General features: G+C 37.9%; 6 protein-coding genes across 11 annotated transcripts; 4 read left to right on the top strand and 2 right to left on the bottom strand.

The window, feature by feature from the left end:
* Positions 1-28,643: 28,643 nt before the first annotated feature.
* On the bottom strand, positions 28,644-37,912 carry LOC120631909 (uncharacterized protein C14orf119 homolog). Its single transcript, XM_039901593.1, has 3 exons — positions 37,685-37,912; positions 35,587-35,810; positions 28,644-31,696 (listed from the first exon to the last, which is right to left on the bottom strand). Exons 2-3 carry the CDS (start codon positions 35,779-35,781, stop codon positions 31,424-31,426), a joined length of 468 nt encoding a protein of 155 aa, XP_039757527.1. The 5' UTR covers positions 35,782-35,810; positions 37,685-37,912; the 3' UTR covers positions 28,644-31,423.
* A 1,444-nt stretch (positions 37,913-39,356) lies between these two features.
* LOC120631910 lies at positions 39,357-41,061 on the top strand. 4 transcript variants are annotated; one of them, XR_005659069.1, is made up of 3 exons: positions 39,357-39,638; positions 39,969-40,123; positions 40,714-41,061. XR_005659069.1 is itself a non-coding variant. In XM_039901596.1 (3 exons), the coding sequence occupies exons 2-3, from the start codon at positions 40,017-40,019 to the stop codon at positions 40,986-40,988; spliced, it is 378 nt and encodes a 125-aa protein (XP_039757530.1). In that variant the 5' UTR covers positions 39,359-39,638; positions 39,987-40,016; the 3' UTR covers positions 40,989-41,061. The 4 variants fall into 4 exon arrangements, 3 of the variants coding, with proteins under 3 accessions (XP_039757530.1, XP_039757529.1, XP_039757528.1); XM_039901596.1 differs by having other exon boundaries at positions 39,359-39,638; positions 39,987-40,119; XM_039901595.1 differs by having other exon boundaries at positions 39,359-39,638; positions 39,959-40,119.
* Positions 41,062-43,120: 2,059 nt separating this feature from the next.
* LOC120631911 (fatty acid-binding protein-like) lies at positions 43,121-46,734 on the top strand. Its single transcript, XM_039901598.1, has 3 exons — positions 43,121-43,342; positions 45,311-45,461; positions 46,532-46,734. The coding sequence occupies exons 1-3, from the start codon at positions 43,340-43,342 to the stop codon at positions 46,732-46,734; spliced, it is 357 nt and encodes a 118-aa protein (XP_039757532.1). The 5' UTR covers positions 43,121-43,339.
* Positions 46,735-60,095: 13,361 nt separating this feature from the next.
* LOC120631856 lies at positions 60,096-69,131 on the top strand. Of its 2 annotated transcripts, XM_039901511.1 has the most exons (4): positions 60,096-60,218; positions 62,454-62,498; positions 65,881-66,084; positions 66,937-69,131. In XM_039901511.1, the coding sequence occupies exons 1-4, from the start codon at positions 60,167-60,169 to the stop codon at positions 67,098-67,100; spliced, it is 465 nt and encodes a 154-aa protein (XP_039757445.1). In that variant the 5' UTR covers positions 60,096-60,166; the 3' UTR covers positions 67,101-69,131. The 2 variants fall into 2 exon arrangements, with proteins under 2 accessions (XP_039757445.1, XP_039757446.1); XM_039901512.1 differs by lacking the exon at positions 62,454-62,498 and having other exon boundaries at positions 60,103-60,218; positions 65,845-66,084.
* An 86-nt stretch (positions 69,132-69,217) lies between these two features.
* Positions 69,218-81,925, bottom strand: LOC120631855 (protein arginine N-methyltransferase 1). Its single transcript, XM_039901510.1, has 8 exons — positions 81,555-81,925; positions 81,288-81,448; positions 79,110-79,274; positions 78,656-78,804; positions 77,527-77,674; positions 76,158-76,247; positions 75,539-75,688; positions 69,218-72,213 (listed from the first exon to the last, which is right to left on the bottom strand). Exons 1-8 carry the CDS (start codon positions 81,616-81,618, stop codon positions 72,070-72,072), a joined length of 1,071 nt encoding a protein of 356 aa, XP_039757444.1. The 5' UTR covers positions 81,619-81,925; the 3' UTR covers positions 69,218-72,069.
* A 3,867-nt stretch (positions 81,926-85,792) lies between these two features.
* On the top strand, positions 85,793-130,230 carry LOC120632035 (b(0,+)-type amino acid transporter 1-like). 2 transcript variants are annotated; one of them, XM_039901793.1, is made up of 14 exons: positions 85,793-86,056; positions 116,892-117,138; positions 118,927-119,200; positions 119,568-119,572; positions 120,031-120,334; positions 120,538-120,721; positions 121,520-121,614; positions 122,858-122,988; positions 123,424-123,571; positions 124,157-124,384; positions 125,024-125,120; positions 127,603-127,742; positions 128,737-128,918; positions 130,078-130,230. In XM_039901793.1, exons 2-14 carry the CDS (start codon positions 116,904-116,906, stop codon positions 130,140-130,142), a joined length of 2,088 nt encoding a protein of 695 aa, XP_039757727.1. In that variant the 5' UTR covers positions 85,793-86,056; positions 116,892-116,903; the 3' UTR covers positions 130,143-130,230. The 2 variants fall into 2 exon arrangements, with proteins under 2 accessions (XP_039757727.1, XP_039757726.1); XM_039901792.1 differs by lacking the exons at positions 119,568-119,572; positions 120,031-120,334; positions 120,538-120,721; positions 121,520-121,614 and having other exon boundaries at positions 118,927-119,196; positions 122,866-122,988.
* Positions 130,231-132,300: the final 2,070 nt, after the last annotated feature.

Here is a 132,300-nt window from a genome sequence, read left to right as displayed (position 1 = left end):
CGAAATACATTTTCACAGACAAACACACACAGACACTTCAAACTTATAACACCCGTTCTTTTTGCGTCGGGGGTAAAAATACAGTCCGGCACAACAATTGCTTAGATATTTTCCACACCACTGGTTCAGAAATGCTTCATACATTCTTTATATAAGTTAAATCATAAATATCGAACGGTATCAAATAAAAAAAAAAAAATACAACAGAAATGATAACCTCATATTATTTTGTAAGTATGTTAAAAATAATTATAAACGTACTTAAATGTTTTCAATTATGTAAGTACCTACTCTATTGAAAAATAAGCGTAAAACTGCAGTCCGACACAACAATTGCTTCGATATTGACAGCCGAGTGGCGCAGTGGGCAGTGACCCTGCTTTCCGCGTCCAAGGCCGTGGGTTCGATTCCCACAACTGGAAAAATGTTTGTGTGATGAACATGAATGTTTTTCAGTGTCTTGGTTTTTATCTGTATATTATAAGTATTTATGAATATTATTCATAGAAATATTCATCAGTCATCTCAGTACCCATAACACAAGCTACGCTTACTTTGGGGCTAGATAGCGATGTGTGTCTTGTCGTAGTTTATTTATTATTATTATTATTTATTATTATATTTTCCACACCACTCGTTCGGCAATGCTTTATACATTATTTTATAAGAGAAATCATAAATATCGAACTTTATCAAATGAAAAAGTAAAAAAAATACTACCGAATTGAGAACCTATTCTTTTGTAAGTCGGTTAAAAATAATTAAAAACCCGTTAGTGAAACCCACTTAAACATGTGTTTAATCATACAAGTAGGTACTCGATTATGAAATAATGATAAAAATATAGTCCGATACAACAATGTGAGCTGATGAGCTATGTCGGTAACTCTAGTTCTTCTGCGGGTCTCCTGATTGGATCTCAACTCTCTCCATTGCCTAGTTTCGGAACCATAAGTCATCACTGGCAACACGACTGTGGTCATCAGGCACTTAGGTATTTTGGATAAGAAGGTATCTCGAAGTTTCCCGAATGCTGCCTAACATCTATTTCTCGAAATTGGACTAACCTATATAACCTATATTTTTGTCAATAATCTGGATATTGTCAAAACATTGCTGGAGTAATAAAGAATTGAACTATTGATAAAAAATGAACTATTGATATTGTTATTATTTCGACATTGAATGAGTGTATTGTTATTATTCCGCCTTGCATATAAAAATAGAATATTCCAAGTCGTTCATACAAATGAATGTTTTGTGTATAACTAACCTTTTTATCGGATTGGTATAATGCCACGTGGTCAATCAAGAGATAGCTCGAAAAGTGGCTCGCGTGGCCGGGCTCGCTGCCACTCGCGGAGCCCTTAGCGCACAAGTAAGCGTGGTAAAACGCGCAGTAGATCACGATCACATTCGCGTAGCTATTAGAGAAGTCTAACGCCACTACGCCATTATAGCGATAGGGCAAATTCCCGTGATAGGACTCTGTCACGTTCGACTAGTGTTGATCGACGTAATCGTAGGTCGCGCTCTCATAGATGAAGGTAAGGTGTTAGTTTATGTCGACGATGTATTGCTCCTTAGCAACTCTGTTCCTAAAGGCATTGAGCTGCTGCGCCGTGTACTGAATACTCTCACGTTTGCGGGGTTCTCAATCAACCTTCGAAAATGCGACTTCCTTACCACCGAGGTTGAATATCTTGGTAGAGTAGTGAGTCAAGGTCAGGTTAAGCCGAGCCCCAGAAAAGTGGAAGCACTGGCGAAGACTCCACCACCAGGGAATGTCAAACAGGTAAGGCAATTCCTAGGTCTCGCTGGCTATTTTTGCCGTTATATTAAAGACTACGCAACCAAGACTGGGTGCATCGCCTATGTGACATGAAAAGGGGTATCATTTCACTGGGGAGACGAACAAGAAAAGGTACGCCAAGACCTCATCCGACACTTGACCAGCGAGCCAATCTTGGCTATCTTTGATCATAAATTACCCACCGAGGTTCACACAGACGCCAGTAGCATCGGTTATGAGGCACAGGACGAGACAACTCCTTCGAGAAAACCAAGGTCGCCAGGAACGAGTATTCGAATCGGCATAGGCATCCACCTCGTCAGTATGCGGTTGGTGATCTTGTGTTTGTGATAAAATTTCTCAGTTGACAGGAAAATTTGATCCTGGGATGCGCGGTCCGTATAGAGTGGTCGGCGCACTGCCGAGCGGTCGTTACGAGCTCAAGCTGTTGAGCGGCAGCTATGGGAAAACGACGCAAGCGGCTGCGCAATACATGGTGCCTTGGCGGGCGAGTGGTGTCCGGAGACGTGTGCTGCGTTCTTTGGCAATAAGAATGCAACCGATTTTATCTTAATCGCATTTAAACACTGCTTGTGGCTCTGTTTGTCGCTATCCTATTTAGTAACAAAAATGAACAAGACCTATATTCCCACATGTATAGGTAGGTAGGTAGGTAGGTTCTCTCTCTCTCTCTCTCTCTCATAGAAAGACCTCTTAGCGGAATAGGACAAATTAAAAGTAGTAAACTCAATTTAAAACACGGTTAGTAAATTTCAAAGGTTAGCTTAAGCTGTGTTAGAATAGTGGATGGCGATCGACAGCGTCGTAGGTAGTGGTGGTGGGTTAAGGTAAATGGCTCGGTTGGCAGACCCGTGAGAGGTGCGAGGCACCTAGTCGGGTAGACGGTTAAGAGTAACCGTCGGCGTGAAGGCACGCATGTGTGTTAACGCGAGGTCCAAGTTGTGTGGACTGGTCCGTAGTCAGCAGTGCTAAGCACTCAGTCGGACGTCCAAGTTGTGTTGACTGGTCCGTAGTCAGCAGTGCTAAGCACTCAGTCGGACAGTAGACCCTTGATTGGGTGAACGCGTGAGCGCGTTGGAGATGACATCTGCAACCAGCCATGGGGCGGTCGACGAAGCGGTCAGTGTTTGGCAGACGGCTGCCGCCTGGAGGTGTCAACGAAGAACAAGGATAAGAGTAACAGGGCCCTATTTTTTTATTTTGAGACGTCTCTGAGGTGATGTTTGTAAGACTGTGTTTAAGATGATCTGAGTTGCGTGACGTATGGATTGTGTGAAAGCGTTATAGTGAAAGAAGACTGAGCTGATTGTGACAACTTCTGGTACGCTGGATCTTCTTTCTAACATGTTGGTTTCCCTACAGATGATGAAACTGAAGAAAGTCCGTCAGACTCCGCAGCACCGGGATCGGGCACCGGATCCTCCATGCCTCTGTTGTATTTTGATCCTGAGGCAGGACCATTGGCGTTGGCTGATGCTGCCCCCAGCACCACACCATATCAACGGGTCAGGGACGACCCTTCGTCAGGAGAGGCCGTGTTAGCCGCATCCCCCACCGATACCGACCCTCCTATAAAACCAAGCACTGTACCGTCATAAATTCTCATTCCGACTCGCGCATCCGTCCCGTACGGATGTCTGTCTCGCAACCGATTGCTCGAGGTGAAAGTGTCAGTGGAAATCAGTGTCCGTTTCTGCGTTGTGGTAGTGCAGTGTAGTTCTAGGGTCTAGGATTCCTGTAAGTACACGTGTTATTATTAGCGTAGTTTAACACCCTCGTCACCTAAAGGCGAGGCCCCATAGGGCCACACCCTTTTTTTAGGCACACACCTCCCTGCATGGCAGGGAGGTCAACCGCTACCCCGGGGGCCGCCATGGCCCTCGCCGACTCCGACCTTAATCTGGAGGCCCTCTTAAAGGACCTCCAGGAGAATAACGCGGGTTACCTAAACCGCTTTAGGACTGTTAGGCCTAGAGTGTTCACGGACAGCCCGCAATCCCCGGCTCCCGCAGAGCCGATTACCGACGACCCGGTCGCTATCCCTGCGATAGCGATCGAAGAATCTACCTCCCCGGCATCATCCGAGACCGACGACGGCTTCACCGTCGTCGGTGCTAAAAAGCGGAAGCTTAAAGCTTCCAAATCCAAGGCGAACCCGCCAAAGAAAGTGGTAACGGACCGCCCAACTAAGACCCAGTCCCAAGCGCCCCGCGCAGCGCCTCGCGCAGCGTCCCAGGCTTCCCCTGCGGACGAAGACGAGCCCGAAGACTCCCCTATGGAGGAGCAACCCCAACCCAGGGATAGAATCCCACCTCTCTTCATCCGCGACAAGCTCGCATGGATGAAAATCATCCCGCTTCTTGAAGCGAACGGCATCGGCTTCACCGGTGCCCGATCCACCGCTATAGGCATTAGAGTACAGTGCCTATCCTCCGACGACCACCGTCGGCTAACTTCAATGCTCAGAGAGCATAATATAGGTTTTCATACCTACGCCCTAAGAGACGAACGCATTCTCCGCGTCGTCATTAAAGGATTACCGAAGGAGATTAGCTCCGAGGTAATAAAAGCCGACCTTTTGTCGCAAAATCTACCTGTCCTGGAGGTACATAGGATGTACAATACCAGGACGAAATATGTCTACGAGATGGTTCTCGTTTTATTAGAACTTTCCCCCGAAGGTAAAGAGATTTACAATCTCGAAAAAGTGTGCCACCTTTCAGGACTCACTATCGAGAAGCCCCATAACAGAGGCAAGGTCGGCCAGTGCCACCGATGCCAACTGTACGGCCATTCCGCAAGGAATTGTTTCGCCCGCCCTAGGTGCGTCAAGTGCCTGGGCGACCACGGCACCGCCGATTGCTCCCGACGGGACCCGACCGTCGACGAACCACCGAGCTGTGTACTCTGCTACACCCAAGGGCACCCCGCGAATTATCGCGGATGCCCAAAGGCGCCGCAGTTTACACGGCGCAGGGGTCCGCCGCCGGCTCGGAGACCCGCAGCACAGCCCGCGCAACGCTTCGTCCCAGCGCCGGTACCCGCTACCAGCGCATGGGCCAAGCCCCTTAACGGAGCGCCTAGCGCCTCCGCCCCCGCCCCCGCACCGTTGCCGGTAGCCCCTCAGGCCACCGCACCGGCAGCGGCCCACCCGGCCTCAGCGCCCTCGCCCATGCACCTATCTCCGGATATGGACCCCCTGGACTTCATCCAGTACCTCGTGTCTGCGGTTGACATGAACGAGGTAAAAGTATTCTTTGCAAAGGCAAAGGTCTCCCTCAACCAGGCTATGCGTGAGCACTCTAGCCTCCTAACAACCATCGGGACTATCCAAAAAGCAATCCGTTAATGGGTAGTACATATAAAGGTAGGGTAAAACCACACTCCCTGGCAGTCAGCTTCTTTAATGCAAACGGCATTATCGATCAAATGCATCAAATCCGTGAATTTATATGTGCACAACAAATCGATATCTTCCTAGTGCAAGAGACCTTCTTAAAACCTAGTAGAAGCGATCCCAAAGTTGGAAATTATAACTTAATTAGAAATGATCGGACCACCAACCGGTTGGGTGGTACCGCGATCTATTACAGAAGGGCTCTTCACTGCACTCCTCTCGATCCTCCACAGCTTACCAACATGGAAGCCTCCGTATGTCAGGTGGGTATGACCGGCCATCCGTCGATCATACTAGCATCCGTTTATCTCTCACCGAACAAAACCTTTTTAGAGAGTGACTTACTCGCTCTCCTCTCCTTAGGTGACTCTGTCATTTTGGCTGGCGACTTCAACGCTAAGCACACCGACTGGTCCCGCTCCACTAACGCGCACGGACGACAACTTAACATACTTGTCAGACGACCCGACCTCAACTTTATCGTAGTTGCCCCAGACTCGCCGACTCGCTTTCCGATGTCGGATAGTTCGATCGACCGACCGGACATACTCGACATAGCGCTCCTCAAGAATATCACCCTTCAGGTGAACTCTGTGGAAGTGCTATCCGAGCTATATTCGGATCACAGACCTGTCAAACTACAGCTAGGCCCCGTAGGCCCCGCGATCCTCCCGACCCGTAAAGTCATCGACTTCAAGAAGCTCTCCGGGCTACTCGAAGCGAAGGACTCTGTGCACCTCTCTAAAATTCCTGACGTCGTAGAGACATTAGAGCAAGCCCAGGCAGCCTCACTGCACCTGACCAACCACGTTTGTGACGCTACGAGCGAATGCTCCCGCGAGATGCCGTGCGGATTTTACCGCATGGTACTCACGGAGGACGCGCGAGAGCTAATCACAAACAAGAATAGGGCCCATAGGGAGCATGACAAATATCCGACACGACAGAATCGGTTAGAACTCTGGAGAGCCCAGAGGAAGGTAGTGTCTATCATTACCGCACTCCGACACGGACAATGGGACAGGTTCTTGGGGGAGCTCTCGCCATCGCGTAGTGCGTTCTACAAACTGGCGAAGGCTCTCAAAATGACCCGCGCTCCCGCCCTCCCACCGTTAGCACGCCCCGACCTTCCGCCCGCCTTTGAAGATATCGATAAGGCTGAATGCATGGCTGACTGCCTCGAATCCCAATGCTCTCCGAGCACCGTATCCATTGATAGGCCCCACGTCTTGCGAGTCGAAAGCGAACTCGCAACAATCCTCTCGACCCCTCCCGATGGTGAACCTCTCGCCCCGACGACCTGCGATGAAGTTCATACTATTATCAAGGGTTTCCACTCTAAGAAAGCCCCAGGCCCCGACGGCATTACCAATAAAACCCTAAAGTTACTCCCAGGACAAATTATCAACCTACTTGTGGTAATTTTTAATGTATTCTTGGCAAACTGCTACTTCCCCAACCAGTGGAAGGAAGCAACAGTCATAGGTATCCACAAGTCGGGCAAACCCCGCGACCTTCCCTCCAGTTATCGCCCTATAAGCCTCCTCAACACCTTAGCAAAGGTGTATGAGAGGGTAATATTACACAGACTGAAGGCAGTCGTAGAGGAGAAAAACCTCCTTAACGACGAGCAATTCGGCTTTCGAGCCAAGCACTCTTGCGTCCACCAAGCGCACCGCCTCACGGAGCACATACTGGCAGGATTCAATCGATACAGACACATGAGCCCCACTGGGGCCGTGTTCTTAGACATTGCCAAGGCCTTCGACAGGGTCTGGCACGCCGGCTTGTTGTACAAGCTGCACCATCTGGGCGTGCCAGCTAGTCTCGTTCGTTTGCTGCGAGCGTATCTCACCGATCGCACATTTCGCTATCGTCTAGACGGTACGCTCTCTTCCCCTAGACCCATACGAGCGGGAGTCCCTCAGGGCTCCGCGCTCTCCCCACTTCTATACGCGCTCTTCACGAGCGACATTCCCCGCGACCTACCGGCGACGGTCAAACTGGCCCAATTCGCCGACGATACCGCTCTCTTTGCGACCGATCCCAAAAAGAGCAACATTGCAAGTCGACTCCAAAAGGCGCTCCACCTGCTGGGCAAGTGGTTCCGCCTCTGGAGGATCGAGGTTAACCCCGAGAAGAGCGCAGCGGTGCTCTTCACGGGCAAACCGAGAGGCCGCTTCACGGTAAACCCCGCAGAGGTCACCCTCTACGGGCGTCCCATACCCTGGCAAGACAAGGCCAAATACCTGGGAGTAACGTTCGATCATAGAATGAGCTTCACCGCACACATTCGCAAGGCCCGCAACAAGGCTGCGTATGTGATGGGTCGTCTCTATCCGATGATTTGCCGCAAAAGCAAATTATCCCTCCGTCACAAGGTAACCTTGTATAAAACGTGCATACGTCCCATTATGACATACGCCAGCGTCGTATTCGCCCATCGCCCTCACAGCTCCTACAGGAGCTTTCAAGTCCTGCAGAACAAATTTATGCGTATGACCACGGACAGTCCGTGGTACATGCGCAACGTAGATCTCCACCGAGACCTCGATCTTCCCACCATAGCCCAGTACATGAAAACATTATCAAAGACCTACTTTGAAAATGCAGTCCGACACCCCAACCCCCTAGTGGTCGAGGCGTCCACTTATACCCCCGTCCCCGACGTCGAACCAAAGCGGCGACGTACGAAGCATGTCCTTGACGACCCTGACGACAAAATAACTACCGACAACGTGTCCCAACAACACACACACACGCAACATTCACAGCGTCTTCGCCGGCGAAGACGAGGGCCCCGATTTCTGACGTCATCCGGACGTGGATCCTTACCACGGTCACGGGGGCGTTCGGACTAAACAATGATTAGTCCAAAAGTCCACCAACAGTCAGATTAACGTCGAACCGAGCCGAGGTCCGAGTCCTCGCAGGAGGCACCCTCGGGTCGACGTCTCCCATACTCCCCCCGATGTCGTCGAGCCCTGGGGCTCTTCTCATGGCGAGCTTTCGCGCTCGCCCCACTCCCCCGGTGACGCCGTAGCAACCCCTTAGGAGGTTATCGGCAAGTGTCCTTCCGAAAAAGCCGTCATAAATTCCATTCCGACTCGCGCATCCGTCCCGTACGGATGTCTGTCTCGCAACCGATTGCTCGAGGTGAAAGTGTCAGTGGAAATCAGTGTCCGTTTCTGCGTTGTGGTAGTGCAGTGTAGTTCTAGGGTCTAGGATTCCTGTAAGTACACGTGTTATTATTAGCGTAGTTTAACACCCTCGTCACCTAAAGGCGAGGCTCCATAGGGCCACACCCTTTTTTTAGGCACACACCTCCCTGCATGGCAGGGAGGTCAACCGCTACCCCGGGGGCCGCCATGGCCCTCGCCGACTCCGACCTTAATCTGGAGGCCCTCTTAAAGGACCTCCAGGAGAATAACGCGGGTTACCTAAACCGCTTTAGGACTGTTAGGCCTAGAGTGTTCACGGACAGCCCGCAATCCCCGGCTCCCGCAGAGCCGATTACCGACGACCCGGTCGCTATCCCTGCGATAGCGATCGAAGAATCTACCTCCCCGGCATCATCCGAGACCGACGACGGCTTCACCGTCGTCGGTGCTAAAAAGCGGAAGCTTAAAGCTTCCAAATCCAAGGCGAACCCGCCAAAGAAAGTGGTAACGGACCGCCCAACTAAGACCCAGTCCCAAGCGCCCCGCGCAGCGCCTCGCGCAGCGTCCCAGGCTTCCCCTGCGGACGAAGACGAGCCCGAAGACAAGGAGGAGCAACCCCAACCCAGGGATAGAATCCCACCTCTCTTCATCCGCGACAAGCTCGCATGGATGAAAATCATCCCGCTTCTTGAAGCGAACGGCATCGGCTTCACCGGTGCCCGATCCACCGCTATAGGCATTAGAGTACAGTGCCTATCCTCCGACGACCACCGTCGGCTAACTTCAATGCTCAGAGAGCATAATATAGGTTTTCATACCTACGCCCTAAGAGACGAACGCATTCTCCGCGTCGTCATTAAAGGATTACCGAAGGAGATTAGCTCCGAGGTAATAAAAGCCGACCTTTTGTCGCAAAATCTACCTGTCCTGGAGGTACATAGGATGTACAATACCAGGACGAAATATGTCTACGAGATGGTTCTCGTTTTATTAGAACTTTCCCCCGAAGGTAAAGAGATTTACAATCTCGAAAAAGTGTGCCACCTTTCAGGACTCACTATCGAGAAGCCCCATAACAGAGGCAAGGTCGGCCAGTGCCACCGATGCCAACTGTACGGCCATTCCGCAAGGAATTGTTTCGCCCGCCCTAGGTGCGTCAAGTGCCTGGGCGACCACGGCACCGCCGATTGCTCCCGACGGGACCCGACCGTCGACGAACCACCGAGCTGTGTACTCTGCTACACCCAAGGGCACCCCGCGAATTATCGCGGATGTCCAAAGGCGCCGCAGTTTACACGGCGCAGGGGACCGCCGCCGGCTCGGAGACCCGCAGCACAGCCCGCCCAACGCTTCGTCCCAGCGCCGGTACCCGCTACCAGCGCATGGGCCAAGCCCCTTAACGGAGCGCCTAGCGCCTCCGCCCCCGCCCCCGCACCGGTGCCGGTAGCCCCTCAGGCCACCGCACCGGCAGCGGCCCACCCGGCCTCAGCGCCCTCGCCCATGCACCTATCTCCGGATATGGACCCCCTGGACTTCATCCAGTACCTCGTGTCTGCGGTTGACATGAACGAGGTAAAAGTATTCTTTGCAAAGGCAAAGGTCTCCCTCAACCAGGCTATGCGTGAGCACTCTAGCCTCCTAACAACCATCGGGACTATCCAAAAAGCAATCCGTTAATGGGTAGTACATATAAAGGTAGGGTAAAACCACACTCCCTGGCAGTCAGCTTCTTTAATGCAAACGGCATTATCGATCAAATGCATCAAATCCGTGAATTTATATGTGCACAACAAATCGATATCTTCCTAGTGCAAGAGACCTTCTTAAAACCTAGTAGAAGCGATCCCAAAGTTGGAAATTATAACTTAATTAGAAATGATCGGACCACCAACCGGTTGGGTGGTACCGCGATCTATTACAGAAGGGCTCTTCACTGCACTCCTCTCGATCCTCCACAGCTTACCAACATGGAAGCCTCCGTATGTCAGGTGGGTATGACCGGCCATCCGTCGATCATACTAGCATCCGTTTATCTCTCACCGAACAAAACCTTTTTAGAGAGTGACTTACTCGCTCTCCTCTCCTTAGGTGACTCTGTCATTTTGGCTGGCGACTTCAACGCTAAGCACACCGACTGGTCCCGCTCCACTAACGCGCACGGACGACAACTTAACATACTTGTCAGACGACCCGATCTCAACTTTATCGTAGTTGCCCCAGACTCGCCGACTCGCTTCCCGATGTCGGATAGTTCGATCGACCGACCGGACATACTCGACATAGCGCTCCTCAAGAATATCACCCTTCAGGTGAACTCTGTGGAAGTGCTATCCGAGCTATATTCGGATCACAGACCTGTCAAACTACAGCTAGGCCCCGTAGGCCCCGCAATCCTCCCGACCCGTAAAGTCATCGACTTCAAGAAGCTCTCCGGGCTACTCGAAGCGAAGGACTCTGTGCACCTCTCTAAAATTCCTGACGTCGTAGAGACATTAGAGCAAGCCCAGGCAGCCTCACTGCACCTGACCAACCACGTTTGTGACGCTACGAGCGAATGCTCCCGCGAGATGCCGTGCGGATTTTACCGCATGGTACTCACGGAGGACGCGCGAGAGCTAATCACAAACAAGAATAGGGCCCATAGGGAGCATGACAAATATCCGACACGACAGAATCGGTTAGAACTCTGGAGAGCCCAGAGGAAGGTAGTGTCTATCATTACCGCACTCCGACACGGACAATGGGACAGGTTCTTGGGGGAGCTCTCGCCATCGCGTAGTGCGTTCTACAAACTGGCGAAGGCTCTCAAAATGACCCGCGCTCCCGCCCTCCCCCCGTTAGCACGGCCCGACCTTCCGCCCGCCTTTGAAGATATCGATAAGGCTGAATGCATGGCTGACTGCCTCGAATCCCAATGCTCTCCGAGCACCGTATCCATTGATAGGCCCCACGTCTTGCGAGTCGAAAGCGAACTCGCAACAATCCTCTCGACCCCTCCCGATGGTGAACCTCTCGCCCCGACGACCTGCGATGAAGTTCATACTATTATCAAGGGTTTCCACTCTAAGAAAGCCCCAGGCCCCGACGGCATTACCAATAAAACCCTAAAGTTACTCCCAGGACAAATTATCAACCTACTTGTGGTAATTTTTAATGTATTCTTGGCAAACTGCTACTTCCCCAACCAGTGGAAGGAAGCAACAGTCATAGGTATCCACAAGTCGGGCAAACCCCGCGACCTTCCCTCCAGTTATCGCCCTATAAGCCTCCTCAACACCTTAGCAAAGGTGTATGAGAGGGTAATATTACACAGACTGAAGGCAGTCGTAGAGGAGAAAAACCTCCTTAACGACGAGCAATTCGGCTTTCGAGCCAAGCACTCTTGCGTCCACCAAGCGCACCGCCTCACGGAGCACATACTGGCAGGATTCAATCGATACAGACACATGGGCCCCACTGGGGCCGTGTTCTTAGACATTGCCAAGGCCTTCGACAGGGTCTGGCACGCCGGCTTGTTGTACAAGCTGCACCATCTGGGCGTGCCAGCTAGTCTCGTTCGTTTGCTGCGAGCGTATCTCACCGATCGCACATTTCGCTATCGTCTAGACGGTACGCTCTCTTCCCCTAGACCTATACGAGCGGGAGTCCCTCAGGGCTCCGCGCTCTCCCCACTTCTATACGCGCTCTTCACGAGCGACATTCCCCGCGACCTACCGGCGACGGTCAAACTGGCCCAATTCGCCGACGATACCGCTCTCTTTGCGACCGATCCCAAAAAGAGCAACATTGCAAGTCGACTCCAAAAGGCGCTCCACCTGCTGGGCAAGTGGTTCCGCCTCTGGAGGATCGAGGTTAACCCCGAGAAGAGCGCAGCGGTGCTCTTCACGGGCAAACCGAGAGGCCGCTTCACGGTAAACCCCGCAGAGGTCACCCTCTACGGGCGTCCCATACCCTGGCAAGACAAGGCCAAATACCTGGGAGTAACGTTCGATCATAGAATGAGCTTCACCGCACACATTCGCAAGGCCCGCAACAAGGCTGCGTATGTGATGGGTCGTCTCTATCCGATGATTTGCCGCAAAAGCAAATTATCCCTCCGTCACAAGGTAACCTTGTATAAAACGTGCATACGTCCCATTATGACATACGCCAGCGTCGTATTCGCCCATCGCCCTCACAGCTCCTACAGGAGCTTTCAAGTCCTGCAGAACAAATTTATGCGTATGACCACGGACAGTCCGTGGTACATGCGCAACGTAGATCTCCACCGAGACCTCGATCTTCCCACCATAGCCCAGTACATGAAAACATTATCAAAGACCTACTTTGAAAATGCAGTCCGACACCCCAACCCCCTAGTGGTCGAGGCGTCCACTTATACCCCCGTCCCCGACGTCGAACCAAAGCGGCGACGTCCGAAGCATGTCCTTGACGACCCTGACGACAAAATAACTACCGACAACGTGTCCCAACAACACACACACACGCAACATTCACAGCGTCTTCGCCGGCGAAGACGAGGGCCCCGATTTCTGACGTCATCCGGACGTGGATCCTTACCACGGTCACGGGGGCGTTCGGACTAAACAATGATTAGTCCAAAAGTCCACCAACAGTCAGATTAACGTCGAACCGAGCCGAGGTCCGAGTCCTCGCAGGAGGCACCCTCGGGTCGACGTCTCCCATACTCCCCCCGATGTCGTCGAGCCCTGGGGCTCTTCTCATGGCGAGCTTTCGCGCTCGCCCCACTCCCCCGGTGACGCCGTAGCAACCCCTTAGGAGGTTATCGGCAAGTGTCCTTCCGAAAAAGCAAAAAAAAAAAAAAAGTCATAAATTCATTTGTTCGTTGGATCTCAATGAAGAACATTGTGTGTGCTGTGCATATCGGGTCACGTGAGCCATTTTTCTTGTATTACTTAATTGTTATTTTTTGTGATAATTTGCGTGTCATTGTGTGCTTATTTAATGGATCTGTTTTTATTTTGGTTATGTTTATTTTTTTGTTAAAATTGAAATTTGTAAATTAAAGTTAGGCTGATCGTGATTCTTTTATTTTTAATTTTAAATCCTCTGCTGATCCTTAGAGTATATTATAAGTATTTATGAATATTATTCATAGAAATATTCATCAGTCATCTTAGTACCCATAACATAAGCTACGCTTACTTTGCGGCTAGATGGCGCCGTGTGTATTGTCGTAGTATACGTATATTTTTTTTATTACAAGCACACGAAGCTACACCTACTCAGAGGCCGGTACACTGTAGGACTTGTTCCTTGCATTTCTTGATTCTTGCTCTGTTTATCTTCTCAAATACACTTACATAAATAACGCTATTGTTTCAGCATGCATTGGAATTGGAAAGTGCCTCACATTGACGGCCGATTGGCGCAGTTTGCAGCGACCTTGCTTTCTGAGCCGAAGGCCGTGGGTTCGATTCCCACAACTCGAAAATGTTTGTGGTGTTTATATGTATATTCTAATTATTAATGTATATTATTCATAAAGATATTCATCAGTCATCTTAGTACCCATAACACAAGCTACGCTTACTTTTGCGTTGTGTGTATTGTCGTAGTATATTTATATTTATATGTATTTATTTATATTGAAGGACTGCAAAGACGTTACCAAAAAACCCAAACATTTTCTACTGTGGAATGAATGAAAACCACGTAGACATGGTTGGTTACCATTTTCTGTCTATTCGACTACAAGTTAGCCCTTAACCTCTCATCTACCAGGTGGTAAAATGTGACTCGCACCCAGCAGGGCTAGCAGGAGACAAGAATTATATCCCCCGATTATACCCCCTGACAATGTGGACACGTTAATTATATCCTTGTATAATTAAATGGACTGCAAAAGCACGGGAACATGGAGTAGCAGAAGTTTACCCCCGTTTATTATAACATATTATATTATTTGGATATTATTTCCACTCGTGCGCCCATGCTCTGAGAGTTGGTAAAGCTGCGGTAGAAGATAAATTTGTATCCTTTCCCCATTTCTTCCTATGCTAGCCGTGCTGTAATACTTTATTTATTTATAATGGACAACCAACAGTAGATACATTAAAACTTGCTCTTTTATCGGAATGAGTCACATTGTAAATGTTCAACACATTACAGGTCAATTCACATTATAAGTCAGTTAATATAAACCTTTAAAAGTATAAATATTGAAAGCTAAATTACAATGAAAAATTTAACTTAATCAATTATTAGGAGACCAAACAAAACAGAAATGAATTAAATCGGATTAAAATAATTAATATTGATGTCTTAAAAGTAATAAATAAAATTAAACTTAAACTTAACTAACTAAAATGCGAGTCAGGTTAATTAGTAGAACAAATATCTATAACTTCAACTTTTCGTCTAAATTCAATACCTGCGATACGTTCACGGTATAGCACGAAACTCGTACAAAACAAAACAAAACTTACGCGAGTATACTTGCAGCTGTTTAAGTAAGTAGTAGTAGATAGGGGAGAGCGGGGCTGGAAGTTACCGGGGTAAGTTGTTCCGACAGCAATAACTTTGTTAGGTAAACTCATAGCGATCGGGCGATCTGAGGTCGGGAAGGGGATAGGGATGAGTTTTTAAGGGTAAAAAACGGTTTTTCTTGATTTCCGGCAAACCTACTATTATTATTTTTTACTTTTTATTATTTTTAAAGGCTTCTACCCTGGTCTATAGAGGGTACATTGCCGAGGATCTGTTTGGTGTTAAGTTGTTAATAATTGATAAGTATGTCAACTTAACAATTATTCATTGTAAAATCAACATCTCCTGAGGATGCTCCGGTTTCGGAGCGAAACGGTACATTGTCGAGGATCTGTTTGGTGTGGAGTAAACGGATTGAAGTAATTATGAATTACACCATACAGATTCCCCTGCGGTTCGCGGAGTAGAGCAAATTAAGCTTAATTTTCATAATATATTATGGATTTCCGGAAAGTAACGCCAGCTTCTATCCAATATTTAGAGCTAATTTAAATAAATAAATAACAATCAAGAAAGTGTTATTTAATAATTTTTATTTTCCTCATAAAAAACAAGACCTTAATTACAAAAAGGGTTTACACGAATTATTCAAAACCAACCACAACTGCTATAATGAAGAGATTATCTGTTTTCACAAATTATATTATTCTAAAAACGCATTTTATTCATCACCTTCGACCCCGATCATGGGATGCATGGGATCATCAAGCAATTCTGGGGGACAGCATATCTAGAACAATAAGGTACATTGAATGTTAAGCTGTCCATCCATAAGTTATACTAGGTAACGTCCTGCAACGTTCCGCTCTTGGCCTTCAAACTGAAGCGTACGTGTTTAGCCTCGTGTCTTCATGAGCCTATAATTAAAGCGGCAACGCTCTTCATAGCGGATCACAGCATTGCAACAATGCTGCTTAGCGGCAGAAAAATGCATGGCGGTAGTAGGACTCCCCCGGACCAGCTCTGTCACAATAAGCACTAGTACACCAGTATTATTATCCTAATTAGTTATCCATATATTTATGTTTTATTTTTACGTATATATAAATATATGTTAGTTTTTCATTTTTTTTTTTTTTAATTCTTAACAATGCTTAAAAAAATATAAAACACTATTCAGATTCCATCGAGGCGTGCCACTTGTTTAGATTATTGGTGATAAAATATAGAGGTTAATGTTTATTAGGTTACAATAGGGCTGACATGCAGCTGTTCTGTAAAAGCCCTTTAAAAAAAAGAATTTGAAAAAAAAAACACTATTAAAAATTTATAAGAAAAACATCCACCCTCCGCTTGCGGGGCTTTTAAATAGCCAAGCAACCGGCGGTCAGGGCTCCAGAGTTAGGAACCTCCTCACAATACGCGCCGTTTCAAGGACTACTGCCTTCTTTATCCGACCCTTGGCCCAACAACCAAGCGAATGCTTTTTAAGATGTTGGTCCAAGCTTTTCGCGAGAAGACCAATGACTGAAACGACGATCGGAACAATAATCCATCCAAGTATTTAGATACTTTTTCCTTTTCATTTTTCACCACATGTTACGTTGCAAGTTACGTTTTGAGTCAAAGTTTAACTATGATGCCATAGAGATAGCTCAATGAAATTTACAGGGTAACTAGATAATAAAATCAAGCAAGTTTTTAAAAAAATCTGGGCAGAATTTTTTTTGTGACTTTTTTTTTAATGAGCTTCGGAAAACTTATGTAGGTTTTGAATTTTTCTTAACTATGGTATTCAACTTTTTTTTATGACTTGACACTATGCAAGGCATACTATTCACCTAGCTAATAAAAAAAAACAAGCACATATCTCAATAATTGACGCCTCTGTGACCAATAATCTCTTGCAAGTCGGAATTAGTCAAAAAAATACGAAAAAAAATCATAACTCAAAAAGTACGGAAAATCGTGGAACATACAAAGGGGTGATTCAGCCTTAATGGTGTTCTACCTCTGGACAACCGCTTGACACAATTTCTTGGGACATCCTGTATAACTTTTATGTTATTGTTATAGTTGTGGGCTTATTTAGTTAGTTTAGTAGTATTCATTTTATTTCTGTTGTTTTTCATTTTTGTTTTTTTTTCGATTATTTTTTGTTACTTGATGTAGCATACAGGCAAATAACGCATACAAACTTACACTCTACTAACACACACATTTAAGACACCTGTCGTCTCGTATCTACACACCACGCAAAGTCGAGTGGGGAAGGGCGGAACGACTGTCGAGTCAGTCGTGTTCCGATCTCCGGACAGTGAAGACGTGGACCAGTGAGATTGTCGAGCCGATATCTACACACTGTTATTACATTATAAATACATTAGTTACTACATTTTGGCGACGAGGAGAAAGAAACGGTAAGTACTTTTGATATCATAAAAATAAAATAAAATAAAAGGGAGGAAACAGGTCACATTCATTCGGCTGTAAAAATATTACATTGTTAGATTGAAATACTATGATCAATAAAGTCCAAAAATCAAATTTATCATATAATATTATTGCATACGATTAATAAATTACATAATATCACTAAGGTTTATCTACAAGATCATGAGTTAACTCAACTTTACTTAACTTTCGTACTTTGTTTATTACGACTGCTGAGGAATGTTACCTACTTGTTTTTTTGTTAGTGTAATTTTAACGCTCGACGGCTAACTCGTAAACAACCTATATTCTATAACTTTAACTAAGCATACGGAATACGAGTATCGGCATTGATTCAAATGGTTGTTTCTACCTTTAGTGCAGTTATATACTAATTAGGTATTAAACCCTGTAGCACAAGTTACCTTTGTTACTTGGTATACTGAATTTATATCGACTAAAACATATTTTGGTACAAGGAATTAAGTTACACAAAATGTGACTGATATGATACTCAATAGTGAGTGATCTAGCATTAAATTGCGATATGTAATGCATTAAATTGTGAAATTGGTTGGCATTAAATTGCGAATTTAGGTAGCATTTAATTGCGAAGCTGGGGGTCATTAAATTGCGATACGAGATGTTAAATTGCGAGGAAACTTATTGCATTAAATTGCGTAATAGTAGATGTTTCGTTGTTTACAGGCAACAAACAAAATGGCAATGTTTACACTTGACAAATTCGAATGTGAAGGCGAAATAGGGTCTGTTGCAGTTAGGTGGGAACGGTGGAAACGCAGTTTATACATATATTTAGTAGCAGCTGGCATTGACACAGAAGTGAAGAAAAGAGCATGCTTACTTCATTTCGGGGGCGTGGAATTACAAGAGGTTTTCTATAATATACCCGGAGCGAATGTAACGCCAGGCAACACTAACGACGGAAAGGTATTCGAAATTGCAATTCAAAAATTAGATGAGTACTTTGCTCCTAAACAAAGCAAAGGATTCGAGCGGCACCTATTTCGACTTATTAAGCAAGAACCACAGGAAAAATTTGAAAAATTTCTAATAAGATTAAGACATCAGGCAACAAAATGTCAGTTTACAAATATAGAAGAACATATAATGGAACAAATAACAGAAAAATGTTCGTCGGATGACCTTAGGAAAAAAATCTTGAAGACTGGCGACAAAATGACTTTGGATGATATTATTTCAGAGGCTAACGCATTAGAAGTTATAGAAAGACAATTAGGAAATTTTGGAGGCAAGAAATTAGAAAGTCAGGAGGTAAACAAGATTATTACAAGATGAGAGAGGAACCAAGATATAAGGAAACGTGCAGCTTGTAGTCGATGTGGGAGCACGAACCATTTTGCCCGCGATTCAAAATGCCCTGCCAAGACTAAGAGTTGTCATAAATGTGGAATTATAGGCCATTTTCAAAGACAGTGCCGAACCAGGGACGGACAGAAGAGAAAATCGGATCGAGAGGAAGAAACTCATAATAAGGATTTGAAAAAATTCAAACGAAACATTGAAGAAACTGCTAATGTAGCTTCTACGAGCAAACAATTCGACTACATCTTCAATGTAAACACGGGTCCTACAGTATCGTGTGAAATAGGCGGTACGGAAGTAAACATGTTAATAGACTCTGGCTGCAATCATAATTTAATCACGGACAGGACATGGCAATTTATGAAACGGAGCAACTCAAAAGTTACTAACCAAAACAAGAACCCGCAAAAGAAGTTTGTTGCATATGGTAGTGGAACTCCATTGAAATTACTGGGAGCTTTTGATGCGGATATAAAACTAGGGAAAAGATTGGACCAAGCTACTTTTTATGTGATCTCCGGGGGTACCCGTAATTTGCTGGGCAAAATAACAGCAACCTCATTAGGAGTTCTACAAATCAATATACCAACAGCTGTTAATAATGTGGAATGGAAAGCCTTTCCTAAATTTAAAGACGTGCTCGTGGAGATCCCAATTGACAAATCAATAAAACCAGTTGCACAACCTTATCGCCGAATACCCATTCCTCTTGAAGTCAAGGTCGAGGACAAGATTAAGGAATTGCTGCAGAAGGACATAATTGAGGAGGTCAAAGGTCCTTCCAATTGGGTTTCACCGATCGTACCTGTACTAAAGGACAACGGTGAAGTTCGATTATGTGTGGACATGCGTCGCGCAAACGTGGCCATTAAACGAGAAAACCACCCACTTCCAACTATGGACCAACTGCTGCCCAAGATGAGAGAAGCAAAATTATTCACCAAACTGGATATACAAGACGCTTTCCATCATATTGAGCTTCACCCTGACTCGAGACCTATAACTACGTTTATAACTGGCAAAGGATTGTTCCGCTTCAAAAGAATGATGTTTGGCATCACCTGTGCGCCAGAAATCTTCCAAAAGACGTTGGAGAGGATTCTTTTAGGGTGTGACGGGGTGATCAACTTTATAGATGACATTCTAGTATTCGGGAAGGATAAGATGGAACACGACGACAGGTTAGAAAAAGTTTTAAAAGTATTGGATAGCTATAATGTCGTTTTAAATAAAGAAAAATGCATTTACCGAGCTAGAGTAGTCAAATTCTTAGGACACGAACTTTCAGAAAGTGGGGTTAGACCTCTAGACAAATACTTATCTGCTATCAAAAACTTTAGAGCACCTGCGACCATATCTGAATTACAAAGCTTTCTGGGGTTAGTAAATTTTGTCGGAAAATGGATCCCTCACTTAGCAACGACCACAGAGCCTCTTAAAGAGTTACTTCGGCAGAAAGCAGGAAGAAATTCCGACATTACAGGGTCGTGGAATGAAGCTCGACAAGCTGCTTTTAATAAATTAAAAGCTTCTCTTGTTGACATATCATGTCTGGGTTATTATAATCCTAAAGATAAAACCACAGTTATTGCAGATGCGAGCCCTGTTGGACTGGGAGCAGTACTAATTCAAACCAATGATGAAGGTTCTAGGATTATAGCCTATGGGAATAAGACACTAACTGAATGTGAACGTCGGTATTGTCAAACCGAAAAAGAGGCACTGGCACTGGTCTGGGCCATCGAACACTTTAATATGTTCCTTTACGGAAAAGACTTTGACCTGGTGACGGATCACAAACCACTAGAGACAATATTTGGCCCCAAGTCCAAGCCTTGTGCCCGTATCGAAAGATGGGTACTGAGACTGCAGTGTTATAGATTTAACATCAAATATAGCCCTGGTAAAAATAATATAGCCGACCCACTATCGCGACTTAGCAAGTCATCCGATGATCCTCCACTAGTGGGTGTAGACTATGTTCAACATGTGATAGACCAAGTAAAACCTGTAGCTATTCCATTACAAGAAATTATCGAATGCTCTCGTCAGGACGCGGAAATACAAGCAGTCAAAAAGGGTCTTTACGATAATCAATGGGACGATTCAACTAAGTCTTTTAAGATGTTTCAGAATGAGTTATGCTTCTATGAAGATATTTTGCTAAGGGGAACTAAAATTGTAATCCCGAAGAAACTGAGAGACCAAATTTTACGTATAACTCATGAGGGGCACCCAGGTGTATCAGCAATGAAAACAAGACTGAGAACTAAAGTCTGGTGGCCAAAATGCGACAAGGACGCGGAGAACTTTTGTAAGGCATGCAAAGGTTGTGTTCTTGTTTCCGCTCCTAATCCTCCTAATCCTTTAAAGAGAAGAGAGCTACCTTCAGATTCTTGGGTTGATACTGCTATTGACCTGATGGGACCATTACCTAGTAATGATTATATTCTGGTAATAGTAGATTACTACTCCAGATACAAAGAAGTAAAAATATGTCGGACGATAACAAGCTTAGAAATAATCAGCCAACTGAAAGATGTTTTCAGTAGGCTAGGCAACCCAGTATCAATCACGGCAGACAACGGACGTCAATTCACTAGTGAAGAGTTCAAACTATTTTGTTTAGAAAGAAACATAAAGTTATACAACACCATACCCTACTGGCCCCAACAGAATGGGGAAGTAGAGCGGCAGAATAGAGATATTTTGAAACGCCTCAAAATCTGTCAGGTTGAGAAGAAGAATTGGAAGGAAGCTTTGCGAGAGTATATGGTTATGTACAACAGCACACCTCACACAGTGACGGGCAAAACTCCTTCGGAATTATTCTTTCGGCGACAGTTTAGAGATAAACTACCAATGCTACAAGACATGACCTACAACTCTGAAGATTTGGAGATGAAAGATAGAGATAAAGAGCAAAAGGAAAAAGGGAAGGAGTACGCGGATAGGAAGAGACGAGCAGTGAATGGTGATTTGGACATAGGTGAAAAGGTCTATCTAAGGAATATAAGTAAAAGTAACAAATTGAGTTTAAATTATGAACCAACAAGTCACACTGTCGAGTCGAACAAAAATGGAGATGTGGAAGTTCGCAATGATACAACGGGCCAAGTGGTAAGGCGAAATATTTTACATTTAAAACGAGTGGAAGGACAGTGGAAGGCAGTTGAGACAAGTGACACGGATAAAATGGGTAGTACCGAAATCGATTCTGAGTAATGGAAAGTAATTATTTAATTGATTATAAATAAGATTCTTAATCAGCAAGATACATGTGATTTTAATGAAAATTGATTTAGTTATTTTTGATTTATAAATGTAATGCCTAATGATTTGCACAGGTATAATTAAAATTGTTTGAACAACAACAACAACAACAACTAACTATTAAATTAATTTTAATATTATATAATGTATTTTAATAAAATAAAAAAAATATAATAAAGGAGGGATGTAGCATACAGGCAAATAACGCATACAAACTTACACTCTACTAACACACACATTTAAGACACCTGTCGTCTCGTATCTACACACCACGCAAAGTCGAGTGGGGAAGGGCGGAACGACTGTCGAGTCAGTCGTGTTCCGATCTCCGGACAGTGAAGACGTGGACCAGTGAGATTGTCGAGCCGATATCTACACACTGTTATTACATTATAAATACATTAGTTACTACACTTAAATAAACTAAATTTAGCTTAGTTTATTATTAAATAAAAATATTCAAAAGTTGTCAGTGGATGGGTACGCATTTCCGTGGTGTCACGTGGTGTGATTTGAAAATCAGCGCTGTACTCTCCCACTGGCGCATGCAGCACAATGCTGAGCTGGCACCTTTTTTCTAGGTTGTGCTACACATAACATACGTGGTGTGTCGATATTGTAAAGAATTTATTTATTTCTTTCTTTCTTATGCTATACTTACCGTCAACATGACGCAAGTGTTACTAGTCGACATCTTACCACCGAATGACATCGTAATCGAGGACTAACTTGTTATAATTCAATAGCCTATGACAGTCCGCTGCTGGAGTAAAGTCCTCCCCTAACGGAAGAAGTTTGCTTATAAGGACAACGCTGCACGTCGACACGTTTAACTATTTACCAACTTTATTTAGACACCAACACTAAATTTCACTATAACAAGATGTTTTATGCATCTTTGTACGCGCTTGCTTTCCCGAGTTAGTAATTACACTAAAATTCAATCTATCTCTATGCTTAATAATGTTAATTTAGCTGTTAAGTTATGATATAGGTCACAACAAACGGCCGACGGCTGTCGGCCGATTGGCGGAGTTTGCAGCGACCCTGCTTTCTGAGCCCAAGGGCGTAGGTTCGATTCCCACTACTGGAAAATGTTTGTGTGATGAGCTTGAATGTTTTTCAGTGCTGGGTGTTTATATGTATATTGTAAGTATTTATGTGTATAATGAATAAAAATATTCATCAGGCATCTTAGTATCCATAACACAAGCTACGCTTACTTTGGGGCTAGATGGCGATGTGTGTACTGACAAAAAAAGAAAACAAACGCCCGGGGTGTTTACCAGGTTAAAGGAAACAATAAAGATTTTATGTCCGTCTACATTATGTGAGCTATCCCCGCGCGCTGCGCAGACGGATTGGTGTGCAAGAGATGGTATAATAGCACAGAGTTGTGGAATGGTGTTGTGACGACCGTATTTCGATCTGCCGTCACCACATGGCACGTCAGAAAAATTATAACTTACCATATAATCATTCTTTTCATTGTATCCACAGTATAACGATATTATGAGTGAATTAACTTTCATCTTAGGAGAACGCGTCACACCGGTGTAAAGGCCTCGGCATTCCTCAAATTTGATGCACTTTGCATTTCCATTGCACTCTAAAACAAAAGCCTTATTTTTATCTGTGTCATAGTTACGGAACATTTACGTTAAAGTAACATAGCGAAAATAGTTACCTAACTGACTAACCAAGTTACAGTTACAGTTGTCACATCGATATGATTTTGATGCGATGGTGCTTCAAAACTACCCACTTACAATTTAAAATGTATTTATTGTGCGCTCGAAGATGCAATTTCATACTTATAACTATCCTCTTATTGTAAATTAGCCTGTAAGTTCCATTTAAGTGGAAATTCTTTCCTGGAATTTCTTGGAATTGATCGATCGGATGAAAAATTGATCCGTTTGAAAATATTGGAAATAAATAATCCTAATTGACTATGATATTTGCCACTAGTACGTATAAGTCATGAAGCGTATGACGTATACTTACGACCAATCCAAATTACTTTTTTTTTAAATAGCGGAAACTACACAGACTTAAGCGTTACTTCTGACGTAAGCGATACTTCTGTCAGAAAAAGATCTCAGTTACTCCATAGTCGCGTCTAAAATGTTTTACTTCAAAAATCAGGGAATATAAATTCCAAAATTGCCCCAACCGGATTTTTTACTTTTTAATAAAGCCCCACATAATATATTTAACCATTTCGTATTTATTTTTCATTACGTATACGTAAACGACATAGTTTTCCATCCATTCCTACCTTAAGGCAGTGGATGTACGGTTAAATAGGAAATCCCCGGGCACCCACTGGTGGGACGAGCATGGGTCGCCTCTGTATACGATCGTGAATAATATTAATGTCGAATAATTAATTGCTATGATCACCTTTACTTACCTCGTGCGGTACAAATTGAAACAGCAATGAGGAGACATAGAACAATACACTTTCTAATCCAAATACCCATTATTGTAGCGTAAATCCTGTTGAGCTCCGATCACTCCAGCGTAACTTGTCAACGCAAGGAATCGACAGAGTAAATAAGCATACATGCAAAAAGAACAAGCTTTTATAGTTTCGTTATTATAAACACGGATAAATGATAACAAAAGTAAATTTGAGCAATTATTTTCGCTATCTTTTTCCTCTGGAATGTTTTTTTTGAAGTAGCAGAATTTGGGCGGGTCGGCTAAAGCGGAGATAAGAGGTGACAGGCGGACAAAATTTTCCTGTTCTAATATTACAGGAAAGTTCGTTATTATTGTGCGAAAACAGTAAGGCCCCGTTTCCACCGAAGTGGTCAAGAGCTGGGAGGATATCCTTGTGGCGATTCGCCTCTGTATTTTACTTAACTAGCAACACCTATGCAAAGAGTTATAGCATTGTTCAAACTCGTTAATGTTCAATTCAATTCTTGTTTATGGCTTTTGTCTGTGCCAACTGGGCACAAGGTAGGTACTTCGCCAATGTCTTGTAGATGAAGAAGGCCCGAAGGAGATTGATCGGTGAAACTAATGAAAAGTTAATTTTGAATATGTACCAAGAAATAACTGTGATTAGCTAGTTAGTTCTTTAACCTAAGGCAGCACAGACAACACATGCATATATATCTAACACAGATATTTTTTATACATTATACTGTTACTGTTGATAAGATCTCGACTTCGAAATCTTAACAGGTTTGTTATTGTGAGTTCGCCAATCCTATATTAATCCTTATTCGCAAAACTCTGCTCTTAGCCTCGTTGGGCACTATTGAAGCGTGGATGTCTGATATTTCCCTTTTTTCGGTGATAGCCTTTTGGTTACAACTTCGGCCTGCCTTCCATGGGGAAAGATTTCGATCTACGGCACGCACTTTTCGGAGGTATGTACGTTTTTAATTTAAGGAATTAAAATATCACATATATATAGCATAAATATATATCATATATATCTATTATAGTATATCATATATATCTATTATAGTATATATAAATTTATATCGGTATTTGTGTAGTTAATATGTAAATGTAGTATGTTAATGTAAGTTTATATTATTTTTTTGTAACATACTTTATGCACCATCCATTTTCCACTTTTTTATCGGCTTCGTACGCTCAGGTTGCCTTTAAAAGATCACTTTTAGTGATAAGGCCGCCTTTGCACCCTAGCACTAAGTACTATTAATGTTTTCCTTGTATCCTATATATTTCCTATTTTGTTGTGTTGCAATAAAGTTTTTCTATTCTATTCTATTCTATCACTGGCTAACGGTGAAGGAAAACATCATGAGGAAACCTGCATGCCTGAGAGTTCTACATTGTTCTCAAAGGTGTGTGGAGTCCACCAATCCGCTCTGGCAGCGTGGTGAACGACGGCCTGAAACCCTTCTCATTGTGGGAGACCCCGTGCCCTGTAGTGGGCCGGTAATGGGTTGTAGTTGTAGTGATAGTTTTCCTTCTAAACTCCAATGTTGGTCTGGTTTGTTCGGTTGACATTGACCCAGCGCAATTGACTATATCATGCAACTGTTACTGCCACACATCTCTTAAATAAACTTTTACTACGGGATGCCTTAAAAGCATAAACAAACACCGACAAAGTCGACGGCCGAGTGGCGCAGTGGGCAGCGACCCTGCTTTCTGAGTCCAAGGTCGTGGTTTCGATTCCCACAACTGGAAAATGTTTGTGTGATGAACATGAAGATTTTTCAGTGTCTGGGTGTTTATCTGTATATTATAAGTATTTATGTGTATTATATTCATATAAAAATATTCATCAGCTATCTTCCTTACACAACCCATACAACAAGCTACGCTTACTTTGGGGCTAGATGGCGACGTGTGTATTGTCGTAGTATATGCATTATATTAGTGTATAAAAGTCCACTAAAACAAGTCCGATTTACGTCGAACCGAGCGGACGTCAGAGTCCTCGAAAGAGGCACCCTCGGGTCGATGATCCCCTTCTCCCTCCCCCGATGACGCCGATCCAACCCCTCAAGGTGGTTTTCGGCAAATGTCCTTCAGAAATGGAAATGGCATTCTATCAAATCGCTACATCACTAGGCGGCACGGCTTTGTTGGTAGGTTAGTAACTAGCCACGGCCGAAGCCACCCACAATTCTAGACCAAAATGCAGAGATTATCAATTCCCAGACTGCCCCCGTCTGGGATCCAAACTAGACCTCCCACTTCAGACTGCTCGAGGAAGGTCGTCAAAATTTATCTACATCTCGAAATAAAACCACAACTACAATATAATTATATCTTGGCACAAATTATGTTTGTACTACATTTGTTTCCATCTTTACATAATCTGAAAAACCAGTCATGGATATGTTTTACCCCTATAGGGGTATATACGTTTACGTTTATAATCGTAAAGTAACGTTAGCCGTATATACCTACCTATGGTATTATAATATTTTATATCTTTATATATATTTTGTTCTAAGAGCCTCTGCACACGACGATAGTATCTACGGTACGATCTGCTCTCCGTTCTTGAACTGATTTGTCAATATAATAGTAAAATGGATCTCAATTGTATGGCATTAAAGCTCAAATTTGAATACAATCCTTCGGCTGGGGCTATTGGCAGGTTTGTAAAATTTATTTGCGACAAGTGACATTACGTAAATTTTACTTTTACGGCATAGAGTTTGGTATGATAAAATGACTCCTGTTTTAATGAGAGCAAAGCTTGTACAGGGCATGCAAGGAATTCGTCCTGCAACTTGCCGCCCTGCGCCCATAAACCTGAGGTGTTAAACCTCATTTGCTTGTAATTAGCATACCAGATATGTAAACAAACCAGGCTCTTCATAGTAAAATGTTTTATCGTTTCCCATTAAACCTTCCTTTCCTTCTTCGTACAACTCGCAAACAAAAAACGCTACGCTCAAAACTGGACTTGTGACGTACACAAACGTGAAAATTACGTAGAGTACGAATTGTCTTTATGGAAAATATTTACAAAGTTTTCCATTAAAAATTGTTATTATTAACTGCCACACCCCTAACAGGTTAACCCGTTAACATGTTAGACTGCATCATAACTTACCAGCAGGTGAAATTGCAGTCAAGGGCTAACTTGTAGTGTAATATAAAAAAAACATCCTTGCGCAGTACGAAAGTTTCACGCGAAATCAACGGCTGTTCGAAGTAAACAATAGATTGAAAATGTCATCTTGTGTGGAGGCTCTTATAAAAATGTTGCAATTATCACATACATTAAGAATAATTTATATAAAGTATACAATGGAAGCTTTTACATATAAACGTATGTAAATAGATCGAGATTCACCACAGAGGTATAATAAAAAATACAAAATATGGAATGACACAAATGTGGAATGTGAAAAAAATACATCTTAAACATTAATTATAAAAAAGTCATTTTGGAAGAGTTACAAAAACATTGGCTACAAAAAGTATATTTATAACACTCGACATGGAGCAATAATTATAACTTGTATTATGTATTTGTATTAAAAAGTATTATGTATATTTTAAAGTGAAATTGCAAGCAGTTTACCCACCTGCAGCTAGCTCGGGCAAGAAACCAAAAATTATATCCCCCGATTATATCCCCTGACAGGGGATATAATTAACGTGTCCACCTGCTAAAGCACGGGAACATGGAATAGGAGAAGTTTACCCCCATTTATTATTACACATATATTATCGCCCTTGTTGCCCTAGTCCTAAGGTTGCAGGTAGAGATCGCTTCTAAGCGATAAGGCGGCCTTTGTATTCTACTCCAAACTTTGTATTACACTCTATTCATCCTTTATACGAGTATTTCTAACTGTGTAGTGGTGTACGAATAAAGAGTTTAAATAAAATAATAAAAATATTTATTTTATTATTTGGATATTATTTGCACTTGTGCGCCAGTGTTCTGAATGTTGATAAAGCTGTGGGAGGAGATACATTTTCATACTTTCCCCGGGGATATAATTGTCTCCGGCCCATCAGTATCAGGTATGCAGATACCCAAATTATTTTATATAAGTCGAATTGGAGGAGAATTTTTCCATTTTATGCCATTTACCGGCTTTACAGGAGTAGTGCCGGAGTTTTTGACCAGCATACCCTTTTCTTTTCCATTAAAAATAAAGAAATACGTGTTTCAAAAATTTAAAAAAATTCCAACTCCAAAGGCATCACATAGGGGATGAAAATTGAATGAACGTTTCTGATTTTTTAAGTAATTTACGTTCATATTTTTCTATTTGCAGCAAGACATTTTTTTAACCCTTTGTAGTTAAAAATTTACCAAATCAATAAAAACTTAACGTGAGCGAAGCCGCGGGCAAAAGCTAGTAAGAAATAAAATTGTAATGCTATCTCAGCCATACATGTTCGCTCGCCATATTAATACGTAATTCCATTTTATAATTTTCGTATTAGTACAGAGAAGCCTTCCACGGAAATGCCCAACACGTTACCAATTTTTGGCCCAACGCGGGATCCTAACCGAGGATCTCGTGAGCTGTAATTAAACATGCTAACCACTAGCCCAACGGGGCAGATACTACGCTGGAGAATTTTACAACATAAGAATAACTAAGTAATGTAACTAAAACGAAAACAGACACGACACTTGCGCCATAACAACAAAATATACCTAGCGTCAGTGGCGTGCATAGAGGGTATGCACAGGGTATGCAGATGATATAAGATGAAGAAAATCACCAGTACGAGTTATAAATACTTGATGGTAGGCTTTTTATAACTCTTACAAAGCCTATCCTATCGACAACTATTGTATTCTGATCTTATAAAATAATAATAACTCACTAACGTAACTGATACAAAAACAGAAGCGACACTTGCGCCATAACGCCAAAATATACCTAGTGTCTGTTTAGCAAAAAGTTAAGTCAGGGCTTGCATCATATAACTAACGCATCTACACTTTATTTATTACTGGACCTTTTTTTTTATAACAATTTATGATTTAAATCGGTGATAGCCACTGGGTTCGGATTCCCTGTCTGGGGGACCGAGTTTTATCCTCAGCACGCACCTGTAACATTTCATAGTTATGCGCGCTTTAAGCTATTGAATATCGCTTGCTTTAACGGAATGCCTTAGAGTTCTGTTATTCTCAAAGGCGCGTGAACACTACCAATCCGTACTTAGCCAGCGTAGTGTACGGCCGTAATCATTTCATTCTGTAGACCCGTACTTAAATGGAATACGTAGTGGCCCCAAATTAAATAACTTCCCTGACGGAATCCTGAGTAACTGTTTACGTTACAATGTTAAGGGCGAGCACGCATTATTCTCGGTTTCCATAATTCAGTTGCACACTTAGTTTTTCTTATGCACATATATACTTAACATTGATTAAAATTCAATAAGATCTATTTCAGGTACAATATGTACCAATATAAAAACTTCTATATTAAAAAAAAACCTAGTAGTTAGTTCTAATGTTAAAAATATAGGCAAATAAGCCCCGAAAGTTGTATGAAAAATATTTTAACTATAAAATATAAAATAAATAGAATAATACTAATAAAATATTGGGGCCGGTACACACTGGGCATTTAGCTATGGCGTATTGTGTTATATCCATTGATATAAATCGCAGACACGTTGTCTATGGACACAGGATACAGCAACCATCCACATGCAGTAAATATTTTATTATTACCTATAGTGATATATTTGCTAATAAAATATTACTGAAGAGTTTGCATGTTTGTATTTTTCAGAATTTTTTTTTACTTTTTTTCAGACACGGGGAATCGGTCGTTATCGTAACATATTATAACATTTTAGTTTCAGTAAACGGCTTTACCTGTGATTGTATTACAAAAAAAGTATCTTCGGTGAATATATTACACGTATAAAATTATAAAGGACGTTAACCAAAGATGGGCCCAACTTTTTCCTTTGAAAGAACCTATTTAGCGTTTTTATCGACGCCGAATGTGTACCGGCCCTTAGTGCCTTGAGCATAACAAAAACTTGCTCACTAGAGTTAGGGTTTACTTTCAGTTTCAAATGAAAACTAACCTGCCTCGTAAATATTAGAAACTTACGATCCTCAATTTGAAAATGGAATCTTATATCAGAAGTGAGATCTATACTGTAATGAACGAGTTTTGTTAAGCCAACGACTTACATTGTACCCGTAGTAAAAGATCGCGCATTCAAACAATATTGGAGTTTGCGAGTGTGGGTAATCAAGAGCTTTAGGTTCATTTTACTCTGACATAATATAACTGACGTCAGAATGTAATTGGAATTCCGGTGATTTATATTAAAATGCTTTTGATACGTATATTAATTAATTTTGAGATGGTGATAGTCACAAAAACCTGGTTAAGTTGTTGTGGGCTCTCCTAACACCAGGGCGCGTTTGGAACCCGTTTCGCGTTCGCACGTTTGAAATAAGTTAACTAATGCAATTATCACTATCACCGCACAGAAACGAAAACTTAAATGTATAAACGCTACATAAGTGCCTGTGATAGGCCTTCATGAGTTCCGAATTTTTGATAACTCTACATTTAGTTGTGTTATCAAATACTATAAAAAAATTTAGGGTACAATTTATAAACGTAGTACAGTTTTGAGTATCATTACAAATTGGAACCTATGCCTCTAGTTTTAAAGTTCAAATTTGTCCACAATTCAGTCACAGTATATATATAAGCTAAACAGTATGGAGACTAGACCCGATTGATAAAATAATTACCTACACTCTACGCGAAACTACTATTAAGCAGCGACCGCTCGTCTTGAGATGATAACTCCGACTAAAATACTACGAGAATAGCTTTGGGGCCTCGTAAAGGTGTGCATCTGTAAGAGTGAGCTGTTTCGCTCTTTTACTCGTAGTTTCCATACTGCTTTAATATATTTACTGTACTTGAGCGCTGTTTTCAGTACATTTGTAATATCATAAACAGTACCGAATTTTTTACAAAATTCGGTAAAAAACTCCAGACCATTTTACGTTGAATATTGTGTGCAGATCTTATACCTAGGGTACAGGGGTTCTCAACATTTCACATTTTGTGCGCTTTAAGAGGCAGCAGCGATTTCTACATTTATATTCTCCTGGGAAACTGCCCTATTTTCCTCTATCACCTCATTGTCCTCGATCAGGGGTACTTCCAATGCAGGTTCGTCTTCACGTAGCTGGTGGACATCAGCATCGCCGTTGACAACTACGCCGTTAGTGAGAACATCCTGTAACTTGGTGCCGAAGTCCGCGTCGATTTCAGACACGGCCGCGACGAGTCGGTCTCTATCTTCTTCGGCCCAAGTGGGGAACCATTCGTTGAATAGTTTGATCTGAAATTTAGAAATAAAGTTTTTGAAGTAAAACTTCTTTAGGCGCGACTGAGTAACTCAGATTTTTTCTGACGGAAGTAACCGGAAGTGGTTTGCGTACCAAAACTGAGATGTTTCGACTAAATATTTTAAATCACAGATATGATCTCATCTTAATCACAGAATCATGGTTAACAGAAGGTATTTACGACCGTGAAATTTGCGATGATAGATATGACGTCCTTCGGTGTGATCGAAACTCAAAGACATCCACTAAAAAAAAGGGTGGCGGAGTCTTATTATGTGCGCGTAAAGAGTTAAATATACAGCTCCATCGGGAATGGACGTGTCCTGGCGTCGAATCTTTATGGGCGACTATACCCGCTCAGTCCCAGCAAATTCAAGGTACTCGTAATATTCACATCGGGTTAATCTATGCGCCACCAGACAACATCTTACCGACTCGACTTGAATCCATTTCCTCTCGACTTGCTGAGCTCATTGCCCAGTACCCTAACGACTACATTATCTTAGCCGGAGACTTCAATCTACCTAACGTAACGTGGTCTGACTCCGGACCCACCATCCGCAAACGCGGACCAGTTGAGTTACATAATGCCTTTATGAATATAATAGATATATGTAACCTATCTGGACTAAAACAACTTAATACTATTCCTAACAGTAAGCATAACACCTTGGATCTTTTGTTCAGTAATATTGACTTCAGTGTGAACCACTGCCCAAATCCTCTAGTCCCCGAAGACACGTTTCACCCGTGTCTCCAATTCAATCTCTCTAATCTGCTTCTTCGTAACACTCGCCAAAAACCTGTCAAAAAACCCAACTTTTTCAAAGGAGACTACAGGCAAATCAACGAGCATTTGTCCAATATCAATTGGCACGAAGCACTCTCAGCTAAATCAATGAACGATGTAGTTGAAATATTTTATTCCATTCTAAACGAAGCAATTAAGAGATTTGTCCCAGCAAAAGTAAAGTACAAATCTAATTTTCCAGTATGGTATTCTAAACCTTTAATCCACATAGTGAAAGATAAACTCCGTAAGCACAAAGAATGGAAAGTGTACAAAAATCCCCGCGATTATGATGAGTTTGCTATTCTAAGAGCGAGACAAAAACAAATACAGAATAAGTGTTACACCTCTTACATCCAAAATATGCAAACTTACATCGCAAAGGACCCTAAGCTTCTCTTTTCCTTCACTAAATCTCTTAGAAATAGTAAAAATGGATACCCCACCAAGCTTACATTAGGCAACACCGTATACACAGATGAAGAGTCTGCTTGTTACGGTTTCAGTGAATATTTTGAGAGTGTTTTCGCAAAACCGGCAAGTTCCTACGACGCTATGAGCCACTCAAATTCGAGCTATAAAGAATCCATCTGTAAAATCACCATTGACGAGAATACTGTACTCAAGCTTCTCAAAACTCTAAAAACTAATAAGGGAGCCGGTAGCGATGGTATTCCTCCAATTTTTCTAACCAAATGTGCTACGAATCTGGCGAAACCTCTCACGATCATCTTTAACCTCTCTTTAAATGTCTACTGCAGTTTCCCAGACATCTGGAAACAAGCACTAATAGTCCCCATTCATAAAAGTGGATCAAAAACTCAAATAGAGAATTACCGACCTATCTCTATTCTTAACGTAATGAGCAAACTTTTCGAATCAGTTATTTATTCATACATATCCCCAATCATTTCGAGATCTATCCCTTACGAGCAGCATGGCTTCATGAAAAATCGTTCCACTGTTACCAACTTAGCAGTCTTCACGGACTATGTATTGCGAAGCATGGATGAGAGATGCCAGGTGGATGTGATCTACACGGATTTCGAAAAAGCTTTCGACCGTGTGGATCACGTGATCCTACTCCACAAGCTAAGCGTCCTAGGAATAAGCGGGAACTTGCTCCGATGGCTGACTTCATACATCAAAAACCGTATGCAGGCTGTAGTAACGGGCAGTGCTAGGAGCAACTTTGTAACCATACCGTCAGGGGTACCCCAAGGGTCTATCCTTGGTCCCCTCTTATACAACGCCTATCTTTATGATATTGGTAGCTGTTTCAGCCATGCGCAACATTTAATGTTTGCTGACGATATGAAAATTTTCCTTAAAATACGTTTCCTTGAGGATTGTTCTCGGCTGCAAGAAGACTTAAACAACCTGAGTAAGTACTATGCCAGGAATAGAATTATTGTTAACGTTAAAAAATGTCACCACATTACTCTATCCCGTAAAACTAGCTCAATAACTTACGACTATCAAATCAATGGTTCAAACATTGCTAAAGTCCAAACCGTCCGAGACCTGGGTATTAAAATTGACACTAAACTATCGATGAATGACCACGTCGAAGTTGTGGCGGACAAAGCCTACAAACAACTAGGATTTATTAAACGAGTAACACGTAATTTCAGTAATATAGAATGTATAAAAACCTTGTATTTTGCGTATGTTCGTAGTATTCTCGAATATGCATGCAACATTTGGTCACCCTATTATATTATACATACTCATAGGCTTGAATCAATACAAAAACAATTTCTTAAGTACCTGGCCTTCAAAGAATTCAAAAAATTTAACAGTTACAAAGAAGCCTGTACTCATTACAAAATTGACTCCCTGGAACTAAGAAGAAACCAAAGTGACATGCTACTGCTACAAGCTATTTTGACTGGACGAATTGACTGTCCTAGACTGCTGTCTGCATTTTCACTCAATGCTTCCTCCTTTAGGCCTCGAAAACCGCAGCTATTACGTGTACCAAAATCAAATACAATCTACGCTCGAAATTCCGTGCTTTTACGCCTGGCACGTACCTATAATAAAACTTACTCAGATATCGATCTTTTTCACTTATCCAAAATACAATTAAAAACAGAAATATCTAGCCTACATCGGAAACTTAATAACGTGTAAGTTATAACATTTATATTAATATCTATAATAGTACATAAATACATATTATCAATGCATACTCTCTCTCACACACACGCGCACACACACACACACACACACACACACACACACACATACATACACACACACACACACACACACACACACACTACAAACACACACACACACACACTTTTGTAATTATCTTACTACTCTTTTGTATTATTAATATCCTGTTAAATTGTAAAGCTTGTTTAAATTGTTTAGTTTCTTCAAATTTCCAAACCTGTTGTAATTAGTAGTTTAAGTATAGCATTTAAGTAAATTGTCAAGCTAAGGATTGTAATCCTATTTGGCCTTATTTTAGCATTAAGTCTAAATGTAAAATTATATTGTATGCAACGCTGTTGATTACAAATAAATGAATAAAATAAAATAAACGCTTACGTCAGACGTCGGTTTAGTTTCCGCTATTTAAAAATAATAATCAATTAGGATTATTTATTTCAATGTTAATGTTGTCAAACGGATCAATTGTGAATAGCAAAATGAGTAAAAACTTAACAGTTAAAAAAAAAATTTTAAATTCCAAACTTTTTCTACTCTCAATTATTCTATATTTAACAAATGAAAATATTTTTAAAATGTGCAAGTGATATTAATGATTTTTAAATAGAATATTAAATGAAATAGAGAATATTAAATGAAATGGCGGAGTTCCAGGAACATTTTATTCTTTCATCAATAAATAATAATAAAAGTTTTACTTCAATCGCGCGTAAAGGTTACACGCAAACACTTTTTTTTTTACATTTGGTCTGTGGATTTGGCCGCACTATATATAAAAATATTTAATCTTTGGAGCAACATCTTCCATTCAACATTGTTAGTGGTAAAAAGAAAGTAATGACTAACTCTGGTTATGTCTCAGTACAAAGCAATGCTCTAGTTACGCTATAGATGGAATAGTTGACTTACCCTGCATTGGAATAAGCTGACAGGCTTATCATCACAAGACATAGACGCTAGGGTCGCAGCCAGCTGCTCAGGTTTGCCGGAGTGTGCTGCAGCCAGTATTGGGAGGAAGTCTTCCCTCTGCAGCTCACTGAACTCCCCAAACCACTGCAGTATGTACCGAAGCTGTGCCTCGGACGTTAAGGCTGGATTTGACATGCTGCGCGGATAGTTCCTGTACAAGCTGCCTGAAAATATCAACAGCATGGTCATTGTCATAATTATCATTGTTTTTGATTAATGAGAACAAGTAGCTTTACTCCAGATAAAGTGATTCAATTGCAGGGTCTATTTATTTACAGATATAATATAAGTTATTTATTATATCTGTCTGTGTGTTAGTATTTATTATTTTGTCAAGAAATTATATTTATTATTATTGTTTTTAAATATCTATAATTTTTTTTTTTCTTTTTTTTTTAAATTATTAACAATGCTTAAGAATAAATTAAAAAACACTATTAAAAATTTATAAAAAAAAAAAATATTATTATTTATTATTGTTATTATTATGAATGAATTTTAAACCATGAAGAATGGAAGGTCTAAAGAGTATTAGATGATTTTACTACATGATCATATTATTATTACTAGCTTTTATGTATGGGCTAGGCATTAATTTAATACTTCAATGTATAATTTATTACTTCAATGTAACTTTCTATTTCAAATTTCAATAAAACTAAAAAATGAACTATATAATAAATAAACTATACAATTATAATTTTTATTTTCTTGCTCCTACTATTAATTTGGCAATTTTAATAGATTGGTATGCTTTAGAGTTATCAGTGTTAACAATTATTTCATTGTTATTAACTTGTTAAGCCGCAATAAAACTCAAAATAAGACAGCTGGACAGCTCATATAACAAATTGCAAGCATATATCATAATCACAGCCTATAATAATAGTTCTGCTGGACTAAAGGCCTCTGCCAATGGAAGTGTTCACCCCTAAATCATCACACTGGGCAGATGGGTTGGTTTTTGTGGTAGTAGTAAAAGCATAGCACAGAAAACAGCATATATCAAGATCAAGACACTCAATTCTGTATTATAAACAAACAACTTCCTAATGAGTAAAGGGGTGACAAATGCAAGCAGAAAGAAAAATCCCATTACAAAAAAGTTAAGGTATGAATTGCTTAAACTTTATAGCTAGTACTAACTGTGAGATGGTTATACATGTTAGCAAATCTGCCTTGTATGTATGATCAGTTAAAGAATTCAGGCTGGTCGAAATAATGTATAACAATTCAATGTAGTAGCAATTCAAAATGGAAGGTGCCCAGATAAAAAGGAAAATCATATAAAATGGTGCAAAGAAGAGGTACAGAAGAGTAATGACAGAAGTGAATTGTCAAGATTAAGGAATTTAACAATGTGTGCTGTAAGTTCAGATAGTTTGACATCCAAGTTTATAATGTGTTAACTTTAATTAGAGATTCCAAAACAATTAAAAGCTGTAAGATATGAATATGGGGTTTCCCCTGCTGAGTTTATTGAGGGGTTATTCTTAGACAATAGGGCTAGCATGTATGCCACAATATAATTATCTCTACTTGTTACTTGTATATTTTCTATAGAGACATAATTTTCTTATGCTAGCCCAAGCCCTACAGGGTGCGTTAAAAATCCTTATATCAAGTTAACAAATCTAGTTATCACCATCACCTTAAAATAAAATGTGAAAATTCAATAAAATTTTATTAATTGAAGTCCAATACATACTATCAGCAACCATAGTAAGACACACCGCGGATTTAAATAAAAAGCTCATGATGCTATTAAAAACACACGAATACCATCAACGGCTTGTATAGAGAAACTGAACAACTTCCAATGCAAGTTACTAACAACTTTCAAACATCTTAGCTGGATGCAAGGTTAACTAATACATGTAATTTCACCTTTCGACGATTATATCATCGAAACACTTTCTAGCGTATAAAATTTAAATATCACCAATAACGATTAGCGCTAAATGTTAATACTGCTAAATTAATGCTAATTTTATTGCAATCTCTGTAAAAACCCATAAAAGTAAAGGTACCTACTTACCAGCAATGAATTGCAATGTAGATTTGTATTTAAGCAGGGTCTTTAAAAGGTAGAACTATTCGTTTATCTTAGGAATTTTATCTTGTTAACTACTCGCTGACTTATATTTGAATAATAGTTTTGTTTGTTTATCTGTTTACTTAAAATCACCTTTTTTTACGTTTTATAACTTTGTTGTGACTTGTGAGAACTTAGAATGGAATCCGAAATGAATGAAAAGTTGGAAACGCCAACACAAAATGAATGAATCATGAATGACAGAGGTGTTGACAGAACAGATGAATGAAAATTGAAAACTGTCCAGGGTGCCCTACTTAAAGTTGCCAGGTTTTTATGATGAATAAAATGTCTGCAAATAAATAATTAGTATTAAGAAGTAATGTGTTTATTAAAGTAATGTATTATTAATAATTGCAATCCGTTTGCTGTTATTAATAAATGTTGGTTTCGTCAGATAACGACCAAAGATCATAATCAGATCCTCCAAATAATGATATATACAATAAAACCTTTTCACATACAACATTTAAACTATCTCTTAATATGCGCTATATTGCTTAACTTGCCCGTCGAAAACCTAAAATATGCTACTTTACAAAACCCGATAAAAAAAAGTTACGAGTAAAACAATGAAACTCTTTATGTCACTTATTACTTTCATCCATGTGTTATCACAAAGTAGCTTTAATAGCTGGCAGGTCATCAGAAGATGCTGTTACTAATTCTGCTGTTTTCCAGAAGATTGGACGTGTTAGGAAAACTGTCACACACACACACACACAGGCACGCACGCACGCAACAATTCTAAATTAAGAGTTTCGAATTCTAAATTTTACGAACTGCAATAATCTTGCAGGTTGAAGTTATTGCTTTCAAATCATAATTGCTAATAAAAAAAGCAAGGCGTTCCATAAATCTGTTTTGATTTATTACTATTGAATTGTGCGACCTATTCGTTAAAATTATGTCATATTCACTTGACATTGGCCAATCTATGTCAAGCCAGATGAAAGGGAAAAAGTCTTTGCCACCACCAATGAATAAGGAATATCAAAGAACGGCCCAAAGATATTATAACTCAGATGAAGGAGCTACTATAATCTATGTATATACTATAGTCATCTTTTTTTATTCCACTACAAGTTTGCCCTTGACTGTAGTGTAATAAAAAAAAGATGTTGATCACCTGATGTTATGTGATACTCACAGTCTAAGATGGACGTGGGTTAAGCTATTATAGCCCAAAATTGGTTTTTACACGAGATCGTACCGAAACGCGAAATCGCTTGTCAGCAAGTTTTCTCGAAGCGTGTTGATTCTTATACTAGTAGCTTGAGCGTGTCTTTAAAGTGTCCCCATTTCCTTAGTTGGTGCATTAAGTGTCATCACCGGCTAGTGTTTTGTTGAAATTGTGTACATATTTCGTTGTTGAATAGAATTTTAAGTGTTATTTTTAGTCGTTTAAAAAAACAATTTTCATCAATGAAAGTGCAAGTAGCCACTACACGATACAATTCTTACTTAAATGCTTTTTTATACATTGATTTTTCGATGTTGTTCAAAGAGGATACCATAACTATTAAACTTGCATTTCATACGTCAACATTTTAAAATGTCTATATACGTAATACGGTACTATGATTCGATTTCAATAACAAAATTTCCATTATCATAATGACGTTTCAATGTAATTTAGATTCAGTGTGATACCATATTATGATTTATAGTTATTAGGTAATAGATTCCTACAATAGTAGATTGTCATATCTTACTTCCAAAATGAATCTGCATGGCCATGATTTGGAAACAAAATTCTTCAGAACAACAATAAGAAAACCTATTAAAATGTTGATGAAAAATTAAAATTAAACCGTTCAACGACTCCCAATGCAAATAATATATCGCTAGTTCGCTGCAACCGTATACGCTTATTTGAATACTACAGTAAAGTAAGGTAAGATTATTTATTGTTTAGTACATTTTTTTCAAATTGGACACTAATCGCTGTCGGGCTGATTTGTGAATCTAAACCATCCAAGGTGCCACCCAAACGCGTACCAAAAAAATCATTCAAATCGGTCCAGCCGTTTAGGAGGCGTTCAGTGTCAGACACACGCATACAAGAAATATATATATATAAAGATATATTATTCATAAAAATATTCAACAACCATCTTAGTACCCATAACACAAGCTACGCTTACTTTGGGGCTAGGTGGCGATGTGTGCATTGTCGTAGTATATTTATTTATGTATTTTATTTATTACTATAAGCTGATTGCAGCTAAGGGCTAACTTGTAGTGACCGAAGCGGCCCACAGCCGAGCTACCTATGGAATGGAGCTCATACGGCCCGATGGTCTTGGCGGTGGTGTTATTTCTACTGGTGGGGACAATCATCGAGCGCAGGATAGAAGGAGCCATTCGTCGCGTTCGTAAGTTAGTCACATTTTTCCATGTACAGTTTCCCTGACCGATTTCAGCTGCGGTGGACTCACTGGCGTGCATAGAGGTTATGCACAGAGTATGCAGATGATATAAAATGATGAAAATCTCCAGTAAGAGTTACAAAAAACTTAAGGTTAGGCGTTGTTAGAGTTATAAAAAGCCTACCCTTCAGTATTTATAACTCGTACGGGAGATTTTCTTTATTTTATATCATCTGCATACCCTGTGCATACCCTCTATGCACGCCACTGGCGATGGTCAATCTCCAGAGAGATTTTCCAACTACGCAGGAGATATTATTCATTTATTTATTAAGAGCACAAACAACATGCGTATAACACTTTTTGAAATATGCACTGATATTCACGTCATTTACAGGTGCACATAGCATTGACAAAGCGTTATGTAACTAAAGTTAATTTGACAAAAATTGTTTAGAAATAAAAATTTAATTACCTAACATTATATGGATGGTAGGTATATTATGCTAAGTGATACTGAGCTTTTAAAGCCCATTCGTAAGGCTCATGCTTACTATCTCTGTCTATCGTCATCCGCCTATAAATCCAAAACTGTTTCAGTGGATCACCGCCAAGCCCAAATGCAAGCTAACCAAACAAACCAGTCATCCGATCAACCAACCAACCAATCAACCAACCAACCACCCAACCAACAAGATCCAGACGATGGAAGAAATTCCCGTACAACATCAGCCACGTTCACTAAGAGTGCAATGACAAGCAATTCCTCAATAATCCGCAGACCTATTCCACCTATCAGAGCAGGCACCAAGTCCTCAGAACCTTTACTTAAATCTGCTTTTAGGTCTAAGTCAAGCACTTTAGAATTCAAATGACGAAAAGTTTAACTGCTCCTTCCACGTCGCAATCCGTTTCGCTGTTTAGATGAAAGACCCGCTGCTCGCTGTATAGCATTTTTTTTTCAACCGAACTCTCGGAGCTGACTTGCCGTTCCTACAGACCGGCTGGTAGGCATTGGCGTGCATAATAGTGAAGAAAATTTGCAGTACGAGTTACAAAACCTAAAGGGTAGGCTTTTAGTAACTCTTACAATGCCTATCCTTAAGTTGTTTATAGCTCGTACTGCAGATTTCTTTAATTTTATGTCATCTGCATCATGCTCGCTTAATGCATACTCTGTATGCACGCTGGTATAGCATGGACATTATTATTTGAATCAACTATTGCATTCGCGCTGCGCCTTTACCTACTCCCCGTGTCTTTCTACGTAGAGTGCAATTTATTATCTACTTATGAAGAAATTTATGAGATTGACGTTTCGTATTCACGTTTTCTCATCCAAAACTGAGCCTATTCAATTCTATCTGTAACGAAAACTTTGCGAAAGACGAAGTTTTTTTCTTTCTTTCTTTCCTCTCTTTTTCTTTTTCCTCTGAAAACGGCGATAAAAAAGGTGAATTTTTGGTCATCATAGAGAATCAGATTATCCAAAGTTATAATTATTCTAGATTAGTAATTCTCTTTTCAAGAAAGAGAAATGATCACTCTATTATAACGACAAATAAATCTTGCTCTTCACTCCAAACTCCGAGACGATCTATGTGACCGGACACAGTCTATATCGCATAATCATCTTTCTTTGGACGGCAGAGTTATTACGAATGAAATGCAAAACCATGCATACAAATGGGTACTTATGACAAACATACGTTTAAGCTTTCCCACGGCATCGCATCTAGTTTAAGTTATGCTGCAATGAATAAGGAAACGGACTATAATAGACATTTAAAAGATAATCATAACCACATCACCATAATCCTCTATTGACACTCCGGTGTAGTTAAAAGTGAAATTTTACGCAATACATAGCGGCGGTTAATATGAGTACTTTGTCGGTCGGGTGCCCACACCACACTGGAAAACTTTTTGTTTGTGTTGTCAACAACACAAGATTGTATTTCTTTTAACAAAAAATATATTTTTCTAATTAACACAATGAGCTTTTTAATTTGATAGCATTCAATAAATTTGTCTATACTTTATTTCTTTGCGTATTTTTTACCTCCTCAATTTCGTTCCTTGTCATATTTGTATTAAAATACCTTGTACGTCTTGATGCAATTACTGAAAGTGTCATTTCATACTATAAAAAAAGTCTCGACTTACGAGACGGTACGAGCTCAAATGTCAGTTTCAATAGCCATTTTTTAAACCGGGCGATATAGGCTAAAAAATGTTTATGTGATGCTTCCAAATTTGAATTTTATATTTCTTTTTCACTTGAAGACAAACCTGGTTGACACAAGTGAGCTTTAATTGGGGCGAAGGTGCTGGATTGCACCAAAAATGTCTATAATCCCAATGTACATTCCGACAGCAGCTATACCTACTGGGTAGTAGGTCGGAATGTACTCGTATATATACCGTGTCCGCTAGTTTAATAATAAAGATAAAATATTTACAGAACAATAATGTATACGTACAGAAGTATACTATATATCTACTCTTATATAATGTACTCAAATAACAAACATAGGGTCATTGCTCATAATAAGTACTAATACATTTGAGTATGAAGCTTAAAATAATGAAAATCAAGTGATTTCAATTCGTGATAACCAAATGTTTGTAACGTCTGGTGTACACGAGTTCCAGATCAAGACTCAGATTCTAGTTCTTATACAAGAGGCATTTGTATAAGAACTAGAGAAGATTTCATCCGTAGTACATACGTCAGTATTCCAGGAGTGCGCAAACTCTGTCGCGCTTCCTGTCGACGTGGCCAACGGGCGATCTATCACTTTACTTCACCATCTTTTGCTAAGCCCCCTTATCTCAGAAACAGGCATATAAAGGCGAAAGCTCTTGTATGCGCTACAAAACCGGTCGGAATAACTAAACGCAGCAGACCGTCACGGCGCGTGGCCAGGTAAACCTCGTCGCTGACGTCAAGCCCTGTAGTATATTTTTCACAGGCTGTAGTGCTATAAACATCAAACGTCAACCAAGCAGATTATTTAATTTTTTTTAAATTTGAGATTGGGAGCTGGGTAAGGGGTCTCACGCGAGATTGGCAGAGATGGGACTGGTCAGTTAGTCCAGTGTGTTAATAACACAAGTCTGTTATTGTCACCCTAGCCAGAGCAGCGTGCTTCAAAGTTTTGTAACAGTGAAAGTCCGCAGCCTCACTCACTGCCCCTCCGCCAGAACGGAATCGACTAACAACATGGTGAGTGCATTGCACTTTTTATATTTCATTTCATTTCACTAAACCATAGGTTTATTTTTTATAAATATTAATTTCATAAAAGTTGACAATATTTTTTTGAACATCTTTATTGGAAAATCAGTCACTTCACAGGAAACTACTATAGTGTGTTGTTCACTGTAATGTTGTCATAACATTAAAAGCTACCATTATTTATTTATGTGGGCGGTGATATCCTAGTGTTTAGAGCTTCGGCCTCCCTTACGGGGTTACCGAGTTCGATCTCCGGGCCGCACCGTTTCCCCCGTACTTGATTCTTCCATAAAGGGTTACGCGTTTTATATTATTTTTCATTGTTTTTGTTATTTCACGTGTTCTCTTTTAATTTGTGCAATTAAGACTATCTATTCATCGGATCACAACTTTCGGAGTTATGTGCGTTCTTTTTTAATTCAGACAATTAAAATTTCACTAGCTTTAACTGGAAGGAATACATAGTGAGCAAACCATGCATGCCTAAGAGTTCTCCATTACGTTTTCAAAAGCTTGTTTAAATTTGAGGCGTGTGAAGTCTACCAATCCATACTTGGCCAGCGTGGTTGATTACGGCCTAAACACTTCTCATTCTGAGGGGTGACCCATGCTGCGTGAGATCAATCGCTTCACAAGAAACTTTACTGTAAATCCAATTTTTTTAACATCTTTTTACTTTGGTAGTAAGAAAGATTCGTATGCCGTCACGATATACGAAATGACGCTCTCTAATGCCGTCATGCCTCTTGTAAGTTACGACTCTCAACTTCCTAGTGTGTTAATGTTCAAACCTGTGAAGCGTTCCGCGACGTCTAACTTATGTATTACCTAAGTACCTACTTATTATAATTAAACACAACTTTCTATTATTACTCTGCAAAGAAGGTCGAGGTTACTATACAATTGTTGAACCTCTTGATGTTTTAATGAGGCCAGTTCCGCTTTCATTAGTTGCACATGATATTTTTTTTAAAGTAAAAACTTCTTTATTTGCGTTGAGCACCTAGGTAGCTTTGTACACAGGGTTAAATAAAAAGATCCAGAAAGCTCTCGATCTAAGAATAAAACTAACAACTTTTGCTCTACGACTTCTCAAAATTCAGTATTAAGTTATTTCATGCAAAAAAATAAATTCAAAACTTCTTTATTCATGTAGGCCTATCACAGGCGCTTATGAAGCCTTCATACATATATGTTTACATAATTGTAAGGCGATGGTGATAACTTCGTTCGCCATCTTAAACCTAAAGCTACGAGGGTTCCAAACGCGCCCTGGTCTAAGAAGAGCCCACAACAAACTTAGCCGGGTAAATTTATATTATTTATTACCTTATGAAGAAAGAGCAATTCACACCCAAGCTTTTTTATCGTTTAAGTAATCCTTAACGTTATAACAGGATTTTTAAGTAAGCATAAGTATTTTTTTTTCTATATTGACAAAAATGTAAGATGGGAATAAATAAATAAATAAATAAATAAATATAAACTATGAACTTATTGAGAGAGATTAATAAATCATGTTATTTCTGTCAAGTGACATTACACTGTGAAACCAAATACGTGTATATATACGTTATGAAATAGCTCCTAGCTTGTGGTACAAGTTTTAAGATGTTTTAAGCTTTTATGCCACCCGAGGCTACTATAAAATTGATTATTTTTTAATGACAAGGTTGCTTGGAAGCATCCGGCTACGCTTTCGTCTCTCACAAGATACAAAAATGAATGTTAAAATGTAAAATTCAAATAGTTGATGTTGGAAAAGAACAAGTGCCGAGTTTTTTCCGGCATCTTCTCGGTAGAATCTGCCTTCCGATCCGGTGGTTGAGTCACTACAAACAGACAAACTTGAAGTATCAAAAGTACTTATATTAGGCACTTGAAATAAATGAATTTTGTATTTTTGAATTTGAAAGCTTATTTCAGCTGTTAGTGCTGATATTTCTTGTGTTACAGGGTGCAGCTCACAGTGACAACAACTTGAGTAAAAGCGAACTGGTGGCCAAGATAAAGGCTCGGTTGGAAAGCGTGGATCCGGTTAAGGCGAAGGAGCTGGGTGGAGTCTTCCTTTTCAACATCACCAAAGGAATCTCTGTCTATTCTTGGAGTGAGTTATATTCATCCTATTAAAATAATTGTATTAAAATCGTATAAAAGTAATATAATTTCTATGATAACTTTTACCTACACTTGGAGGAAATATCAATTTTATAAATTAAAAAAAAAAAAATCGAAAAAAACAGAATTTTAACCTGCGACACTCTGGCAATCGCGGCCTCAGCGCTTTGATTACTAAGCTACGGCTCTCCTTCCGCCGATGCATCGGCTATTTTTAAAAAAGTAATATAGGTACTGTAAATTAGTAATATGTTGTATACCTAAATTTGACGGCCGAATGGCGCAGTGGGCAGCTACCCTGCTTTCTGAGTCCAAGGCTGTGGATTCGATTCCAACAACTGAAAATTTGTGATGATCATGAATGTTTTTTCAATGGCTGGGTATTTATCTGTGTGTGTTAATTTATGTATATTATTCATAAAAAAATATCCACCAGTCATTTAGTACCCAAAACAAAATCTATGCTTACTTTGGGCCTAGATGGCAATGCATGTATTGTCGTAGTATATTTTTTTTAAGTATTAATTTTGTTTCATACGGCAGACTGTGGGGGGCGTCGTTTTGGAAATCAAAAGTCAGCTGCCGGGATTAGGAAAACTAATTTTTCACGCTCCCGCAGCATGTGCCAATACTCCATAATAATTTTGCCCTTTAAACAAAATACGTAATATTAACGCCTTCCTTTATTATCATCATCCGTAGCCTATTAACGTCCCACTGCTGAACACGGACCTCTCCACTCATAGGAGAGACGGTTTCAGAGCTTAGACCCACGATTCTGCTCCAATGTGGGTTGGTGAGCTTTAACGAATATTACCACAAATACGTAATTAAAACCCCAAGCCACAAGAGATGGCACCGGGATATTCCCACCTCTGCTTGGCTGATTAACAGAAAATACACAATATATATAATTCCTTGAAAAATCAAAAAACTACAGGCTTGAGGCTACGGCTGGTCCATAGATATTACTTAGTCAATGTTTCGTAATATGAAAGATAATTTTTAAACACTTTTCGTATTAAAACGTTTTTGTATGGTTTGGTATATTGTTATCAGCTCTTGACCTCAACAAGGTGATCGTATACGAGGGCGAGCCGGAAGAAGACCCTGACACGACGTTCACACTCAACGAGCATCACTTCAAGCAGCTGGTGTCCGGGCGCGAGGACCCGCGGGTCATCATGCAGGCTGGTCGCTGCTCTGTAACCGGAGACATCATGCGAGCGATGAAACTTGAACCCTATATTAAGCTAGATTAGGTTTAATGATATCTCTTTTATCGTAACAGATAAAACATTTAAGATTCTTCAAGAGACTTCAAGCATCAGATGTCCGGGCGCGAGAACGCGCGGGCGATGCAACTTGAACCCTATCTAAGGTCAATTAGGTTCAATTTTGTAAATACTCTAATGCCGTAACATATAGATACGATACTGAACAATCACTTCAAACGTCTGATGTCCGGGTCCGAAAACCCACGCGCTTTTGGCCAGACTAACAAAGTTCCGTCATCGGCGATGGAGGCTGAACGTTATATCAACTGTATTTAGGTTCAAATTCACATATCATATAATGTAATTCAGATACTAAAAATAACCACTTTAAGTAAGTAACCAATGGTTATAACCGTTTTAGAGCGGTTATTTATTTTGCCTAAACCAGTTTCGGTATAAGTTCTGTTATGTTCAACAAATGATTTGCGAATAAAATTATTATAGCTGTTACCCTGTACGTTTCGGATATTATTTCGGGGCATAAAAATAATATTTTTTTACCTTCACAGCGTACCTGTATAGCAAATCTTGCAGAAATTCTATACAATGAAAACTTAGGACCTAAAAACGAAAATAAGAAATAAAAATAGTTCACGTAGAATTAACGGCCGACTGTGATGTCTTGAACCTGCTCTCTGAGTCCAAGGCCGGGGGTTTATTCCCACAACTGGAAAATGGTTGTTTATGTTATTTTATTTATACACTTTGTTTGTACACCACAAATAGAAAAAAAACAAAAGATTGGACACAACAAGAAAAAACTTAAAAAGTAGGATACGAATGACGGCCTTATCGCTTAGTAGCGATCTCTTCCAGGCAACCTTAGGATTGGGAAAACCAAGGGGAACCGGTTTTGTGATGTACTCGAATGTTGTTCAGTGTCTGGATGTTTATTATATGCATTTATGTATATAATTCATAAAAATATTCATCAGCCATCTTAGTACCCATAACACAAGCTGCGCTTACTTTGGGGCTAGATGGCGATGTGTGTATTTTCGTAGTGAACTTTTCTTTTTACGGCCTCTTAACCATACTTGCCGTCTTGTGATTACATGTACCTGTGTGTTAAGGCCGGCCCGCATGCTTTGCGGCAGCGGCTCGGCACCCGAGCGGTATCGCTTCGTACATATAAACATTTTTTCGATTCAACTACAACTGGTTTTAATATAACTGTCAAACCCCTTACTGGTTAGCCCGTTACCATCTTAGGTTTGTTTAGATGAGATTGCACTCAAGCTAGCTAACTTGTAGTGTAAAAAAAACGGGTGTGTAATACCCATAGCCTTAATAGATATTAAGGCGACATCGTACCGGAAGGGCTTTTATAAACTACTAGCGTTCCCAGCCCGCTTCGCCGGGCTAGATTTTGCTTTATTTCATTTAAACAATAAACTTACTTTTGACGGCCGACTGGCGCAGTGGGCAGCGACCCTGCTTTCTGAGTCCAAGGCCGTGGGTTCGATTCCCACAACTGGAAAATGTTTGTGTGTTGAGTATAAGTGTTTTTCAGTGTCTGGGTGTTTATATGTATTTTCTAAGTATTTATGTATATATAATTCATAAAAATATTTATCAGTCATCTTAGTACCCATAACACAAGCTATGCTTACTTTGGGGCTAGGTGGCGATGTGTGTATTGTCGTAGTATATTTATTATTTATTTATTACATCATTAAATTTTTAATTTAAGTCTCATAATATATTAAATCATTTATTTCTCTCCGTATTCATTCACTTCTATTCTCTTTTCGAGCGGGTGAAGATCATTATCTACACCCATGTACATCATCATAGTAAATAAAATATGTATTTGACAGTTTGACAGTTCAAAAATAGGAGTGCTCCGATCGTCACCAAACTTTATAGGATTACTCGCCAGGTCAATCCGGAGATTCCCTGAAAGTTTCATTGAAATCGGTCCAGCCGTTTTGGAGCTTATACGGAACATACCCACACACTTTCTCTTTTATAGATATAGAGATAGATAGATGATAGTACAGTACCTAATCATATGAATGAATCAATTTACTTTTTTGCACACTACAAAAAGTAAATAAAAAAGAAAACAAAACAACGTATAAAATTTAATCGTAACTGTTGTTGTTAACAATACAATCGTACTGATGTTTCTGCTAGACCTCCTTCCACCTCTAAGGCCTCCGGCTTAGACATAGGGATGATAAATTCTACTAATAGTAGGAGTATATATAATGGTTGTTGAAAGAAAACCCAATACGAAAAAACGTTTGGCCCGACCCTGGAGTAGACTCCAGGACTTCTGGATCTGTCAATTTTACAAACCCCTGAACCATGGAGGCTGTTCGTAATTATAATAAAACATTACTTAACACACGGAATTTTGTTTGGCTTACATAAAATGTTAGAACATCCATTGAGTGCTTGGATATATACCGAAATAGCTTTATCTTTTAAATCTAGCATTAATTTAAGTTTTTCTACTTATTACCATATTATAATAATATTTATTTAATATTACTTTGACTTGTAAATTAATATTAAGTTGGTTAAATAGTTTAAATGAAACGAATCGTAAAAATTCAAATCTGTTTTTTTTGTTACCACCTAATTAAAGTAACTACCTGCTCCCATATAATATATACTTATGTACTAATATTATTTATTTTTTAAGTCTCTTTAAACTAAAAACTGAACTGATTTAAAAAATTGTAGACAGGTTTAATTAAGCGTTGAAAGGTTTAAATAGCACATGCTTCAACGGCGAAGGAAAACATCGTGAGGAAACCTGCACGCCTGAGAGTTCTCCATAAAGTTATCAAAGCGAGGAGGAGTCCACCAATCCGAACTGAGCTAGCGTAGTGGACTTAGTATTGTGGGAGGAGACCCATGCCCCGTAGTGGGCTGGTAATGGGTAATTTTGCAATAAAGGGGCATTGTAGAGACATGTAATGTTTAGTAATGTTTACTTCTCAGACGCTAACAAATTTTTCGTGCTAGTACAAATGTCTTTAACCCAGAAATTCATTCGAAAAAGAAATAATAGTAACGTAATAATGTCCAATGTAATTTGTTTGCGCGCTAGTAATTGCACTCGGCGCCGCCCCTGGGAGCGGATCACACTTCGACACACGTAAATGATCCGTGATTTAGATTCGTCAACTTTATTCACATGCCTTCTAGAACGTTCTCTCAGGCGATCAGGTATCCTTACGATGTGTTCCTTCATCGATGAAGCAAGTGCTATTTAATTAATATCATAAAAATCGCACATAACTGCGAAAAGTTTTAGGTTTGGGATGTGGATCGAACATAGTACCGGTTATCGTATAGATCCACCATCGATAGCGTATAACAGTCCACTGTTGGGCTCAAAGCCCTCTCGCAACGGGAGGGTTTTCTCATAAGCACCACCCTGGGCAGATCGGTTGAAAGCAGTAGATAGTAGTAGCATAAAGGAGTCTGCTGCCCGTTCTTTTTTATATTTCCCTAGTGTAGATATATAAATTTAAACTTAATAAAATTAAAGTCTATTCACTGAAAACTATCAGTGAAACTTAGATAGCTCCGATGTCTATGTTCTGCCATGGTCCCGGTGTGCGTTGACCTTTACTCGTCTACTTGTCTCTGAGACTTGTCTACCTGTCACATGTCACTGTCAATATGTCACCTGCAGTACCTAACAGCCGCTACGCTAATGTTCTTAATAGGGTTTCGTACGAAAATGCTAAATAAGTAGTAACCTTATGGCGACCATTTTTTTAAAAATAAATAATAAATATACTACGACAATACACACATCGCCATCTAGCCCCAAAGTAAGCGTAGCTTGTGTTATGGGTACTAAGATGAATGATGAATAATTATATGAATAACATACATAAATACTTATAATATATAGATAAACACCCAGACACTGAAAAACATTCATGTTCATCACACAAACATTGTCCAGTTGTGGGAATCGAACCCACGGCCTTGGCTCAGAAAGCAGGGTCGCTGCCCACTGCGCCAATCGGCCGTCAATTTTTTTAATCCCTGTACAAGCACTTGACTGCAAGGTCATGACTGTAAGTGATGATGCAGTCTAAGATCGTAGACAAATAACGTGTTAGGGGTAACAGTTATGAGCCATAATCCTAATAGGTTTCTACGCAACTACGTAGCGGAACGCTATCGCTTGGCGGCACGTCCACCGGTTCAGAAAGTAGACCCGTCCGAGGCGAAGCGAGCAAGAAACTCTGCAGTTTCTTTCTCTTTTTCAACACAAATATTTTACATTTTAAACAACAATAATTCTATCTTATGAGAAGATGAAGCGGAGCGGCCTGCCGTCAAGCAATAAAGTGGCAGATTTTATATATATCGAAAATAGAAAAGAACCCAAAACCCCTGTGAGACACCCATTAAGATAGCTGAACCCTAAGACTTTAAGGCCCTCACAAATAAACATGGTATAACGTTGGAATAGTAATTATGTTGCTAAGCAAAACCAGACGTGTGAAACGTGCAGTCAGTTTAGGTGTAACAAAACACTGCACAGCTATTCGACGTATTGTCACGTTTATTTGAAAAACCTAAACTTAAAAACTTTTCCGCGCACTTGAAAACTGTGGAACAATCTCCTATCTGATGTGTTTCCTCAAAAATTCAATCTAGGGTTATTCAAGGGGCGGATAAACAAATTCCTTAAAAGCCGGCAACGCATCGGTGGCTCCTCTGGTGCTGCAGATGTTTATGGGCGGCGGTGATCACTTACCATCAGGTGACCCACTTGCTCGTTTGCCCGCTATAATATATAAAAAAAAAATATCATCATCGCTTCGTTTGATGACGTCCACTTATGGACAAAATCTACGGGCCAGCCACTTTTTCCCAGCGGCTCGCTGGGATGACAGCTTGCATACGTTGGAGGTCGACCAACGCTGCTTTAACCGGTTCTGGCTCGCCATTTCAGCAGGAACCCCTCCATCGATCTGTCTTTTGAGCTATTCCAACGTACGGAACCCTCGCTGAGCGACACTGACTCGCACTTAGCCGGTTTTTTTATTAAGATAATAATATATTTTATTAAAAACCGTTTAATAATCACGGATTAAAGAAGATTTATCTAGACGCTGTCAATTTATATATAGTGTGTTTACTTTGTGATTTAAGCTCAGTGTACACGCAATCTCCAAATCAATATAGGTACTTATTTTAAACTAGCGGTAAGATATCAAATTCCCTCTAATCTTCCGGAGCTATTAGCGTTTTAAGCAATTAAATGTCCATTGCTTTTACGATGAAGGAAATAATCGTGGACAATGGGAGTGAGGGAATTGTTTGGGGGAAAATGTTTGCTCACACACCTGTGTACACCTGTACCACCGTGCACCGTGGCGGAAATCAGACAGAGAAACTGTACCAGTATCGACATTGGTGCCTTCTGTACTACACAGTGCTCTTACCTAAACTATAACTACTAGTAATTAAGAAATTATAAATTCCTAAATTGCAACTGCTGTGGTTCGAATCAGGGACCTCCCATTAGATCGATCGATTTTTTGACGGCCGATTGGCGCAGTTTACAGTTACCCTGCTTTCTGAGCCCAGGGCCGTGGATTCGATTCCCACAACTGGAAAATGTTTGTGTAATGAGCATGAGTGTTTGTCGATGCGTTGCGAACTGATGAATATTTTTATGAATAACATTTATGTATATTATTCATAAAAATATTGAATGATGAATGATGAATATTTTTATGAATAATATTTATGTATATTATTCATAAAAATATTCATCAGTCGTCTTAGTATCCATAACACAAGCTACGCTTACTTTGGGGCTAGATGGCGGTGTGTGTATTGTCGTAGTATGTTTATTTATTATTTATTATTATTATCGATCGTATTCGATATCGATTATATTCGCGAGGGAGGTCGTCAATCTAAATAATATGAAAACGAGTGAATCTGTCAATTAAGTTAAGTTTAAAAATTTGTGTACAACAGAATTGGCATCATTGAGTACATCTCCTTATATCGCGAGTGGAAGGACTGGTTTTCTACGGTACACCGGAGGGGGGAGGTTAACCTACTGCGGTCATGTACCCCGTCCCTGACATTGCCTGCTCTAAATATATGCCCAGTACACCTAGCGCGAACTTTTTCGTGTTTACATTCGGAGGACCAAGTTGATGGTTTAAGCTGGAGCAGTGAGAGAGCTTCAGAAATGCAGAGTTGTAAGCTTCATAACGGATAGATACCTAAAACGATAAACGTAGCGGTAATAGCGCGTTGGGTAAGCGCTCGACTTCACTTCGAGGTGCCGAGTTCGAACCCCAGCACGCACCTCTAACTTTTCTTTTATGTGCGTTTTAAGTAATTAAAATATCACTAGCTTTAACGGTGAAGGAAAACATCGTGAGGAAACCTGCATGCCTGAGAGTTCTACATAACGTCCTCAAAGGTGTGTGGAGCCCACCAATCCGCAATGGGCGAGCGTGGTGGACTACGGCCTTAACCCCTTCTCATTGTGGGAGGAGACCCGTGCTCTGTAGTGAGCCGGTAATGAGTTGATGTGATGATGATAATGAAGCTTTATAAAATTTTAATGTTGCCATTTGCCAATACCTTTTCAATCATCCTGAGGCGAAGGAGCTAGCCACATGTGCGTATAATTGCACGCCTGTCATACGAAAACACAGCATTGCAACAATGCTGTTTTGCGTCAGAAATAAGACTGGCGGAGTTTCTCCTGACGAGCTCTGTCACAAAAAGCAGATCACTAAAAAAAAGTTTACTTTTAATTATTATCACTACTATATTATTATTACTATACTATTATCACTACTTCCTCAGACCGGAATACAACCATTTTACTTGGCGGTATTCTTACCCGTAATTCCCCGCACGAGCTCTTTCGCAGCTATATTACTACTAAAAGAGTTCTGTCTCCCAGAACGTATCGAAACATCCCTAAAACTTAACCCTGCTTCTGTCCATGGTTCAACATTAATCATATTTAAAAGTATATATCGTATGTTATAGTATTTATAAGTTTATTATTTTTTATATTTATTATATGTGTGTAATCTGGATAAGTATTATTGTGTAATAATCGTAAGTATCCCTATCCCTATCCCTACTAATATTATAAATGCCAATGTAAGTTTGTTTGTTACGCTTTCACGCAAAAACTACTTGATTGATCCTCATGAAACTTTGTACACATATTATTGGAAGTGTTAGAAGTAATATAGGATACTTTTTATCCCAACAATAAGCTCGGTTCCTTTGGGAGAGGGGATGAAATTGTTTAACGATTTTACACCATAACTCCGACAAATTATAACCGATTTAAATAATTATTTTTGTACTATAGAGGTTATAATATGTGTTTAATTTTGCCAGATAGAGGACAGAACTCATCAGCGGACAGCAGCAAACCCACTGGCGACATTTAAGGCGATACTGAATAATTTAAAAACAAAATCAAATGCAGGCGAAGTCGCGGGCAACAGCTAGTATATAATAATAATACACCCCACCAACCGGTTTCCCTTGGTTTTCCTAATCCAAAGGTTGCCTGGCAGAGATCGCTACTAAGCGATAAGGCCGCTTTCTGTATTGTTTTTTTTCTTTTTTGTGGTGTAAGAATAAAGCGTATAAATAAATAAGAAACAAATAAAACATTAGTTAAAGTAATTTTGACGTTAGAGCGTTTCGATATTCGAAAACGACCATACGATTGTAAGCACTCTAAACTCGCACTAACATACATGTGTATTGTTTATGGGCAAGACAAGTTGGATGCCTTAGTGCAGGTTTTACAGCATTCATAAAAAAAGTAAACTTTTATACACAAACAGAAAGGTACCTATTAGGTATAGGTACATATTATAAATAAATAAGACCTACCTATATCAATTATTTAGTTATAGTTATGCTTTATTTTTAATCTGGTGAGAGGCTTCGGCCGTGGCTAGTTACCATCACCACTGGCCATTTTAAACACAGTAATCTGATGGGAGCGGTGATAGCCCAGTGGTTATAACTTCGGCTTTACTTTCGAGGGGCGAGTTCGAATCAGAGCAAGCACTTCTAACTTTAAGAAGTTATTCGCGTTTTAAATAATTGACAGCCGATTGACACAGTGGGCAGCGACCCTGCTTTCTAATCCAAGGCCGTGGGTTCGATTCCCACAACTGGACAATGTTTGTGTGATGAACATAAATGTTTTTCAGTGTCTGGGTGTTTATCTATATATTATAAGTATTTACGTATATTATTCATATAATTATTCATCACTCATCTTAGTACCCATGACATAGGCTACGCTTACTTTAGGGCTAGATGTGTGTATTGACGTAGTATATTTATTCATATAATTATAAAAAAAAAAATATATCACTTGTTTTAACGGTGAAGGAAAACATCGTGAGGAAACCTTCATGACTGAGAGTTCTCCATTCTGTTCTCACAGCCTCATAGGCGTTTGAATTCCACCAATCCGTACTGGGCCAGCGTAGTGGAGTGCGGCCTGCGCCCTTATGACTATGGCAGGATACTCGGGCCCTATAGTCGGTCGGTAATGGGTTCACATGATGACTCCTAATCGACGTTGCGACAGTATGAAATCGCAAACATTATTTACATGCGGGCATGATTATTACCTTTATAACTACTGCATATTACATAAGTATTATTTGATGTTTTAACTTCAGTATCGGTTAGCATGTTCAAGTACGGATCAATAGATCTTGGGTTTGATTCCCATGACGGTTCAAAAGGCGAAGCTGCGCTACCAAAGGATTCCGCGTGCGGCGTACATCCACAGGAGAATTTGGCATTTTATTTCGAAGTGCCATGCCATGCCGCAGTGAATGGTTGGCAGAAAAGGTTTTTTCGTACTTGATGTAGTACCTACGTGGAACAGAGGTTATGATAGGTGTCGATAGGTAGTTTAGTATGGATTGAGAACGTATTAACGTTGGATCCTTTAATATAAATAGGTTTAGGACACAATGAACCCAACACTACGTGCGTTGAAATATAGTGTCTATTTCACTTTCGTTTATCTACTCATATTTTTCATTTAAATTTTCCTTTTACTTGTCTTAATTATTTTTATTCGTATCTATTATAATACCATAAGAATGAATAAAATAGAAAAATCACAAAATTTACAGAAAAAATAAAAGCGTAAATGTAAAATGCCAAATTCTCCTGCCGGTGTACCGACACTATGAAATTGAACGGGCAATATTATCAAAAATAATGACGGTGTTTTACCATAATATTGAAAATTCAATTGGTGTCCTGTTCGAAACTACCCACTTACCATTTTCAATGTACATATTTATTGTGTGCTCGAAGATGAATTTTAAATACCTATGTAATACCCCTACTTTTTGTAAATTAGCCTGTGTGTTCCATTTAAATGGAAATTCCTTTATGGAACAATAAATATCTTAAACCAGTCATTATTATGATTTTAAAATTTCAAATTAATGCATGTAAACTTATCAATATAAGAAGTACCTAAAAATAAACTTGTAGAGCAGTTTACTATACGCTACATTCACAAAATGAGTAATTCATTCAAGTGAAATTATTATGTTAAAACAAATTATCGGATGAAATCTTTGAGATGTCTCTCAATAACTTTAAAGCATATGTAAGAGGTAAGTTTATAGAAATATTCACTTATAATACCACAAGAGCTGAAATGCCAGATAATTTTGAAGCTCGTGTGGTATTCGGGGGATTATTTTTCCGTCCCAAATGTCGGCCAATAGAATTGCACCATGAGACGAAATGTACAGTTAACAAATAAGAATTTCATAATGAATAAATATCAAAATATATATAGCAACTACCAGAGAAAATTTTCAAAAAATTATCAGTATAATACCATGTAGGTTGTACCACGTGACGTCGAATGGTGCAATTCTATTGGTCGATATTTGGGTCGGAAAAATAATCCACTATAATTTAATTAAGGATTAAATAAACAATTATAAAGCTTGGGTATGAATTCTCATTCGCATCGGCGAACGAAAATAACATATGACGCGCATGCGTTTAGTTTGCGAATTCCAGCCGATCACATTCATTGTCAGAATGTTTTTTTCGTTTGCTGCTATACCTGCACCTAGTATGAAAATTAAGCTTAATTTGCTAGACTCCGCGAAAAGCATGAGAATCTATAAACGTAAATATACTACAACAATACACACATCGCGATCTTGCCCCAAAGTAAGCGTAGCTTTTGTTATGGGTAAAATACTTATAACATACAGATGATGATATGAAACACATTCATTTTCATCACACATACATTTTTCTAGTTATGGGAATCGAACCCACGGTCTTAGATGCAGAAAGCAGGGTCGATGCCCACTGCGTCAACCCGCAGTATGGTGTATGGTGTATTTTATAATTTCTTCTATCTTTATATTCCACACAAAACAGATCTCCGGCAATGAAGTAGTGGACGCACGTTTCGCTCCGACACCGGAGCTTCCTCAAGTAATATTATTACAGATTCTCCTGATTTCTGCGGAGTATAGCAAATGGGCCATATATCATAAGAAGGCTCAGAGTCACTCAGCGGGCCATGGAGAGAGCTATGCTCGGAGTATCTCTACGCGATGAAATCAGAAATGTGGAGATGCGTAGAAGAACCAGAGTTACCGACATAGCTCAACGAGTCGCGAAGCTGAAGTCGCAATGGGCAGGGCACATAGTTCGGAGAAAGGAACGATGTTGGGGTCCCAAGGTGCTGGAATGGCAGCCCCGAACTGGTAAGCACAGCGATGGTCGACCCCCAACGAGGTGGACAGATGACATTAAGCGCGTCGCAGATAGCCGCTGGATCCAAGCGGCACTGAACCGTGGAATTTGGAACTCCCTACAAAAGACAGTCCAGCAGTGGACGTCTATCGGTTGATATACATCCACTGCTGGACGCCTGTAATACAGGTTTTACCTAAATCAGGGACAGTAGATTTTAAATGGCACCATTACATACATTTATGACATACACACCAATATAATTTGTGAGGCACGCATTTGTTTGTATTAATATTATAATAACTACTTTACATTTTAAAAACTGTATGTACCTACATTCTTGTGAATAAATTATTGAATGAATGAATGAATACACTTTTATTGTACACCACATAAACATAACAAATTAACAGTAAAAATTTAACAAAAGGTATACAATTTGGCGGCCTTATCGCTACATAGCGATCTCTTCCAGGCAACCAAAGGCGCTAAAAACAGCTCAAGAAGAGAGGTAGGTGGTGCATTTAACTGTACTGTGTTGCAAATAAACATGCATAAACCTATATATACAAATATAATATGTACATATAACAAACTTACAATAAAATATATAGATAGTGATAATAATTAATCTACCTATATAATTAATATCAATAATAAATAAATATATACAATATTGTCAAACCACAAATAAAACAGAAGGGAATAGGCAAGTTAAAGATCCGCAGATGCAGACAGAAAATGATCTTTGACAAGTTTTTTAAAAATGGTAATAGACTGTGCCTCTCGGATTTCAAGAGGCAAGGCATTCCAAAGCTTAACAGCCTGAACAGTGAAAGATCGGTGGAAGAAAGATGAATTATGTGAAGGCACCCTTAAGATCAATTTCCTTGCAGTACGGAGAACTTCACCAGGGCGACCAACGAATTCAAATTTTTCCTTTAAATAAGGTGGAGAAGAAGGAAAAAACAACACACAGTAGAGAATAGAAAGAATGTGCAAATTCCGGCGAAGTCGAATAGGTAACCACTTGAGACGAGAGCGAAATTGCGAAATTGCTTGAAAAATTATTATTATATGATGAAAGCAAAATACCTTAAGTTTCATAATATATCATGGAATCCCGCAAAATAACGCCTGCTTCTATCCAATCCTTTGTCCTTCGTGGGGAAGCGTCCTTATGTCCTTTCACAATGTGGAATTGGGTCTTATTTAACATGGGTGAAACCGAAGGTTACAGCTAGTTATGGTATTAATACAAATAAATAGAAACTAATAGCAGTTTTAATTACCATAACGACGTTTACGTCAGGTGGTCAGTGCAGTCAGTAAACTGGTAGGTATTATAATTGGTGCTAGGAGAACGGGCCCTATTAGGAGTTAAGGACATGCACTAACCCTTGGACCAGAATAGCGCACTTGTGTACAGGCGAGCGCGAAAGCGGATAGGAAAATCTAATATAATCCCTACTGCCTACTAATATTATAAATGTCAATGTAAGTTTGTTTGTTACGCCTTCACGCAAAATCTTCTAAATCGATCCTCATGAAACTTTGTTCACATATTCTTGAAAGTGTTAGAAGTAACATAGGATACTTTTTATCACCACATTAAGCTCGGCGATTTTACACCATAACTCCGACAAATTATAACCGATTTAAATAAATATTTTTGTACTATAGAGGTTATAATATGTGTTTAATTTGGCCCGAACTGTGGGTAGGTCTGATGAATGTGGTTGGAGATAGAGGACAGAACTGCTCAGCGGACTGCAGCAACCCCTCAAATAAGGCTTAGCGATACTGAATAATTAAAACGTTTTTAGAACTACAACTAAATTGAATGCCACATCAAAAAACAAAATCAAACGCAGACGAAGACGCGGGCAACAGCTAGTATAATATTATAAATGTCAATGTAAGTTTGTTTGTTACGCTTTCACGCAAAAACTACTTAACCGATCCTCATGAAACTTTGTACACATATTCTTGGAAGTGTTAGAAGTAATATAGAATACTTTTTATCCCGACATTAAGCTCGGTTCCATCAACACACATCGCCATCTAGCCCCAAAGTAAGCGTAACTTGTGTTATGGGTACGAAGTTGACTCGTTATTATGAATAATATACACGGATACTTATAGGATACATAAACGCCTACACTGAAAAACATTCATGTGCATCACACAAACATTTTCCATGTTGGAATCGAAGTCGAACCCACGGCATTGTACTTAGAAAGCAGGGTCGCTGCCCGCTGCGCCAGTCAGCCACCAATACCATCCTGGACACTTAGAAATCCAACAGTCACTTATTTATTATGTTAGTCTTGTGTGCAAAGTGCAGGTGCAAGTACAATAAATTAAATAAAAAAAATAATAATAATTTAAGATGTTCAAACGATTTTTACTTTAAAAATAATCTTTTCAATGTTATGGGACTATTGCCTGAAAATAGAGAATTTTTATATTTTATTTTCGTTGTTATAACACCTGATGCTTATAAGTTGTATCGGCGCCTGTACCGGAATATCAAGTAAAGCCGTTAGCATCGACGCGCACTTTTATAATAACACTCAATTCCCATCTGCGAAACGCACCACTCGTGACAGACAAACAAACACAAACATACTTGTTACTAAACAATAAGTGATACAAAATGTCGAAACTAACTGTTTTAGTATTCGCAACTATAATTACTATTGGATATGGTGAGTTACTGTTTTTATTTAATTTAGAAGAAAAAAAAAAGAAATATCCGCCATTTCTTTTTTTGATGTAATATTTGTTGTCACATTTGTATAAAATTGTTGTACCACTATTAAATAAACTTAAAATGTGAGATAAAGGTGCTAGCTCAGTATAACTGAACTGGTTCTCAGCAAGCCTATCTTATCTTAATCGCTGAATCTTTGAGGAAAGCAGAAAAAAATCCAGAGGAAGTGAAAAGTTAGAAGAGTTCGGACCACTTTCGGACAGATATTGGACCACTTTGTTTGTCTGTGTGTCTGTACCATCATTGCGTTGTATTTTAGACAACCTTCCTGGCGAGCGCTGTGAATTGAAGTAGAAGGTCCCTGGTTCGTTTCCCAACAGGGGCATTTTGGAGATTTATTTTTTCTGTATTTTCTCTGGTCTGGTCCGGTGGGAGGCTTTGGCCGTGGCTAGTTACAATCCTACCGACAAAGACGTGCAGCTAAGCGATTTAGTGTGGGGTATGACTACTATACTCACGAACAGGTTAGCCCGCTAACACCAGGTGAGATTGCAGACAAGACATAACCTGTAGCGGAAATTTAAAAAAAATTACGTACTAACAGATGGATTCATTTGAATACATTCAAAATGGTGATTTTCCGAAGGAGTATAAATTCGCTCATAAGAAGGCTTAGAGTCACTCAGCGGGCGATGGAGAGAGCTATGCTCGTAGTATCTCTACGCGATCGAATCAGAAATGTGGAGATTCGTAGAAGAACCAAAGTTACCGACATAGCACAACGAGTCGCGAAGCTTAAGTGGCAATGGGCCGGGCACATAGTTCGGAGAAAGGATGGACGTTGGGGTCCCAAGGTGCTGGAATGGCAGCCCCGTACTGGTAAGCGCAGCGTTGGTCGACCCCCAACGAGGTGGACAGACGACATTAAGCGCGTCGCAGGTAGCCGTTGGATCCAAGCGGCTCAGAATCGTGGAACTTGGAACTCCCTACAAAAGACCTATGTCCAGCAGTGGACGTCTATCGGTTGATGTGATGATGATGATGATAAATTCGCTATGTTCAGCAAATGTTCGTTTTAAGATTATCAGCTGTTATCAGTTTCTAATACAAACTGGATTATTTTTTCTTGCACTACAAGAAAGCTCTAGACTGCAATCTCACCTGCGATAAGTGATCCAGTTTAAGATGGTAGCGGATCAACCTGTTAGGATTATGGCAAAAACGCACCTAATCGGCTTCTATGTATCGTGCATCGGAAGGCCGATTTGCGCAGAAAATGTTTGTGTGATAAACATGAATGTTTTTCAGTGTCTGGGTATTTTTCGGTATACTGTAGGTATTTATGAATATACATATTCAATAGTCACCTTAGTACCCATAACACAAGCTACGCTTACTTTGGGACTAGATGGCGATATTTATTAATTTAATTAATTAATAATAATATACTGGAACGCCGGCAGTCTTTGTGGGCAGTGTAGTAATTAGCCACGGCCAAAGCGTCGCCCGAGACTAATTGTTTATTTAATTGACATAAATTCTTCTTACATTCCCATGTCTAGACTCAAATTTCACGATTTCATGCTAATGACACGCAAATAATATGGTAGGATACCATATTATAGATACCATACCATATTGATGTAGCAGTTATAGGACAGCCTGCGGACAAACCCTTGGAGAGATCGAACCTATTAGAATTTAGGATATAAACATACAACGTGTAACCGAATTAGGTACGCATTACAGTTGAAGGGTGCATAAATATAATTTCAAAAAGAATCACCCGTTAAAATATTAAATCGTAGAAACTTATTTATTTTTCCTTAGAAACGAATTCATTCCAAGTATTTACTTATAACAACCCAATTGAAGATAAAAGACCGACACGCGCATAGTACCCACGCTACGCGACACGTACCTAATAAACTGACAGGAGTCACTTTATTTATATTTTAAATGTGATGTTTGCTGTATCTGATTTATTTTAGTAAAAGCTATGGCAACTATCAAAAACTATTAGGTTTTCGGTTTCACAGATAAGTCTCAGAAACAGTTAATAAGGTACCTCTAAACCATGTGAAGTAATTTTTCGGTCTTCGTTTACACGTTGTATATTACCAAATGATTAGGGAAAATGAAATAGATAGATATTATTTTTAGATCAAAACGTTTATGTGAAAAGTATGTACCTGTTTCTAAAATCAGGCTTATGTTTATTTTGATCCAGGTCTCACTCCGACCAATTACGATATCAGCCGAAACAGAATAAATGGTAAATAACGGTAAAAACTTTAAAATCTTTGCCCACGGTCCTAAATCTCTATGCTATGACATAATTATGACGCCAAACTGCAATAAATATGACAAAGTGAACGCTTAATTGCGTTGGCCGTGAAATGGCACCCCGCCGAGTTTTTCTGAAGTTATCCTTCTGTTGGCGCGTTAGGGAAAAATGATGAGAGTAAATTTTTACACGCACATCGTCACGAAAACCCGACACCCTGAAGTTAGCTAATGTTTGACAGTGTACACTTTTACTTTCAATTTTATCGTCAAACAGACTTTGACGTCTGCGGGCTCATTCCGCTGATTGAATTTTGGAATTTCCGAAAATTTGATTCTATCTAGTAACATTACCCAAACTTGACAGTTGTGTTATGTCAAGTTGAAGTCAGAAATACATCTTGCGCGTAGTTATTTTCAATGACATGGAGAAGTATGACTGTGGGAAAATTAAATTCTGTCACTATTACCACAAACCAATAGCGACGGTCGCATCGCATCAATCATAAGCCGCTACGTAATAGAGACAGGTTTTGGGTATTGGGCGACAAATTAAACCATACAGATGGGTAACATATCAAACATGTTCATAAATAAGTTCATTCACCGGGTAAAGGGCATCGATCCCATTAAATTAATATCACGGTTTGGGCAAAAATCACTTCTTAACTAGACACCTACTTATTGATGTATTAATAAAATATTTTATTCGTTTATTTTTATTTTTTGGGAACTTTTCTCATATAATCACTCGTGTCCCGTGTCCATATGTCTGTCTTTGCGTCTGTCACAATGTCTGAATTTAGTTATTTGCAATTTACGCACTAAACTCTTAGATAAACACAGCGTTGGTTGACCCCAAATGAGTTCTGTCTACGACATCAAGCGAGTCGCTGGGAGCAACTGGAAATAAGCGGCCCAGGACCGTGCATTTTGGGAGTCTCTACAAAAAACTATGGCTACTACTAACTAGCAGTGGATGTCAATCGGTGGATAGACAGTTTAAATTTGATACACAGTATAACTATTTCAGACGCGTCAGTGCGAGTGGACTGAACTTATCATAGAGAGTAAACTCCCGCGAGTCTCATCTGATTGGGTCGCTAAATGAGACCAGTTTGGACCTTAACAACGGACTTCCCTCGAACTGGAGGACATTTTGTCCACCAATCCGCACTGGACCAGAGTAGTGAACTACGGCCTTAACCCCTTCTCATTGTGGGAGAAGACCCGTGCTCTGTAGTGAGCCGGTAATGAGTTTTTGGAATGATAACTATTTATCTATTGAAATCAGGATCATTTCTGAGATTAGCGTTCAGTTATATGGACTTTGTTGCTTTAAACTCTAACCATACAAAACTAGAGGAATATAGAGAAATAAATTTACGTAAGCAAAACTGAGGAACCTACATCATCAAGCTCTCAAGGTCACGAATATTGGTCTAAAGTCTGAGCTCCAAAAAAATACTTAATTATACTCTGTAATTACAAAAACAAGAAAAAGATTATGATCTTTTTATTGTTTCACTTACATAACATACTCGTAAAGTGTTTCCTTGACTTTAGCTAAAACCGCAATTTGTAAGAATTGTAGGTATTACTTACGATGATTCCATTGCCAAGATTAATTATTTATACAGTGGCAATAGACACAAAATTTTGGGTAGTAATTTTGGTTCTGTAGGTTACTGTATGTATAAAAAACACATTACAATGCACTTATAACTTCTTGCACAAGTGCCGGAACGATTAACGATTGCTTTTTAAGTAAGCGTTAGATATTCCGTTATGCTACAGTAAAGAAAAGTAAATAATAAAGTATTTACTGTGTGTATATTAATATTGGCCAATTTATCTAATAAACTTAATTCATATTTTTCAAGTATTACTACTGTTCTATTGTGTTGTTGTTAGTGAAAAAAGTTATAAATAACTAGCGGACCCCAGCGCCATCTGTCGGGCTTATTTGTGAATCTAAACCATCCAGGGTGCCACCCAAACGTATACCAAAAAATTCATTCAAATCGGTCCAGCCGTCTAGGAAGAGTTCAGTGACATACACACGCACACAAGAAATATATATATAGAGATATAGTGAGATGATAATCACTTTATTAACCTTAGACACTTCACAGAACAGGTTTAGTTGAAAAAACAGACACTTCTTAATTCTTACATCTTTCATGATCCTCCGTTTTCTCCTCTCAGAATGTGAAGAGTTTAGGACGCAGTTCACCACGCTAGTGTAGATTGGTAGATTTAATACGCCTTTCAGAGCATTATGGACAAGTCGTAGGTTAAATGCAAGGCGTAAACCTCCCTTTGCGTGGGCTAGATGGAAAACAAGGTATTCGGCAAATAACTTTTTATCTCGTGCGTGCAATGTTTTTACAAATATTGTGAGACGGACATTTTTCATGTCAAAATTGGCACTTTTAGGAAATTTATTATGACAAAATAAGTACTATAGCTTTAAAGTTTTTGTTTTTCATTTTTGTTTTAATTAAATTATTATTTTTTCTTTTTTTTGTATAATAATTGCTTGCTAGGTATATTATCAAAATTAAGCTTAATTTGCTATACTCCGCGAAAAGCAGGAGAATCTGTGTGGTGTAATCTGTTTCGGAGCGAAACGTGCGTAGAGGGTGTACTGCCGAGGATCTGTGTGGTGTGGAGTATAAGGATTGAAGAAATTATAAATTACACCACACAGATTCTCCTGCTTTTCGCGGAGTATAGAAAATTAAGCTTAATTTTGATAATATATCATGGATTTCCGCAAAGTAACGCCTGCTTCTATACAATGCTTGCTAGGTACTTATTCCTAAGCAATTGTGGTTGATGTTATCGTATTATATGTAAAACCAAGTTGTGGAAACTTCATTGGTTTATGTGATACAAAAATACGGCATTACTTTTATGTGTAATAATACTGTTTGTTTCCCTTGAAAAGCTAATAAATATATAAAAAAACTCTCATCAAGTACGCAAGACCAAGCAAGTGATATTTAATTGCTTGAAACGCACGTAACTCCGAAAAGTTAGAGGTTGATCGAACACGAGAGTGTGAATTTCTAACCACAATTTTATCACCGATTTATACCCACTTTAAATGCTCATATCATTTATTCAAACTATTCCTGGTGGAAGCGAATCATCTTTCTTATCGTCCATTAGACAGAATACTTACCAACATTCTGCTACTATAAATGCCTACCATTCTCATGTCCAATGGTCATTTTCAAAGGACAAGGTCAAGGGACATATTCTGTGCCTAACATTCATTCATTTGCTCATTTTCATTCATCACCATTCACTAACGCTCAATCCTACAGGTTTTGGAATAAGGGACGTGTGGGAATATTTGATAGGAGGCGGGATCGGCTACGGGCAGTACCCGGGGCAATATGGCGGGTACCCGGGCGGGTATCCGGGGCAATATCCGGGACAGTATCCTTACCGTCCGGACGGGCCACCAGGCGCGCATCCCGGGTGCCCCCTGTGCGACTCCTCGGTTTACAGCTACTGCTCTCATAAAGAAGCCCATGATTCTTGCTGCTGCGATAATTCAGGCTGTGAGTATATGTGACAACTTATATAATAAAAAGGAATATGAAAATATCGAGATCGGTGGTATGAGAACAGTGGCTTAACTGGCCAGAGACTCGGCCGCGATTGCCGGAGAGATGCGGGGTTAAAATACTACAGTTTCTATTCATGCTGCCAGCATCTTAGGAACTGTGCCTCGCTGCGGTGGTTTCGTGGACGTTTTAGATTTTATTTAGTTTTAAATGGTTTATTTTAGGTTATATTTATAAAACAATTATTTTAAAGAATAAATAAACAAATTATTAATGTTTCTATTCTAATACTTCCTCGACGTGTTGATTTAGTAGCAGTAACTAGCATTTTGTGACAGAACTCGTCCGAGAAAGTACTATCCCCATGCGTATTTCTACCGCCAAAGATCATAGCTGTGTTTCGGTCTGTGGTCTGCGGTTGCCGGTGTAACTACGGGCAAGCTACGCCTCGGGTAATCACAAGGCTGAAATTTTTTGGACGTTTGACGTTACGTAGCAACACAACGTAGGGCATAACCCTACGTTGTGTTGCTCGGTTAAGGCTGTTTATAAGCGATGGTTTTCCTTTAATACCAGGTTGGCCACTGTTTGATGAATAACACTTTCAATACTAAATATGAAGGTAGGCATAGGTTTGTCGCTTGGTGACATCAGAATACAGCTGTCAATACTCCTCTTCCCGTGGGTGACAAAGGGAATATTCCGGAGAACTGGTAGCAGCGTCCTCTGTTACTATCAACTGCGATCACTAACCCGTCTTTCCAGAAAGGCAAACCCTCTCAGTGAACTGTTATAGGCTATGGACGATGGTGATAGGTAGATATTTGATACAAATCGTCTCCTCAGACCACGCGTTCACATGCCGACGCACGGACTGCAAGTTCCTGTACGCCAACTCCTGCCAAGAGTACCACCTCATCACCAGTTGCTGCTGCGTAGACCTGCAGAAGAGTGCCGTCGCGCCCATCGCACCCATAGCGTCCATCGTAGCACCGGTCATTGCAGCTTAGGACTGTATCGCCCGAAATTAAACATCTAAACTTTCAACTCCAATAGCCGTGAGCGTATCCAGCATCTGGTCTAGGAGGGGGCAAGTGAGATTTTTTTTGGCAGATCCGCGGCTGTTTTGTCAAAAATTTATTAGAGGACCCTCTATCATCCACACTGAACCTATTAATTTTTGTCTGTCTGTCTGTCTGTATTTTGGCCGCCGTACATTTTTTAAGAGTTCATAAATCTTCTGCGAGATTTCCAGGGAGGGGGCAGCTGCTGGCGTTAACATAGAATAAAAAAAACGAAGTGCCGTGAAAAAAATAATTGTAAAATGATTGAAAAATCACTCCTAGACTTAGGAAGTAGGCATACGCAAATAATATTTGCAATTATTTATTGCGTAGGTACGGACAATTCAGAAAGTAAATAAAATAAAATGTGTATTGCTAAGATCACATCACGCGCATCACGAGATAATTATGTCTACCCTTATCTCGCATTATCTCATAGAAATAGGACGAGAAAATTTTAAATACAATAACTCGTGGATCCTTGCTGTCGTACCTGGTAGCCCTGCAGGGGGCCGATTGTCTTGATAACAGTGACGCTTTGTTCGAACTTCGAACTGAATTCTTTTTGAATTCCATAATTAGAAAAATGAAATATTATCATAGAAAATAAAATTATGTCAGGTGCAGTTAAGGCGCAAGCTACACCGAAATTTATGTGGCGCGGACGTCTTGGCGTTTTTCATTCAAATTTGACACAAAAGACATGGAAATAACATATTGAAAAACATGCGGGTGCCGTTACGCCTTATTTGCATCCAAGATTCAATGCCAGTAGGCACTATAAATATAAAAACGCCAAGGGTACAACAAATAAACATGGCATAGCTCAAAATAATTACTTTTATTTATATTTTGGTGTACAATCAGTGTTTTCATTCATTCATTTAAATAATATTCATTTCATTCATTCAATAGTTCAATTTAATTGATATGGCTTTTATTTCGGAATAGTGCAGCAGTGTTTTGTCACACTTCAGTTGACAGCAATTTTTAAATGAGCGCGACAAGAAAATTCAATAATTATTCCGAAGTTATGCCACATTTATTTGTAGGGCCTACTTAATGATATAAAAAACTAGTTAAGATAATTCTTTGCATTTAAGATTTTAGCAGTAAAAATATTTTTTTGATATAGTTGTATTATGCCTAATAAACACGTAAATAAACTGAAATGTCTGTTTTTAATTTTAAAATATTATAATACTTAGCTGAAATAATTATTGTTATGATCGCATTTAACTCAACAGAGGTTTTTAATTTTTTCTCAACATTTTGTCGGAGGAACGACGGACATCGGGTCCCAAGATGCTGAAGTGGCGACCCTCACTGGAAAGCCGTGTTGGTAGTCCCCCCACTATATAGACAGACGAGTATTGCTGGACTAATGCGCCACAAGACAGTGTGAAAGTCCTATCAAAAGATCAATGTCAAGCGGTGGTTAAATGATGATAATATTTTTGGCCAGGCCGAACTTACGAACTAGCCAATATAATAAGTTAATAAACGCCACTCAAACTTAACCACCTGGTTTTAAAGCTCAAATTCGTCCGCACTCTTCAGCGATCAGCGCTCTTAGCGTAACTCTTCTTAAATTAAAATCATTAATTCTAGAAACTGCGACTCTACAGCGAGTTATATAAGGTATGTTACACTTTGACGTTATCGTGTTTCGATATACAACCAAACTATTCATAGTCGTCATAGAAGACGGTATTAGAGCATAGACCCACCACGCTGTTCCAATGCGGGATGGTGGGGATGGAAGATTTTGAACACATTTTAAGTATATTAATCGGCACTAACTGCTACACGTGCACTTTAAGACTCGGGAGTTGAACAACACTTATTTACTACCTACTGGCTGGTCTTGGTACTAAAACTTCCACAAAAGACACTGATATTATTTTGCAAGATTTTAAAATATAACAACTTGTGTATTATAACCGCTTGTGCACTGCATGGGTCACGTACAAAAAGCTGTAATTCTCGATATTATATCGAACTATCCTACTATCTTACTTATTTATATGGTAATTAAAATTGTAAATAAAACTAATAAGACGAGTATTTTATCGCAATTTTTTATTCCTTATAATAATTGTTGTACATTTGATAAAATCTAATATACCTTAACTTCATTGGCGACACAATATAGCCAAAAAAAATTCACTGCGAAGAGATAAACCAAGTTCGTTGTTCATGTTTTACTTGTTCCCAAGGAAGATTATTTTTTTTTTTTACTGCATTCAAGGCTAGCACTTGACTGCACTTTCACCTGGTTTTAAGTGGTGGTGCTGTCCGAGATGATAGTGGAATAACAGTCAGGTTATGACAGATTTTACAAGGACAGACAATATACTATTAGACTATAAATTGCCAAATGCTGGGATCGACCATAACACCTCCCACTTTATAAGATCAGTTCGCACCATTGCGCCAGGGAGGTCGACGAAAATTATTGTCGACATTGGGTCACAGATTAAAATATTATTTGTGAATTTGTAGTTACTACATTTTTTAAGTTCAAGGGTAAGACAATAAAATAGCTATATTATGAAAGTAAATTATTAAATTGGTCAGTTATTCAGAATAGCAAGCGATATAAAACTGCATATTATATAGCCAATGAAGTAAATTATGCATGCATGCAGACTTTGTACCCGTACATTAGTTATGACGGCTTTTTCTCCAAAATATTGCAAAGGGCAACATTCAGTAAGTACAGTCCCTGCTGTAAAAGGCCCATATTTTGGTTGTTTTCTATAAGGGCGCGTTCAATTGGACGATAGGAAAAGCTTTCAGAGGATTTGTAAATCGCATACCATGTCTTCATTTCAGGAAATATGTATATTCATTGATATGAACCAACCTGCCCATCTGCGTGGTGATTACGGGCAAACCCTCCCTTTGGGAGAGGCCTTTAGTTCAGCAGTGGACTGTCATAGGCTATCGATGATGACAGGGACTTCCAAGCACGGGGAAAAACATGGCTTGCATTTCAGGAACTATTTTTTATTGATCGAGCAGAAACATTTACGGAATACGGGAAATTTTGAAAACACACCCTAAGACTAAAATTCGAAGAAATATTTTCATTGGTTGTTAGGGAATGCATTTCATTGGTCGGTACCCCGCCTGCGGGGAATTCCCGCGTTCTATAGGCCGGCTAATTTAAACTATCTTATCTTTCGTCCAATGTAATTGCGCCCTAATAAAAACAGCACGCTTTAAAGCTCAATTTTTTAACTCCAACGAATTTCCCTACAATAGACAATAAAGGCGGACACACCTACTACAGATCATTAAATATATAGAATTATTAAGGCTTAACCTGACTTAACGTATACGGTGACAGGGCACCCGTCATGGCAAAGTTATGCTGTCATCGCCTTAGAAGTTTAGTTATACTATAAGATGACATTTGCGCTGTGCCACGTCACCGTGTGCGCTAAAACCAGTCACCTTTACAATCGATAAAAAACAAAAATGGCGACAAAATCGTAAAAAGTAGTTACACTTACATCGTTAAAGATACAAAACCTATTTCTTACAATTTAAAAAATACTGCAAAATAGTACATTTTGCTACATTAGTTAACTTTAAATCTAGTTTTCCGTTAGGATCGGTTTATGGTACAGATTCTTTTGCACACAAAATTTTACTCTCATATCTCTCGAAGTAAAGTTCCGATCAAACTGAGGCGAGGCTGTCTATTTTGGACTCAATTTAGAGTATAGTTTTCTGTGCAATAAAAATAGTTTTTTTAATTGTTCAATAACTGCGTTTTGGCCATAATTATAACAGTGTAATATTGAGACGTAACTCCTAAGCTGAGGTTCCAATTAACTTTGACTCCCAACGCAATATGATTGTAAAATACGTTAAAATATCACCAGTAACGTTACTAAGAGGTTTGAGCACGTTCATAAATGAATTCTAATATCGAATATACACAGTAAAATGGACCTGAAGTTATTAAATTTAAGGTAGTAGATTAAGTAGGTACTACTAGTTGCCTAGTGTAAGATTTTCTACCTACGTTTCCGTATTTAACTTTTTCGTGAAAGTTAACTAAGATTTGTATTGAATCAAAAATGGGCTATCCAGTGACAACACAATTTTCTAGTACATATTTGTATTTGATTCCATACAAATCCTTGTTAACTTTCGCGCGATAAGAAAACGTTGGTAGTAATCACACCAGGCACTGTTATTATACAAACTTTACGTTGGGAACTGAAGCAAATTTACGAAAGGATTCGATTAATTTCAACTGCAAATCGAGAGATCGAACCTAGACCAAACCCTTGCGCTGGTTAGGAAACATTGATAAAAGTCGAAAAATGTATGGATGGTTTGAAAGAGAATTTAGCGTTAGTCCGTTTAAGCTTCGATCACCAACGACTGCAGAAATCCTATATCATAAAAGCCAGCTTAACTCCACAATCATATTGTGTTGAAAAATAAAGTATCCGGAATAAATTGTACACTGGATGTATGGCGATGAAAGGTCTCGATTTAGACCAATAACCAAAGAGAACAATAACTTAGCGAAACAAATGTGAGTTGACTGTTGTATAACGCATGAGCCGTAGGCAACGCACTTGCGGGTAAGACGGTACTTAACATTAGTGGCGTACAGGGTAGTATAAAATAAAAAAAAATCTTCAGTACGAGTTATAAACACTGTAGCACCGTACGGTAGTACTTTTTATAACTCATATAATGGCTACAATGAAGTATTTATGACTCGTACTGGAGATTTTTTTCCCATTTTATATCATTTACCTGTATTACCATTGCATACATTGTATGCACGCCACTGCTTAACATTAAAAACTATAAAAAGTAGTGTATTCACAATCATATTGTTTAGGGTCACAGCGTCCAGTGTCCAGTACAGGGCGGCCAGGTCTCAGCGCATCCGGTAGTGGTTCTTCTCCTGGACCTGGCACAGCTCCCCCTTGAACGCTATCTCAAGCTCGAAGTCCAGATCGCGGTTGTTGCGAGCGTTCTGCCGCATCGAGAATGTGCCCATAATCTCCTCGCCCTTCTTTACCTGCAATCGCATCCAAATATCGTTATCCAAATTCATTGGAACAAGACTTTTCTTTTATTACACTACTAGTTAGTCCTTGACTGCAATCACACCTGGTGGTAAGTGATGATGCACTCTAAGATGGTAGCGGGCTAACATATAAGGGAGTATGGTAGCCATACGCCTAATCGGTTTCTACGCGACATTGCACCGGAACATTAAATCGCTCAGCGGCACGTCTTTGTCTGTAGGGTGGTAACCAGCCACGGCCAAAGCCTCCCACCAGACCACAGACCAGACAAAATTCAGAAATAATGAAATTCCAAATTGCTCCTGCCGGGGATCGAACCCGGGACCTCCTAATTAAATTCACAGCGCTCAATGTTGCGCTAGGGAGGTCGTCAGAAACTAAGTTCTTAAAACTAAGGGGCCCGTTTCACTACCTTCCGTTAAGTGTTGGATAGCTTATTCACTAATCTGTCTCTGACTCTTATGATAAACGACTAAGACACCCGGAGGTATCTTTGCATCGTTCGAGACCATGTAGGACTGAGGTGCATCGATAATGCAGTCGTATTTATATCAAAATACCCACCAACTCATGAACATTGGTTGTTAATCAAATACAATTTTGATTTGTTTCTTGAAAACTATTTATTAACTATTTAATAAAATATCTGGCAAATATGAATTTATAGTTATCAAAAGTTTAATTGTTTATCCGCTTTATAAATTTACTGTAACACTTGATAAAAAGTAAAGTGATAGCCCACAGCTAGGCTAGCCAACAGTTATCAGACGGTGGTGAAGGCTCTAACACTCGATGATTACAATTTAAAGAATGCATACAGGAAACTTGTCAATATCTTTGTGCCAGTAGTATGTGATGAGAGGACCACTTGTTGTCCACTCGTCACACACTGCAAACAATACATTGCAATTTCATACAAATTGGTTATTCCATTGTTTTCAACCATGGAAGACTTACTACCCACCCTACCGACAAAAATTGACATGGCAAGTTATTACGACTGTGTAAGCCTATTATAGTATAAAGGACTACGTAATCGATAAAAAAAGCTTGGGTGTAAATTATTGCTCTAACCAGGTTGCTCTTCTAATAATTTTAAATGACATTGTGAGATGATGATAACAAAAAAAACCCGGCAAAGTTTGTTGTGTGCTCCTTCTTAGACCAGGACGCGTTTGGAACCCTCGTAGCTCTAGTTTTAAGTTTAGGAATGTGGTTATCGCCATCATCTAACTACCGTGTAATTCTTATGTACGCATCAAAAGTGCCACCTATGGGCCTACTCGAATAAAGATATTTTTGACTTTGACTTTAAGCGCTAAATTGCAGTGAGATTAAAAAAAACCTAAGTAAGCTTACTTTGAATCTTTTAAAAAAAAAAACTTAAAATGCACATAAAAATTTTCAATGTAACACAAATATTTATTTTGGAAAAATTATTATAATTTAATATCTCAGACTGGACTGATAGGTTGGAAATGACTGTGCAGTCTCGCCTTTAAGTATTTCAAGTATATAATAATGATAATAATATTCCCTTCAATGTATTCTACCAATTACAATAATTATATGGTTTAACATTTACAGTATTTTTTTTTTTAACATTTATTTAACCTCGTAAAGTCGAAATCCTCAGTTAGTGGAAAAAAATTGCCATTCCCTTCCGCTGAACACCTAAATAAATACGCGGTATCTCGAATTATCAACACTTTGTAACTCGAACAAAATGTTATTTCCCTACAAAGTATTGATGATACATATTTAAACTCTATAACTGGAATTTCAAAAAGGAGACTCCCTAAGTCGTAAAATATAATGCCGTCTTACTTGGGATTCCCCGAACAATAAAATCCAAAAGGAATGTTCTGGTTCGGGGCTTCTAATCTATTGTTTATGTCTTGTACACGTGCAATGAAATAATACATTCATGAAACTGTGACACAGAATCGCGCCTCTGTAAGTCGAAATTTCAGCAGTTAAGTCATATTATGTATCTCGAAGTTCTTGTTAAGTCGAAAACTCGTTAACTCGTTAATTTTTTTACATTTCCCTTGACATTCGAGTTATAGAGATTCCACTGTATTTATATTTATGGTTTAACATTTTTTTTTATTTTTTTAGTTTTCTATATTCTTAAATGTAGTGACATTCTCTGACTCTGACTTTAATCTGACTGTAAATATCACTGCTGACTTTAAAAAAGGTCCGATATACGAACTCGAGTAAAGAGGTTTTCTTTACATACATATACGTATGGTGACGGCAGGTCAGAATACAGTTGCCACTATCCCTCTTTCCGAGGGTGTTGTACGAGGCAACCAAGGGTGTAATGAGAACGAACAACAGCATCCCCTTTGCTACTACAGTGATTATAAACAAATCTTCCTTTTATCTTTTTTGAGACCTTTAGTCCAGCCATGGAATGTAAAAGGCTTATGATGATAAAATTACTACTAGTTAGTAACTAAGTAGTTACTTATATATTGTTGCAGCTTCGTGTTATTGCTTCTTACAATATTATGTATATAGTGTTGTGGATTACATATTAACGCCATTTTTTTTTAAGTGAAACTTCTCTAGAATCGTTGTGATTGCAAACCGGATGCAACGGAAAAATCGACAGGTGAGAGACACAAATACAAAAATGTGTAGGATTCAGCCGGCGAGAGAATGAGATAGAACACATGTGTTTAATGCATGTGTTTGCGCCTGCGTATTAGAAAGTTTTAGTATAAGTGTGTTGATTGTTGATGAATTTTTATTTGTGTCAATATTTTCATCGTAAATTAATTTTAAAATTATGCCAAATACTAAAGTAAAAAAAAACCGCGCACGCACTGCACTGCGGAGTTAAATTGTATTGCTTTGTGTTATAATAAATTGAAGGGAAATTAAAACCGTTGTGATTTTCAACTTGATGTACATGCAACGCTTCACAATCAAGAAAGAGACAAATTTATAGACAACACATACATGTATGGGAGGGAATGAGATTAAATACATTACACATTTGTTTCGTATTTAAGCTACCAAGGAAACCGAATAATATCTAGATAAAGAAACAAACACATCAATGTACAAGACAGAGTGTGATAGAAAACACTAGACAGTTTTTTAACTATTCTAGTTACCATGGAAATGAAAATAATAAACCTTACATTTATCCTAACAGTTCTGATACTACAGAAGTTACACTTCTGCCGTGTGTAAAGAAATTGCACAGGATTTTTTTTTGTTTAAGATTTAAGAGCTAATTGTAATATGTAATTGTTTTCTGTACTAAACAAATAAATATAAAAATGAAAGTATACTCACAGTCATGTACTCGTCGAAGTAAAAGACAGTTTGCTTCCAGTGCGTGTACGGCGCCTCGGGAGCCGTGCTGAAGCCCAGCCGCTTGTGCGACTTGGTGAACTCCACCGTGAAGAAGGTCACCAGAGCCTGGATGAAGTCGTTGCGGCGAACCTGAAGCACGGACCACGTTAAATAATTGGCTCTAAATACACTCATAACGGGCCTCATGACAAGAAGGCTCGGAGCCACTCAGCGTGCGATGGAGAGAGCCATGCTCGGAGTATCTCTACGCGAAGAGATTCGTAGAAGGACCAGAGTTACCGACATAGCTCAACGCGTCGCAAAGCTGAAGTGGCAATGAGCCGGGCACATAGTTCGAAGAAAGGATGGACGTTGGGGTCCCAAGGTGCTGGAATGGCAGCCCCGAACTGGTAAGCGCAGCGTTGGTCGACCCCCAACGAGGTGGGCAGACGACATTAAGCGCGTCGCAGGTAGCCGCTGGATCCAAGCGGCTCAGAACCATGATATTAAGAACTCCCTACAAAAGACCTATGTCCAGCAGTGGACGTCTATCGGTTATTATGATTATGATCATGAAAGACACTCAACATGCGATGGGGAGAAATACAAAAATAATTACCGAAAGATGAAACTTCGCTTCGAAGTTCAGATCTTCCTTCTTGACTGTGTATAAATCTATTTCTTTCAGAAGACAGGAGTTTGTCACCACCTAGGACAATGACAAAACAATGAAAAAAATTAATCAACAAGATACTTTGAACCATCAAAAAATAATTATAAAACGTATAACCGAGTTACGACATAATTTTGAAGCATGCATAAGTCTATTTCATAAGGAATCAAACACCCTGCAAAAATATTTAAAAAAAAAGAAGCATGTTTTTTTTTTTTTTTTCCATAAAAACCAAGTTTACTTACGACAATCCTAATGAAGGTAAAATACCGACACGCGCATAGTACCTACACTACGCGACGCGTACGTTTTAAAGTGATAGGAGTCACATGACTTTGATTTTGCATGTGATCTTAATTCTTTCAGTAGAAATTATCGCAGTGGTTTAACTCAAAAACTATTAGGGGTTTTCAGTATTACAGATACACACAGAAGTCTCAGAATCAGTACACATTGTATAAAAATAAGGATAATAAATTAATATTAAATTTAAATGTCATTTGATTCAATTACAGCAAGGTACCCAAGATGCTAGTTAGATTTTCCCTTTGTATAGCTAAACTAATTCTATGGTCAATATAACTACCTGCTCTCCCTGGAACTCCAGTATACCAAATAAACCCTAGAGTCGGTATCCCAAATGGGACATAAATGAAGGTTTTTCTCAAAAGGATTGAATGCTCATAATTCAACTACTGAACTATTTCTAAAAAAATCACTTTCCTACTTTCAATTGTAAAAAGTGTTATTTTAAAATTTGGGGTTTTAATACAAATGGTTTCAATACAGGAAATTCCTATGAAAATTATCATTATATGTATTAATTCTTAATTCTGTCTTAAAATGACCCTGAATTTGACTTATTTTAGGGTAGTATGAACATAGTGTACGTGGCAGATACATATTTTATATTATTATTATTATATTATATATAGATAAATTGATGCTATTAGATAAACTGATGCATTTTAGATAAACTTAATTATTAGGTATAGTTTGCTGCATTTTTGCTGGGTACTACCAGGTACCCGTGTTTTTGTCTGTAAAGCATGAATGCTTTTCAGTGTATGCGTGTTTATATGAATATTCTAAGTATTTATGTATATTATTCATAAAAAAATTCATCAGTCATCTTAGTACTCATAACACAAGCTTCGCTTACTTTGGGGATAGATGGAGATGTGCGTATTGCGGTAGTATATTAAATAAATAAACATTAAAATATTTACACTAAACTAAAATTAATATTACTGTGCTAAATTAAGATTGTTGATACAATGTTATAATAAGACACTGTGTACGATAAAAAAATTACCTGTTTGGCATCAACCACATCAACAAGGGGCTCTGAAATGGCCACCTTCCTGATTGAGGACATGTCAAAACCATAAACATCATCCCACCAGTTGATTTTCTCATCCTTGTACTGACGGTCCTCAATGCCGCAGATGAATAGTGTGCACCTTGAATGAAAACATTAAAAGTTTTTTTATAGAAAATTGGTGACCTTACACTATGTAACATCATTACCTTGGAATGTCAAGGTCTGTGTTCAACAACAAACCTATGTAGCAGTTGTTTATTTAACTATTTTCAAGTTTAGTTGTTTTTTGCTTGGGTTTTGTTTGACTGGCTAACTTATATTACCTAATTTATATATAAAGCAACTGCAATTTTAATAATTCTTAACTATATCGAATAACCATGTCTGGGTATAATACTAGGCCATGGTTTTTCTGAACAGTTATGCCCACTTTGCACACCACATGAACGTGAGACAGACTGAGTTAAAGAATTGGAATGTAAGCAAACTACTAAAACTAAGTCGGAACAAAATAAGGACAGTAGCAAACATGATAACAGGGCATTGCCAACTAAACAAACACCTTTTCATTTTAGGTATAACAGACAGTCCTCTGTGCGAGCATGCATGGAGGCAGATGAAACAGCAGACGACACCTATTGCTCCAATGTAGAGAAGTAGCATCACTCCCTGGAACACTTGGCGAACTGGGCGGCCTGGTAAGCTTCTGGAGTGAGCTCGGCTGGCTGGAGTGACCCAGCGGGGAGCCGTACCAGTGGCGCTACGTACAACGGAAGGTTCCGGCCGACCAAGTACGGAGACAAACCCAGGGAAAGAAAAAGAATAGTGTATGTAGCCCACTCTCAGTTGATGCCACATGATATAAAGGTATAATTTCAATGCTTTAACTTGAGCTCAGTAGATTTCTTGACTTCGGTGTCCATATGGTGTGCAAAGGCCAGCAACTATATTATAGTTTATATAGTAGAAAGGAATGAGAGGATGAATTAATGAATTGAATTAATGTTATATACTTTTTTTTTAATATTAAATAAATAAGCCACACAATTCTTTAAACTGACCAGTCTATACAAGCAATTTGTCATTTTACAGGCAACATGAGTAAGTTATTTTATCTCACCTATCGGGGAACAGCATGCCTTCTGGGTGGAGCCATTTGTCGCGTGCATACAGCACTGTATCCAGCATGCTTTCATAGAATAAGCAGTAGCCCATCCACTCCGATATTATTATGTCCACCTTCTCTACTGGCAGTTCTACTTCTTCCACCTGAAGGTAAATTATTTTTAGGTAAAAACTGAGAATGGAGTAGGGGGTTTTTTGGGGTTTTAATAATTAAAAATGTAACCTGTGACTAACAAAAATGGTGGAAATAACATGTTGAAAAAGTCACCAACTTCTTAACTTCTGTCATACAATTTTATTGAAAAATTTACACCTACCAAAATTAGTCTTGTCATAGTTATCCTTTCACATCTTAAGTTATCCCCAACACTATACAGTCCCAAGCACTCTCAGAATCAAATCATGTTTAATTTCTGCACCAATTTCTATGACATGTAGTATCAACTCACCTTCCCTTTAACAATTTCTATGACATCACTAAGTCTATTAGCCTCAATGATTTTGCGAGCATAGTCCACTATGTTGGAGCACTCTACAGCTATGACCCTCGCTGCACCTGCCTTGGCTGCGAACATGGAGAGGATGCCAGTTCCACATCCTATGTCTAACACAGTCTGTAATGTGAACAATTAAATCAATTGTTGTCCCTTTGAACCACACGTCAGAATATGTAATTATGTGAACCAAAAGATTACTAAAACTTTTGGCCAACATGTAACCTAAAAATATGCAAATTGCTTAAGCATAGTTTACACAAAGCCAGCAAGCCTGCACTGCCTCCAAGCCCTGGCAGGCATAGAACGTCTAGCTAGTGACCACCCGCATGCACTTAAGAGTTAAATCTCAAATAACTGTCTTAAACATTTGAGAGTATGCATTCATTTATCGTCAGAGATGCGTTTTTATCATAAATGTTGATGATAGAGATATTTTGACTATAAATCATTGTGTATTTTAAATAAAACTTGAGCAAAGAAATAATTTTAACTTTTGTTTGGAATCAAATCTTTCAGTAAAATTTAATTGTCTTATTTTAGCAACTGGCTCACCCTTTTTTTTTGTTAATTATAAAATTACTGAATTTTTTAATATACATACATACATTATTACTGACTTTAGATGATAATAATGAACAAATGAATGAATATACTTTTATTGCAAACCACAAAAGTAAATAATACGTAAGATGGTACCTACCATCTTACGTATACATACAACAGAAGGTTTCGGCCGACGAAGTACGGAGACAAGCCTAGAGAAAGAAGAAGATGGTAGGTTTTAGAAAAAAGATATTTTTCTTATTCTACTACTATGCAATCCTTCCTAGTAGAAAGTGATTATGTAGTGTAGGATAGTCAGTCAGGCTATCCAGGTAAGGCTATGGCAATATCATAACCCTAATTGCATACCCAGCATTGTACACAAAGCTAATCTACTAATCTACATCTTTGTCAGTGGGATGGTGACTAGCCACTCTTTAAGCACCCCAAACCAGTGATAGAACCCAGGAACTCCCTGTTTTAAGACCACATTGCCATGGAGGTTATCAAACATGTGTTAAAATATATAATAAATATATATTACCTATAAGCATGCATGTTTTTTTTTATTTTTTGATATTTTCAAACATACATTATAGTTTTCTTTAAATTATAATAATTGACCAAGCAGACCAGACCTATAAACAGAGCAACACTTTACCCATGCCACCCTGAGCCCACCAATTTGAGGCGTAGGTGTTAAGCCACATGTGCGTGTAATTAAATGGGCAACCACACACTTTGGACCGGACGGAATGAAAAAGGCAGGTATGATCAAGACTTTATGTTACAGCTGCAGTTAAGATTCAGTAATCATTTGTTGTTACATCAAAAATTGTAACAAAACTAAGCAACTGTAAGCAAATGCATTCATGTTATGTAAACATTTTTCAAACACCAGTGGGAGCATTGATATCATGTAACAAATCCTCACAAAATGTAAAAATATGAAAGAGAAGTGAGAAATGTTAATGATATGTTATATTGTTACTAATGTTAATGCTTTCTGAACAACTATCTAACTTAAATTGAGATACACTCAAAGTCAAATATTTCTTTATTCAAAAAGGCAAATAGATAGCTCTTTTGATGCATAAATTACATGTAAAATATGACATAGAAGTGAGAAGTGAATTAAAACTAAAGCTATGGGGGCTCAAAACTCATCTAAGAAAAAGCATGCAAAACTTGGCCAATTTTTTTTTTATATCAAACAGTTTAGCTATGTTTTGATGGGGAGTGGTGAATATGATATTACTACTTTTGAATTTGACAGACATTTACAGAGGCCTTACTTCCATCGCCTATAACATTATTAATTAACTAAAATTACAGTTTATTGGGGCCTTAATACTTATCTTAGTAATTTATGAAACGAAACAAGAGTAATATTTAAAAAAACTACTGCGTTAAATGTAGTGTAGTGGTGGCAAGAACGTTGCAACTGCAGGTTAGCAGCGGCAATAGATACAATATGATTTATGCGCTAAAATGTTTATGCTAGAAAGGCCACATGGGTAGATGCGTGGGTGGAAATTAGGCGATAAACAAAAAAACACAGTTAATGATAAAAAATAACACCCTTACTTTTCCCTTGAATAGATGCTTATTGTGGTACATAGCATTCCTATACGTGAGGGTCCGGACCTCGTCTTTTAGCATCTCTTCATGGATACCGAAGTGAGCGTACGAATCGAAATAATAGTCCCGCGAGGTCATTTCCTCCGCAGTCACATTCTTATCTGGTCCTACAACACGTTAAAATGCAATATAAACGATAAAGCCACCAGACAAAAGAACACGTTTTTAACCGCGTTATGCTACCGGCGTCCCTGTTTTCGAATAAAAACTTACCATTTTCCGTCGCAGGCGTTGTTGCAGTCGATGTACTCTCTTGCGCCACATCCATGCTTTCCATTTTTAAAAGAATAGAGAGAGAACACGAGCAAAAAACACTATAAATTAAACTGTATAACCTACAATTTTAGTTTTAGCCAAGTACGCCTAATCGATCTGTCACAGACGGAAATAAATGAGGATTCCTACTTCAGGTAACTGGGTTTCAGTAACTTATTGCTACAACTTTAGTTGAGCGAATAACTAATTAAATATCACAATTTCATACTTTAACTAAGCAAAATTACTTAAAATTAACAAAGAGAAATTGAACAAGCTTGAAGCTTCTCTTTGAAAAAAAAGAGTTTAACCACAGGCTATAGAATAGAGTCAAACTAAAATCAGCGCTACCAACATTGATCATGTAATAGCTACCAAAGCTACCAACAAATAACAGTAGAATATCTATGGTTTCCGTAAAGTTTTAAGGATGAAACCGCAGAACATAGGCCTTATTTATTTACTTATTTATTTTTATTACAAAATTATTATATTTTCAAAAGAGAATGTATGTATAATGAAATGCAACCAATTATTATTATTATTAAATATTTTCATTTAGAAAGTAGTTTTTTTATAAGAAGCTTTCTCCAGCAAGTAATGTTGGATTTTGTAAATACGTTTATAATTTCTTTTTCTTTTATAGGTATGTGCCGAGATTTCGTTGTACATTTTTGCGCACATTGGGTTTGGATTGAAGCTGTGGATTCTTAATTTAGATGGAGGGAGGACAAAGTTGTGTTTGGCGCAATGTATTCTGCCGAGGCATGTCTTGAAGGCTTTTGAAATATTCAGGCTGTTTTCTTACAAATTTGCATGTTTCTGGTATGTAGTTTACTAGGCAGGGTCAATATTTTTAACGATCTAAAATGAGGCATACAGCTTTCTGTGTTTATAATATTTTTTTATAATTCGATTTTTTTTGTTCTACATAAAGTTGATGTGCTCTGTTCTATTGATACAGTCACAGTGATTTAAAAAAAAGACCAAAATATAAATATATATGATTGATTTCGACGATCGCAATCACAACCCAATGAGCCCAATGCATAGCAAAAGATTGCAAACAATTGAAATTATAAATTGTCCCCTTTACTACAAGACACAGAGTAACCTATTGATTATGGAGGGTAGAGGTAAGGAGAGTCATCTTATATGGGAGAAAAGTTGAAAAAGTGTCCAGTGTATGCGCTAAATAACAGTTCAAAAATCCTCCACAATGGCGCTGGTGGATGCACAGGGTATGGTATGAATGTAGCAATCGTAGATGAATTGAAGTATGCCGAGTTAAAAAATTTAATGTCATTATCGACTAAAGTAGTTAATTATTGAGAATTTCAACAACTTACGTTGTACAAAATATTGTGGTAAATATAACCTTACTTCCTTGTATCTCCATACTTCCTTTTTTATTTTTCAAGCCTACTCTAACAATATTTATATTTAGCGCTTCTTTTAAGAGTTACCCTGATGCAAATGTGGCGCCATCCTAATTTAATACATTTTGACGACACTTTTTCATATACACAGATGACTCTCCTTACCTCTACCCTCCATACTATTGATTTAATGTTCCATTTGTAAGCTCACTAGAGTAGCCACTCCATATTAATCTGTGGTAGCAACACTTATAAAGATCCCACAGATAAAGGGCTTCATATAAATAAGAGTCACCCAATGATAAATAATAATCTGTTGCGAAATTAGCTAATGGCGCGGGCGGGTATTTCGAATTAAAATTATTGTGGATTTAAGTGGCTAATACCTATTATAAGGACCAAATAAAAATATAAGAAAAGTATACCTTATCGTAATGGCTATGTATTATTTCGTTTGAAAATAAAATTTATTTTGAGACATTGATAAAAAATTGTTTTCGTCTAGATAATTTTTTATCAATGTCTCAAAATAAATGAGATAAATAATGATTGCAGAACAAAAGACTTAGCTGCGCTATCTTATGCCAGGATTTCGCGTTAAGTCCTTTATTTATTTAGCCGCAATTATATTGTCAGCGAAAGATAATTTTTGTATTACGTAATACTGAATGTTAGAGACATAGACTAAGCAAAGACAGATATTTAAAATAGAAGTTTTTTAAAAGAAGAATTTAGAAGTCTCCTGTACATGTCGCTACTGTCGTTTATGCAAATTTAGTGCGTCTTGTATACGGGTCGCAACTGTCGTTTATACAAGTTTAGTTCGTCTCGTATAGAGGTCGCACGTCGCAGTTGCGATCTGTATACGAGACGTACTAAACGTGCATAAACGTCAGTTACGAACTGTATGCAAGTTGTTGTTCAATTCAATTCTTGTTTTGTCTGTGCCAACTGGGCACATGGTACTTCGCCAATGTCTTGTAGATGAAGAAGGCACGAAGGAGATTGATCGGTGAAACTAATGAAAAGTTAATTTTGAATATGTACCAAGAAATAGTGGTGATTAGCTAGTTAGTTCTTTAACCTAAGGCAGCACAGACAACACATGCATATATATCTAACACGGATATTTTTTATACAAGTTGTTGTTGTTGATGCATAATTTTTTTAGAAACACAAGTATGTCACATTTGGCTGTTTAAATGATGATATTTCTAGAATGTTTCTAAGGATATTTAAGCTGTCATTTTTATAGTGACAGGTGAAGCCAGTCCAATGATAATAATAAGGTCAGTGCTTTAAATAGTAATTATTAAGCACTAGCGGAACCAGCTGACATCGGCCTGTTCGGTAAAGCAGCGCCACCTACTGAGTCTAATTGTGTTTTCAAACCAACCAGAAACAGATTGTCACAAACAAAAAAGATTTCATCGAAATCGCTCCAGATCTTCAGAAGGAGTTAGATTAATAGCGTACAAAAGGATTTTAATTTTTTCTCACCGTTTAAACTCCCTAGACTACTACAACTTGAAATGTTAAAAAACCTAAATTGGCCAAATCTTCCAGTTGTTCTCGAGTTTAAGTGAGACTAACGAGCAATTTATTTATATATATTTAAATACTAACCAAAAAGTACTTCAGAAGCTTTAGAGGTATATTATTTACTGTCTCTGAGAATTAATTGTCTGTGGAACCGAAACGCTAATAGTTTTTTAATAAACCATTGCCATAGTTTTTACTGAAATAAATAAGATACACCCCTACACCACATGCAGAATTTAAATTAAGTGATTCCCTTCACTTAGAGTTACGCGTCGGGTAGCGTAGGTACTATGCACGTGTCGGTCTTTTATCTTCAATAGGGTTGTCATAAACCCTTAGAATGTTTTGAATTAGTTTGTATAGATGAAATAAATATGCTTCTTGTGATTTAATATTTGCACAGGGTGTATCCTTATGAAATATACGAGTACTTATGCACCCTTTAACAGTATTTCGTAATTCGGATACACGTTATATACATAGAATTAAACGTGATTAAGAAATGTAGGTGTATATAAAATTACCTACATAAGTGATAATTGATTTAGCGACGATGCAAAAATAAAATGTTGGCCTAATTGGCCTCAATTAGATAAGGAGATCGCGATTAGTATTGTTTTATCATTACAAACACTATTACATGTAATTAAAATGCAGGGTTGTCATCGAACTTTTTCAATTTAAATTTTGTTACATTAATTTAATTCAATATAATTTCCAAAATTAATAAACACATTAAAGTGTTAACTTAAAGTTGCTTGAGTGCAGTTTGTAAAGAGCAATTGCTGAGTTCTTGACCGCTTCCTTTTATAAGAATTCGCCTTGCGAATCGGTCATAGAGGTAACTTTACGCTATAGTAAATTTTTAATTTAAGAGAGATAACTTATATATGGAATTTCTACGGAGTTTAAAATTTTATTTAAATAGAGGATTCATCATCAACATTATGTCAAGCAATGGACGTCACTGCCGGACCAGCGGCCCGCTGCGACTGGCATGATGACATCCGTCCACCTTGTCGGGGGTCTACAACACCCCAGCCCGTGCTAGCCCTGCAGAGAAAGATTATTAAGGAAATAATCTAGAATCATTTTCATTCTGGAAATCCTAGGACGCGATTGGAGTTGGAACAATAACAAAAATATAACAATAATTGACGGAACTCTTGACTGGTAAAACGTGAAATATTTGAGTACGAGAAAGGTTTTGGTAACCCTGACTGCGGAGTGAATGCGATTTACGAGTTTTATTCATCGTTCACCGACCATCTGTGAACTCGTGTATAGTACAAAACTACCAAACAGTCTTTATGTGACCGAGTTCGCGTCAGCACGTGTTTTACTCGCATTTTCTTTGACCATTTCGCGCCGTTGCGTCGTATTTATATTCGTAATTTTAGGAACTATTGTAATTATTTTGGGTTTTTTTGACAAAAAGTGCCATTCAAATATACCTAGCAGAGTTTACCTTATTGAGTGAATTATTGTTGTGCTTTTTATCCTGTTAACTGTTTGAAGAATATAAGAGAACTATTAAAGGTAAGAATATATTTTTAGTTATATTTATCATTATTGTCAACCCGTTACCGATAGAGAGCAAAGGATCCTCTCATCGTGAGAAGGGTATAGCCGTAGTCCACCACGCTGGCCATTTTGCTGCGGATTGTTAGACTCCACACGCCTTTGAGAACGTTATGGATAAACTCTCAGGCATACAGAATTCCACGCGATGTTTTCCGTCATCGTTAAAGCAAGTGATATTTAATTTGTTTGAAATAATAACGCACATAACTCCGAAAAGTTAAGTGCTGCGTGCCGGGAACTGAACTCGGTCCGCCCGAAATCGAGAACGACGGCGTAACCACACGGCTATCACCGCTTCGTTGTTATTTATGTATTTTGTAATAAATATTTAAATATATATTACAAAATACATAATTTAAATGCTGATTGGCGAGCTTATAACGATTAACCTCACGTTAAGAGCTCTCTCTAACGCACGGGAGTGGAGATTTTTTTTTATTCCACTACAAGTTAGCCCTTGACTCAATCTCAGATATGAGATAAGCTAAGATGGTAGCGGGCTCACCTGTTAGGGAGTATGTTAGACATACCCCTAATCGGTTTCCACGCGACATCGCAGCGGAACACTAAATCTAACCAACGGTGCTAACTAGCCAAAGCCAAAGTCAGAATCAGATAAAGTTCTGAAATAATAAATTCACAAATTGCCTCTGTCGGAAATCAAATCATGGACCGCCAAATTATAACCACAGCGCACACCGACGCGCCAGAGAAGTCGTCAAAATGTCTATAAACTCTATTAAATCTTTGCGGAGCAAATCTCTTTCTTGGTTTCTTAAAAACTCAGTTAAAAATCATTATTATTTTTGTTTATTATCGATATGCCAGCGCCGAGCACGCTTGCTTAGAAAGCCTATTCGCCCTTGCCTTGAAGGTTATAGTTGAAGTTGTAAAAGAAAGCCCATATTCATATTTTAGAACGCTTAAACGTTTTAGTATCTCAAATTACAACATAGTCTATATATATAAAAGAGAAAGTGTGAGGGTATGTTCCGTATAGGCTCCGAAACGGCTGGACCGATTTCAATGAAGTATTATAACGAGTAATCCTGTAGACGATCGGAGCACTCCTATTTTTGAACTGTCAAACTGTCAAATACAGCTTTTATTTACTATGATGATATTCTATTGTTGGGTGTACGTGGGTGTAGATAATGATCTTTACCCGCTCGAGAAGAAAATAGAAGAGAATGAATACGGAGAGAAATAGATGATTTAATATATTATGAGACTTAATTTTTAAATTTAAGTTTATTGTTTAAATAAAATAAAGCAAAATCTAGCCCGACGAAGCGGGCTGGGTACGCTAGTACATTATAAACTTTAAAACATCAATCTATCTGAACTTAAAGCACACTGTATAACTACAAAGAGATAACTTATTCAATCTTCCCTTGACACTTCTGTCTGTACTCTGTACCTGTATTTTTCCCGCCATTTTACATGACCTTCCTTTTTGATCTGGGTTCCTTCCATTTTAAATTCCTACTCCAACTTATACCGACCACAGATAATGCATAATTTTGACCAGTCTGAACTAAGATACCTTTATGTCTTTAAACAAATTTACTATACAAAGGCAGATTTGCTAACAGTTGTTAATTGTAAAGAGCTAGTCGATCGATAGATTTTTTTGTCGTTTTTATTGATAATGGTACGGAACTCTCGTGCGCTCGCATCCGACTCAATCTTGGCCAGGAAAATATTTTTTTTACTTTATAATATTAACTCTCAGCACTCTTTATTTATTAAAATATCTTTAAAATATTTGTTTTATAAATATGTATAACCTAAAAGAAACTATTAAAAACTTAATAAAATCTAAAAGTCTTCTAAATCACCGCAGCGTGGCACAGTTCCTAAGATGCTGGCAGCATTGCCCCTTTGGCTAAACTAATTCGTTGGCCAAGGTAACTTCCCGCTCTAGGATCACCAGTAGACTCGATAACCCTTTCCGATAGTAGGTACCTAACTTTACCCTCTACTTTAAGTGAGTTCCCAATTAATATAATAACATAGGTATTAAACCAATGATTAAACAGGACACAGTTATTCCTCTTAAATTGTGGACACATTTAACGAGTACAAACAGGTGTGTGAACGATAAGCGATACTTTATTTGCTTGTTATATTAACTTGTTAACGAGTTTAGTTTGTTGGTTAACTTGATAGTAGATATGATGGCAAAAGAAAAATAGAGTAGAACTGTAATTGTGAAATTAGTGGAAATTATAATAAGTGTCACTTACATTATTATGAAAAATGCACCAAGGTTAGGCGATATCAGGTTTCATGCCTACTTAGCTACCCGAGTTTTACCTACCTACTAGGTAACTCCATTGTAAGAACTAATATTTTTTGGTTTGAATATGTTTTTTTGTATGTATTTTAAAGGCATTGGTTGCCTGGAAGAAATCGCTATGCAGCGATAAGGCGGCCAAATTGTATACGTTGTTTTGTCATACTTTTTTTTTATGTACTTTTTGGTGGTGTACAATAAAAGTATATTCATTCATTCATTCATTCATTAAGTTTTAATTGTTACTTATTGTACAAAATCTATAATTTTGTTAGTCTGGTAACACTTAAACCAATCTATTCTGTACTGAAGAAGAAAGAAAAGATATCTAGCTGAGTAACTACTCGTAGTTCAATATATTTTTGCGCGTGAAAAAATATTTAACAATCAAAAAATTTAATTATAAAAAAAACCGCAGACATTGACTGCCGACCTAAGTGGAAAGTCAAATTTAAGTAATTTTTTTTACTTATGATTACAAAAACAAAACACTGGAAAATCAAAATACTAAAAATTAGTCATCCGAATCAACAATTAGATAAGTACACTGTTTATTCAGATTAATTAAGTATGTAAAAGTATAAAAGTCAACCAAAAGTTATACAATTATTAGCTGTTGCCCGCGACTTCGTCTGCGTTTGTTTTTGTTTTTCGAAAGACATGTGGCATTCGATTTAGGTGTAATTCTACGCACTTTATGTATTTAGGATAGCTAAGCCTTAAATGACGGGTCGGCTGCCGTCCGCTGATGAGTTGTGTCCTCTATCTCCAATCACATTCATCAGATCGACATGAAATTTAGGCAAAATTAAACAGACATTATAACCTCTAAAGTACAAATGTAATTATTTAAATCGGTTATCATTTGACGGCGTTATGGTGTAAAATCGTCAAACACCTTCTACCCCTCTCCCAAAAGAACTGAGCTTAATTTCGGGATAAAAAGCATCCTATATTAATTTTAATACCTTCAGAAATATGTTTACAAAGTTTCATGATGATCGGTTTAGTAGTTTTTGCGTGAAAACGTAACAAACAAACTTACATTCACATTTATAATATTAGTAGGGATAGGGATTAATCAACCAATTTTTCCCTTCCCTTTAAAATGTGTAATTTTACATATTATTTGTTATAGTTTTTTTTAAATGAACCAAAAATTAATATATCTATATAAAAAGTTTAGCTGTCAGTTCATCACTCCGACGCTCCGATATGTTGCGGGCAACGGCTGAGATTCATATCGATCGATGGTTACGGATATATAAAGCACGTGCCACGTCTTTGAATTAGTCACCCCCCCGATGTCGTCGAGCCCTGGGGCTCTTCTCATGGCGAGCTTTCGCGCTCGCCCCACTCCCCCGGTAACGCGTTGGCCCTCAGGTGGTTATCGGAACAGCAAAAAAAAAAAAGCCTTCCGAAAAAGCAAAAAAAAAAAAGCTTTGAATTAGTCACTGCTGCCTTACGGCATAAGTCGGCTAAGCCAAACATTCAGATCGCAATATCTTTACCCATGTACCTATATGAGTTCTGCGATGCAGTCAAAGGTGCAATCATACAGAAAAAATACGTATCCTCACTTATTTTATGTGATCTGTTAAAATACTAAAGATTACTTACCCAATCTTGTAACTTTTAACCGGTTTAAAGCAAGTACCGAGATAGGCATTTTAGTTGTACTTATTTATTTTATTTTTAAAAACGATACGAATTTGAAAGTCTTCGTAAGTGGCTATTTGTTCAGTTTAAATTTATGATTGTCTTAAAAGTAAGTAAGTTGGTAAACATTAAATGTGCGAGCTATATTTGTACAGTTTAAATATAAAATATTATTGTCTCAAAAGTAAGTAGGTCGGTGTGACGAATAAACGATTTAAATAAATGATTTTGCGTCTTTGTTTTTTCGTCCTTGTTTTTAAAGAGCCGATAAATAGCAAGAGCCTTCATAATACCAAAGTTTCATTAAGTTACTAGTAGTAGTATTATCGCCCGCTCTCTTCGTCCGCATTTATTATGATTTTTTACAAATCCCGTGGAAGCAGTTTTTTCCCAAGTTAAAAAGTAGCCTATGTATCTCTCCTTATTTTCAAATAATTCAATGCCAAGAATCAAGTTTTATTGCATATACAATATGTAAATGAAAACCGTAATATAACTTCACAGGCTTTAGAGGTACATTTCTTACTCTGAAACCGAAACGGTAATAGACTTTGAGTAAACCACTGCCATAGCTTTTACTGAAAAAATTAAGGTACGTGTCGCGTAGCCTAGGTACTACGCCGTGTCGGTCCTTGATCTTCTATAGGGTTGTTAAAAGTATAGTAACACTTAATTGTTTTGAATTAGTTTGTACGGAAAAATATACATGCTTCTTTTGATGAAATATTTCACATGGTGATTCCTTATAAAATATGCAAATATGCCTTCAACAGTATCTCGTAATTCGGTTACACGTTGTATAGGGTGCTATCAAAGGACAAACAAACGAACAAACAAACACACTAAGGTGTGTATGATGTGATGTGCTGTTCGTTTGTTAATATTATATATTAACATTATTTAACTAAATAAATATACTGAGTCAATACACACATCGCCATCTAGCCCCAAAGTAAGCGTAGCTTGTGTCATGGGTACTAAGATGACTGATGAATATTTTTATGAATAATATACAATAATACTTAAAATATATAGATAAATACCCAGACACTGAAAAACACTCATGTTCATAACATAAACATTGCCAGTTGTGGGAATCGAACCCACGGCCTTGGACTCAGAAAGCAGGGTCGCTGCCGACTACGCCAGACGGCCTTCAATAGAATTTAGTAAGTAGTAGGATATAGATTGGGATAGCTTTATAGTGGAGCAAGGGTAAATGATTACACATTTCACCGCTATTGTTGACTGTATTAAATTTCAAGGTTGCCTTATACTAAAAGATAGTATATTGCACGCCTCATAAGTGGAGCGTGAGGTGATGCTCTACTCTCGACATGTCAAAAAACCCAGTCTTTCAAAACTTAAATGATGTTTTTTTTTATTTGTATAACACTTACAGCACTAACATGAAACATCAAGTTACATAACATTAAATAATCTGTCTAGCACATCCCTACTTAATATTATAAATGTCAATGTAAGTTTGTTTGTTACGCTTTCACGCAAAAACTACTAAACCGATCCTCATGAAACTTTGTACACATATTCTGGGAAGTGTTAGAAGTAATATAAGATACTTTTTATCCTTTGGGAGTGAGTTTGACGATTTTACACCATAACTCCGACAAATTACAACCGATTTAAATAATTATTTTTGTACTATAGAGGTTATAAAATGTGTTTAATTTTACCCAAACTGTGGTTGGAGATAGAGGACAGAACTCCTAAGCGGACAGCAGCAAACCCCTCATTTAAGGCTTAGTGATACTGAATACTTTAATTTTTTTAGATCTACAACAAAATTTAATGCCACATCAAAAAACAAAATCAAACGCAGACGAAGTCGCGGGCAACAGCTAGTATGATATATATTTTATAAGCAATTATTCTTGTTCAATATAGTAAATAATAATAAAACTAATCATTCTTGGACGTCCGTGTGTCTGTGTTTACGGATCCGTGTATTTGGCAGAGAAATTGGACGAAAAAATTATCTTAACGGAATATTTTTTTTTATTATATAAAGTAATGCACCGTGCTGATTCCTAGTTAATATAAGCGTTGTAAGTACTGTCGTTTAATTATAATTTATCAAAAACTAAAAAAATACGACTGCGTTGTATATCTATATATAATTTTTTTTTTAGTATATTTTTTTCCCACCTTAGAATTATGGCGCCACTTTTTTTTTTAAATGTGAATGACCGCTATGAGGCGTGCACTTTTGGATTTCCCAATTTTTTTTCCAATAAATTATTTATTAATTGTAGTAGAGCTTGTGGTGACAGAGCCCGTCCGGGGAAGTACTACCGGTATGCTTATTTCTGCCTCTTAGCAGCATTAAATAGATAAATCTTTATTTGAAACAGTTACAATGGCACTTAAATTATTGGCAAATGCGGCACTGCAATAGGAAAAACTGTGCTGCATGTACCACCTACCTCTCTTCTTGAGCTGTGTTTAACGCCTTCGGTTGCCTGGAAGAAATCGCTATGTAGCGATAAGGCCGCCAAATTGTATACTTTTAGTTAAATTTTTATTTATAATTTTACTATATGTTCATGTGGTGTACAATAAAAGTGTATTCATTCATTCATACATTCACCTCCGACTAATAAATAGTAGGTACAAATTACAATACTTATACAAATGTTTCCCTACTATCCCCCCCATTTTATGGTAAATCTTAAGAACATTAGGGGTAAAATATTTACTGTCTACTTCTAAATGTAATGAAGTGACTAACCGCTTGTTTAAAAACACTACTAAAGTGGAGTTGCTTTTGATGCTTGTATGTATTTTAATATTTTTTATTTGATGCGTGTATGTATTTTAATATTTGTACCACCAGCAGTCTATTCTCCTCTTCTTGTTTTTCCTAATTCTAAGGTTGCCTGGCAGAGATCGCTATTAAACGATAAGGCCGCCTTTTGTATTACTACTTCTTTCGATGTTTCTGTTTTTGTTATATTTTAAATATGTTAATGTTGTGGTATACAAATAAAGAGTTTAATAATAATAATGCTTCAATATTAGTCGTGTACACGGTTTCTGTATATTCTTAATTTTGTGGCCTCTACTTTTATAGGGCTTGGATGCCGTTTACAATGTTGAAAACAAAGAGGACCAATAATTTTTATTTTATTAGTTACATTTTAGTAAATTTGTATTTAAGATATTGGTTTATTCTATGTAAAGGAACGATTAGAATTATAACGAATAAGCTAAAACAAATTAGTATTTATTATCAACAAGACCTCCCTAGCGCAAAAGTTAGCGCTGTGAATTTAACTATTACGGGTTGATTCCCGACAGGGGCAATTTGGGAATTTATAATTTCTGAATTTTCTCTGGTTTGGTGTGGTGGGAGGCATTGGCCGTGGCTAGTCACCACCCTACCGACAAGGACGTGCCGCTAAGCGATTTAGTGTTCGCGGTGCGATGTCGCGTAGAAACCTATTAGGAGTATGACTACCATACTCCCTAACAGGTTAGCCCGCTGCTATCTTAAACTGCATCATCACTTATCACCAGGTGAGATTGCAGACAAGGGCTTGACTAATTACTTACTTAACTTGAGTAAAATAAAAAAAAAAAATACGTCACAGCATTAATAATATGGCGTAGCGTAGGTATGTAAATACATCTGACTATCTTCTTTTTCTTCTTTTGCTTTTTCTATTCGTAGTATTTCGCCAATGTCACGTATACTTGGAAGATCCACAAAGGTGATTGTCAAAAAGAAAACATTATATAAATATAGCATAGTATTCCAAAATAAGGCGTTCGTAATGGATTGTCTTTAGTTAGTGTTATAATTCAAAGAAATTTGATTTTTTATTATAAATCATAATTGGATATATTTAGAGCTTAATTTTGTTAGATTGAATATATTTACATACAAATTTTACGAAGCGACTAAACGAAAACTAGGCGAAAAAATAAACTAGCATAAGAAAACTTTGGACATTTAATGGACGAGGAATATTAAGAGAAAGAACGTATCTGGCTATTACCTACGCTACTCTAACACGAGCGATATTAAAAAATAAACTGTCAATATACACATAAAGTGATTGCAATGGTATACCTACGTAAAGTGCCTACTTGCGAATGGCAACCCTGAACTAAATTACTGCTAAAAGCTAATGGATTAATAGTGGTTAGTTGTAAGCTTTATACTTAGGTATATACCTATGTAGGTATACGGCTGACACCATAGTATTTACTATAAATATCACGTCAAGGACGCAAACACACATTTGCATGTATAAGTAAATAGTCCGTTATCACCTCACCATAACACATTTTCATACGCTCCAGTAATTCTAGCAAGATTTGTACGTATTTGTTTGAATTTAGTAGGATATGATAACTATAAAATCTATAAATAGGTTGGGGAAAAAGTCTTTTCGCATTTTAGTGTAGAACTTGTAATAAAATCTCTTTGGCTACACTATTTGTGTTTAGTTGTACACTAAAAAACTGGGTACACAAAAAAGCTGAATATTTGGGTACTGTAAAAAGATTCCAGTCCAAATAAAAACCAATTTCAGAATCATACACTATCATATAATTTGTCAATTACGCAAACAATATACTTCCAATTTAGAGTCATAAAATAATTACTCTTTTACTAATATATTCCTTTCCCTTTTTCCTTTTTCCTTTTTAAAATCCCGCCAAATCATCCCAAACGCCCCATGTCACTTTTTCACGCTCGCCTTCCTTCCTTTTTTTCCCCGCTTCGCTTTAGTCGCCAGTCCTTCCAACTTTCCAACGTGCCAGCACCTTCTTATCAAATATAAATACTCCAAATCCATTACTGTTTTTATCAAAAGGATTCATTTTATTGATTTGCATATCATCTCGAATGTCTCGGTGGATTTGCATATGTACACTCGTTAGAAGTTTTACTTCTTTGGCGTAACAACATGAAAATCTTTTTAAAATTTTTATCTTTCGCCTCATTCTACGTTTGTACATAAAACGACAATAACAATGGAAAAAAGGAATTTAATACATTGAAAGTTTTATTATAACGTATTATCTAGTTAAATAAAGTTTATTTCATATATTACAAATAAATGTTTTCTACATAATTGAAGAAATGGACATAATAAACATAATATAATAACTATTGTTTGTAACTGTTTGTTATATTCGCCATTGGTTGCCTGGAAGAAATCGCTAAAGGCCGCCAAATGGCGACGGCCGAGTGGCGCAGTGGGCAGCGACCCTGCTTTCTGAGTCCAAGGCCGTGGGTTCGATTCCCACAACTGGAGAGTGTTTGTGTGATGAACATGAATGTTTTTCAGTGTCTGGGTGTTTATCTGTATATTATAAGTATTTATGTGTATTATATTCATAAAAAAATATTCATCAGCTATCTCAGTACCCATAACACAAGCTACGCTTACTTTGGGGCTAGATGGCGATGTGTGTATTGTCGTAGTATATATTTATTTATTTATTTAAATTGTACACGTTGTTTTGTTATTCTTTTCTTTTTGTTCTATGTACCTTTTGTGGTGTGCAATAAAAGTATATTCATTCATTCATTCATTCATTATAATTTGGAACACTAATAGACTCATTATCGGACAACCAAGTTTCAATCAACATTAAAATTTGAGATAATTGTACAATTAAATCAATTAAAGCCCGCAGACTTAGACAATTGGAAGTGTAAGTATGTACACTGTCAAACCTTATCGCTAACTTCAGGGTGTCGGTTCTTTGTGACGGTGTGCGCGCGCACCGTAAAAATTTAGAAGCGCCAAAAGAAGTATAACTTAAAAAAAACGTATGAAGTGCCAACGAAGAACGCGGGTAACAGCTCGTCTACTAAGTCTCTAATATAAAATCAATTAAATCTACAAGGGTTTATCAAAGGGCCTCATAAATATGTCATTACAAATTCGACGTACCGAAGTTTATCTATTGTCTGATAACATTTTATCAATAACCATAGATAGTGGTAGATCTCATATTTCCAAAATATGTAATGATAAGGAATTCGGCGAGCAAAATACGTATAGCGACAAGATAAAAAAAATACTAAAATGCTACCTAATTCACACATAAATCTGCTTCATCGTGTAAGAAAACTTCATATTTATCTCTTATTACAAAATTATAAACTCAAACATCAATTTATCTGAAATTATAGAACACTTTTTATTCACTCTAAAGAGATAAATTCTTCAACACTTTCTGTCTATACTCTTCTAACGTATACCGATCACAGATTATGCATAATTTTGACCAGTCTGAACGAAGATACCTTTTTATCTTTAACCAAATGTACATACAAAGGCAGTTTTACTAACAAGCCTAACTTATATTATAAATGCGAATGTGTCCTTGTTTGTATGTTTGTCCTTTCTTTTCGCCCTAACTAAGCAATCAATTGGATTCTTGAAATAACTGAAAGTTACATAGGTTACTTTTAATACCAGGAAAAAAACAGTACCCAGAGAATTTCTAAAAAAACCTTTATAAACACCGATGAAGAACGCTGGCCAGTACGGAGTACCAGTTATAAAAAAAAGGAAATGACTAAAGCTGATTTTACGATTTGACTGAAAATAAATTATTGATTCGACGAATAAGCAATTTAATTCCTTCATCACTTTTGATTTATTGTAAGTTGTACCTTGCGTGTACATTTCGGATTCTCAGTACTGAAGATGTACCTACTTCTACGTCACATGGGGAACTGCAATCTTTTAATCTTTGGACAACGTCAAGATAAATTAGTTTTTTCGTATTTCATGAATCCGGCGGGAACCGTTCATTTTCCCGGGTTTACAAACACATAGGCATGTGTCAATCCAGGGTAATAATCAAGTTATAATCTACCTCCATTCCAAAATTCTATCAAATTGGTGCAGTAGTTTTTGCGTAAAATAGTAACAAACATCCATTCATCCATACCAACTTTTGCATTTATAATACTAGTAGGAAGTATAAGTTGCAATGCAAATTGAAAGTAGTGTTCTGTGTTATTGCGCCTTAGCCGTTTTCTGAGTTTAGTATTGTGTATCTCGGTGGATAGCAGTGGCGTGCATTGCATATATTCAAATAAGCAGTGCATACCCTACCCTCAGGGTCATACAGAGCCTTCAGATAGGACCAATAAAGTTTTGTAACTAAAATGTTGTGCTAAACACATTGTGCATACCCTGGGTCCAAGGCCTATGCACGCCACTGGTGGATAGCCCGATGTAATGATCACTATGCTATAAGTGTTTATGTAATACGTTTCAGTTTTATTTATTTTTTGGCTTTATTCTTTCCAAACCTGTCAAATTCAATTGAAATGGTGTCATGTAATAGCATTCTGTAATGCCTGCATGGTACAATTTGCTTCGCCAATGTCGCGTAGCTTGAAAACATTGAGGAATGAATCTTTCCCAGTTACGTTTGGGTTACGTTTTGGTGAATATGCTGGACTCTACACAAGAAAAAATGGACGGTAATATGAATGATATTAAACGTTTATGTGAAATTAATTCAAGTTTGAAAATCTTTTTAAATCCAAGCTTTTAAATTAATGCGCTGAGAAGAATAAAATAAAGTATTCTTTAAAAACATTGACTATCAAATTTAAAAGTCATTACACAATTAATTAATTAAATTCGACGGCCGACTGGCGCAGTGGGCAGCAACCATGCTTTCTGAGTCCAAAGCCGTGGGTTCGATTCCCACAACTGGAAAATGTTTTTGTCATGAACATGAATGTTTTTTCAGTGTCTGGGTGTTTATGTGTATATTATAAGTATTTATGTATATTATTCATAAAAATATTCATCAGTCATCATAGTACTCATAACACAATTTACGCTTACTTTGGGGCTAGATGGCGATGTGTTACAAATAATAATAATAATAATCATTACAAATGGGAAAGTGTGTTTGTCTGTTTGTTTGTCCATCCTTTTCGCCCTAATTAAATAAACAATCACCTTGATTTTTGGCATAGCGTTGAAAGGACACAGAGTGAAATAGTGACTTTTCAAGGCAAAAAAAAAAGATGATTCCTTTGTTTTTTTAAACTGTTATAACCGTGGTCGTAGAACTCGGCAACAGCTAGTATGATATTATATTTTGTCAGGAGTTACTTATACCTATTGTTAATTCTATTGTACTTTTTTATTGTAGTTTCTTGCCGGCTCTTCTCGGTAGAATCTGCTTTCCGTACCGGTGGTAGAGTCACTACAAACATACATACTTGACGTTTCAAAAGTGCTTATAAAGTAGTCCTACTTGAAATAAATGAATTTTGAATTTTTTTGAATTCTTTCAACCGTATTTAGCAGCGCTTAGCACCTACCTACTAACTATTATTGTGTCTTAAGCAGGTTAATAGGAATTTAATCACCTACGTATGCTTGATACAAATTCCGGTAAAGCACCGAATAAAACCGCAGAGGTTTCTACTCTGTGCCTTTCTGCAACGATTACCTTAGCTATTTACATAATAAAAAAAAATATCAGCGGTGAAAAATACATACTGCATTGTAGAACGATAGGAAATAAGCAATGGCGTGCAAAGCGGGTATGCACAGGGTATGCAGATGATATAAAATGAAGAAAATCTCCATTACGAGTTTAAAAAACTTGAGTATAGGCATTGTAAGAGTTATAAAAAGCCTACCCTCTATGCACGCCACTGGTCAACTAAGTAAACGAGTAGCTTTTTATCGCGAATGGTAATAGTACTTATACAAAAAATTATAAACTTAACTAAAGAATATTCTGCCAGCATGTTAGCCCTTGACTGCAATCTCACCTAAGAGATGATGCAGTCTTAGATGGTAGCGGGCTAATGTATTAAGGGTAGTTATGTCAGTGATTTATTAAAGCCATACCTACTCTGCAAGTAAATTAGCTCAATGCGGCTTGGTGGACTCCTCACGCCTTTGACAACATTATAGAGAGTTCTCAGGCATGTAAATTTCCTCACGATGTTTTCCTTCACGGTTGAAGCAAGTGATATTTTAATTGCATGAAACGCACATAACTCAGAAAAGTTAGAGGAGTGCTGGGATTCGAACTCGGCCCTACTGAACCCAAAGCCCTTACCACTATGCTATCACCGCTTCCTTTAAAATAATCGTAATCACAGAATATTGCTTTTTTATGGTATTTGTATGGTATGGCACAGACAGTCAATTAATTTATATTTATTTGTATGGATGTTCGAGTACCTCGGTTCCCGGAATGCATGCTGTGCCAGTGTCAAGTTAAATACGCTTTACGCTTGCATACTTGGAATTCCAAATACAAATATAACCAAACATAAACGAGTACCTAAAGCCCTCCGTAGACGGGGCAACGACCGGCAGGGTGATTACGTATCTCCCGAGTCCGACACGCTTGCGACAGGCGCTAATCTCGCGATCACTGCTGTCAAACGTTACTTTTCCATACAATAAATATACAAAAGTTACGTTTTACAGCGTACGTAATCTCCCTGCGTCAGTGCATCCCAAGACACACTTATACAAGCTGTGCACAACCTCTTCATAAGTTCATAGTCGGAGACGAGGTCCCCGATTTCCTTAGTCTTCAGGAGTTCAGGCGGCTCATAATCATTTATTTGCAAAAAACATGTCAAATTCTAGATGTTACAAAAAGTTATACAGAACAATGTTCAGCCCATTTAAAGGCATGCAAATCTCAACTTAAAAATAATTATTAACATTCAGAATTTGATTAATTACAATTATATGTTTATATATTTTTTTATTTTATTAGTGTTTTTACCTACACTTTGAGGAATTATCAATTTTATAAATTTTAAAATGCATATAAAAATTTTCGGAACCGACAGGATTTGCGACTCTCGGGCAGTCGCGGGTCATCACCAATTAGGTAAACTACTGCTATCCTACCATCTGTATATGCCTTTTACATGAGTCTTATAGCGACTGTAGCGTCATCTAGTAGGAAACTTTGCAGTTTCGATCTACTTTTTCAAAGGTCCATATTACAAGAAAATAAAGAAAAAATAAAACTATATAATTACAATTGATATTTGATTAGTTTATTAAGCTTAGTTTATTTTTTTTATGAACTGTAGCAAAATATGACAGAGTAGTGGATTTCATCCACGGTCATTGGATTGTTTGTACTAAACCCTTTTGGTGACAGAACTTGTGCGGGAAAGTACTACCGATATGTTTATTTCTACTGCAAAATAGCTAAGTTTCTAGTACTAAGTGGCCTCACAGAATATTACGGAGAAATCTCAGGCATGTTAAAATATCAAGTGATATATAATTGAACTTTACGATTTGCATGTGGAATTACAAACAAAATGTATAACCAAATATAGCGAACCTACGTGCGAGTAATATAATCGAGCCCTACATTTTAATAAAAATAAATCGCACTTGCATTTAAATGCTGATCGGATTACAGTGAATACAATAGTCGTTTTAATCAAGTTTCAATAATTTGTTCTGTTATTGTCAGTACCTAGGTATCATATGTCTTTCTCCGCTTATGATTTTTGATATGGTTATTTTTTTAAAGGTCGCAGGACTCAATATTATATTTGAAAACCGCCTTTGCTAATTTTATATATATATATATATATATATATATATATTTTTGTTTTTGTTATTCTTGTTTTCACTTTTAATTTGTGCAATAAAGACGGTTTCTATCTATCTCAATATTCATATACTTAATATTATTATGATAATAAATTCTGAATCCTGAGGTATTAAACTTGCAATCTTTTAACAATTATTCATTGTAGTCTAGTTTAGTCGTTTAGTCGCTTCGGTTTTCTACATGCGTAGAGGGTACATTGCCGAAGATCGGTTTGGTGTGGAGTATAAGGATTGAAGAATTATAAATTACACCATACAGATTCTCCTGCTTTTCGCGGAGTAAAGAAAATTAAGCTGAATTTACATAATATATTAAACTCGCTTTATTTCTAAGGAAAATGAGAAGAATATTTAAAAGATAGAAAGAAAAAGTTTTTTTATCAGGCCAATATACAACGTGTAATAGAACTATAAAATAATAACGAAGGGTGCATAAGTATATCTCATTAGAAATGACCCTGTAATAATATAAAATCAAAAGAAGCATATTAGTGTTTACTTATGACAACCCTATTGAAGATAAAAGATCGACACGCGCATAGTACCTATGTTACGCGACGAGTATCTAATAAAGTGATAGGAGCCACATTCGATTTTAATTTTGCATGTGATGTTAGTGCTTATCAGATTTTTTTCAGTGAGAAGTGTGACAGTGGTTTACTCAAAAACAATTAGGTTTTCGGTTCCACAGATAAGTGTCAGAGCCTGTGAAGTATTATTTCGGTTTTCATTTACACGTTGTATAAGTAACGTTGTGTAAGTACTATACTATTTTTATTGACGTGACAACGTCTTATAATTCGATGGAGCCGGCTGAACGCACGAAAAAACATGACGTATGCGGCGTTACCTCGCTCTGAGGCGTTCCATTCAAGGCTTGAAGTACAAGCGAGAGCGCGGAACGAGCGACAAAGATGCACAGTCGGCCTCCGCGTTCGACATCTGTCTCTCTCCTACTTGAGGGAGCGATGCGTCCGCGTGGACAGCTTCTATACAATAATGCATTTACATGTTTTCGGCAAGGATGAAGTGCAGTGAAAAGTGAATGTGGTGTCAATTGTTTATAGCAACGATAATATATATCAAACAAATAAAATTAAAATTTTCTTTTGAAAAATGCAACCATGCCATCAGTATTTTCTTACGACGTTGTCACGTTCAACTATCGTCAGTAAGCCGACGTTACAGAGAACCAATTTTTTTTTTAACAAGTTACGTATATCGGTGAATAGGTGCAGGAAAAACCAGAGATCCAGAAATAAAGTGTAAACATAAACTCTACTACAAAGATCCTTGTAAAAGCGCTTTGGTATCAACAACTCGGTCATTAACATCTGTAAATACGCATTTGACTGTAGTTATTCCACGCACGCTACAGAAGTGCATGGTTAGTTAATTTTAGTGTTTTATTTTTAGTAAATGGTAAAGATGTGGTGCATTCGGTTATGTCATGCGCTAAGAAAATGAATTTTGTTTATTCAAGAATTCACATTATTTGCACAAGTGCATAAAACAAGTTATTTTATCTGAGTAGTTCGTCTGCATTGATACTTCGTTAGTCAAGTATTCCTGAAAAATGTATTATAACTCAGAGAAAATTTTAATGACGCTATAAAAAATTCACAATAGTTTTATTTTTTTACGAGCAGAATATTGCCTGCCTTAGCTACTTCTACACACCGTAAACTTTGATGCACAAGTGCGTGAAAAGCAATATTAATTTTAGTTTTTTTTACTTCCATTCTATTTAAAACGCAGTCAAATCTGTCCTTTTTACTTTTTATTCCATTACAAGTTAGCCCTTGACTGCAATCTCACCTGTGGTAAGTGATGATGCAGTCTCAGATGTTAGTGGGCTACCCTTTTCGAAAATATTGCAGTTACATTAAAACCGCAGAATCCGACTAGGGGGTCCTTCTTGGTTTCTACGCGCCATCGTACTGGAACGCTTAATCACTTAGTAGCACGCTTTTGTCGGTAGGTTGGTAACTAGCCATAGCCGAAGCCTCCCACCAGACTTCACCAGGCAAGTCGTCAAATTTCTAAAAAGAATTTTAATAACAGTTTTAGAGACACGCCACATTTGGCGGCTTAAATGAGGGCATTTTCCCCACCAGACCAAATCAGAGAAGATCTAGTAATAATAAATCAAATTGCCTCTGCTGGGAGTTGAACCCGGGACCTCCAACTTAGAAGCACAGCGCTTACCGCTGCGTCAGGAAGGTCTAGGCGGACCAAGTTCTGTCGGCCAAGGCCCAAGTCTGTAATCTCATCTATATTCTCTTAAAACCAATGGCTTACGACAGACGACCAATATTGTGACAGAACACGTGTATTACCCAATACACGTGTTCACTCGAATACTAGCTCTAGACAAGATTCGCTCGATCGTAACTGAGTAGTCGTTATCGTATATCAAACTCTGTATCTTCCAAGTAAAATGGACCTAATACTGCTCGTTTTAGAACTGCAAATCCTGTACTTCTCATTTATGTTTTGCAAACGATCCGTCAAAAGTTCGAGCAGGTAAATTTGAGCTTTAATCCGATAAATTAAGTTTTATTTTACTCCGATGTTCAAGTATTTCGGTACTCGAAAACTACTATTAGAATGCGAGCAAGCAAATCTTGTATTAAGGCTACTGTTTGATAATAACAATGTGATAAAAATACATTTACATATTTATTAACTAGTCGCGTTTCTCATGAGCGACTCATAGTAATATAAACATTAAATACGTTACTTTACTGCATTTATGGCAGGATTAATACGTGATTCATTTTTCGATTTCAAGCGCATCGCTGGGTGCCGCGAAAAACAAACAGCCCAAGACCGTGAAGTTTGGAATGCCCTACAAAAGACCAAAGACGTATGTCCAGCCGTGGATGTGAATCAGTTGATATTTTATTTTAATTTTTATATGTAGTAGTAATAATTGTACACGCCCAGCGAATACTAGCACAGACATAATCAAGTAGCCAGGATAGTTCATCAACAACTTGCTCTTCGGCTTGGCCTTATCGATTTTGAGATGCCTTACAATAGGTACGGCGTCAGTTCTTGAAAATAGCAGTGCATTGCTCTAATGGGATCGAACGATTATCACTGATAGGTATATTACAGCTAATAACCCGATATAGTACTAGTCGATCGATCAGTGCGCCGTGCAATAATTGTTGACATTACTATTAATGACGATAATCTGGTGAAAGCTGAAAAGGAAAAAGTATCTACATACTTGGACCTTGCTCACGAGATTACCGCCATGTGGAATGTTGAGTCGACCGTTATTGTTCCGGTCGTCGTTTCAGTCAATGGTCTTCTCGCGAAAAGCTTCGACCAACATCTTAAGAAGCTTTCGCATGGTTGTTGGATCAAGGGTCGGATACAGAAGGCAGTAGTCCTTGAAACGGCGCGTATTTTGAGGAGGTTCCTCACTCTGGAGCCCTGACCGGTTGCTTGGGCATTCAAAAGCCCCGCAAGCGGAGGGTGGTTTTTTTTTTTATAAATTTTTAATAGTGTTTTTTATTTTATTTTTAAGCATTGTTAAGAATTTTAAAAAAATGATACATAAAAAAAGTACACTCCCAGCAACGTGCGGGCCTGTGTCCATCTATTGAGTTCTCATGTGCTTGCCACTACATCGGCAATCCCGGCCTTATTACCGGATCACAGTATAGCAAAAAATGCTGTCTAGAGGCAGAAATCTCTAGGCCAGGCTCTATTCTTAGAAATACTAATCTTAGCAATAATAGGTAGGTTTATACCACCATGATCTTTTTTAATTTTTGATGTGAAACATGTATAAGCGGAGGGTAAACCTGATTTTTGTCGTGGCGACACAGGCCGTGGCGACGCATCCCCATGCTATAAAGAATTTTTGTATTTCGAATATAACAATAAAAATGAATATTAATTTTGTAATAAAACAGTCATTATTAACCGACTTACAAAAAGGAGTGGTTATCCATTTGATTGTATTTATTTTTTATTTTTGGAAACAATAACTGCAATAACTTACACAATTACGATGTTTCACATCTGCCGGGCGTCCTGTGACGGCTCACTCGTTTTTTTAGATAAATAACCAATTTTCTGCGAAGGAGTTAAGCAGATAGTATTTTTCCGGTGATTAAAATTATGAGTTAGCGATGCAATTGCTGGCCCACTACAGGCCACGGGTCTCCTCTCAGAATGAGAAGGGTTTAGGCCGTAGTCCACCACGCTAGCCGAGTGCGGATTGGTGGACTTCACACGCTTTGGAGAACGTTATGGAAAACTCTAAGGCATACCGGTTTCCTCACGATGTTTTCCTTTACAGTTTAAAGCAAGTGATATTTAAATTGCTTAAATCAAAAACGCACATAACTCCGAAAAGTTAATGGTGCGTGCCGGGGATAGAACTTGGTCTCCACGAAAAGAAAGCCGTACCCACTAGGCTAGCTAGCGGGCTCGGGAATGTATAACGGGTCAAACAGTACACTATCAGTCAAGCACATATTATCGAACACCTAATTTTGTTCCACTTACAACTGCCAGTATCTATATGTACATACCTATGCGATATGAGCACCCAATAGGTCTTTGGACATAGTAATATGATTAAAATATATATATATATATATATATATATATATACGAGAATGGGTTAAGGCCGTAATGGACACCACGCTGGCCCAGTGTGGACTCCAAACACTTTTGAAAACATTATATCGAACTTACAGACATGCAGGCTTCCTCACGATGTTTGCCTTCACCGTTGAAGCAAGTAATATTTTAATTACTTAAAACGCACATTACTTAGAAAAGTTGGAGTTGCGCGTTGGGATTTGAACTCGCCCCCCCGAAAATCTCGTATATAGACGGTCGTCCTCGGACGGACCTCCCTGGCGCAACGGTGAGCGCTGTGAATTTAAACAGGAGGTCCTGGGACAATTTGGGAATTTATAATTTCTGAATTTTCTCTGATCTGGTCTGGTGGGACGCTTTGGCCGTGGCTAGCTACCACCCTACCGACAGAGACGTGCCGCTAATCGATTTAGTGTTCCGGTGCGATGTCGCGTAGAAACCGATTAGGGTTATGCCTTAGAGTAAATCTTGCTTAGTAAATTTGGAGGTGCGTGCTGGGAATCGATCTCGGCCCCCCAAGCGGAAAGCTGTAGTCCTAACCACTAGCTATCCCGCTTCTAGCTTATGGTATTCTCCGTCCTTCTATCTAACTCTATGCCAAAAATCAAATGGAGTAGTTGCTCAGGTAGGGCGTGAAGACTTTCGCGTTTATAATATTGCTAAGGATTCCACCGGGTTTCGGGGTTCAAATGCCCCAAAACTTTACGTAGTTGCTATCTAGTTTCTTGCTAAATAATTTTTTCCCTTTTCCGGGTATATGATACGATAACTACTTCCTGTCTAAAGCTTTGAGCACAGAATTAAGAACGTACAGAACCCTATTAGATTCATCTATTATTGCATGCAGTGCATTAAGTCCAAACGCTGTGAAAACGCGACACGCACTTCACACCTGTTGCTCACAAACTTTTCCCACTTTCCCCATTTTATGGTAAACGTTTAGAGGTAAAATAATTACAGTCAACTGCTAAATGGAATGAAGTGACTGACTGTCTGTTCGAGGAACACTACTTAAGCGCAGTTGTTTTCGGTGCTTCAATATTAGTCGTGTTCACGGTTTCCATATGTTCTTAGTTCATAAAATAAAACAACAACATAAAATTCGTGACGTTTGCGTTCACTTTAAAATCGTGCATTCCTATTTAGCCGACAAAAGCTAAGAAGTATAATCATCGTCTCATTATCATCAAGAAATTCATCAATGTTATGCTTTTAGCCTTTTGAACATGTGTACTATAACGAGGTGTGATAATGTGATAAATAGTAAATACTTCGTCGACGACCTCTCTGGCGCAGGAGTGAACGCTGTGATTTTGGGTGAGGTCCTGGAATGTAAATGTAGTAATCTTGACATTTTACTTTTATTTATAATATTTATTCACTGTTTTTTAGTTCTTTAATAAAGTCGGTTGTTTTTAAATAAGTAAATAAATATACTACGGCAATACACACATTGCCACATAGCCCCAAAGTAAGCGCAGCTTGTGTTATGGGTACTGAGATGACTGATGAATATTTTTATGAATAATACACAAAAATAAATAAATATACAATATGCATATAAACACCCAGACACTGAAAAACATTCATGCTCATCACACAAACATTTTCTGACGAATCGCTGCAAACTGCGCCAATCGGCCGTCAAACATTTTGTGTCAAACATTTATTTTATTAAACACTAGCTGATGCCCAAGACTTCGTTCGCTTGGAATAAGAGAGTTCCCGCGGGAACTTTCTTATTCCACGGGATTAAAAGTAGCCTATGTGCTAGTCCAGACTACAATCTATCTCTGTACACAAACTTCAGCCAAATTGGTTCAATCGTTGCGACGTAATTGAGTAGCAAACATACAAACTTTCGCCTTTATAATATTCTAGCTTCTGCCAGCGACTTCGTATCTGTGTGAACTTCAGAATTGGGTCCAAAAAGAAATTAAAAATAGGAAAAAGATGTTTGCTGAGTAAATATTTCGTTATACGTAAACACTACAATTCACAAAACTATTGGTTATTAATGGATCTTAATTAAGTCCAAGGAGCCATATTATATTAGTATTTTTGTTTCTTTGTCCACACAATTAAACAAGCGATCAACTAGGTTTTAGAAATAGAGTTTAATGGACGGAGAGTTACAGAGGCTACTTTTTATCTTAGGGAAACAAGCGGTTCCCACCGGATATGTAAACAACCGTAACAAACTCGGACGAAGACTGCGGGCAACAGCTATTCTGTTTTAAATGGGCCACTATAAAACAATATTTAATGTGGATAATAATTTTAAAACACAAAACGTCGTTTTCAGTCATCATTCTGAGGAAATTATAATAAATAAAATAGTAATCAATAAATATATTTAAACAAAAAAGTTATTTAATTATGCTTGATGTTCTAAGACCAATTGGCTAATTGGACGGCCGATTGGCTCAGTGGGCGGCGGCCCGGCTTTCTGAGTCCAAGGCCGTGTTTTCGATTCCCACAACTGGAAAAAGTTTCTGTGATGAACATGAATGTTTTTAGTGTCTGGGTGTTTATCTGTATTTTGTAAGTATTAATGTATCATATTCATAAAATTATTCATAAGTCATCTTAGTACCCATAACACAAGCTACACTTACTTAGGGGCTAAATGGCGATTTATGTATTGTCGTATTATTTTTATTTGTTATTTAGAAAAAAAAGGACGAAGCAGAGATGTAAAACAATTGTTACACATGGGATGAGTACATTTACCTATATGAGAAGCATCCATATGGTCGAAACTACGTTAGCTATTAACCCGGGTAAAATCGTGTAGAAATAAGTAACTAAATAACGGAACGGAAGTAACAAATAGAGTATCATTTTTTAAATTTAAAATTTTTAAGCATTTTGAAACGCCAAGTCAGAATGTTTCTAGTGACTCTACCATCATTTATTAACCTGTTTAGCATTGCTAATTAGTTTAGCATTTTCAGTAACCAATGATTCACATGTTTCATTGATAAACTTTTTCGAGTTCAATGTCAATCATGCAAGGAAATGAAGTAGATATCTACGCCAACGCCTCGTTAAATAGCATTGGCGTGAAACAACAACAACAACATTAAATACAGGAGTGATTTAAAAAAGGAACATTTGAAAAGCCCAAAGGAAACTGCCGAAAATCAATAAAAGCAATTTAAACGTGAATGACTGAGTTTGATTTTGTTTTTTGATGTGACATTCAATTTAGTTGTAGTTCTAAAAGAATTTAAAGTATTCAGTATCGCTAAGCCTTAAATGAGGGGTTTGCTACTGTCGGCTCAGGAGTTCTGTCCTCTATCTCCAATCACATTCAGATCTACACAAAGTTTGGGCAAAATTAAACACATATTATAACCTCTATAGTACAAAAATAATTATTTAAATCGGTTTTAATTTGTCGGAGTTATGGTGTAAAATCTTCAAACACTTTCATCCCCTCTCCCCAAAGGAACCGAGCTGAATTTCGGGATAAAAAGTATTCTATATTACTTCTAACACTTCCAAGAATGTGTACAAAGTTTCATGAGGATCGATTAAGTAGTTTTTGCGTTAAAGCGTAACAAACAAACTTACATTCACATTTATAATATTAGTAGGAAAGTAGGGATAGGCATAGGGATAGAGATAGGGATTCAACCAATAACAACATTCCTATAAATAATATCCTAGCTAATATCCATACTAACATGTCGTATGACATGGATAGTTTTTTTTTCTTTAGTCCTTCCGTAAGACACTTGTTTATTCAAAGTCTACTGTTCGAAATACAAGAACATTTCTACCGCGCACTTGCAAATTATGGAACAATCTCCCATCTGATGTGTTTCCTCAAAAATACAATCTAGGGTTATTCAAGGGGCGGATAAACAAATTCCTTAAAAGCCGGCAACGCATCGGTGGCTCCTCTGGTGCTGCAGATGTTTATGGGCGGCCGTGATCACTTATCATCAGATGACCCACTTGCTCGTTTGCCCGCTATTAATATAAAAAAATGACCCTTCGCGTTTTTTTTTCATCATCATCATCATCATCACATATACCCATCACCAGTCCACTACAGAGCGCTGGTCTCCTCCACACAATGAGAAGGGGTAAGGCCGTAGTCCACCACGCTGGCCCAGTGCGGATTGGTGGACTCTACACACATTTGAGAATATTATGTAGAATTCTCAGGCATGCAGGTTCCTCACGATGTTTTCCGTTGAAGCAAGTGATATTTTAATTACTTATTTTATTTTATCTTATTTTTTCATATTTTGTTTTAATTAATATTTTGGGATGTATTTAGATTTCTTGATAAATATCCAGTGAACAGTGGTAAATTTTAAGTTTTGGAGGTGGGCGTGATCACTGTTACGCAGTTTCATACTTTTCATCCATTAGCGGTTAAGTTATGTTATTGTTCACAAATAAATAAATAAAAATAAAAGCTTAAAACGCACATAACTAGGAAAAGTGAGAGGTGCGTGCTGGGATTCGAACCCGCTCCCCCGAAATTGAAGTCGAGCTGGTACCCAATTCGCTATCAACGCTTTAGAAATATACTTTGTAGCTTGCTAGGTCATAGGAAAATGGTTATGTAAAAAGTTAATGACAAAGAATGTCCAAATTCCAATACACTTGACTTGATCATGGACTTTGTTACATATTTAGATCTATATGGAGGTACATATATAGAGATTATATTAGATCAACGGTCAAAGATAGATACAATTCTCTTATGGTCACAGTTTACTTGATTATACTTATCTATAGGTTACCTAGAACCCACGTTAATAAAAGATTATCTGTAGTTACACTCGCACTCTTACATAATTTAGTGCCTGATTATATTGTTTTGTCTTCGCACAATCTTCTGGGGAAAATAGAGTTTATCATTCTAGCTAGTCTTAAAGACGTAGATAGTCATGGTTAATAAATATATAAAACGAATATATAAAGCTGAAGAGTTTGTTTGTATGTTTACTTGAACGCAATGATCTCGGGAACTACAGGTCCGATTTGATAATTCTTTCAGTGTTGGATAGCCCATTTATCGAGGAAGGCAATAGACTATCATCACGCTAAGGCCAATAGGAGCATAGCACCAATAAATAATGTTTCCAAATCGGCGGTTTTTGTTTTCTTTTGAGAGCTTCCGCTGCGTAAACGGATAAAATTTCGATAAAATCATGTATGACAAAGTTGAAGAAAAAGTCCGTGACAGCATATGTTTATCATGACGGCCGACTGGCGCAGTGGTCAGCGATCCTGCTTTCTGAGTCCAAGGCCGTGGGTTCGATTCCCACAAGTGGAAAATGTTTGTGTGATGAACATAAATGTTTCTGTCTGGGTGTTTATCTGTATATTATAAGTATTTATGTATATCAGGCATAAAAATATTCATTAGTCATCTTAGTACCCATAACACAAGTTACGCTTACTTTGGGACTAGATGGCGCTGTGTGTATTGTCGAAGTATATTTATTAATTATTTATTTAAAAAAATAAAATATCTGCACGCACCTCTCGTTTTTGCCCGTAGTAATCAGTAAAGTACTCTCTCTTTCTATATATCTTCACTAACATATATATTTCTCTCAACTTCCGTTCGCTCGTCCGATCACTTTTTGCAACGCTCTCGTCACGCATTCACCACTTTAGTCAAAAGTGCATAAATAAATTATACTAAAAAACATTTTTCCTGGATTAGAAGGAGGTCTTGTGTGTGGCTAAAGTCCATTCTCGTTGAGCAAAAATAATAATTCAAAATTAATTTATTTCAAGTAGGCCTTTTTCACAAGCACATTTGAAACGTCAAGTATGGCTGTTTGTAGCGACTCTACCACCGGTTCGGAAAGCAGATCCTACCGAGAAGAGTAGCTGGAAGGAGACTCATTAGTTGCTCTTTCCCAATCGGTTATGCGAGTAGATACTTCTGCGGGATTACGTACTGTAAAATCCTGAAGGGTGCATCAGGCGAGGTGGGCCCCACAAGACCGATAGACATTTATGCGGTAACATAAGATTTCATGTCACACTTTAAATTGTCAGAGCATGAATTTCTTGCTTATCAATTCCGACGTTATGCCACCTTTATTTAACCTCCCTGTCGCAGTTGTGAGCAATGTGGTTTTAAGCGGGACGGCCAGGGTTCGATTTCCGGCAGGGGCAATTTGGGAATTGATAATTTCTGATTTTTTTCCGGTCTGGTCTGGTGGGAGACTTTGGCCGTAGTTACTTACCATCTTATCGACAAAGACGTGTCGCAAACCGATTTAGCGTTCCGTTTCGATGTCGCGTAGAACCTGATTCCCCTAATCAGGTTCTACGCGACGCGGTTTTAATATAACAGCCATACCCCCTAACAGGTTAGCCCGTTACCATCCTTCATCACTTATCACCAAATGACTGCAGTCTAGGGCTAACTTGTAGTAAAATAAAAAAAAAGATTGGTATTGATATTACTCATAAATGCCTATTCACTATTAAATTTAACTGATAACGACTTTTACGCATTTTTCTGTAGACTCGGTATGATGTAAGCGGTTATCATTTATCAGTATATTAAGTTATCCTCTAAAGGCCGATTTACATCAGACGAGCGAATGCTCATTCTATCCTTACTCTATTCTTTTGTTTTGTATTAATAAGATTGTTAATAAAGGCCAATCTTATAAATTACATTTCCACTTATTTCTACTTAGTATTTCCAAAAAAAACTGTTTTAGTATAAAATTACATTTTATATTAGACACAGGTTATTTGATTTTCTTTCTCTCCAGCATAGGCCTCCCCAAACGTTCTCCACAAAGATCTATCCCTTTCTCTTCCAACTCTTCTCTATTAAATAACTACCGTCTAAATAAATAAATGTAAACAGACGTAGAGCATCTGTCTTTGTTCTATTTGTGTTCGCAAGATTCTATGGAATATTCTAAGAATGCTTGCTTGATGTTAACGGTAAGAGCGCGCTAAAAGTTGCCTAGAGCGTTCTTAACTCGCTCCCTGGAGCGGTCTCTTAAAAGCGCTCTTATGGTCTAGCACAGAGGATTCGTTCGGCTGAGCGAAATATTTGTCCAAGAATTCTAGTTCTTGGTTCTTCAATTCTTGATCGCTGTTATTTTGGTGTAAACGCTGGAGCTTCCGTTTCCACTAAAAGATCAAGAAATAATATTCTTTTTTAGCTCTGGCTCTCTATTCGTTTGGTGTAAATGCACCTTAAGACTTTTCGGTTACTATGCGCTATTAATTACCTACTGATAAATTTAATCGGCATGGCCCATGTTGTAGAATTAAATGTTATTAATTAGATGAACATTACAGTTAATCATGATTATCTATATAATATCATTAATAAGTACATACCTACGTACAGAAATAAATATTTCGGAATCACCTTTGAAGATAATTTTACTCAGACCTTACTTAGTAACTATCAAAGATTTAGATAAAAATATGAAATGAAATGAAATGAAATGAAATTTATTTATTTGCCCACAAAATCGCTTACAATTATAATACAAAAATATATCTTACAAAAAGCATGTGGTCAAATAGGGTTCCACCTCAGCACGAAGCCGCAGCGAGCTGCAGCGCTGGTTTTCAGGGGGACCCTGTGTGCTCACAGACGTGTTTGCGACTACATCATCCGTGCCACAGTCTATACAAAATAAAAATAAAATTAAAAATAAAACATGGTGCGGATTATAAAATTTACAGATCTAAACCAAGAAGCCTACCACAGGCAGTGTCCAAGGAAATGCTAGATACTTCGTCTGTACATACGCCAGAAACATATTACAGCCCTGCTACTATAGTGTTTTTCACACACAAACACATACGGAAAAATAACTGATTCAAAGAAAAGCCTCATTAATGTCGATTTAAGAACTATAAATTTTTTGTTTAAAATATATAGGTACGTTAGGTAGGTAAAGTAATTGTTACAAGCTATTTTTTATCTAGTAATTTTATTTCACAGGTGGCAATCGCCACCTGAGTAATAAAATTACAGGGTTAAATAAAAATTACCAGAAAGCTCTCAGTCTGTAGTTGTTTACATTAAAACTAACAACTTTTGTTCTACAACTTTTTTTTAACTCGATAGTTTGTGAAATGTACAAAATTTAATATTTTACATAGATACTCTACTTGTTACTACTCTATAGTGTAACGTCGTCAACAGCGCGCGAACTACGACTCTATCGTGCTCGCAGCGGTTTGGCTACTGGTATGTATTCGATTCCACAGAGTAATGTCACTTTACAGAAATAACATGATTTATTATTATTTTTGAATGAAATATATTAATACTGAATTTTTGGAAGTTATAAGTTTTAATTAAAGGAACTAAAAGGCTGAGAACTTTCTGGTACTTTGGAAGTTAAACTTCTTTTGGCGCGTTACGGAAAAATTATGAGAGTAATATTTTACGATGCGCGCGCACACCATTACAAAAAACCGACACCAAATTGGTTAATATTTTAATTTTTCAAAAATAGATTTGACAGTGTACACTTTCAATTGTTAATTTAATTGATTCAATTGGACTAAATCTAATATAATTTTAATATTGAGTGAAACTTTGTTGTCCGATAAAGAGATAACTAGATAATGCGTTATAATAAAACTTTCAATGTATATAATACCTTTTTACTAATGTTAGTGTCGTTTTTTCTGCAAACAAAGAATAAGACGCAGGATAAAATTTTTGAAAAGATTTTTACCTTGTTACGCCATAAAAGTATAACTTCAAACGCGTGTACATAAGTACACACCTGTTTTATTATTTATTATTTTTATTTAACACAGTACACAGGGAGTATAATATTAGAAACTGTGTAAACATAACAAACAGCAGTAAAAATGTGAGGTGGCAAACTGGCGTGGGACAGCCAGGCGTCCACAATTTTCCCATCTTCTTCTTCTTTCCCCTCGCACTATCTGTTACACGAGTTCTGCTTTCTCAATCGTTTGGCAACCTTTTGATTCGCCGTTAACCATGTAGCAAGCGGCTTACCCTGTCTATATGGCCGTTGGTGAGTTGGACATTTTTTCAACTAAAAAATATGTGCAGTATTTTAAAGCGGTAATAGCGCCGTTGGTAGGAGCTCGACTTCACGTTCTATGGGCGTTTTAAATAATTAAATTATCGCTTGCTTCGATGGTGAAGGAAGCGATCGTGAGGAAACCTGCATGCCTGAGAGTTCTACATAATTCTCAGAGGTGTGTGGAGTCCACCAATCCGCACTGGGACAGTGTGGTAGTCAACGGCCTCAACCCCTTCTCATTGTGGAAGGACACCCGTGCCCTATAGTGGACTGGTAATGGGTCGTTATAACGATAATGATGATTAGAATGATTAGAATTTAAGGTTTAGTTATTGTAACCCAACTATGATAATCAGTGGCGTGCACTTCATACATTCTTCATGCACAAAAGCACTGCATACCCTAAATTTTCAGGCGAAGGATTTTTCAATGTTATGCCATCTTCCTTCTTTATGCGTACCCTGGTCAAAAACCCGGTGCACGCCACTGATGATAATGTTACACACGCAAACCAATATGGAGTACACGAACATATTAAACCCCCAATTTGCTGACATGAATTCCCTCTTTCTATAGTTCGCCGCTAGACCGTTTTTCTTGATTGGCACTAAGTGGGCAGCTTCCCGTTTGATTTTGCGATAATGGTTCAAAGATACTTTTGACCTCATTTTTACCACGGGGGTTAATTCCCACGACTCATTTCACTTGCGGACTATCAAAAATTATCCTTAAATACATCGTACATAAGATATAAACTGGCGCAAGACCAATAACGCAAGTTTAAGTTCATTCGCCACTAATTTGATTATGTACATTGACCTTCGTTACGCATTGAAGCATTGGAAGAATGTATTTATAGTAGGTACCGACTGCAGGGCAGGCGACTAGCTTGTTATAAGAATTATTTCACAAAATTAAAAATTTAAGCAATGCTATGCCATACGATGGAAACAGAGGCTTAGAAAGACCTAAATGCCATTTAATTTATAGTTTGAAGATGGTCAATGGCTTAGAGAGATAGGAGTTGGAGGAAGTTGTTTTCTTGAACAAATGCACGTTTTGTAATTTAACGGAAAATATTTGCGTGCAGATTAAACTGACTATGTTCATTCGTTCGTTTTTTATATATCTAGTATCTACTATATAAAAAAAATTGTTATTTCTGCAGAAATTTAAGGTTTTGATTAAATTTAATAATTGGCCGATTGGCGCAGTGGGCAGTGACCCTGCTTTCTGAGTCCAAGGCCGTGGGTTCGATTCCCACTACTGGATAATGTTTGTGTGATATATATGTACATTCTAAGTATTTATGTATATTATTCATAAAAATATTCATCAGTCATCTTAGTACCCATAACACAAGCTACGCTTACTTTGGGGCTGGATGGCGATGTGTGTATTGTCGTAGTATATTTATTTATTTTTATATATATAATAACTATTTCCCGTGAAAACGCTTGTTGTGTCATGGCCGCTCTCCTGACGTCATAAGAAAATTAGAGCTATATAGAAATTCCTTGTGCCATAAATAAAGATTATTGATTTTTGTATTGATAACACAAAACTGAGCCTATGTTTGTAATCACAAAATACTTGAAATACGCAGCGATTTTCGAAGTTCACGCGGTACGAAATTAGTTTTATATAGACGTGACGTCATTTGGAATTTACCTGTCATGGCGGAGCGCTAGATTTTGCAGTTTTATTTATTGAAAATAAATTACAATCTCACTATAGTATATTAAAATACGTTTTCATAATACATAAATCATATATCATTATATTAATACAATATTTCAGCGATTCTTTGTTACTGACAAGATCCCTATTACATTCATAGGTCATCAAATTCTCAATCGTCACACGACTTGAGTGAAGATTGTACATTATTAGAATAAATATTCTTTATTTTTCATCGCCCGATGAGTTTTCAAGCCGCCAAAGATTTTTAATAGCACCATATGTAGCGGTTTACACATTTACCAAACTAGATGGCGCCACAAAGATCCTGCATCGCGTTAACAAAGTGTTAACAAAAATTGATCATAGATGTATACAACTTCCAAAAAGCATACTCCATAAGTACAGAAGCATTGTTGCAATACTGTGAATGCCATTAGGTCTGAAGGGCGTATTTGCCAGGTTGATTAACATAAGGTGGCTTTTTGTAGGTCGTGTTTCTTCAGGGCAATTTTCAGGCGGGGGTTTTCCTATTACATACCATCCGGTGGGCCATCTGCTTGGTCTTCATAATAATTCTATATCAAAATTATAATAAACACACACTCACGCGCGCACCCACACAAACATAAACACAACATACACACCAAGACACACTACTCAATCGTTTTATTTTAATTTTATCTTGTTTTTGCTATGGAAGAGTAAGGCCTCCACACAGGTATTTTGATGCTTACTAGGAGGTCTTCACAACATGTACCATTTACAATGTAAGAAACGAAATAAACGATTTTTATTTTTTTATTTTTTATTTTTTTTAATAATCCTGAGGTTAATATTTTTGTTTGTTTCAGGAATAACTAAGTATGTCGTCCGAGAAGATGGAAAATGGGGATGGAGTTAAAAATAACACAGCGAGCCTGTGTGGAAGCAATGTGAAATTAAGACGAGAGCTCGGCCTGTTTTCAGCTATAAACCTTATATTAGGAGTCATGATAGGTTCTGGAATATTCGTGTCGCCAGCAACGGCCTTGAAACATTCTGGATCTGTGGCACTGTGCCTGATCGTATGGATTGTGTCTGGAATCATATCCTTATTAGGTGGGTGCAGGTAAGATGCCTGTCCGTTCGTATATATATAACAAATATATCATTTTATTACATACTGCTCTGGCTCGGCGTTTGAGACCTGAACTTACATTCATCATCGTCATCATATCAATTTAACCAATACGGGTCTCTTCACACAATGAGAAGGGTTTGGGCCGCAGTGCACAATGGCCAAGTGGACTTCACACGCTTTCGAGAACATTATGGAGAACTCTCAGGCATGCAAGTTTCCTCACGACTTTTTCCTTCACCGTTGAATCAAACACCCACGAAAGTGAAATCGACGTCCTAACCTAGTCGTTACTGGTTAGGTTTACCGCTTACGCCACTACAATAAATTACGCCATGCAAATAGGGTTGCCAGACGGTCGGAAATTGGCGGGATTCTCCCGAATTTTTGTATGTCCTCCCGACTCCCGACAAAGCAAATAATCTCCCGAAAAACAAGTTCGATAATTTTAAGTTCACATTTTCGTCAAACGTAACTTGCAAACAACACACAAAAAAAAATGACAATGACTTATGGCAAGAACAAAAACAATAAACATGCTCATTCGGCTCTTATCTTATGTGTCACAAATCCCTACTATGTTTTTTTTTCTTATATCTACAGTGCAATGCAAAAATATGTTTGTTTACTTAATATATTATGTATAATTAATATTATTAACTTATTTTTTTATTTCTCCCGACCAAAGCCAGGAAGAATCGATCTGGCAACCCTACATGCGAATCCTATAAAGGCTGTATTTATACTGGGTTTTTGTCAGCGATTTCTGTAATTTTATTTTCTCCAACCACTGCCCAAGAGCCTGGTTAAAGATCTCTAGGATGATCAAGGTAAATTACTGAGTGCCAAGCGCGAGATATTCTACCTATGTTTACCTAATCGATTGTGTGTAAGCGAACTACGTATTATATTGTATCGAAGTAGAGCCAAACGGTTACAATATTGGGCAACCGTATTGTCACTAGATGGCGCTGTTTCCTAATAAAATGTATATGGTTCCATACCATATACATTTTATTAGGAAACAGCGCCGACAGCGACGACACTTACAATCGATTAGGTAAACATTAGTAGAATATCTCGCACTTGGCCCCTAATTAATGTACCTTGATCATCCAAGAGAGTTGTAACCAGGCGCTTGGACAGTGTTTGAAGAAAATAAAAATTACAGGAATCGCTGGCCCAACACAATATACACACATCCTTAAGAAATTCGCATTGCGTAATGTTGTGTAGTGAGAGCGGTAAACCTAACATATCCTCTAGGTTAGGACTTCGGCAACGGATAAAAGTCGTGATTACCTCGAAATAGATCCTTTATGTAAACGTAGGTATTATCTTACTCTTGGCATTCTGTACCATGAGCTTAATCCCTTCTATAATAATAGACAGGATTCTCAGATATTTTTTTTTTTTTTTTCTGTATCTCAGTTGACAGCAAGTCTAGCTAAAGTTAGGTTAATACTAGGAAAGTTGCCACCAAATAACCTGTATCCATATTGTGCATTCTGAAACCTAAGTTACCAACTCAGTTTATTTAAACTCGGTAGGCAGATACAATTAAGTAATATTTAATAATGGTTTACTTAATTCCAATTAATTAAAACCCAGATATACCACAAATAATTAATCTGGGTGATAAAAATACTAAGATTTAAAATGGATTGACAACTAAAACGAAACTTGTGAACTACAAATTTATTTACAGTACCGTGTTGAAGAGGTGACACTTTACTATTTAATTGTATTTATAATATATCTCTTTCCAGGGGCGTTATCATTCGCTGAACTGGGAACAGTTGTTGGTAAATCCGGCGCTGAATATGCCTACTTTCAAGCAGCCTTTGGAAAAATGCACAAATTTTGGGGTCCGCTACCCTCCTTCATATGTGCCTGGATTTATGTTGTCATATTGAGACCAGCAGAAGTAGCCATTATTGTCCTGACTTTCGCAAAGTATGCAATACAGCCCTTTACAATTCATTTGCAAGAAGATTATAAGTCAATGGCAATAATACTAGGCTCTCTATCAGCACTATGTAAGTATATCAAAAACTAAATACCTTAACTATCACGAATCCTTTAAATCATTTAAAAATTTTCTCTAATAAAAGGTATGTAAGTTTAAATTACCGTGAGTAATAAAATACCAACATAAGCGTTGATAATTTATCAATATAGCATACAATGTACACCATAATATATATTATACGTATCGATACGGACTTATGTTCGATACCAAGCCCAACACTATTCATTGCGATTTGCTGTTCAGACTATATATATATTATATATATAGCTGTTATAGCTGTTTTAACATTGACTGTTGACACTTGTCTATGGTCAGCGGACGAACTCAGTTTAGGTATATAGTCTGTGCGTTCTGATCGGTGATCCGTCATGTTACGAGTGTTCGTTTTCTACGGTTCGTTTTATTTTGAATAAATAAACACAACTTGTGGAGTCCGAGTGATTCGACTTTTAGAGTTCGATTTCATAATATTTTAGTTTCTTGTGTTTCTGGTTTCATTTAAATACTAGTAAATAGGTCAGACAGACGTTAACATAAAATTAAGAAATAACAGTTTACATCTTCAAACAAGTTCGGTGGGACATAATGCAAGACTAATATATCTCAATTTAGAGATACTTTGGCTTAGGTCTGCGATAAAAGCCTATTAAATATTTTCTAGTATTTCATTCTATCTTAAATTAGTGTCTAAGAGATACTGCTTAAAAGTAAAAACGAGAATTCTGAGAAAAAAGCCAGTATAATCGGTCCAAAAGATTCAAAGGCGAATCGCGGCTTTCTCTTTGCTATTAATCGTGTTTGTTTATGTGAACATACATTATGAACAGTAAATTTAACGAAGCAACTAAAGAGGGGCTATCTCATCAAATAAAACACTTGCGCGAGCGATGTATCGACAATTGCAATATCATTGAGAATTCGCTTCCTGGGCAGTACATATCGCCTGACAATGTTGGTCAATCAGCTCTGTCTTACGTAGAAGGCTTACGAACACAGATTCAGAGCTCGGAAACAGTTATACCTACCGATGAAAACCTCATAATCAGTCGGTTCGTTGCGGAATTGAAAGTAAGAAACGAAGACGTCGAGAAACTAACTGCATTCACCCGAGCAGCAATTCTGGACGCTGAAAATGAAATACTAAGGTGAGTCAATAAACTCCGTACTTCAATATTTCCGATTGATAATAAAGAAATAGTGACTCCATATTGTGTAGTGTATAGATTTAGTATGTGCATTTTATTAACATGTATTTCTGTTCTAAGTGATAATTATCAAAGATCGATTAAAAACTGGCGAGTGAATAAAAGATCCTTCAAGGTTTCATATATATTTTATTATTTTTTAGATTAGAATCCCTTACTGCAGTGGCAGAAGAAGCTCTGAATAAACCCAGAGTGGACACTACAGAAGTGCATCCAGAACAAGTTCAGAGAGCCAGAGAACACTTCCGCATCTTAAAGTCTGAGTTGCACGGATTAATACGTTCCATATTCAAAGATGATAGCGACTTAGTGTCTGATATTACTGGGGTGAGTGCTTAACAATTGTAGTAATAATAAAACTTTTGTTGACAAAAGTCATGGGGAAGTACAACTGCCGCACTTATTTCTGCTGCAAAGCATCATTGTTGTAATGTTGTTTTCCAGTATGTAGGGTATGATGGTTGCTGGTGTACTTACAAGCACATGAGACTTACCCTATATACCCTGCAAAGTGTTGCGCTATTTTTAGGTGATAATTTTACTCTTGCCTTGTTTTACTCATGTGGGCAATCTGCTCGGTCTGCAATTATAACATTTAAAAAAAGTGTAGGCTGTTAGCTTATAGTGACAGTGTAAATTAGTATCTCCAAAAGATCTAATCACACTCTGTTAGTAGGTTTTGCAAATAAAACATTTTTTTTTTCTTATTCTGCTGTGGTTATAAAAAAGGTTACTTATTGAAATTTTGATGAAATAGAGTTACCAACATGATTCAATAAGTTTGAAGTGGAAGAGGCAATCTAGTTCAGCTTACAACTTATCAACCTCACCTATTGAGGTGGCAGACATAATTTGAGAAACCATAGCCTGGGGGGTCCCAATGTACTCAAATTCAAAGTGTTGATAGACCCCCCCCCCCCCTCCCAGAAGTGCACAGATTAGTCGCTGGATGCATTGGCACAGACAGAAGCACAGTAGGTGGAAACCCTAAAAAAACCTATGTCCAGCAGTGGACATCCACTATGGTTGGTATGGTTGGTATGGTTGAGATGATATTGATGATATGAATGGTTATATAGTTGGTGTAATAAGGTTTAATCCTAGAATATCTTCATTTTGTTTTAGCAATTAATGAAAGAGAAGCTGAATGAAGAGTCAAATGGATACATACAAGTAACAGAGGATAATAAGCTCATCATAGAAATGCTGAAAGACATCAAGATTGTTTCCGAAAACCCATATAATAATAAAGAAGTTAAGCTGGCTTCTTGAGCTATTTATGCTTCAAAGAATACCACTATATTTCACACTAAGAAGTTGGAACTACAAAATTAATCAAATTCAAGAAAAGAAGCTAAATCAGAATACATAGGCAGCGTACACATAAAAAACTTGCTAGCATTTTTAGCAATACTTCATTTTTCAATATGCTCCACACACTTGTAACATTGTTGACAATTATCAATAATATTGACGTGTTAGCCTTTAGACTAAACAACTGAATCGAAGGGATTTGAAATTCGATTAAAATATTCCTTAGGGGCAATATGAAAGGATTTTTTAAAAATGATAAGGGACTGAAGGGTGTTACAATTCTTCACTGATCTTGCGTGCATTACGGTGCTCACCGCCGCGCCATTCAGGTCGACAAAAAGACACGAAATCTATTCTCAAAGGGAGTGAAAGTTAGCACTAGTTCACTCAAAAGTTTCATTTGTTGTTCCTCAAAATAATTTTGAGATTTGTTAAAAAAATATTGTTCTTATTTTTAAAATGTTGTGAAACAGTGGCTAGTTACTCTTAGAAAAATTCCAGATTTTATATATATATAATTTTTGTAATAAATATATATCAAAATTGAACTTGTATTTTGATTAAAATTTGATTTTTTTTGTGCGTTTTATATAATTATAGTAAACATGTAGTCCCAACGTTGACAACCCTGTTATTTGAATAAGAAAATAGTCTCATTGTACCTGTTTTTTATCCTTGCTATCAGGATTTAAGTAAAATTATTTAAACATTATTTACAACAGCCCACTGCTGGGCACAGGCTTCTTTCGTATCTGAAAGGAGAGATTCATTATCAAGGAGTTAATCATGCTCACCACTACACCAACGAGAAATTTTCTTACTTAATAACCGATATTTGTTTAGGTTAAAAGGACGTTCACGGACTTGAAATCAAAAACCATACGGTCATTCAACCCAGTGAAAGCTCATGTCCAGATTTTCGTTCAAATACCGAACTTTTTTATGGACGAAACCGTTTTTTTTTTTCAAATATATCTTATAAGTAACTTACTGGAATACTTTACGGAACTACTTACTGAAATACTTTACCCTTAACGGAACGAAAAATTTACTGGATTTGAAGCTCTAATTAGAGATAATGTACCTGCAATAAGGCTGCCCGCAAACAGTCAATATTGTTGACAATATAGTTGCTAAACCAAGTGTTATTATTTCAGTTCTAATGACATACATAAACATAACCAGCGTGAAGTTGTTCGTGAAGGTGCAGAACTTATTCGGGGTGTGCAAAGTGTTAGCATGCCTCATCGTCATCGGTGGAGGCTTATATGAGATCCAAGGTACGTGAAGTGACCAGGGGCCGTGAGCCGTCCATTAATCAGGTAGAGCTCGAAGGGGGGAAGTGTTTAGGAACAAACGAAACATCACGGAGAGGGCTGTAGTAGGGTATCGCGTGTATTAATTTATTGTTAATCGCGCGATTTCGAAGGAGGGGGGTTTGGTTTGTGTGTTCGAAACCTGGACCTCCGCCTACATGTAGTGGAATAAAAACATTACTATTACAGTATGTTACGTTCTGACGACCTCCGTAGCGGAGGAGGAGGATAGTAAAATAAGCGGAGGCCCCGGGCTAGATCCTACCCATTCAAGCAACATCTTACCGGATAAGTTTTCATCGGTAGGCTTGTATTTCTAGCTAATAATTTTTATATTTCTTAACATAAGCATACTTATCTATTCATTCATTATAATCCCTAACAGCTTTTGTAATGTAGCAGGCAACACTGAGAACCTAAATAAAGGCTTCGAGAACAGTACGACGAGCCTCGGCGGGATTGCGCAGGCGCTGTTCTCCGGACTGTGGGCTTACGATGGCTGGAACAGCGTCACCGTGGTCACAGAGGAGATCATCAACCCTGGCACGTGAGTTGGGTTACGTTGGGTTCAACCGTAGACAAATAACCTAACCTTAATATTTATTTAATTATGTTTACATTTACAATATATATATAAAAATAACCAAATGTACAAAAAAAAAAAAAAGACTGTTTGAACTGTTAATTTTATATACAACGTGTAACTGAATTACGAAATACTGTTGAAAGGTGCATAAGGTTATTTAATAAGGAATTACCCTGTAAAAATATTAAATCAATAGAAGCATATTTATTTTTCCATACAAACTAATTCAAAACATTTAAGGTGTTTACTTATGACAACCCTATTGTAGATAAAAGACCGACACATGTAATACCTCTTAGTGTCAGGAGTCACTTGATTTCACTTTTGCATGTGATGCTAGGGCTGTATCTGATTTATTTTAGAAAAAACTACGGCAATGGTTTTCTCAAAAACTATTAGCGTTTCTATTTCACAGATAAGTCTCAGAGACGGTAAATAATGTACCTCTAAAGCCTCTGAAATATTATTTCGGTTTTCATTTACACGTTGTATTTTATATAGAACATGTGGACCTATTCATATTCTGAAATAAATCTTTGTTTTCAGCAACGTCCCACTGAGTATAGCGGTAGCGGTGCCGCTAATAACAGGTCTGTACGTGTTCATGAACGTGGCGTACATGACGGTGCTGACGTCAGCCGAGATGGTATCCGTGCCGGCCGTGGCGGTGACCTTCGGGGAGAGGGTTTTGGGCCCGGCCAGCTTTCTCATACCGCTGATGGTGGCCATCGCCACGTTCGGCTGCGCTATGAGCGTGCAGTTCGGTGTTACCAGGTTAGAAAAGATAATATTCTTATAAAAAAAAAAAGTTGGTCATCATGCCATGGGACTGTTTGTCTAGCGCTGTGCTATAACATGTTGTGTCCACAGAATTAAGAACATATAGAAACCGGGTATAGGACTAATATTGAAGCATCAAAAACCACTCCACTTTAGCAGTTGAGTATTTTAAATAGGCCGTTTATTCATTGGGACAGAGTTTCTAAAGTAATTTTCTTTTCAAGAAAAAGAAATGATAGCGTCATATCCACGTTAGACTGATTATAAAAAAAAATTGCTCTAATAGAGGCTCTCACTTTATAGGGTTTTATAGAGCGAGTGAGAGGGAGAAGAGAGAGTAGAGTAGAATGAGAGAATATTATAGTTAGAATTTTATTTTGTACAGACAGTAATTGGCACAGACTGGATGACTAAGTGTAGGGATCAATATCTTTGGAAAAGCTTGGGGGAGGCCTACTTCTAACTTAAATTAGACCTAAGAATTAACATTAAAAGACATAACAAAATTAACTTTATACAAATTTTTATAAAATAAATTCAAATTTGTAATAATGATTAGTAAAAATGTTATAATAGAAAAATGTAATAATGTAATAATTGGTAGTAGAATAAAGGCTTTTCGATGCTTCCCAGGGTGTGCTACTCGGCAGCACGCGGCGGTCACATGGTGGAGGTGTTCTCGTACGTGAACATGAAGCACATGACGCCCGCGCCCGCCGTCGCTTTCCAGGTTTTTTTTTTTACGTTGTCTTATTTTGTTTATTTAAGGAACAATCAACAGGTTACAACAACAACTCTTAAAAACTAAACAAAAAATGAAAAAAACATATAAATGTAATATTGTAGACACACTTAAAGACTGCCACAACTTGCGACTACAAAACTATAATATTGTCAGTTAGAAGGAAAGAAAAAACGATTAAGAGAGACATAAGAGTACTTATAAGCTGTAAGATCCATCAGGCTGTGGCATAAACTTGAAGAATCTAGCAGCGCGAACAAAAACATACATTTGGATTAAATTAAAAAAACAAAAAATTCTATTAAATTAAAATACAAAACTATAATATTGTCAGTTAGAAGGAAAGAAAAAACGATTAACAGAGACATAAGAGTACTTATAAGCTGTAAGATCCATCAGGCTGTGGCATAAACTTGACGAATCTAGCAGCGCGAACAAAAACATACATTCAGAATAAATTATAATAGGATAACTACAATATTGTCAGTTAGAAGGAAAGAAAAAACGATTAAGAGAGACATAAGAGTACTTATAAGCTGTAAGATCCATCAGGCTGTGACATAATCTTGACGAATCTAGCAGCATGAACAAAAACATACATTTAGATTAAATTAAAAAAACAAAAAATTCTATTAAATTAAAATACAGAACTATAATATTGTCAGTTAGAAGGGAAAAAAAACGATTAACAGAGACATAAGAGTACTTATAAGCTGTAAGATCCATCAGGCTGTGGCATAAACTTGACGAATCTAGCAGCATGAACAAAAACATACATTTAGATTAAATTAAAAAAACAAAAAATTCTATTAAATTAAAATACAAAACTATAATATTGTCAGTTAGAAGGAAAGAAAAAACGATTAACAGAGACATAAGAGTACTTATAAGCTGTAAGATCCATCAGGCTGTGGCATAAACTTGACGAATCTAGCAGCGCGAACAAAAACATACATTTAGAATAAATTAAAAAAACAAAAAATTCTATTAAATTAAAAATAATATTAAAAACATAGGATACCGGGTGCCGCAGTACCATGCGAAAGCGATGCTGAGAACGGAACGGTTTTCCGATTTTTTGCGGTGTTCACCACCCGCAGGGCTAGCACGGGCGGGAGATAAAAATTATATCCACCGATTATATCCCCTCCCAAGGGATATAATTAACGTGCCCACCTGTTCCACTGGAACATGGAATAGGAGAAGTTTACTCCCGTTTATTAATACACATATATTACTTGGATATTATACTTAGATATGATGGCCGACTGGCGCAGTGGGCAGCGACCCTGCTTTCTGAGGTCTGGGTGTCTATCTGTATATTATAAGTATTAATATGTATTATATTCATAAAAATACTCAACAGCTATCTTAGTACCCATAACACAAGCTACGCTTACTTTGGGGCTAGATGGCGATGTGTGTATTGTCGTAGTATATTTATTTATTAATTCCACTGGTGTGCCAGTGCTCTGAGAGTTGATAAAGCTGTGGGAGAAGAAACATTCATATCCTTTCCCTGTGGAGGTAATTGTCCATGCCAGCCGTGCAGGCGAGATTCAAATATATAAAAGGGAAATGCGATTGACCCACTTACTGACTGATCTATCAACGCACAACTCACAGCTCATATCTCTGGCCGATCAGGCTACTTACATTGATATATAATGAAAATTAAGCTTAATTTGCTATACTCCGCCAAAAGCAGGAGAATCTGTATGGTTTAATTTATAATTTCTTCAATGTTCATACTCCACACCAACAGATCTTCGGCAATGTACCCTACAGGAGATGTTGACTTTACAATGAATAATTGTTTTGGTGTGGAGTATAAAGATTAAAGAAATTATAAATTACACCATACAGATAGTTCTGCTTTTCGCGGAAATACAATTAAAAGTAAATTAAGTTTAATTTTCATAATATATCATGGAATTCCGCAAAGTAACGCCTGCTTCTATCCAATACCGTTTACTTTGGCCGGAGAAGAAATCAGGCCATGAATGCTTAATAACTTAAGTAAGAAGATGACTGCAATGGTTCGATGTCGCGTATAAACCGATTAGGGGTACGGATTGAAAAAAAAAATCAAAATTCATTTATTTCAAGTAGCACTATTGAAACGTCAAGTAGGTATGTCTGTTTGTAGTGACTCTACCACAAGCGCACGGCGCGGCGGTTTAATATAACTGCCATACCCCTCACAGGTTAGCCCGCTACAATCTTAAACTGCATGATCATTTACCACTAGGTGATATTGTAGTCAAGATCTAACTTCAGTGGCGTGCACTCCATACATGCACAAAAGCACTGCATACCCTAAAATTTTCGTATAACTCGTAAAGGGGAAGGTTTTTTCAATTGTATGCCATCTTCCTTCTTTATGCATACCCTGGTCAAAAACTCTGTGCACGCCACTGTCTAACTTGTAGTGGAATGAGAAAAATTAGAAAAAAACTATTTGTTCCAGGCAATACTCACATCGATATTCATAGTAGTCGGCAGAATTGATACCTTAATAGACTTCGCGAGCTGGCTGCTATGGTTTTTCTATGGCCTAGCAATGGTAGCCTTGCTTGTATTAAGGAAAACCCAAAAGGATACCCCGAGGTACGTTACTACACTCCAATTTTTCTAACTTATCTTATAATGCTAACAATCTTCCCACTTTTTAATTTAAATTAGGATTTAAAAATATAAAAAATTGTAGCGGTCTCCACATAACCAAACTAGATGGCGCCACAAACATATTGCATCGCGACCAAATATCACAAAAACCAAGTGCGAGAAGTTATTTATCTGCCTACTCCCATGCTCTAGAATCTAGATCCTCTATAAAAGATTTAACAGTTAGCTTATTTCCTACATCAAAACACCCAATGTTCCAATAACCATAATTTAATCCGAATTGATTATAAAAAGTTGTACTGAATTTCATAATAACACTCCATTCGATCTCTTCTGCGCAAAGGATTTAGTCAAATCGATGCGTGGTATCAGCATGGATTTCAAAAAAAGAACATCTATATGAATTTCAAAGAAAGAACACTGTCATCCACGTGCGTTTCAATACCAGAAGGCGAAAAACGTACGTTATTCAAATCAAAATTTAAAAAAAAGTACTGTAAGTCACATTCAAGTGTATTATAATAATGCACTATGCAAAAGTTAAACCAGCATCCCTGAGAGTTATATTGTCCATTATATTCTCAAAAGCGTGTGTAGTCCACCAATCCGCACTGAGCCAGCGTGGTGGTTAACGGCGTCATCAACCAATTACCTGCCCGTTACAAGGCACGGGTGTTAAAATGTTCATTTGTTTTGTTTTTCCATAAAGCTATTCCAATGTTTTAAAGCCATTTCGAAATTGGAATAAAACCTTTGATTTGTTATATCCTCGGTTGTCATGTTTCGGAGCAAAAGATCGTTCCATTTTTAAATTACGCGACACATGAGTTTACCATGTAATTTATTTAGCCGCTACACAAGTACAGATTTTCACACAACTTTTGCCGATACGGCAAATTCGATTTATCTCGAAGAAAATTGTCAAAATCATGCTCAAATTTCCAGGCATGTTTTAAAAAAAGGTTTTTTTTTCTAGGCCGTACAGAGTTCCCACGGTCGTGCCGTACTGCGTATTACTGATATCGATGTTTCTAACTGTATTCTCAGTAATAGACGATCCATCGATGAAGTATGTAACAGCCATTCTGTTAATATTAATCGGAGTCGGCGTGTACACTATCTTCGTGTATCACAGAAAAACTCCTACTACATTGTTAAGTAAGTATAAATTAGATTTAGAATATACGGTTAATACAAAACAACGAGTATTCTCCTAGGTTTTAATATCTAAGTTACACAAATGCATACACTACCAAGTATGTTTAAGTCATTCGTCCTTTGAAATTGTACGTTCCTTCAGTACACTAAAACGTCTTCGCCGGCAAAGACGAGGTCCCTGACTTTTCTGACGTCATCCAGACGTAGGCTCGCACCACGTACTCGGAAGCGTGCGGACTAATCACCGTCCCTGGCACTCCAATCGTCGCCTGAGGCGAGGTTCGGCCTCACATGAGGCGCCCTAGGGTTCAAACTCTTCCTGGCAGAGCCCCATTCTGAGGCAGGCCAACAAGCCCACGTCACGCTGTTAAAATCATTAGGGTTAATCAGCTAAAAAACCAGTGCACTTAATATCATTTCAGAGTATCTCAAGGGCCTTTGACGATATGGACTTACTGATGTGAACCATGCTATTCCGTAATTCCGGAGTTCTGTGCGTTTTTAGCAAGTTAATATTACTTTATTTTACGGTGAAGAAAAATATCGTGAGGAATACGGCATTCCATTATGTGTGAAGTCTACCAATCCGCAAGGCCAGCGTGGAGAATTAGCGTGGCCAGCTATAGCGGTCCATTCCAGACCCTTCAGGATCAATAAAGACAAACTTTTGAACCAATGCACGTCCACTGCTGGACCTAGTTCTATTTTAAGGAGATTCAAATTCCACGGTCTTGTGTCGCTCGTTTGATGTCATCTCTTACGACCTGGCGCAGCGGTTACCGCTGTGATTTTAATGGAGGTTTCGGCATCGATTCCCAGAAAGGGCAATTTTGGAATTTATAATCTCAGAATTTTCTATGGTCAGGTTAGGTGGCAGGCTACGATATTGGCTTGTTACCATAAAAACATGCCGCTAAGCGATTTAGCGTTCCGGTACGATGACGCGTAATAACACATTTTTTATTATGAGTTTAATTTAACTATGCCATACTCCCAAACAGGTTAGCCCGCTATCTTAGGCTGCTTTTTGAAATACCACCAGCTAAGATGCAGTCAAAGGCTAACTTGTAGTGGAATAAAGAAAGAAAAACCTGGAAGTACACATCGTGGGGGTCTATAAAACTTATTTTGCTCAATAATTGATTTCTTATGTTTTCAGGAAAATTCACATTCCTGACGCAAATGCTTTTCCAGTGTGTACCTCCTAACACTCGTGACGACTGATCTTAATATTAAATAATATAATTTGTACATAAGAACTAGTGTTTAAGAAATATAATTTGCAATGCAGAAAGAAATTGTTGTAATAATTATTGTATTATTAAATTATACTAACAAAAAGATTTTTTTTTTACCCTGAAAAAAAATTTCCTGTCAACCCGCATTGAAATAGTATGCTGAGTTTTTGCTCTAAAATCCTCTTTTTTGTATTAGGAGAGGCATGTGCCTCGAAGTAGGGCACTAACGCTTTCAGCTCTTACTTTGAATTTCAAATTAGTATATGTGCCAGTTCCCGTATATAATTTAACAATTTTTAATCATTATTGGTAGTGTATCGAAAATTCTAATACGTTTACATACCTGCTTAAATTATATACAGAATAGTGTAAATTAATCAATACAAACTTATCTCAAAATATATGTTAGGTTTTTCTCTTGGTGTCTATCTTAACCACCATATTAGAATTACCGTGACGTCACATAGTTACGAACATTTGGAGGCTGAGAGGAGGAGAAGAGGAAACCAATACAACTTAAATAAAATTGGACCATATAATTTCAAACATATATGTATGTATATAGATTGATAAGCACATTAATCTCCCGTAGTCGGGTAGTAAATTAAAATGGAGTACACTTTCCGTGAAGCTATATTCCACGGGATCTATTTCCACAAAGGTTAATTAAGTTCTTTACAATTGTTGATAATAAAATTCAAACCTAACGTTTGAATCCTCATTGTATTATACTATAATTATTCTAGTCTTTTGGGATAGCATTCTCTTGGAGTCTGCGTAACGCACTATTTATATTCTCTTTGTCAGAGTAGTCAGAGTCTAACAGTGCTTCTACATCACCGTAGATACAAAATATTTGTAAAATATTTTAGTAAACGTTTTTAATTCAAATTTTGAAATAAATATTATCATGTTATGTAAACATTATTGACACTTTTTATCAGTGGGAACATTTCTAACTAGAGTAACTATCGTAAATTTTGCCATCTTAAACTCTTTTATAAAGAAAAAAACCCATAAAATCGAGATCACGCATACCTATCATTATTATCTGGATATTATTTAGATTTTCGATGCATCGGCATGTTGCCAGAGTGAATAAAAGTATGCGAGAAAATATATTTATTTCCCTTTTCCCGTAGATATAATTATTTAACTCTTTATCTCGGACATTTCCACATATCGTGCTAATCATACAAGTAACTCAAACCTATGTTAGTACTTAACAGCTAGAAACAGCCTTATTCTACACAAAGAATGCATTAAAATCTATTTGAGCCCGCCCTGAAGCAAGTACACTCCACCAGCTCCATCACCTCCAGAGAGAGCTGTCCAGGCTGAATACCTTTGACTGAGGGGGGTGTTGGTGCTATTCACGAGTCTGCTCATCATCATCTTGCACAAATATATTGGCGCTTGCGGATGATCGCGTAGCATGATAGGCTGCATGAATGTGATCTCCGAAATTCAAGCGACTATCAAAGGTTCTTCTTCTTCTTTTGATTTATGGCTTTTCGTAGTGCCAAAACAGCACAATGTACTTTGCCAGTGTCAAGTAGCTTGGAAAAGGCACGAACTAGAGTGGTCAGTAAAGAAAAAGAAATGTCTATTTCATAACTTCGACCTGCAATAGTAGTTGTTAGTGAAATGACCTAAGTACGCATGAATTTAAAAATCATTTGAAGATAAAATAGAATTCAAATTTTATATCCAAAATATAAAAATCATAGTTTAAATTTGTTAATTTTAATAAATTTGCATAGATGTTTAACATACCGACTATACACTGACATTAACACACACTCGGCATTTAAGGGACGAGGAATTTTAGAAGGAAGTATATCATACAGATTAAAGGGCAATTTCGGGCAGGAAAAAAGGATATGTGAGAACTATCAAAGGTTAAACCGAAGTACTTGACTGTCATTGTCAATGGCGGTCGAATAAGACCCTTTTGTCCCTGAGGTAAGCGCGAGCTCGTCTGGTGCTAAGCACTGCCGCGTTTTTATCCGGGTTCACCTCTATGGCTCTATCGAACTATATGCGGAACCAAGCGCCTAGGCACTCGGTGGCTTTTTGAAGATGACATATGATCCGCGGTATGGTACAAAGTTTTATTTTCGTAGTATAGGTAGCTAACATAT

Source organism: Pararge aegeria, chromosome 19 (genome assembly GCF_905163445.1).
Source record: "Pararge aegeria chromosome 19, ilParAegt1.1, whole genome shotgun sequence".
NCBI lineage: Eukaryota > Metazoa > Arthropoda > Insecta > Lepidoptera > Nymphalidae > Pararge > Pararge aegeria.
This window is presented reverse-complemented; position numbering and strand designations above follow the sequence as displayed.

What these genes read in the sequence shown, in the direction of transcription:
- LOC120631856 (XM_039901511.1), top strand. Translation starts at nt 60,167, where the DNA reads ATGTCGAAACTAACTGTTTTAGTATTCGCAACTATAATTACTATTGGA. An exon ending in CAGCCGAAACAGAATAAATG is followed by an intron (nt 62,499 to 65,880) that starts GTAAATAACGGT and finishes AATATTTGATAG; the next exon opens with GAGGCGGGATCGGCTACGGG. An exon ending in CTGCTGCGATAATTCAGGCT is followed by an intron (nt 66,085 to 66,936) that starts GTGAGTATATGT and finishes TCGTCTCCTCAG; the next exon opens with ACCACGCGTTCACATGCCGA.
- LOC120631911 (XM_039901598.1), top strand. An exon ending in AATCTCTGTCTATTCTTGGA is followed by an intron (nt 45,462 to 46,531) that starts GTGAGTTATATT and finishes TATTGTTATCAG; the next exon opens with CTCTTGACCTCAACAAGGTG.
- LOC120631909 (XM_039901593.1), bottom strand. Translation starts at nt 35,781, where the DNA reads ATGTCAAATCCAGCCTTAACGTCCGAGGCACAGCTTCGGTACATACTG. An exon ending in TCAGCTTATTCCAATGCAGG is followed by an intron (nt 31,697 to 35,586) that starts GTAAGTCAACTA and finishes TCTAAATTTCAG; the next exon opens with ATCAAACTATTCAACGAATG.
- LOC120631855 (XM_039901510.1), bottom strand. Translation starts at nt 81,618, where the DNA reads ATGGAAAGCATGGATGTGGCGCAAGAGAGTACATCGACTGCAACAACG. An exon ending in AGCATCTATTCAAGGGAAAA is followed by an intron (nt 79,275 to 81,287) that starts GTAAGGGTGTTA and finishes TTCACATTACAG; the next exon opens with ACTGTGTTAGACATAGGATG. An exon ending in GGCATGCTGTTCCCCGATAG is followed by an intron (nt 77,675 to 78,655) that starts GTGAGATAAAAT and finishes TTTTCATTCAAG; the next exon opens with GTGCACACTATTCATCTGCG.
- LOC120632035 (XM_039901793.1), top strand. Translation starts at nt 116,904, where the DNA reads ATGTCGTCCGAGAAGATGGAAAATGGGGATGGAGTTAAAAATAACACA. An exon ending in GCTGAAAATGAAATACTAAG is followed by an intron (nt 120,335 to 120,537) that starts GTGAGTCAATAA and finishes ATTATTTTTTAG; the next exon opens with ATTAGAATCCCTTACTGCAG. An exon ending in GAAATGCTGAAAGACATCAA is followed by an intron (nt 121,615 to 122,857) that starts GATTGTTTCCGA and finishes ACCAAGTGTTAT; the next exon opens with TATTTCAGTTCTAATGACAT.
- LOC120631910 (XM_039901596.1), top strand. Translation starts at nt 40,017, where the DNA reads ATGGAATGGAGCTCATACGGCCCGATGGTCTTGGCGGTGGTGTTATTT. An exon ending in AGGAGCCATTCGTCGCGTTC is followed by an intron (nt 40,120 to 40,713) that starts GTAAGTTAGTCA and finishes AAACTGTTTCAG; the next exon opens with TGGATCACCGCCAAGCCCAA.